The sequence below is a fragment of the Peromyscus californicus genome, unplaced genomic scaffold, assembly GCF_007827085.1.
Source record: "Peromyscus californicus insignis strain IS unplaced genomic scaffold, ASM782708v3 Scaffold_17__1_contigs__length_78620276, whole genome shotgun sequence".
Taxonomy (NCBI): Eukaryota; Metazoa; Chordata; class Mammalia; order Rodentia; family Cricetidae; genus Peromyscus; species Peromyscus californicus.
The window spans coordinates 64,901,343-65,045,521 of NW_026294469.1; the positions used below are offsets into that span (position 1 = coordinate 64,901,343).

General features: G+C 42.5%; 1 protein-coding gene and 1 long non-coding RNA gene across 5 annotated transcripts; one reads left to right on the plus strand and one right to left on the minus strand.

Moving 5' to 3' along the window:
- Positions 1-6,410: 6,410 nt before the first annotated feature.
- LOC128112984 (uncharacterized) lies at positions 6,411-16,131 on the minus strand. 2 transcript variants are annotated; one of them, XR_008219255.1, is made up of 2 exons: positions 13,376-16,131; positions 6,411-12,369 (listed from the first exon to the last, which is right to left on the minus strand). It is a non-coding gene; the product is annotated as an uncharacterized LOC128112984 (long non-coding RNA). The 2 variants fall into 2 exon arrangements; XR_008219256.1 differs by having other exon boundaries at positions 6,411-12,611.
- A 342-nt stretch (positions 16,132-16,473) lies between these two features.
- On the plus strand, positions 16,474-105,395 carry Smad2 (SMAD family member 2). 3 transcript variants are annotated; one of them, XM_052742574.1, is made up of 11 exons: positions 16,474-16,577; positions 48,112-48,399; positions 75,328-75,417; positions 76,397-76,590; positions 77,532-77,666; positions 80,753-80,827; positions 87,171-87,224; positions 88,649-88,861; positions 90,793-90,930; positions 91,129-91,273; positions 93,410-105,395. In XM_052742574.1, exons 2-11 carry the CDS (start codon positions 48,164-48,166, stop codon positions 93,531-93,533), a joined length of 1,404 nt encoding a protein of 467 aa, XP_052598534.1. In that variant the 5' UTR covers positions 16,474-16,577; positions 48,112-48,163; the 3' UTR covers positions 93,534-105,395. The 3 variants fall into 3 exon arrangements, with proteins under 3 accessions (XP_052598534.1, XP_052598536.1, XP_052598535.1); XM_052742575.1 differs by lacking the exon at positions 16,474-16,577 and adding an exon at positions 16,749-16,870; XM_052742576.1 differs by lacking the exon at positions 75,328-75,417.
- The last annotated feature ends 38,784 nt before the right edge of the window (positions 105,396-144,179 follow it).

A 144,179-nucleotide genomic window follows, 5' to 3' on the forward strand; every position in this document is an offset into this window, starting at 1 on the left:
CCTTGTGTTAGATTACTTGGACTGAAAGGTGAGAGGTAAATTTCCTTATTAGTCATTTTATTGTTGCTGCAGACGATAGGAACGCAATTCAAACCAGTGGGACAGGGGGTAGGGCTGGGGGTGGGGATTAACAAGTTATTGGCACTTAAAAGAACAGAAAACAAAAACACCCCAACTGAAAAGTTGTGGAGAAAGTGGAAATCTGCCTGTGGAGCCCCCTGACTGTAGGAAGTCTCATACCACCAGGATCCTCTTCCGTCTCATCTCCTCCTCAAACTTTGCCTTCTCTCTGTGGGAGAGCACAGACGCTGTAAAGGGCTAGAAGCTGCAGCTGAAGAGAAAAGAGCCCTGATCAGCGGATCAGTTTATAATGATCCCTCTAATGGCAGGGCTGCCTTTGGCCTTGGCTTCTCTTCCTTGATCCTCACTCATACTGATCTTACCCTCTGCTTTACTAAGCCCCATGGTCACCCCGCAGTAGTTCAGTAATAGTAGCATACCCCCAGTGTGAAATGTCCCACTCCAGTCTATTCCCAGGATCCTAACTCCACATTCTTGGGCTTTCCTGGGTCCTCCAATCTGCCTCTAGACTCTGCCACTTCCCACCAGCACACATGAGCTTCGCACTCTCCTTGCCTTGTTCAGAAGCTGCGGTCCATCACCGTCCTAGGTTCTTACCTTACAGCTGACCCCGAGACAGAGTTGGGAGTGATTGCTCACGGGTGGGGTGATCCCAGGAGGCACTGGTTAGGTGTGTGAGGTCAGACAGGGAAGGAAGGGAACACAGAACACTATGTTCAGAGAGCGCCTCACCTGTCACCGCTGGTTACTCTCAGGCAGCTCCCAGTGCCTCCAGCCTGTAATGAATGCAGATCAACAGGACACCGGTTGAAAACCACAGGTGGACACAAGAAAACTAACATGCATTGGTACTGGAAACCTAAAGGGCAAGCTGGGGTATGGATGGCCAGGATGATCACTTTTGTGGAGGCACCTTTGCCCCAGTAATGTCCCAGTCCCATTGAACATTATCTCTGCCTAGGCTGAACAACTGTGGCCGGAGGAAAGCACAGACCTTCTGATTAGTCTCATATTAAGATGTCTACCACTGTCTGTAGCAGGAATCCTAAAAGTTCTTATTAATAAGATCAAACCTGAGGCCAGTTATTGGGGTGAATACTGGAAGGTCAGAAAGACAGAACAAGCCACAGACACCTCACCTCGCCTGATCCTCAGCTGGTCTTGTTTCCTCAGACTGGAGGCCTTTGAGTCCTCATCCAGAATGGATCTCAGCTGAACTGCTACTCGAAAGTCTGATTGCTTAACCAGCCAAATGCTTAACCAGCCATATGCTTCTAGTTTCTGGTCCTCACGGCTTATATACCTTTCTGCTTTCTACCACCACTCCCTGGGATTAAATGCGTGTGTCACCATGCCTGGCTGTTTCCAGTGTGGCCTTGAACTCACAGAGATCCAGAGGGATTTCTACCTCTGGAATGCTAGGATTAAAGGCGTGAGTGCCACCATTTTCTAGCCTTTATATCTAGTGGCTGTCTGTTCTCTGACCCCAGATAAATTTATTAAGGTACACAATATTTTGGGGAACACAATACCACCACAACTGTCCACTGAATCTTCAGTTCATATTTTTAGCTAAATCAATTTCATATTTCTTCATCTCTTGTTAAACTTTCAAACTGCCTCCTTCTCATATTTATACTTCTTGTTCCTTTCAAGGAGCCAATAGATGCTTCAAGAAGAGAGCTCCTGCCAGGCATTGGCGGTGCACATCTTTAATCCCAGCAGAGGCAGGTGGGTCTCTGTGAGTTTGAGGCCAGCCTGGTCTACAGAGTGAGTTCAAGGGCAGCCAGGGCTACACAGAGAAATCCTGTCTCAAACAAACAACAAAAAAAAAAGAAGAAGAAAGCTTCCATATTTCTCCCCAACGTATCTAAGCACCCAACGTCTCATGCACTCTGCCTTCTCAAGTTGCCACAGCTCAGCACTTCACATTGTTTTCATGGATGATGCCTTCAGCTCCTTTGCTTCCACCTCAGTGAGCAAGGAGACAGTCAGAGGCCCTTCCAAGGAAGCCTCCAGGCACAGTGCTAGTGAGCTGGCAAAGGGTAGGTAGAATTCAGGTAAACGCAGGCATTCATCTTGACGAAATGTTCTTTAATTCTCTCAGTACTTCATCCTCTTTGGCATTTAAAAGAGCTCCATGTCTGAACCTTGTACTAGATTACTTAAACCACAAGGTGACAGATGAATTTCCTGATTAGTCATTTTATCGTTGTTGCAGGTGACAGGAATGCCCTTTACACTTCTTAGGTTTTCTGCCATGAAAATTTAATGCCATGGATACGCTGTCTATCTGTTGATAGACCACATGTGTACGTGCTCAGTGCATAGCATGGATACAACCCAGTGTCGCCCTCACTGAGAACAATGCAGCCCCAGACCATCAATGCTGCTTTGTCCATATGCACTCTTCCCACTTCCTAACTCCAGGATGGCATCTCAGCGCGGTGTACCCATTCTCCCACCCCATCAGTCCTCCTTTCCTACCAGATCACTCCTTTCATCCTACGAAAACCTTGTATGTTCCATATTATTAAAGCCCTCCCTCAGGGAAGGTGAGATGGACCAGTGGGTACTGGAGTTCATCCCCTCGACCCACTTAAAGGTGGAAGGAGAGAACCAAGCAATAGTTGTCCTCTGAACCCTGTAGTGCAGACACATACACACACCCCAAACAAACAAAAACTCCAAAATAACCTGATTTACACTAGTATTTCCCTTCATTTGACCGTCCCATTTCTGTATGTCTATTCTCTTTTAAAAGATAACATCAGAAGACTATGTGCGGATTGCTGGCCAGCAGGCAACATCACCCACTTGATGGGGGAGTGCAGATGTGTCCAGATGATTCCAGTCATACAACTTTGGTCTCAGCGGTGCTCTGCACTGGCTTCCAAAGAGCCACAGTGGACATGCAGAAAAGACCCACGAAAGTCAGGTGCTAGGGATTCCAACCTACTGCTGCTTAGCTGAGCTGGGTGGCTGGTCACATGCCTGCACTTGTGTGTGTGTCTGTCTTCACTCTCATCAGAAACGTTAGCTGATCTTGGGCAAATGGCTTGTCCTCACCGGGGACTTCTGTGATTCAGGGGGAAAGTATCTTCTTATGGGATTATTAGGAAATTAAACATGACAAATAAGCTTTAAGTGTCTTGAATCCACCAATGTTCTCTTACATTTTTACCCAAGAGTGAAAACATACATTCATGTCAAGATATGTACACATGTACTGAATACAGAGCAACAGAAAACTCTTGGGTTGAAAACTGCAGACTGATGCAGAAACTAACATATATTGGTATTGGAACTGTAAAGACAAGCTGGGGTATGGATGGCCTGTAAGGAAAACTGTAACATGTTCATACAATACTATGCAACAATGAAAAAAATGAACTTTTGGCAAACAAACACATATAGGAATGAGCCTTGAACATTAACAGCAGGTGACAGATGCTGACCATCTTCTTCCAGCCTTCCTCCCTAATACTTCCTACATTACCAGTTGAGCTGGAAGTTCGAGGGCACAGTACCTTACTCTCCTTTGTATTCTTCACTACTCACTGAATGGCACATTGCTTATCGTGTGGAATGCTACTGTGTGTGTATGTGTTGTATGTGAGTGTGGGTGCATGTACCCATGGGTGGGCACAACTGTGTGTGTGAAGAGAGAGAGAGAGAGAGAGAGAGAGAGAGAGAGAGAGAGAGAGAGAGAGAGAGAGAGAGAGAGAGAGAGAGAGACCAGAGATTGATATTGGGGTATCCCCCCCTCCACATTCCCTTGAAACAAGATCTCTCACCCAACCTGACCCTTGCCATTTGGTTTAAACTACCTGGCCAGCAAGCTTCTGAGATGCTCTTGTTTCAGCCTCCCAGTGCTGGGGTTACAGGCACATGTGGCCATGCCCAGCTTTTTATGTGGGTGCTTGGGATTTGAACTCAGGTCCTCATGCCTCCACAGTAAGCACTCTTGCCTACTGATTTCTCTCCCTAGCCCCATAGAGCCTTGTTATAATCTCATAGTTCTTCCCTGAGCTCAATGAGAAGATAGATTTCCAAAGCAAAAGAAGTTAAGGACCTTCTTGGTTGAAGTGTCCCTGGGTTAGGACTCTTAAATAACAGAGTGGTAAGGGCTGGAGGTTAGCTCAGTGGTTGAGTGCTTACAGTAGACAAGAGGCCCTTGGTTGGATCCTTAGCACCACACACAGAAAAAATACATAGACGGTAAAAATATACATAGTACAGAGATACTATATAGTACTATAGTATATATATTATATATGTAATGAAAGCAGTATAATTTTCAAAGTATATAGTGCTACAGCACCCATACCGTGTAGTGTATACACAGTATATATAAAATATATAAGGGGTAGTGTGCTAATGACAGATACCAGGGCTGAGACTTCAAGTTATGTTTTGGTACCTGTTCTTTGAAAGAAGCAAGTCATTAAAGCTGTCCTATATAAAATATTGTCTCCTCCCCGCTTGTCCATATCTCACCTGCTTTACTATTTAATCCTTGAAAGTGAACTGAGCACTAGGTAACATCCTGTAGCCTCAGAGGTCAGAGAACTCTCATTCATGTATTTGTTTGATAATACAATTAAAACATAGTAAGCTGGGACCAGATGGAAGCTGTGATAAAGGGACAAACAGACTGATTCTCCTATGGGAGAAAAGCTGGGAGGTGAGCAAGCCATGAATTCCTGTCCCTGCGTTTGTCTCCGAGGCCCAAGCACTCAGTGAATATTCAATTCTGCTCAAACTCCCATTTTCTCCATCAAGCAGAGGAGTGTTCCCTTACCTTGGCAGTCAAACCCTTAATGGGGGGGATGTGGGAGGCTCTTTGTTCAGCTGCTTTTCTCTACACCCGACTCCTATCCAGACCTGCACCTCATGTCAGGACCTCTGTCTATGTGTTTTCTGGCTCTTTCCCTGGCTAACTCGAGTATTTTTTGAGCTGCAGTTGCCTGCCCTGACCACCAAGACCAGGTGAACTGTCTCTTCTAACAGAATGACACATCTTTGAGGACAGGGACCATGTCCTGCTCAGTGACTTCTCAACAGAGTGCACAGCCAAGACAGAGCAGGTTTTCAAAAACATTTGCTAAAGAAGCTGGGGAGAGCAACATGGCCCCTTGGCATCTTTTAGCCCAAGTCATTAAAATGCCATTAACTAGACAATGTTTCACTAGTTTCGTGAACCAGTGTGTGTGAGTGTGTGTGCAAGTGTGTGTGTAATATATATCTACAGCAGTGAGCTGTGATATCCATACCTAGTCTGGTACAAAAAAATTGGCAGTGTTCTGGGCATTAGACTTAGAGAATCAGATGGGCAGGGGCATTTCCTATTAAAATCACTATTTTAAAAGTAGTAGAAGACTGGGAACATAGCTCTGAAGTCTCACACAGGCTTTGAATTTAATCCCTAGTGGTGGGGGCAGTAGAGAAACATACAGGAATTCTCGGGGCAGCCTTTTCCATAAGAGACATAAAGTAGAGAAACCCTGGAAGTCATGATGATGCCGTACCATTTGGTGTTTGTGTAATCCAATATTATTTGGTTGTGAAAAGGACACACCATAAGAATGGACCTTGAAAATACACACCCCACCCCACCCCACCCCACCCCACCCCACATGGCCCCACTTATATTAACCATTCAGAATAGATAACTTCATAAAAATAAAAAAAAGATAGTTGGCCAAAGTTGAGGATTGAGTGTTTGTAGAATGGGTTTGATGAAGATATGAAATTGTGGGGCTACCTCTGTGATACACTAAAAATCATAGGATAAACATATTAAATGATTATGTTTCATGGTAGGAAAAATAAATCTCAATAAAGCTGGGGTATTTTTTTTTTTTTTTTAGTTAGTTATAGAAGCTAGGCACATGGTGCCCATTTGTAATCCCAGCAAATGGCAGGCTGATGCCTCAGGAGGACAGCCCCAAGTTCCCAAGTTCAAGGCTAGCCTGAGTTACACTGCAAGACCCTGCTTAAGTTTAATAAAAGTAAACCAAACCAAAGCGGCTGTATCCTTTGGCTGGCTCCAGGGGTTAACCTGACTGGGGGTGGTGAGGAAATGGAGAAAAGACAGACACACAGACATGTGCACAGAGAAGCTGGGATCAGGTGGGCTGTGCTTTCTGATGGAGAAACCTCAGTAACCTGAGGTGTTTATTATATGCAGTTAAACAGAGGGTGGATTATTGCACACAGCTGAACATGAGGGTAGGGTTATTATGTGTGGTGGTATTGTGTTCCCCAAAATATTGTGCACCCTAATAAACTTATCTGGAGTCAGAGAACAGAACAGCCACTAGATATAGAGGCCAGAAAATGGTGGCACACATGCCTTTAATCCTAGCATTCCAAGGCAGAGATCCATCCAGATCTCTGTGAGTTTAAAGCCACACTGGAAACAGCCAGGCATAGTGACTCATGCCTTTAATCCCAGGAAGTGAGCCTTTAATTCTAGGAAGTGATGGCAGAAAGCAGAAAGGTATATAAGGTGTGAAGACCAGAAACTAGAAGCTTTTGGCTGGTTAAGCTTTTAGGCTATTAGCAGCAGTTCAGCTGAGATCCATTTGGATGAGGACTCAGAGGCTTCCGGTCTGAGGAAAAAGGATCAGCTGAGGAATTGGCGAGGTGAGGAAGCTGTGGCTTGCTCCACTTCTCTGATCTTCCAGCATTCACCCCAATACCTGGCTTCAGGTTTGATTTTATTAATGAGACTCTTTAAGATTCTTGCTACAATTACGCATTGATAAACATGAAGGCAGGGCTTCAAGGAAGCAGGTTTGGCTCATCTCAGTAGGAGTGGTCTGAAGAGGAGGTCTCCAGGCTGAGAACATCTGGCAGGAGAGAGCTATGGCAGACTTTTTCTGCACACTATTCACATCTGCACACAGATCAGAGGAAGGCTTTGCCATCCCTCTGAACCATACTTGGGGGCAGGGGGGCTTTGCTATTTCCCATGGGGTTGAGGTTGTAGAGTCCTTGGCATGGTTGTGCCCATGTCAGCAATACACACCTTGGTTCATTCAGGGCTTCCTCAGCTCTCCACACAAAGCAAAAGGAGTAGAGAATTTTTGTTGCAATAAACATGAATATGTGTGAGAATACTTTAAAATCATTTTAATGTGTGCTCCTTAGTGATAAACTACATCTCTAAAGCCTGGGTCTTGGAAACCTTATGCATACAGAATAGAAAGCCCCAGGATGATGCTAAAGATGTCAGCAAAATGGATGCTGCCTGATGAACTTGGGAGGAAACTGCAAAGGTGAGTAAAACGAGGAGTCAAAGGATACAGCACAAGTGCACAGCAAGAGTCCACTGTAAAATGTAAACGTGTGGAGAACACACTTCAGACACACAGTAGGTTTATACCACTTCTCTTTGGCCAGCTGCCCCAAGCAGGGAGCCTTCATCTCCAGCATCATAGTAATTGCACATGGTGGGCAGAGGCTGAGCTGTGGCTCAGGATGAGGCTCCAGTTCTGTTCTCTTCTCTCTTCACATTCCAGCCACTGTACATCAGGCCCTGCACCTAAGTCTGTGAGGCCAGCCAAGTTCCAAGACACAGACTCTACCTCAAAGCTCTCACTCTTGAGGGAAAGACAGAGGGAGGAAAAGATACACACACTCCTAAAGAGAACTGTGTGACAAGGAGCAAGGGCCCTCACCCATCTGCAGGAATAAGGCAAGTAGGAGGGAAACCTGGAACTGTGTGGCTTCCATGTCAGCTTTTTACTGTCTGCACACATCCACTCCATCACTGTACAAGTCAACAGTCTCTAATGCACTCACCAAGGACCAGTCACAATGTGTTTAAGGGAGGAGAGGTTTGTTTTGGCTCACAGTTTGGGAGACATAGTCCATCACTGCACAGAGCGCACGATGGCTGGGGTTGTGTCCATGGTTGTGGGAGCCTGTGGTATAGCTTGTTACACCTCAGCAGATCAGGATGCAGAGAGCGAAGATACAAGGGAGGCTGGCCTGCCAACCTCAAATGCAGGAGCAGTCATATTTGGAGAGGGGGCTTTTGTAGGGGAAGTGATTGATCATGGTGTCTCTTACTTCAATGAATTAATGCAATGACGTGGTCATAAATTATGGAATATTTGGATGATGGAAACTTCAGGAGGTGTAGCCTTGCTGGAGGAAGGAGGCCAATGAGATGATGGAGAATAGGAGGTGGGGCCCAGCTGGAGGAATGAGGTCACTGAGATGATGGAGATTAGGAGGAAGGGCCTGTTGGAGGAAGGAGGTCACTGCGATGATGGAGACTAGGAGGCAGAGCCCAGCTTGAGAAGGAAGGTCACTGAAATGATGGAGACTAGGAGGCAGGGCCCAGCTGGAGGAGGGAGGTCACTGAGGGTGTACTCATAAAGGTGAGACCTTGTTCCTGTCCCTTCTCTATCCAGCTTGCTCTTTTTCTTTTTGCTCTCTGGCTGCCAGGAGGTGAACAGATTTGCTTCAAATGCTCCCACTATGATGCTCTGCCTCACTACAGACTCAGAATGGGGCCATGTGGTGATATACTGTGTTACAGGGCCAGGTGACATGGACTAAAACCTCTGAAATCTTTAGTCAAAATAAATTTTTCCTCCTTAGTTGACTTTCTGAGGCATTTTGCTACAAGGATGAAAAGCTGAAACAGTAGATATTTCTCACTTGCATGCTCCCTAGCACTTAACTGTATTTCATTTGTTTGTAGAGTTTATAATGACTGCTGGAGAGAAGCGGTTCCCAATTATGAGACAGAAGCCCCTAAATGTCAGCTGCTTACTTTTCCAACTCTTCCTGTGGAGCAGAGCACCAATCACAGCCTATGGTTGGCCAATCTAATGGGTCTGCTCACCCACTGTAAGAGAGCTTTCAGATTACACTAAGGAGTTGTAGTTTTGTCCTGGAAAAGAAGGTCGTAACATCAGATTTGCATTTAGACTATATACTAATGTTTTAAAAAGGCTGGCAGCTGGGGTGAGAATGAACTGGAGTAAGATTCGTGTCAGGAAGTGAAGGAGCTACAGCGGTATTTCCACTCCACGATGACAGTGGGAACCACAGCAGAGAGCCTAAAGAGATTTGGGAGATACTATGATAGTAGAGCCAACATGAATTCTGCTTTTATTGTGATATGAAGGAGTTAAGAAAGGAGGCAGATCACGGATGACTCTAAGGATTCTAAGTATAGGGAGTAAGTGGTGATGTCATTCATGTATTTAACAAACTTATTAATCAGTGCTTATTGTGGTAGGGGCTGGCTGTAATGCCCAGGATAAAGCAAAGCTGGCCCATCTTTGCTGCAGTACCAATGATTGTGATCAGTTTCAGTTTGATATATTCTCAGATCTTTTAAGACCTATTATGTTGCTCCATTCCATCACCAACACAAGACTTAGATAAGTTCTTTATGCTTTAATTGCTGAGACCAACCAGCTTTATGCATCTGGCTTCTTTCTGCTACTTCTAGATTCTAGGGTAAGGGACCTGGCTTTCTAAGTTGCTACTGAAAAACATGGATAACACAGCTGGAATCTCAGGGAAAGTTAACTCACTGTGGGATGAACTTTGGCCAACTAGGTATAGCGTCTCTTCCTTCTTCAGATGTCCCAAGGCATGACTACTCCATCATTATTACTTGGAGATGGCCTGTTTGGACAGGTTGTGGCACTTGTAGAGAGGAAGGCTGTTATTTCTTCAAGGCTCGTCCTGGATCATTGTTGGTACAAAACTGTATCACAATGCACTGTTCTTCAGTCTTTCTTGGCTCTTCATCTCACTACTGATGTCCTGGACTCATAACTCCTAAATAAAACACCAGGACTTATACCATGTCTCAGGCTGTTTTCTAGGGAACTGAGCTAAGATACAAAGTTAGGGGAAAAATTATCAGTTTAGTTTTGGTATACTGAGTCTGAGTGAAATTGAGTAAAATTACATATCCATTCAAAAATATTTGAGGGTCACTATGTATACAAGAATTAAGGATGCTATAAGTGAATCAGATACCCATGCTTAAGGACACTGTGGTGACAGGAGATATGACTTTACATCAATGGGAGTTTACATCAATGGGAGGGTGACAAAAGATAGATCAGTCCCTAAATGGACATGATGATTCCAGATAGTGATGAGAAAAACAAAACAAAGACATAACATGATTGGAGTGTGACTTTGGTGTGAGTGTGTTGACATAGGCTGGGTAGTTGAAACACAGTGGGAGCAGATGGAAAAAGCCTCTAGAAAGAGAAGACACACTTCTGCAGAAGTATCTAGAATATATATGGAAATCAAATATATTTGTCTGTCACTAGGGGTTTGGGTGAGGGTAGGAAATTGGCTTCTATTTTCACTGAGAATTAGCACGGGAGAGCATATGCATAGAATGTACGGGAACTGGAAGACTGGAGAAGGTGAAATTCAGGACAGTTGTGTGGCAGCATGGGGGTGGGGGACAGTTCAGAGTTGGTGGACAAAACCAGAGAGCAAAATGAAGAAAACTATGTGTGTGATCATAGCACTGTGTTCCTAGAACTCTGGGGAAGCCCAGGTCTCAGTTTCCTTGCTGGCAGAGTAAGAACATTAAATCAGGCTCCATGGTTACATGGAGACAAGAAAGAGCTGACATGGAGTCTCTTTGTAGCCTGAAACCCATCACTGCAGTCTTTAGGATCCAACAATAATTGTTTCTTTTCTATCATTAATTACATTTTGGCCCCTCATCGGCTAAATACAATCACCAGATCCTCCAGCAAAATGTCTTTTTCATAGCTAAGGACTATTTACAATAAGGACAAACAATTGCAGCTCATTAATTCAGTCATCAGGACACTGATTACATATCTATTGTCAATTACAGCCAAGCAAGTTAGTAAGTTCTTCATGAGAGCAATTACACTACCATGACTGACTCCTCAAGAGTATTATACCTTCATACACTTAACCCTGCCTAACAGCAGCCTGGCTCAGCCAATATGGTCACACAGACTATTATAATCGAGGCATAAGGCCCTATTGTTGACATCTGACTAGCATATTATTCTCCTTCACAAAGAACTTTAAACAATTTGAATATTGTTCTCGGAGTTTAGATGTTGGCTTTTGTTTAGCTTTTTCCAAACATGTAGAGCTCTGATAATGTTCAATGTACTGGAACTGTACTGCAATTTTCCAAGTAACATTTCAACAATCATTTATGAGTTATCTAATGACCAATTAATCTAATAATCATTTGTGGGTTTAAATAATATGTAAATGAAATAATGTAATAGATGCCCAGAGAATGAGAAATAGAACTTGTTTTACCATACTATTTTTCTATCAACCAAAGTAAATTTGTCTTACAATTTCTCATTTGCAAAAACCTTATTTCTATGTCTCACTTTTTTCCAGGATTTCTTTTCTCATATAACATATCCTGATTATGGTCTCCCCTCCTCTTCTCCTCCCAACCCCCCCCCATCTAGATCCACCCTCTTTCTGTCTCTTGTTAGAAAACAAACAGGCTTCTACAGGATAATAATAAAATAAAACAAAACAAACAAATCATAATAGGACCAGAGAAGCCAGCAGAAGGGAGACAGCCCGAGGAAAGACACAAATCAGATGCAGACAGAGACCCACGTGTTTACACACTCAGGGACCCTGTAAAAACACTAAACTGGAAGCCAGAGTATACACAAAGGACCTGAAGGATAAAAAAGAGAGACGAAAATAAAATTATTAAAAATAAATAAATAAATAAATCCCTGCCATGACAGACATGAGACAGGGAACCTCCAAAGATGCCACTGAGTTCATTTTCTGTTGGCATCTCCTGCCGGGCATGCTGCCCACCTGTAAGAGTACTTTGTTTTCCCAGTGAGACTTCCTTGGAGAAAACTAAATTTTCATTTGTAAGTGGTTATCAACTGGAGAAGCGTTTGGGTTAGGGATGGGGACATGTGTCCACTTCTCCTTTCAGCTCCATTGTCCCATCTGGTGCAGACCCAAGCAGGCCCTGTGCATGCTGCCTCAGTCTCTGTGAGTTCAGATGTGTGTCGGTCCTGTTGAACTTAGAAGGCCTTGTCTCCTCCATCCCCTCTTGCTCTCTTTCGGCCTCCTCTTTCTCAGGGTTCCCTGAACCCTGAGGGGAAGGATTTGATGGAGACATCCTGTTTAGGGCTGAATGTTCCAAGGTCTTTCATTCTCTGCATAATATCTGGCTGTGGGTCTCTGTATTTGTTCTCATCTGCTGCAGGAGAAGCTTCTCTGATGATGGCTGAACAGGACACTGGTCTGCGAGCAGAGCAGATGTCATCAGGGTTCATTTTGTCACTGCATTTCTCTAGTAGGACAGTGGTACTTGGTTTTCCTCCAGGTCCCTGGGCTACCTAGTCCCAGGTTCTTGGTCACCCAGGTAGTGTTGGGTACGGGTTCCATCTGGTGGAGTGGGCCTTAAGTCAGACCAGATAGTGGTTGGGCACTCCCACCAGCTTTGTGCCACCGTTACACTAGCACATCTTGCAGGCAGGACAGCACTGTAGATCAAAGCGTTCATAGCTGTATTGGTGTTTCCAGTTCTCCTTTGGTAACATACAGAGTACCTTCTAGCATCAAGAACTAGTAGGGTGAAGGCTCTAGGGAGGCACCAGCTTTCTCTTTTGTCTTACAATTTCTAATTCTCAAAAACTACTGTTATCTCTCTCTCTCTCTTTTTTTTAGAGAGGGAGTTTGGCCAAAGAATGAGAATATTCCATGATCAGCCAATACTTTTACAGTAGGTGCATAACAAATGCCTGATGAATACCTGTTGAATTTAATATTTTCCTTTTATATTCCTGTGGCTGTCTCTGGCATTTCCCATTAGATACTAAATACTTTCTAGCAAAACCTAGCATATAAATAAAGGCCTTCAGCATTCTCTCCCTTCTCTCTCTGGTGTGTGTGTAGGTATTTGTAAACATTGTCAATACAAATTCACTTAAAGCATTAAGATTCATTGTATTGATATACAAATCTGGCTGAGATTGAATATCCTCACAAATTTTCAAACCACATACAGTTGTTATTTATAACTTTTGCTCGGGGTATCTCATTCAGTCCATATTGTTTCAGTTTCAAAAAACTATCTTTTCTTATGTGATAATGTTCATCTCTACTCAGTCTCACCAGAAGCAGCACACATCAATCTTGAGAAGATATCCAACAGTTATGCAGAGAACTACAAAGAAGGATGGCACCAACTGCACAGTGCAGGCCTGTGATACACCAGCCAGCCTGCTGTAGAAACACTGTATCTTACCTTTTATCACTCAATGGCATGGTGGTAAGGTGTAAGGAGGCAACTGGGAAGCAGCTGTTTTGACATTCAGAAGTTTACCATCTGGATGTGGAGACAAAGTAAGCACAAATGCGAAGTTAAGAAACTCTTATTACTGTATGAATAAATCATCGAACAAAATATTAATTCAGGTAAAGTCATGGTGTGTGTGTGAATCTGTATGGAGTAACAAAGAAAGTACACAAGTAATACAACTTTGAGCTGAGTAGACCAGAAGGGATTTAGAGATTTATAGACAGGAGATGAACATGAGTTGGATCTTTGGAAAAACTAATGCATAGATTATTAATTTTTCAACCAAACTATAGAAGAATTGACAATGAAATTAAAATTTTTTTACTCATGACTCTCAGGCCTTTTCCAGAAATAGCTATAATTTTTCTTATGTCTTTTAAATGCACTTTGAGTTGATTTAGGTTCAATTGATTTTATACTGGCATGAGTAATGAAGGGTTAATCTTGCTGTCCATTCATATAAAAAAAAAACAGACTCATTCAATATAACTTATACAATAGGGACCTACTTATAGATCTTCAGGTACCCTAGTGGATTGCCAAGCTGATTGTTGCCATGGTAATCCTTGCTCCACGTGCCTTCAGCTTCTCTTGACCCACTTTGGTTTAGATACATCTCTAACCGAGGGGATAGCAGGCATGCTCCCATTTCAATTCCCTTGGAGACTGTATTAGTAGCCAGGCTGGCCCTATTCTTTCCTTCAGTCCTCTAGATCCTCTAGGGCAGTGGTTCTCAACCTTCCTAATGCTGAGACCTGTAATACAGTTCCTCAGGTGTGGTGACCCCCAACCATAAAAGTATCTCATTGCTACTTCATAATTGTAATTTGGCTACTGTTATGAATCGTAATGTAGATATCTGATATGCAGGATATGATACTGTTGAGAACCACTGCTCTAGATCTTGGAAGTCTTTCGAAGTGGAGGAGTTATGATTTCAAAGTCTGACACTTTGGAGAAATGGTTTAACTCCAACTCAAGAAGCATATTTTAGAATCTATGAAGCCCTGCTTTCCCCTTGACAACTACCCGTGTGACACCCAAATCCACATAGGAATCACACAATCACATTTTGTGATCCAAGACCACTTTTAACAGGCCATCTATATTAAAGCTGTTGATTTCTATCAGTATAAAGAAGGGTTGCAAGTCAGAACCCGTTTTCCTGCTTCCAACCTGAGCATCATTTGCCTTAACCACACACCCAGGTGGCTTTGGAAGGTTGAGACAAGAGATCTCCCTAAGTGGTACCTTCCAAACTTAACTTTTATTTTGGTGGTGCTGGGGGTTAAAATCAGGACTTACTATGGGCCAGACAAGTGCTCTACCAGTGAAGTACATCCTCTGCCCACAAACTGTTAAAATGAGGGTTATGTGGCCTTCCTCTAAAACTTAACAGAAGAAACACCCAAAACCCTCTGTGAAGGTGAATGTCTGCTAAATCCATGTTAGCATAAATATCAGTTCACAGACAAAGGGAGTTAATGGTCCTTAGTTTTCCTTTAGTTTCCAAGTCTTGTTCTCTTCATGTTTACAATTGTGATTTCATCAGCATATAACCATGTAAATTGGTGTTATCATTGCAAGTGAGTACCACTTTGTTAATGCCTGGCTTATATCTGGGATGCTTCACAACTTTCCCATAAGAATAATGGTGGAGCTTTTGAAAGCCTATTTAAAAAAACCTGTAAGTCTCAATGCATGACCAACTAACTCAAGGTCCAAATGAAGGCCCCTCCTCTGGAATGCTCTCACATATGAGAAGAGGGCATATTTCACTCTTAACTGCTTCAAGCTCCTGGACTGCTTTGGATTACTAGCGATGTTTGCTGGATTCACTGAAATCTCCCAAGAAACCTTTGAAGAGGTAGGTAGGTATATGGGAGTGTGACAAACAGCCAGGGAATCTGTTGTCTGGTATTGTCTTTACCATTAGCAACCTGAGACACTTCAAATTTGGGTTTATTATGCTCCCTGGCTAATACAGGTGCTAAACACTGGAGGTGATTATTTGGGGTTCCATCTTTCGTCTGCCAGGGTTGAGTTAAAATCAAGATTACTGATGAACCTGGTTATGCAGCCGTGGGCAGTCTTAAGTTTGCGGACTTGCTTCTTTCCTAGGTAAAGGTGAAAAGTTGGGGCCTAGGAACAGGGGCCCAGTGAAGGGAAAATGAGCTAGGGACAGCAAATTCCAGAGCACACAGTCAGGTGCTCACACTTTACAGTAAGCATTCGAAACATGCATCATGAATACTTCTACTTCAGAAGGACCCAAGGATCGGGTTGGAGAAAAACACCTAACCCTAACCCCAACCTCAGACAAGTACTCTTTTTAACTCCGCGGTTTTTCGCCCCTAGCCCCAGGCTCCGCCCACTCATTTGCATAGGGCGTGCCCCTCTGCGGCCAGCACTCCGGTTACTCCGGAGCTCGGCTGGCCCAGCGGCTCGGACCGGGCTGGGGGCGGGCCCGGGCCCGAGCACGTGTCCACTCGGGCCTCCCGACGGAGGTGGGCGAGGGCTTAGCCGCGGCGCTCCACCCAGCGGCGCCGGGGCGGGGGTCTGCGGGCGTGGCAGGCTGCGCGGCCTTCCGCGCTGCTCCACGAGCTCCGTGGGAGCGCGCCGGACACGAACTCAAGCGCAACCGCGGGCGTGCCACCCCACCCGGCCGCGCCTCGCCTCACGCTCGACGGGGAAGGCGGGACCAATCAGCGAGCGACGTCTCCCTTCCGATTCCAGGCCCCCCGACACGCTGCTCACACCCCGGGCTCCCCGTTCGCTGATTGGCTGCGTGTGCCGCCGGTCGGGCCGGAGGCGGGAGGCGGCGGCCCGCGCCTGCCCGCGCCCCGCTCGGCCCCCGGCCCTGCCCGCGGCGCCCGGCCTCCTTCCGTCCCTGCCGTGTTCCCTCCGTCTTCCGTGCGCGTCCTGCTCCGCCGGCGTGCCTCACGCCTAACGGGCAGCCGCGGGCGCCAATCAGCGGGCGGCAGGGTGCCAGCCCGGGGCTGCGCCGGCGAATCGGCGGGGCCCGCGGCTCGGGGAGGGAGGCGGGGCTACCGCGCGCGGCGGCGGTGGCGGCGGCGGCGGCGGCGGCGGAGGAGGAGGAGCAGGTCGCCAGCCTGCAGCTCGCGAGCGCTGTGCTAGCCGCCCGAAGGTAGGTGCGCGGCGGCCGCGGCCGGGGCGGAGGGCGGCGGCGGCGCGGGGCGCAGGCAAGGCCGGGGCGCGGGGACGCGCCGAGTAGAGCTGGCGGCGCCCTCCCTCCCTCCCTCCCTCCCCACCCGTCCGCCGGCCGCGGCGAGCGCGGGCCTGGGGGGCGGGGCGGGGGCCCGCGGCGCAGTTCCGCCTGCGCGCGCCCACTCCTCCGGCAGCGCGGAGCCCGTCGGAAGAGGAAGGAACAAAAGGTCCGAGGCTCGGCTCGGACGGGGCGGGACCTGGCGCTGGGTGCAGGTAAAGCCGGGGCACCGGGAGAACCGGGCAGGGGTGTGCGGGGCCGGGTCACGTGGCCGCCCGGGTGGGGTGTGGCGGGCCGTGGCGCGCGGGCCGGGGTCGTCGGCGCCGTGGGCAGGGCCGTGAGCCCCCGCCCCGCCCAGCCTGGCTGCGGCCCGCTTCAGTCCCGGCGCGCGGCCACACTCGCGGTTTGCGTTGCAGAAGGGCCCGGGAGCCGACTTATGGGCGTGTGGTACTTTGCTTCCACTTTTTCCTTTTTTGTTTTTTTTTTTCCTCTTTCTCTCTCCTGTAGCCTTTGTTAACCATAACAGTCGCGGGTTCCGAATCGATGTGTGTACTCACAAACACGCTCGTGGCTGAGGCTCCCGGGCTCATCCTCCACGCACTTGGGGAAAGTTGCTCCGTGGGTGCAGCCTATTAGTTTCTAATCACACGCCTTTCGGAAGCATGCTAATTGATTGTACATATTTCAGACTTGGTTTTCACAATCGGTGCTTGGATTATTTTGTTTTAGGGATACTGTCCTTGGGCCAGGTACTTTTGTCTTCACACCCTTGCGTGTTATGGTTTCCTTGTGCACCTAAACAAAAGAAAAACAGAAATCGTGGTTGATTTTGTTATTCTTTCCTTTCGCCCTTAAAGGCAAATACTACCTGTTTGTTGTCAGACCAATTTAAAAAAAAAAACATGCCAAGGTGAAAATATTTCAGCAGTAGCAGTTCGCCTTGTTGTTAGGCTTTCTTGGAGTATTCTAAATGGTAATGTTTAAAACTAATGAAACGACATATGTAAATAAACGAATCATCGGGGCAAATTTACCTGAAGATCATCTTTTTGAAAATGGTACCCTGCCTGATATGTCAGTTTCCAAAGTCCCTTTTAGTTTTTTTCTGATTGTAGCACTGATACAGAGGATGTTTCTCTTGAGCCTAATACAAGAATACATTTGCTGCCATGCTGGAAATACCTTTCCTATTAGTTTACTTTGATCCCTGTAAAAAGCAATTTTCCCCTTTACAGAGAAGTGTTAAGTAGTTAAAACGAAGTTGGAATAGTTTCAATTCATGAGTTAGTGAAGCAGATGGAATCTAGACATGGGAGAAGTATTATAGTTTAAGCCCTTTTTTTTTTCCTTCCATTTAACTATGAAACAATTGCATAAAGAATTTTGGTCATTTGGCAAATGTTTATGTGAAATTCATAAAGTAACATTGCTGTTATTTTTTAAATTTTCTTTGTTTTTGCATAAACTTACCTGTGGCGGTAAGAAAAATTCTTCCAGTCTATGGACATTTCTAAATTGAGTGTCCGCTTACATGCTTAATGTTAAAATCCAGTTGACTTAGTTGAGTTTAAGGCTGCTCACTGGCCGAGCTTAATTACTGCCCTGTGATTACAAACATCACTTGTGTTCCTTAGCAAGACCCTGCTCTTAAAGCTTGGTGTTTCCTATTTTGTAGCTACATTTCAAATGACTCCATGTTGTAGGTGTTCAGCAAAGTTTGGTTTTTCAGGGTTCCAAGGTACTAGTCACTATAAACAGCTATGCAATCTGTATGGTTGATAAAGTAACAGTCTTGGGAGAAACTGCAGAGTAATTTCCTGTTTGTGGCCTGCGTGTTAGGCTTGGTTATGTGTTTGAACTCTCGGTAAGAATATTGGGGCTGCTTTTGTACACAGCCCTTTCCTTCAGGTGAACAGAGGTGCTAAATGAGCGCAATGGTCCCTTCTCATTTTATACTATAGATACTAAATGAGGAGAGCAAGTGGTCCCTTCTCATTTTATACTATAGATACTGAATGAGGAGAGCAATGGTCCCTTCTCATCTTGATGGCTGTAGATACTAAATGAGGAGAGCAAGCAGTCCCTTCTCATTTCAATGCCATAGATACTAAATGAGGAGAGCAATGGTCCCTTCTCATTTTGATGCTGTAGATAACAAACTGTAGCTGTAATCTCAGGACTGCTCATTAGGGAGGCTGTGAGTGAACAAAAAGGCTAACTCAGTTTAGCTTCATGAACTGGTGGTTAAGGACCTTTTGTGTTTTTATATTCTGTCAGAACTTATCAGATTTGACTTTGGGGCCTGTTTTCCTTCTTGCTGGGTTTTGATTCTATTGATTTAATGCTCTGGACTTCAGAAGCCATGTTTGCAGCAACTTTTTTTTTTCTTTTTTATACAGGTGCTTTTGTAGTCATGTAGGAGCTGTATATAGTGCAGTCTGGCAGATGGAAGTTTATTCATATTCTTGGGACAAGAATCCTTTTTAGGGGGTGGAGAGAGGCATATCGTTTTAGATGCTTTGTCTGAGCAGAAGCGCAAGAGACATTTTTAGGCCCTTGGTTTCTGTGAGTGCAAAGATGTTTTCCACTAAGTATTGCAAAGGTGTGTCAGAAATTGACCATAAAGAATTCAGTGTCTGTCACTCTATTGGACAAGTAACATTTGCTCTCTTACAAACTTTCTCTGTGGCTAGTCACACCAGTATTCCTTAGTGGAATTAGGAAAGAAAGAACTCGTGTCTCATGGCCAAGGCCCCCAAGTAAGAAAATTAATTATGTTAGAGTATGAGTTGAGGAGCCTGAGCATTTGATAAATTCATTCACAGGAGGCTCTTGAAGTATACTTGGGTTGCTTTCTGTCAAGTGTAAAGGATGACACTAGGGTAGATGGGATGTATTAGCGCCTGTGTCCCTAAGAACAATATCCTTTTTGGGGTGGGGGTAGTGTCTGCCACTTTTTGCAATTCATTCAAACCGAAGATATGGCTGATCTTTCAGAAACATGCTTGTTGAGCAGATGTATGGTTGCTAAGCTTAATTTGGTCTCAGTTTGATTAACCATTGCCCTGTAGTTAAAGAAAGTAGTTAAGGAAAGAAAAGGAACTTGAGTCATTTGGGTTCCAGTGAAAGGAATATTGTATGCAAATGGTTAAGCCAAGAACACTGATTGGACAGCATTGTCATGTAGTGGAATGGCCTTGGAGTTTGGACTCAAAGCCCTGGGCTGGTATTTGGTTTCTCTCCTGTAGTATTGGGTAAATTAAACTCCCAAGTCTTGGTTTCCTTATTAAAGTGGAAGGAGTTGCTTTTGCCTCTTGTGATTGTTATAAAATTAGTTAGAGAACTGAGAGAGAACATTCTTTGAGACAGGATTCTCTCAATTTAACATTCTTGTCCTTTAGTTAGTTATCTGGGCTCTTCTTAATGCAGATGATTTGCTAGTACTGTTATCCCTGACCTCCTTCCTATAAATTGGGATGAGAAACAGACACTGACCAACAAGGCCTTCAGCCTAATTGTCCAAGTCTGTACCTTAATGCACAGGGGGATCCTTTTAGGTCCTTAGTTAGAACCTGTTGGTATTCATTAAAATGTCTTTAACAAAGTTATCTGTCATCTAAGTCCACAGACTGAAACTAGTAGATTATGGGTAGTGTGGGAGGCTTAACAGGGTGTGGTGGGGGTAGATAGGAGGATGGGGGGGCACTTCTAACTTACTGTCTTTGTTAAGAGAAAACAGATAACAGCCTGGAGGGGATAATAGAGATAATCTTCAAGACCCAGAAGAGTACCCCAAGCTCCTCGACTAGCACGTCTGGGGCTGTTCAGAGCATGGCCAGACCTGAAAGCCTAGCAGTAAATGTGTATCACTTAACTGAAATTTGGTTTGGGGAAAGACCTGTTAAAGACCCTCTTATCTACTTAATACACTTACATGATTATTAAGGATGATTTACAGATAGGGTAGAGCATTGTGCTATAGCCAAGGACTTCATGAAAGATCCACAGTACCTTGTATTCAAGGGCTCTAATTTTAGACTGAAAAGTCTTTCTCAGGTAAGGTGCCCTTAGGGCTACAGCACCCATCTCCTCCTTTCCGATAGCCTGCTGGTGTCAGGCTAGAGCTTTCACTCAGGCTTTGAGAGACGGTATGCTAGAAATTCCTGGACAGAGCAGATGTGAACAATGCACCCACTTCTGTTCAGGGGTTCTTGTTTCTTAATATTATTAGCTTTGATTTTGGAAAGAAAAAAAACTTACTGAGACAGGGTCTCACTATATAGATCAGATTTTCTCAAACTGGCCTCAAATATTCTATATAGATCAGGCTGGCCTTGAACTCGGTGATCCTTCCGACTCAGCCTGTCAAGTGCTGAGATTACAGGTGTAAGCCTATATGCCTGATGACTTTGATTATTTATTTGGGTCCTCCCTATCTCGGGGTTATTTTTCTAAATCTCTATCCAATAGTTGTTGGTGACCTTTTAATAAGGCAGCCTTGCCTGATTTAGCTGTAGTAAAGAAACTAGTATTTTTCATTGTTTTCATTATTGCTTGTCTCTGGTCAGTTTTGGTTATTTTCTGTGATGTTGTAACGGTGATGCCTTTAGTTGTGATTCTAGATATATGTCGCTAAACATGGTTCTTAATTCACTTCAGTAATTTGATATGTGAAAAACAGAATTTTGTCAAGCCGGTTGGATTTAGGCATTGCCTCTAGTTTGGCCAGGTGGCTAGACGGTTAGAGTGGTTTGTGATCTGCCGTCCGTCTTCCCTCAGCCCTGCAGTGTGAGCCGTCTGCTGTAGCTCAGTCAGTTCTGCTCAGTCGTAGCTGAATCCACTCATAGGACAAGTGCCTGGTGATTGGATGTGTCTTTGTGTTGGTTTTTAAAAATATTCTTTCATAGTTCTACACAAGCATAATGTTCTTTGAAAATACGCCCCACCCCCCACCCCCGTTAGCCTTAATCCCCTCCACCTCCCACCAAACCCCTTCTCAACATATTCCTTTCTACTTCCATACTCTTTTCTTTGACCTGTTGTTATTTAGTAGAGGGGTTTGTATGATCATGGGTTGTGGTTATTTACTTGAAAAGGGAAGGGATAACTTAATGGTGACTATGCCACTGAGGAATATGACTCCTCTCTTCCCCCAGCACCATCGACTACTTATAGCTATGGAACCTTATGAGCCCCTCCTGTCCATAATGGAATCTTGATGGGACCAGTCTTGTGCAGGTAACCACGGCAGCCGTGAGTTCATGATTGCAATAGTCACCATGGCCAGAAGATGATGTTTCACAGCACTCCGTCCCATCTTCTGGCTCTTACATTTTTCTTCTCCCTCTCCCATTGATGTCTCCTAAGCCTTGGGACGTGTGATACGGATGTCTTGTGTAGGGCTGATACTCGTCACATCTCTTATTCTGAGCACTTTGATTGGTTATGATGTCTGCATCAACCAGCACCACTCCCTGCAGAGCCTAGTCAGTAACTGCTTAGAATTCTGACAGTTGGACACCTTGCCCCCTTAGCAAGACTCTAGAAGCAGTGTCAGAAAGTATTTGGTCATCTCCATAACAGTCATGCCACTATCACACCTGGGGGCACATCTTGCCTGGCAGGTTGATACCTCGAAAGACTTACAGCTAGGTCAGACTGATGATTTTTCTCTCCCTTTCAGTACTATAAAAGCTAGCTGGCAGGGGGAATCTTCCAGCTCAGTTATAGCTTGATTTCTTTATGTGCTGAAATCAAAGTGTAATATCTTGGGCAATATGGTAATCTAGTTCTGGTGGTCAACCAAGAGAAACAACAATAATACACATGTGCACGCACACGCATGCACACATTGCAGGGCGTGGGGGTGGGATCTCCCTCATAACAACTCATGGAAAGGTATCTGGCATTGGGGATTTATTTCATTTGATAACACGTGACTTTCAGGAGCAGCATTATCCACTTGTGCACAGTACCTCCTTCAAATTCTTCTTCTTTGACTGTATTTTAAAATTGTCTTACAAAATCGTAGGTTTCCATATGACTCTTTCATACATCATTAGTTTGGTTAATCCTCTCCCCACCTCATGGCCCCCCACCCCCATTTCCTTTCTAGCTTCCTGGCCTCTACAGACACTGTCTTTTATGACTGTACCCATAAAGAAATCCTGAACAAATTCTAAATTTGTTGTTAAAATTTGGAACTTAATATGAAATTTTTACTGATTTTTTTTCTAGATTCAGTTTTTGAAAATGTGGAATTTCATTGGCCATAAGTCTATAAAGCCTGTAAGTAGAAACTTTTGTGCAGTTGCAACTGAAGGAAGGGCTGCGTTTCTTTGAGGTACCTGCAAAACCCAGCTGCTTTTCCTTTTTTGGGTGGGATACTTACTTGTAGGTTTAATGTATTCAGGGAGGAAGAATATTCTGTGAAAATATCCAAAATAAAGTGTTTGTTGTTATTGTTTTAAAGTGGTAATAAAAGTAGGAAGTGGGGAGTGGGCTGTGGCCAAAGCCCTACCTGTTCTTCCCCACCCCCTCATTCTTGCTCACAGACACCTTTGAAGCTTGCTTGGGGAGCAGGAGTTTTAGAGAAGCTGGGCTGTGTGTGTGTCAGGTAGCGGCCAACTATGGTGCCGGTTTAGCACTTGAGATACAGATGATGTGGCTGAGGAACTGAAGTTAAATTGTATATTGTTTTAATTTTAATTTAACTTTAGATGCCATATTATAGGCATTGGCTGCTGTGTTGGACATCACAGGTAAAGACCACCTTTACCATTGTAGACAGTTCCCTTGGCACCAGCTGCTCTAGATGTGCTGAATTGATTGCAGCCAACAAGCACTGCCACGTGATTGATGTGGGTACTAGGTGATGCTTCAAGAGTGAGCCAAGACCGACTCGGGAACTGGACAGGCCATTGAGAGAACATGGCCCTCTGCTGACTAGCATTTGGGCCTGTGCAGTCTTGTGCTGGCGTGCGTTTATGATCTGGGATGCTTACAAGCTGATGATAGAGATGCAGCTTCCACACAGCCTATTAAAGGTGTAAATTTGACTGGCCAGGAACAGGTTGTCTACACAGAGCTCACTCTCTGTGTCAGGTGGATCTTTACGGAACTAAATGGAATAGCTTGTCTACATAGAGCGTGGCCCTTGTGTGAGGTGGATTCACTGAACTAACTGCCTGCTTCATGGGTTAAATCCAGACACACGTGTTTGTAACAGTCCATAAAATTGCACGTTTGAATGTTTTCTACTTGTTTAAAAGGCACATTACCTGCCATCCTCCGTGGGGCTGACTTAGGTCCTTCTTGACTAGCTTAAAGCTTTGGAAGGAACCTTGTTACTAAGAGAATTGAGAAATCTGGTTTTAATTTTTTTAAATATATGTTTTTTTTGGTGTGGTTTTTTTTTTTTTTTTTTTTTTTTTTTTTTTGGTTTTTCGAGACAAGGTTTCTCTGTGTAGCTTTGCCCTTTCCTGGAACTCATTTGGTAGCCCAGGCTGGCCTTGAACTCACAGAGATCCGCCTGGCTCTGCCTCCCAAGTGCTAGGATCAAAGGCGTGCGCCACCACCGCCCGGCTAAATATGTTTTAATTGGGGGTAGTGGTGGGGATTGAATTTACTAAGCAAACACTACCGCTAAGCTATATCTTCCGCTCTATGTTTTAATTTTAAAAATCCTTATTATTACCTCCATTGCCAGTGATTTCTTTGATTAACACAGGAAATTTCAGGTCATTGGTGATGTTTTTCTCTGCTTAATGTGCTGTGTTTAAATATAGATTGCCAACAGTCTAAAATAGTGATTTTTTTTTTTTTTTTATTTCTGTTGGAGCTTTTGGTATCCTATAAGACATTCATCATTGTCTTTTCAGTTTTTTGTTGACATAATTAACTAAGTTTTTCTTAAACATCTGTTGTTTTATTTATTGTTGTGTATGATGTGGGTGTGGGTGCCAACCAAGGTGCTTATGTGGAGGCCAGAGAAGAGTTTTATGGAGTTGATTCTCTCCCTACCTTTTGTAGGTTCTGTCGGAAGAATTAAGGTCATTGAGCTTGCATTGGCAACCCCACCTCAGTTTTTATTTTATTTTTTATGTGTAGGGTGTGTGTGTGTGTGTGTGTGTGTGTGTGTGTGTGTGTTTGTTTGTTTGTGTGTGTATGTGTATGTACACACACATGTGTGCCTGTGCACAGGACACAGTCTCAAGGACATTAGGAGTCTTCCATCTCTGTCTTAGTCTCGCTAGACAGGCTCTCTGTTGAACCTGGAGCTTTCTGTTTCCCACTTAGGCTGGTGGCAGGCAAGCTCCAGGTGTCCTCCCATCTCTGATCCCCTCTTACCTTTACAGGGCTGCTGGGGATGCAGCTCAGGTCCTCATGCTTGTGCTGTGTATTCCTTGGTCATTTAAAAGATATTTGAAATTTCTCTTCCTTTCAGAGCTCTTTTAAAGAGCAATTTATATTTGCGCTGTCTCTGTCTCTGTCTCTCTCTCTGTGACACACACACACACACACACACACACACACACACACACACACCAGTGACTGTGTCTAGAGCTGCTTACATGCTAGCTAGACAAGTGCTCTATCACTGAGCTACCTCTCCAGCCCTACATTTGCCATTTGCTTTCTGTATTTAACTCCTGCTTCTGTTCTCCATTTCAACTTTTGGCATGGATTTTTCTTGCCAAATTTTCTCCTATTCTCTTAGATGAAGTGTCAGATTTCATAGTCTTTTCTCAAATGGTTGTGCTACTTTCACCACTGTTAACTGTAATGAACTATTTTATCCAAATACTGTTTGTTTGTTTACTTTCCCCAGACAAGATCTCCTTGTATAGCCCAGGAGAGAAACTTGAGATCTTCCTGACTCAGCCTTTTAGTGCTGGGATCAAAGGTATGTGTGATCATACCCACTCTAGGTTTCCTGTGGTGACATAAACAAATGTGCTAGAAAAGACGAAGGTTAGGACCATTTCTCCACTGCAAACACACAGAAATGTCAGATAAAATGACTACATAGTTTCTCTTGTGTTTAGTTGAGAAAGGGAGAGATGGTAGGAAAAGTTAAGTCAAAAGTCAAGCTGCTTTGGTGGTATTGAAACATCTGCTTCTAGGAGGAGCTAGGAAACACGTGTTTGCAGCTGGATTTTAATATCCCAGGAAGGTGAAGCAGAGTAAATGTAAAAGAAACTACAACCACAGTTAGATGTGGCATGATGGGAGTGTGTTAGTCTATCTTGACAATCAGAGGATACATAAGTCCTTGCCATTCATCTGCCTTTGCAAAGGCAAATAGTGCTACTAAACTTCCGTTCATCTGTAAGCACACATGGGCAAATATTGCCTTTTAGCATCTATGGTCAGTTGAAAGTTCATCTTGTAGATTGCTTTATGTCAGTACATAATAAATGCCTTTTGTTCTGGTTATGTTAACATCCTGGCTTTTATACATTTTACATATTGTGTGTATTGTATTCACATTCACACTTGTACATGCACACATATGTTATGGTGTGCTTGTGGAGGTCATGAGACTACTTAGAGAAATTGGTTCTTCTTCAACGTAAGTATTTTGGGGACTAACTCAGGTCATCAGACTTGGCGGCCAGTGCCTTTACCCTCTGAGGGTGTGTGATATTCTTGCATCCATATTTCACCAGAACTCTGTTGGTGGACATTTAAATTACATTTAGTCTTGTGATATTAGAAACAGTGTTGCAGCAGATACCTTACCTCATTAAGTACCTGTACAGCTATGTCTCTTAGATTTAGAGTAATGGGCCAAGAATATCTGTCTTAGGGAAGGATAATTTTATCATCTTTTTGCATAGGTAATAGTTAGTTATACATGTAGTCCAAAAATCAAAAGCACCAACATAGGAAATTGAAGTGCAAAGTAATTTCTCTCTTATCTCCTACCTGCAGTTTTGTTTTCCAGAATGTCCCTATTATTATATTATTATTACATATTTTGGAGCTATTCTGTCTGGCCTGATAGCCTTTAACTATGTGTGGCTCAGCAGCTCTTCAAATGGTTCCTCTGAATTGTGATGGACTATAAGGCTAGGATATGCAGTGTTTAGGGTTCTAACACTTAGTGCAAAACATAGACTGTAGAATATCTCATTATGTTTAATAAATACTATATAACAGTAATTACAAAGACATGCTTCCAGTCCAAGTGGTTGGAAGGGAAAAGAGTGGCCAAATCAGAACCAAGCTCGGTTGGTATGAGATTTGGCAGTGGTTTTGTGACCACAACACCAAAGGTACATGCACAAGTGGAAAGGGTGAGTTGGGCTTTATGACAGGTAAAAAACTTTTGTGCATCAAAGAAAATAAAATGTGAAGATAATTCTCAATGAGGGATTATATTTGGAAATAGTGTATCTTATAAAGGTTTAGCATCTGGAGTATTTATTTAAAGAATTCTAGACAAAAGAACTAAAGAGTGGGTAAAGGACTCAAGTGGACATTTCTTTGAAGACATCCAAATGGGTCGAGGCATTTGAAGATGCACTCACTAGCACCCATCAGACCACAGTGAGAGTCACTCCATTTCTGGGAGAATAGAGATTCAGGTTGGGAGTAATTGTTTAGTTACCTTGGTGCTGTGTTGAGAAAACCAGAGCCATTCACATCCTTTTTTCTGTACTCAACTTCCAGCTTTGTCCTCAGCACTGTGAGGTTTCCTGTCACCAGCTGTGGTCCAGCTGTGGTGTGAGGTGGACTTTGACTCTTTGCTGGACTGCAGCTGTGATGGCCCCTTCTATGTGGAAACACGTATGTTGTAGTTTTGGGGGTTTTCCTTGGTTTCTTTGACATCCTTCCTCTTGATTACCTCTGTTGTCTTTCTGGAACTCCTATTTGGACCTAAGAACCGCTCCTCCTGTTTTCTTCACATTGCTGCTCTCTGTTTTCTACTTTTGGGGAGTTTGCATGTGTTTTTCTTGTACTCCATCTATGGGGGTGGGTGGGTGGGTGGGTGGGTGGGGGTGATTGTTCTTTTCCCCATTTCTGTCTTCCTGAACTACTGCACTCAGCTTCTTAGTCTCCATCGCTCCCTCTGAGCGCATGGTGCTTTTGCTTCATTGTTGGATCTTACTGCTCTGTCTGGAGTGATTTTTTTCCTGCTCTGTGTGATGTCAGTGTTCTTGAAGCTCCTCTTTTCTGTTTTTATTTGCCATTTTTCTTCAGGTAGTCAATTCTTGAATACACGCTTCACCAAGAAGTTGGGGTCTGAAAAGCTGTACAGAAACTGGAGATGTGGGGGGAGACTTATCTCCTTAAAGTTTACGGGAGAGAGTTGAGTGGGCTGTTGTTGATAAGCTCTCAATATCAGTATGTGTATGTCTTCTCTGAGGTTGATTGACAGTCTCTTGAAGAGTATTAAGAATCTGACCAACAAGGTAGAAGTCTGGCTGTTGATGTTTAATAGCCCGGACCCAACAGAGACCAGGGCTTGAGAAAGTCCTTAGTGTGTACTTGAGTTCATTTACTCTGTTCAGTGATACCTAGTCATTTCCTGGTCAGGACTTGTTTTACGCCACTGAACAGTGAGACAGAGAAGCAGTTGGTTAACTGTGGAGGTTGGGGAGTTACTCTAGGGATCAAATTCCCTCAGGATCAGTTCTCATCCAGCCCTGTCAGTTTTATCTTCTCCCTCCTGACCCGTTTCAGCTGGTGGGTTAGAGTGTTGTTTCTTAGCATCCCCTACAGATGACCTAGAGTTAATAGTTTCTAAGTTATTTGCAGTTAGTATTTGTCCGTTTTTCACCTATGAGTTGTGTTCCCCTTTCCTTACCTATTTTCACTATTCTCATGAGCATTTCTTTCTTTTTTTAAATTTACTTAGTATTTTTAAGGGGAAGCATAAGGACTTTTAGCTGTGTTGCACTAGACTGGTCTTGAACTTGTGGGCTTAAGAGATATCCTTTGCAGCCTCCCTAGTAGCTGAAATTTGGTATGTACCACTATACCTAGATCCTTTATTATTATTTATAATTTAAAATTGCTTTTATTATGCTTTTTAATAAGCTACTGTCTTTACCTGTAATCCACTGATAAGCTCAGGTTTCCCATTCAAACATTTTTAAGAGTCACCCTTTGAAGAATTAAAAGAGAATATATAAGATAAGTCTATGAGGATGAGCAGATAGAAATGAAGAAAAATTGATCATAAGGGAGTAATGGAGAAAAAATGGTAGACATTAATATGTCTGTAAGCCTGTGTTGTACTAGTTACTTTCCTCTTGCTGTGATAAAACTCCATGACCAGTGCAACCCCGAGAAGAAAGGACTTCTGACTAACGCAGAAGGGGTTATGGTTTTTATCCAGAAAGATAAGAGTGTACCACCATCATGTGGGTGGAGTGGAGGTGTGACAGCAAGCTGGCATGATGGCCACAGCAGCAGCTGAGAGTGTCTTGAGAAGCAAGTAAAAAGCAGAGAGCAAACAGGGAATGGCGTGTGACTTTTGAAATGTCCAAGCCTGCCCCGGCGACACACTTCTTAGCGAAGCCATACTTCCTAAACCTCCCCAGGCACCACCGCCAATGGCGGAACCAAGTAACCAAATGCCTGGGGCTGTGGGGGACATTCCATTCAGACCACCATATCCTGGTAGGTAATTTTAGGTTATATTTACAGATGAAAGAAAATGGACCTTAAAAAATTCAACTAAATATTTTTTTAGGAATAAATTGGAAGTCTTAGATGCTTGGGATGAATAGTGTTAATTGAGTTTTTTGTTTTGTTTTAGAATATGTGCATATACATACAGATGTCAGGATGGGGCAGAAGTCTGAGTATGAATTTTATGTTCATATATACCCTGTACATGTAGCACAAAACTAATTTTGTATAGTATTTTTAGTGAGCTTACATTTTGACTGCAACCAAACACATGAGGGCATGGGTGCAGAATTCTGCATTTGTGGTGTCATGTTGGACTAAAACATTTCACATTTTGGATTAGGACTTTGATTTGGAGATAGATTCCTGAAAGTATGGTTGCATAATTTACTAGTAAAAGAAAAGGGTTTCTAAGTAATCTGTAAAGTAAGAATTAGAAGGATAAACATTTTATAATAGGAAATTTTAACACACCTCAGTAATTTAAGAAAAGATAGATTTAAAAAAGTTACCAAGGGGCTGGGAGTATAGCTCACGTTCTAGATTCAGCCGTCATTCGTCATCACTGAAAAACAAGTCAAAATGACAAAAGTATATAGGTTTGGAGTGGGGCAGTTAGCAAACCTTCCACAGTGACAGAATAGGTGGTTTTCTCCAGGGTTCAGGAATGCCTTCCTAAATCACATTCTTTGGTTCCAGTGCAATTAAGCTAGCAACATAACAGTCCCCAATCCATAGTAGATAGTAAAATACATACTTCAAAAATGGTAGGGTCTGCCTGCCGCAGTGTCCATGTGGAGTTCGTTTTCTTTATGATGACCTGGGTATTACAGATTGTACGCAGTCATCAGGCTTATTTGACAATACACCTATATCCACTGAACCTTCTAGTCACCCACAAAACACATACTTCTGAATATATGGTGTGAGGAACCCCTCAGTGAAAATTAGAAACCATTTAGAAGGGAATGATGAGAGTACTGTTTTCCTAACCTGAGGAAGGACTAGTCATGTATGTAGTTCAGTTAGAGTGCTTGGGGTGTGTGTGAAAGATCTGCTGTCTTGGATACTACAGCAAACCAAAAGTCTTGTGGTCAGCAGTGCAGGTAGTTCTGTGAGAAACTTAGGAGTCAAAGAATTTGTAGTAATGAACACGGTAGAGTTGGAGGTCAGTGTAAGTATTAACTCAATAAAAAACATAATTGGAGTTTGCCTTAAATGTAAGGATGATTGAACATTAGCAAAATTGTAAATGGAACTCATTGCATTGACAAAATTATCACAGCAAAGGAGAATACCATAGGAAGCTCATGATGGATGACAGGAGGAAATTGTAAAAACCAGCACTTAAAACAAAACTATTTAGCAAACTAGGAAGATGAAATTAAAATGTGTTAAACCTGTGAATTTGTATAACTGATAAAACTGCTATTTAGTGTACAGTTCACATCAGTAAAGAGCTGCAAGGATGGGGAAGGCAGATTGAAGGAATGGGAGAACCTTCTTGGATGAAAGGCTTTGCTGAGTGAGATGGTAGATATGAATTCATCAAACCACATCTTTAACATTTATATTTTATATACAAACTATGCTTCAGTAAAATTAATTTTAAAAACTGTAAACATCAATGTGTTTGTATTCTTGTAACAAACAATTTAAATTTAAAAAGCATGCCATTTAAAATGATAACAGAAATTACAAAATACCTAGGAGCAAATGTAACTCCCAATTCAAATTATAGGAAGAAACGCTTGCATTTATAGGAAGAAACAGTATCACAAAGCTGTCAGTTTTCTTCCAGTAATTTATAAATTCAGTGTCATCCCAGTTAGCATCCCAGCAGGTGAAAGAGCATTCATTTATAGTTATCTGGGCATAGTAATATGTAGCTTCATGGTTAATGCACGCCTCAGGTTTAGACTACCAGAAGAAAACCAAAAAGCCAAGAAACTTAGTGTCATACACTGTCAGAGAAACCTTAGAAGTCATGGTGCTGGTGCACTTCGTGGTCTGTATCGAGAAGGGAAGACACTATATCTGTAAATGTATTCCAAATCGGATACTGGAGGTGAAATATTAATGCGTTAGATTCTTAGAAGGTAACACCACATGGGATGATGTTAATGATAGAAATAATATATATCACCAAATAACATTTAAAATAGCTGATACATCTTACCACACTAATGTGAAATGTTAAAATATACAAAAGACCTTCAAAAATCACTTGCTGCCTGAAGATGTATAAAGCTTATGTAATTGAATATATAAGTGATTGCTGTGAATTAAGAGAAAAGATAGTGAATATGAACAAGGGGTTCTAGGAATAGAATCTCAAACAGCAGTGACGAAGATGTCCCCAAAGTCCTTATCATGACCCCTGTATATAAAACCCATCCTACAACTAAAATTAGAAGTATTGGTGATAATTGAATAGGCTCATAATTCTTTGGAGAAGTAGCAATTGGTATAACTACTTAGGTAGTACTTGGTAAAATTGTACATTTGTAAGTCCTCTGCACCATTTCTCCTTGTTGATAGTATGTTTCAAGGTGGTGGTTTTATTATGTTTTTAAAATGTTACAAACATAGAATCAAAACCTGTTACCTACTTTTCCCGTCTGATTTTTTTAAACTGATAGGTCTTAGTTCTCCTCAGTCATGGTTCATTAGCAAAGTAGAGTACAGCATGTAGGGAAATGTGTCTAAAGAGTGTGTGCATGAATGAACATTAGGTTGCAGTGTGAAGTGTGCTTGCCGTGGGACTCTTGGTTAAAGAGTTGGAAAGTACTTGCACTAGGAGAGCATTCACAGAGTGTAGAAAAGCATATATACCAGACCATATATGGTGGACTCCTAAGAGTGGAAAACTGGAGCTCAAGTAATTGCAAAGAGGACATTCACCAGTGGCCTTGAGCCATACAATGCCTTACTGTATTCAGCTGGAGTGAGTGAACTAGGATATAGGTTTTTTTTATATGTATAGGTCAGCACAAGTGGTTACAACATTGACTGAAGAAGGTCGGTTGACCAGAGTGGGGTTCAACATAAACGTATAAAGCATACAAAATTTTAGATATACAGTGTGGCAAAAAACGTAAGTGAACAGTTGCAGACAGGATGAGAAGCACCTGGAGGGAGTGGAAGTAGCAAGGCATGCGTGCGTAGAGCTTCTTTACTATATCTGCCATGCCTTGTATTTGACTACTATACAGTCCTAACATTCCACAGTGGGTCAGAAGGGTAGAGGTATTTAATATGGAGTGTGTGTTCTGGGTGCTAGAAGTGGAACTCTGATACTGACACATGTTAAACCTGCTCTGCCCAGAGTTAGCCACGTTCAGAACCTTACTGTTTTTAACATCCCATCTCAATAATAAAGATACTTGGAGGAATGAGTAAATTTAGCAAATGTATGAGACCTTTGTGGAAAAAATTACTGACGTTTTGATGGATATTGATTCTAAAGTAACTGCAGATATCACATTTTCATACACAGATGTATTCTTCACAAATTAATTACACTTCTGATCTTCTGTAGGATTTTTGTATGGAACTTGTGTATTCCAGGAGCTATCAGAGGATGAAAAAACCATCCTCGTCATTTGGAGATTTTTTTTTTAGAATGCATATTCTCTGGTATCATTTACATCAAAAGTGGTTTAAAAAAAGAACAACAGTTGAAGACTGCATAGAAGAAGAATCATAGTTCAGTAAAATATGTAGATAATGCTGTTTGTGAAACTTGGAGAATTATCAATAATTAGAAGACCTTGTTAGAAACTCGATAGTCAGATCTTACTTAATTGAAACTTTCCAGTGAGTAATCTTGGGATCTTAGTTTTAGAAAGATATTTTGTAAACTGTCTTTGACAGTCAAGACTGTCTTTCTGTTCTTTCAAAACCTGTTATATAACTATCATTTATTGTTGGAATTAGAAACAGATACTGTCTGAACATAGTTTTTAGTTCTTGCAGATACTAGAAAACAAAATACAAACCCTCCGTGTCAGTGAGCTTGCTGCCACACTTTTGAAAAAAACCTTTCTATTCTACAAATGACTCATTCACGTTTTTGTGGTAGGATTATAAGTTGAGTTTTCTTTTGTGTTCCATTTGTATTCAACTTGGAACAAATTGCCATGTCTTGTCAATTTATTTTCAGTGCATTTAGATTTCAAGCAGTGGCTAAATACTTCTTATTTAAAGTACAATAAATGACCATCCAGTATTGTAGTAAGTATTGCTGAAAATGTTATGACATAATGTAAGAATCATCCAGAGAGATGTCAATCAGCCTGGTTACCATGACAGAGAAAGTTAATGCTGGTAACGAAGTGTTTGCTTGGTTCCAGATTGGTTGTAATTGATCCCGTAAGATAAAGGACGCGAACAGATCATGTCATTTAGATAACCCAGAACAGGTTTATATTTAAGGTGTTTTCATTTCCATAGAGTAATTTTATAGAAAAAAATGGAGATCTGTAGGTCACATCTTCACTCCTAACTCCAGTGCGGTGGGGAATCTGCTAGAGTCTTCCTGACACTAAAGAAAATCTCTTGCGCTCTTGCTGGACCAGGTCAAGAAGTTTAGTTTTTTTTGTTTGTTTGTTTTGTTTTGTTTTTAGCCTAAATTCTTTTTTTTTTTTTTTTTTTTTTGGTTTTTTTCGAGACAGGGTTTCTCTGTGTAGCTTTGCGCCTTTTCCTGGAACTCACTTGGTAGCCCAGGCTGGCCTCGAACTCACAGAGATCCGCCTGCCTCTGCCTCCCGAGTGCTGGGATTAAAGGCGTGCGCCACCACCGCCCGGCTTTTTAGCCTAAATTCTTGTGACTAGAATAATTGAACCAAGACTATAGAAACTTGAAAGGCAAAGTAATATGAGAAATCAATGGAGTCTGCTTAAAGGGCAAAAGAATTTATTCCAGGAGAAAAACTCACTGTACAGAGCAGAATTGTCACAGGTTCTGGATTGCAGGGGCACAGCCTCATGAGGTTCTGGTCATCTCAGTCAGTCCCACAAACGAGCCCACCAGGGAGAGAAGAGAATGGCGGCATGAGTGCATCTCAGGTCTTCAGTGTAGCGAGAGGCCATGCATGCCCCAGGGGCATGTACTTCAGGGTCATAGAACAAATATCCACTACATCTCCCTCTTTTGTCTAAATAGGAAAGTTCTAACCTAATATAAAACTATACACAGTAGGAATGATGATCAAGTATTGTTCGAGAGAAGAGAAAAGTAATAACCTAAACAAAAATGGAAATACAACCAGCAAGAACAACATCAAATGAGACACATACTAAAATCCAGAGATGTTCAGAACATAGGTCAATGGCATGTTACAGAGATTACTGCAAAAGCTGTCCTATTCTAAAAAATCTAACTTTAGTATTTGAAATATTCTTAGCTAAGATATGAGAGGATTATAACTGTAACTATCTAGTCTTCAATTCCATCAAAGACCAGAAGGAACCAGATAATACCTGAGAAAACAGGAGATGCAAGCAAGCAATTTCCAGAAGATGGTGAGAATAGATAGATAGCTGGCAGCCTGAACATTCACCTAAAGTTTCTCAGCACCATTGGGGCATCCATTATACCTACAGGCCTGTAATATCTGACAAACCATTTTCAGAAGCAGGGATTTTAAAAGACCATCTTACTCTATCTTGGCAAGGTTCAGTAGTTGCTTTTCCTTGTGTTCTGCTCGTCTGGAAAGGACAGCGTTCATACTGTCAGCAGTCGAGGCAAGGGCAGTTCTTTGCCCTTTGTGCCAAAAAGAAGAGCAACAGAGTGTCTTAGAAGCCCAACATTCTCTTGGGAGTGGATCAGTGCTGCCAGGAGCAGTCATGTTTCATGTCAACAGAATTCTAAGTTATCAAACATTTAAATGCCATATTCTCCAGGTCTATGAAGTGTTTGAAGATTACCTATCCATCTGACATATGTTTCTGTAAATCTGGAAAACCTAACTAACATAACTATAGATATGACAAGCGTGGGTGACTATTAATCTGTAAGTCTTATCTACCTAAATAACTTAAAGTCTAAGGCTTCACATTAACAAATTATCTTAAATAGGAATATAAAAAGTTTACTTTTGTATCAATATACAAGAATCCATTGTAAAAATTATCTAAGACTGATAGTTTTCTGAATTAGTTTACTAGTAGATATAGTAATCTTCTTTACTATCCCCCTTTTTTCTCTTTCCCAAACAATCCTGAGTCTAAATTTTATTGTTCCACCCCCAACCCTATAACAACTTACTCATCAACCCTGAGAAAATGAAAACTTGGGAAAGAGGGCATTGTTTTCTTAAAATCTCTTCCTGCTGTTTAGGGGGCGATGGTATTTCTGTGGGGTCCTATAAGAAAGGTAAATGGTTAAATCTCAATAGGACTAGCTTAATGTTTGTAGCTAGTCTCTCATACTAATGGGTAAAATTATCTGAGGTTCTAGTTATAAGTGTAATATGATAGAACATCTCATCATTGAATTATCCTGAAGAGTTTTCAGTCCAAAGCTGATCGATCATTGAATAATGTTCTTAGGTACAGTGGTATCATTCTGGACTGGATAGAATCATTGTTTTCTTCCTTCTGGAGAATTAAGAGATTGCTATTGGAAGGACTTATTTTTCACTCTGGAAAGCTTGAATGTTATTAATGTAAAAAATGGAAAGTTTAGATTTGGGATGATTCGAGGAAGGATTCCCAGAAATCAAGAATAAGCATGGAAAGAAGTAGAATCTTGACAACAGTGGTCCATAGATCATTGGTTTTCTTTTGTCTCACACCAGTCAGCTCTTCTTATATGAGACAGAATCCCCTAATTGTTTTGTTTTGTTTTGTTTTAGCAGCAATATGCTTGGGTTTAAAGAAGGAGAGAGCCATATGATTTCTTGAAGGTGAATATTTTTATCCTATAAAGACAAAAAACAGAACCTGCCCTGACCCTTACTTGTTGAGTTTTTCTTACAACTTGTAGAATTGTCACATAGGTAGATGAGTTATTACTTTTCATCATCAAGGGGTTTCTCATATTCAAATAGAATTTTTGTTAATTTTGTTGGCATTCATAGCTTTTCTTCTGCAGAAACAAAAGCAAACCCCCTCCCCCAACATAGGATGTATCCTGGTTTCCATTCTGAGGTCAACACATCTTTGAAGTAAACCAATTGATTTAGCTTAGGAGTTTTTTCTGTTGTCCATTGTCTCTCTGAAGCTGTTGTCCCTTTCTCATCAGCATTGAGAAAATTAAAGGTTATTAAAGCATTATGTAATCTATTTCTTGGAGTCATTGTTACCTCTTTCTGTTTATTTAGTATATCCTTTAAAGTTCAGTTAGATCTTTCAATGACTGCTTGACCTGTGGGATTGTGTGGTATACCTGTAATATGCTTTATATTGTAATAAGCAAAAAATTGTTTGAGACATATGTTGGAGCATTGTCAGTCTTAATTTGTACAGGTATTCCCAGGATGACCATAACTGACTGTTCCAAGGCTTGTAGTTTCTCTTGTCCATTGTCCAACCCAGACAGGTTTATTAGTTAGCCATTTTAAAGGTAGGCCCGTTGGCACTTCTGAGAGTTCAATGGAGGTTGTGCTCTGTTTACAGCCTGAATGGTTGGTGGCTGTTTTTTTTTTTATAGTGTCTTATAATATTATTCCCAGAGACATGTATTGGTCTACATTCTGTTTCTGAAATTGGAGGAACTTTTATCTGAGTATTCCATTGCTGTAACAGATCTCATCCCCAAAGATTCACATTATCCACATATGGCTTCAGCCTTCTCTGTCCTTCTGGCCCTATGCATTCAACCCATCTCATACTTTGTTTTACCTGAGATAGGGTTCCAATCCCTAGAAATTGGACATGTACCTCTTGAAGAGGCCAATTCAGATGCCATGATTTTGGCATAATTGTCACATCCACACCCGTGTCCACTAAACCTTCTAAAATAATGTTATTAATTTGCACTCTAAGCTTTGGTCTTTGTTTATATATGGAAATCTGCCAAAGTATTCGTTTTAGTGTTTTTTGGAATTTTTTTTTTTAAAGGCTGTGGTTTGTTTTTTGGAATTTTTGAGCCATCTATCAAAGCTATTCTGTCATCTAGTGCAGTCTTGTTCTTTACCTTAGGCACTGGATTATTTAATTATCATGGGGAGGAATTTCCTCCACAGTGACTGGATATGATTGGACCACGTTCAATTTGGGGGCCTACAAGAGGTCCCCTGAGGCATTTCCCGCCAGTAAAGGGTTGCCTCGTATGTCTCGTTGATCTGCACTCATTAGTCCACCGTTGGCCTTTGCTGCATCTTCTACATAATTCAGAAGTTTAGGGTCCTGTTTGGGTTATTTCTAGAAGTATTGCTTTTAGGAGTGCTCTCTGTACAGTTTATTCTTATATGACCTCATTTGTCACAGTTCAGACATTTGGTATTTTGATGGCTCCTTCCAACTTTGGAAATTGCTTATTCTATCCAAGCCTCATCACCATAGTTAAGATACGATTTGTGTGTTAGATCCATTCCTCTATAGATGCTGATCTAATATTTAAAGATGCAAGTATCCTTTTGAATTCTATGTTAGCATTATCCAAAGCCAAAGATTAAACTAATACTTGTCTTAATTCTTGGTCTGATATTGTCTTGTTTATAGTCTTGGTCAGGTCAGTCTGTGTAAAAAATTAGTAACTGTTGTTCTTTTGACCCCTGGACGACCTTTGTATAAAGTTAAGTTGGTTTCCCTGGTTCTGGAATCTTTTCCCACATATTTAAGGCTGTTGTACGACATATGGATAATGTTTGCTCATCAAAGATAGTTGTGCATTTATATCAATGAAGCTGCCCTCACCAAGAATTTGGTCTTGGGAGAGCTCAGAACCTCTAATCTTACGTTGCTGCTCAAGGGTCTTAGCTTCTTCTCTCAGCCAGCTTTTCCATTGTAACAGCTGGCTATATTCTAATGCAGCAGGTGTCAACCGATTGCAGTCATCAGGCATGATCCTGTTTCTAGATGACCACGTATTTAACATCTATTTCCCATGTTGAATATATATACCATAGGTAACTTCAGCGTCCTTGATATTCTTTAAATCTCTCATATGAGTAGGCTGCCATATATATTCTACATACCCTTCAGGATACTTATCAGTTGCTGGCTTTTCACAAACAGTTACAGGGTAGATCATACCATGAGGAGTTGTTACCTTTGGTAAGTCATTTCTAGTTCTGTAAGGCACTGGTGATGTTATGACCTCCCTAGTCTTGACCTTCTGCTTATTTGTTTCTTTATCATTTCTGACAGACTTCTCCAAAGCTTGAAATCAATTAACTACAGCTTTCTGTAGAGTCTGAACCTCCTGTGTTGTGAATGATTCCAGTGACTTCATGGAAGCAATTTTTTATGTTCATTAGAAACATGATTCCAAAGACTTTATTCTATCAATTAATGATGATCTTTCCTCCTTAAAAATTATCTGAATGACATTAAGATTGCTCTGAATATTTACTATTTTATCCATTGGGTATTAACATTTATTATCAATAGAATTAAATATGGTTATCTAGTTATTAGTGGACTGAAGTTCTTGTGGTAAATTAGCAGATTCCACAAAAAGAATTCTTCTGTTTAAGTTCTCATTACCACTTTGCAAAGTCTGTATCAGTTGCGTTAATGTCTCATTTTTGGTGGTGTTATTAAGCCAGTTTTTCAATGATATATGAATCACTATGCTAGTCACCATTATAGCAAACATTGTATACATCCAGGAAAGTCAAATATGTCTTGTAAAATTTCATTCATAGTATAAGCAAAGAAGTTTTTAAATTCCTAAATAGTTACATTATCCACCATTTTATGAGAAATACTTAAAATTTGTAAACAAAAAAAATTATTTAATCAGTTTAAGTTATAAATTTATCAAATAATTTTATCTCACATAAGATCTCAAAAGATTGTCCTGAGTGTCCAAATATTCCAGATGTCCCATTCCTGCAGTGGTTTTTGGGTGTAGTAGCGACGTTTGGCCAGCAGGTGTCACGGATGTAGCCTAAAGCAGGTCTGATGTGAGCTCACTCAGCTCCTTGAATCAAAACTTACTCCAGGCAATCCCTACTGTGAATTCTAGGCAGAGCTGCCGGGATCTCAACAAATGAGACAGTACACCAAACAATGGCAGTGGAAGCAGGCGGGGGGTGGATGGACAGCCGTGGAGGATGCCAAATGGTGGTGACAGAGTCTAGATTCAGCTGGGGCATCTGGGAGGGCACCGCCCAAGGAAGTAGGATGGCTGTGGGGGCAAGGTTGGGCTGGGCTATGCATCCTGCGCTCCTGAGCTCAGTTTGCTCACTAGCTTGCCCTCTCCTTCCTCGGCAACTGCAAGGTCAGCACAAGGCAGTAGTGGCGGTAGCAGTTTCAAAATACGGACTTGGTAGCAGCTATACCAAATAGTTTTAAAAGTAAAGTAACAGTCTGCCATCAGTCTCTATCAGGTCCCGGGGGGTGGAGGGGGGGATGGGACTGAACTGGACTATGACCCCATCCGAAAGACGCCTAGGGTGGGCACCTTTCTTTCTGACATGGTGCTCCATCCGCCCCTGAATGTGTGTGTTTCTGGCAGTGGTTAGAAGAACTGCTGCCGTGTGAGCCACCTGACCTGGGAGTGCCTGGCTCACAGGCCGAGTGAGCTGCCTGGCCTACAGGCTCCCCGCAAGGCCGCTGTATGCAAGTGGTCACCTGAACAGGGGCCAGGCAGCTCCTGAGGGGTTTGAGCTGTGTGCGGGCTCCTCAGGGCAGAGAAACTCACCAGGTACCCGCGCGAGTTAGGGTTTGGTCACGGGAGTAGCCCCAGTAGGGGCACATTGGGCTCAGATCCACGTGGTTGGGCGCCAGATAATGTGAGAAATCCATGGAGTCTGCTTAAAGGGCAAAGGAATTTATTCCGGGAGAAAAACTCACTGTACAGAGCAGAGTTGTCACAGGTTCTGGATTGCTGGGGCACAGCCTCACGAGGTTCCGGTCATCTCAGTCCGGAGAGCAAACGAGCCCACCAGGGAGAGAAGAGAATGGCAGCATGAGTGCATCTCAGGTCTTCAGTGTAGCGAGAGGCCATGCATGCCCCAGGGGCATGTACTTCAGGGTCTAGGCAGGTAGAGCAGTTAGTTACCTGCTGTGTCTCTAGGGCTGTGCTTCATAGAACAGATACCCACTACAGCAAAGTCTTAGAATTTTCTTTCTCTGCCAGTTTTTCACAAGGCACATGGATCATTTAGGAAAAGGATTTGTCCTAAAAGATCTCAGTGGCCACAGTAGGCTAATGGCCTCAAGACAAGCCTTGGGTTCAGCTGGTCTGCAATTGATCTGCTAAGCTGGGTCCACCTGTCAGCGTGCCTTGTCTAGGCCTTCCAGCTCTGCGGTAGTTTATGTGGCCCTAGCCATGTGAGTGGCGCATCTGCTTGTTTAACAGTATGTATCAACTGATTTTGGTGCCTTGCTCCTGAGATTTGCCCCCGATGGTGTTGAATGCGCCAGTGTATACTACCTGCCAGACCAGGAAGCAGGCCACATACCTTTGAATCATAAATGCCTACCCACATCCAGTTGATCATTCATTAGTACATGTGAATTGTCTCTGGAATTACAGTCTTTTTGATGAGCACAAACTTGTGCTGGCTTTAACCCCTCTTATGTACTGTCACAGTGCTTCCAGTACCCACATTCTAATGATTAGCTCCTAAAATGCTTCCTCGTGTCAGAAGACATGCTGAACTCTCAGCCTGTGGGCTGTTTTGAGACTTCTGCTCTGGTGTCACTTCTGTGGTACCTCTCCCGTCCAAAGGTTGAATTAATCATGTTCTGTGTGCTAGAAAGAGACTGTGTCACAAGGCGTTACGTAGTTAGCTTCCCTAGAGCATACTTTGGTACAGTAGAAATACAACAGGACCTTTGCTTCCTGCTAGTGTTAGGAAGGTTATCGTGCCCCGATGGGGTTTTATATAAGTCTGCCTTTTTGTCAGGTTGAAGCTTGATGTTTTGTAATGTTGGCTTGTGTTTTATTAGTCAGCTCCTGTTGACAGTTTAATGGCTCTTGTCATGTCCATATGTCCCTAAATGGGTCCTGGGGCTAAATTGATGGGAGACCCTTGGGTGGATGTCTTGAATGAGTCTGAGGATCTATTAGCTATTTTTTTCCTTCTGAGGGAAATGAATATGATTTTTATTTTGATCATGAAAGTTTTTTTTTTTACACAGCCTATGTTCTTTATTGAATATCTGTTTTGAGAGTGATCTTTTAAAAAGTGGAAAGTCTTTCTGAGATAATGCTTAATATATTTTTTAACTCTTTGTTTTTACTACAGTGTAGCTTGATTATGACAGTCATAGCCAATTGCCTTAAATGCATTTGTCTTGCTTGTTAATTATTTGGGCTTTTAGTTTTGTTCTCAAAATAATAAACAAAAATTTTCCCCATGCCTCTTGCAAATATATGCCTCCCTGCATTTGCACAGCCTATAACAAATTGTGGGAAGACACTCTGAGGCTTGTATTTCTTGGAGAATTAGTTTCTTCCCTCTTGATGTTAGGGTTATAGTATGTACTGCTGTTGTGAAGCTTTTGAGAAGGCTTTAAAGACATTTATTTAACCCATTTATCAGCTTCCCAGTGTATTTGGTCAGATACTATTGCCCTTTTAATTAATTGTTAATTGATTTCTGTTTCACTTACACTACACGTCTGAAAGTATGCATAGTTTTCAGTTCTGTAGGTTTGACTAGCTGTGCGCTCCCTCATGTGACTGACAAGAGAAAGTGTTCCTGCCTCAGGAGGGTACTTGGTGCTTTTGGGGGGCATTCTCATTCTGTTCCCCTGTGCCTTTGACTCATTGTTTTGACTTCACTAAATTAGTTCTGTCTGTTTTGGGTAGTCATAAATGGATCAAACTATGTATATATGGTGCTTTTGAGATTTACCCATGTTGTGTACTGTAAATAGCTTGCTGGTTTTGTGCCTGAGCAGTATCTTGTTTGAATACACCACATTTCCAAATGTTAAATAAGTCACCCTCCTTTAATCCCAGCACTTGGGAGGCAGAGCCAGGCAGATCTCAGTGAGTTCGAGGCCAGCCTGGTCTACAGAGCAAGATCCAGGACAGGCACCAAAACTACACAGAGAAACCCTGTCTTGAAAAACCAAAATTTAAAAAAAAAAATGGTTTTGATAATTTCCAGTTTGGGACTATAATGAGTTATGGTTGTGAACATTATTTTTTATTTGTGTATATGTATATGTGCATACATGAGTTTATGTGCACCACGTACTTGCAGATGCTCATGGAGGCCAGAAGGCATTCGATCCCCTGGAACTGGTGGTTGTGAGCTACTGGATAAGGGTACTGGGAGCTGAACCTGAGTCCTCTGAGAGAAGGAAGTGCTGTTCACCACCGAGCCATCACTCTAGCCCCTTACTCTTAACATCCTTTTTTTGGTTTTGTTTTGATTTTTATTTTTTGTTTGTTTGAGATAGGGTTTTTCTGTATCCCTAGCTGTCCTGGAACTCACTTTGTAGATCAGGATAGTTTCGAACTCACAGAAATCTGCCTGCCTCTGACTCCTGAGTGTTGGGATTAAAGGCATGAGCCATCACTGCCTGGCTTATTATGAGCATTCTTAAAACAGCTCTCTCCCCCTCCCCATCTCTGTCCACCAGTGACTTGACAAGCTAGCCTTGAATTTGTAATCTTCCTACCTCAGCCAATCGAGGGTTCAGATTACAGGCCTGTTTGTACAGGCCATGTCTCAAAAATGAACATGGTATTTCTTAGGAGAATATGCTATGGAGAGCTTGTAAGAGGACAACGTGCAGGTGTGGTTTTCCTCCTTCCACGTGGGTTCTGGGGATAGAATTCAGGTCATAGCCCTCCGGTCTCCTGGTTCTTGACTGTGTCCCTGAGAGTGCAGTGGTGTTGTGGGAAAGTGTGTGCTTAACTCTTTAGGAAGGTGTCGTGCCGTTGTTACTTTTGTCAGCAGTTCAAGGGTGTTCGGTGGTTCCAGATGCCAGATGCTCCCCACAGATGCACAGGTCCCAGGCACCGAGCCTGCAAATGTTACTTCATGTGGCAAAATGGACTTGATGGACATAATAAATCTGGGTAGACATTAAGTATAATCAAAAGTGTCCTTAGTAGACATCTGTGGGAGATTTGATGACAAAAGGCACGCAGCTGAAAAGGCTAGGAAATGAACTTGTTTTGAGAGCTTCTAGAATCAGCCAGCCTTGCGGACACCTTGGTTGAGTCTGTCGGTACTGTCTGAAGGCAATGAGTGCATGAGAATTTGTTATGGCACCAATAGGTTACTAAGGTGGTCTGTGTTCTCACCAACACTTGGCACTGTCAGAAAAATTTAGAACCATGCTAAGTGATATGAAATCTATTTCATTTCGGTTTTGATTTGCATTTTTCTGACAGTGGTGGTATTAAATATCCCCTAGTATGATACTTTACTCTCTTTGATTAAATGTTTGTAAATTTGTTCCTCTCTTATTTAACAAACTATTTTCTTTGATTATTAATTTTATACACTCTAAATCATAGTCCTTTGTCAGCTATATGTATTGTAAAACCTCCCCAGTCTATGACTTGCCTACTCACCTTTCAGTGGAACTTTGTGTAAGTGTTCTTAACTTTGATGGTTTAATTTATAGGAATTGATGGTTGGTGCTTTTTAAGTTTTTAAAGTCATGAATACTCTTTTCTCCTCCAAGAGCTAAAGATTCTGCTAGCCATGAAGAATGATAGGAGGAAGTGGTAGATGCTTTTCATTTACATACTGGAAAGTTGTTGAAAAGTAGACTAAACTTGGTGCCTTAGTGGACAGTGGGCTGTAAATCTGTAGGCTCTCTGGACATCCTTGTCTACTAGTACGTACATAACCTTTCCCTCTGTGCTTCCTATATAATTACTAAGGCTCTTTAGGTTTTTTAATTGTATTTTTTATTTTTTCAAGTCTTGAAATAAGGTAATATAGGTCACTTAGTTTCCTTTTTCATTCTCAAGATTAAATTTGATTATTCTACATATTTTTTATTTCCATGTGAGTTTTTAGTTTTTTTCCCCCTTGAACTGTAGATAATTGAACCAAAAGCTTCACCCATGCTCCAAGTGCTCTATCCACTGAACTGCACCTGGCTCCAGCTCATCATGCTGAGACATTTCAAATTGAGAAGACTAGACATTAAATAAGCATAATTAGCATTTCTTCCTGGATGTTCTGGGATCCCCACCCTGCACACACCTTTGTGGTTCAGTTTGGATATTTTAATTTGACCTGTCTTTAAGTTCACTGTGTGAACTGATAAAGATTGACTTTAGGAAATAAAGTTGGTGCAAAAATCTAGTTACAGAGTAGTAGTGTACATAATATATAGGGATGATAAGTTGAGAGTGAGTAGAGTTGTGTGGTTTGTGTTTATAGCTCTAAAACAACACAGACTAGAAAAATACTAGAGGAATGGTTTGCATGCCTGAAGAAGCTGAGAGGTGGGCAGACACTTGCTATGTAGTGTGACTTGGGAAATGTATGTACATTTACATGATGAGTGTACAATTTAGGGAAGAGAACAGTCCTTAGCAAGTGGAAGGAATACAGAAATGGATCTGACTGTCTCACGTTGCTAACACCTCTAGAGAAAGCGGTTATTTTAGGTGACTTTCTAAGGCACTTTCCAGATTGTCCTCAGTAGATAGAGCTGCAAAGAAATCTTAAACTTTTGTCTAATAATCTGTTTTAGAAATTATATTGGTATTACTTCAAACTTCTTTCTATATATAGTAAGATAATACAAGTGACTGTATTTATTCAAAACCAAAATTTCCAGTGTTAGGGAAAAGGACATGAGAGTAAACCAGAATGAATCCCACCCCAACCCCACCCTGCCTGTGAATGTAATTTCATTTGGATAAAAGGGTTTTATAAGATACACTTATGGATCTTAAGATGAGATTGTTCTAAATTTTATTTATATATATATATGTATTTTTTTTTCTTTTTCTTTTTTTTTTTTTGGTTTTTCGAGACAGGGTTTCTCTGTGTAGCTTTGCGCCTGTCCTGGAACTCACTTGGTAGCCCAGGCTGGCCTCGAACTCACAGAGATCCGCCTGGCTCTGCCTCCCGAGTGCTGGGATTAAAGGTGTGCGCCACCACCGCCCGGCCTATATATATGTATTTTATAATTAACTTAATTTCACATATCAGTCACGGATTCCCCCGTCCTCCCTCCTCCCACTCTAAATTTTCTTGATGGACCCCAAGCACAATGGCAAGTGCCCTTACGTGGGAGTCTGTGGGAGTCCAGCTCCGACCTGCTCCCGCCTTTTGAAGGGTTCTTAGGTGGAGGAGAGAGGAATGAGAAAATATCAGAAAGATAAGCCTGGACAATGAGGAGAGAGACACAGGATAGCTTTGGGAGGGCCTGGGTTAATACCCAACCACCCTGAGGTTTATTCAAAAGGGCTTTTTATAATATGCCAAGGGGAGAGGCAAAAGACCTCCCCCTTGCAAGATCAAAGCAGTGTACAGCCAAGTGTAGACCCTTCCAAATACCTGGTAACCACGCTGTGGTCAAATCATTATATTATGCAGCCTTGCTGGGTAAAGCAAGCTCAGATTCTCTGACCCTGAGTAATTTCTCACTAGATAGCCTCTGTGGACCTCCATACCCTTATAAAGGTTTATGGTAATGCATGACAGCAGCCCCAGGGAACTAATAGAAATAATAGACATTAAAATGAAATACTTAAGCATTTAACCTGATTTAGCTTAAAGTAAATGTGTTTTAGGATAAACACACAGCCCTCCCTAGCTGATGGGGAAATGTTCCTTTTAAAGAATTATAGCTAATAATGGATGGAATAGACAGAAAGTAACCCTAATAAATACATCTTGCTACTGGTCATTGAAGGGTGATCATACTGCGTGGAAGGGTGATAGAAATTCTTAGCCTGCAGACCGGTGCAGTCTGTCACTAGCTGCTGTAGCAGGTAGAACATTGTTGGCTTATAGATAAATAATGTGATACGGACCACACAGGGTCTATTGTTGGAGGTTGAAATATAATCTAAAGTATGTATAGCTCACCTCCTATTGTATGGCTAGAAGGATAGATTAGTGACACCACAAGGAAAACAATGAGAGTATAAACTCACATAGCTACTACTTCCTGAATCAGTTAGGGTAGGGATTGTTCTGGATTTAAGAGGACTCAGGAGGTAAGCTGTCCAAGTGAATTGCATCATCTGTTTTGCACCTGAACTAAAAAACAACCATGAGATGGACTTTCCCTTTGAACCAGCCAGGCAAATGATGGGTAATGATGATTCCAGGCTTTGATAAGGACCGAGAGGAGGATCTCTGTACTGTTCTTATGGATACCAAATTACAGAGTTGAAATAACTATCGGAGACTTGCTTTTGTTGTTGTTGTTGTTGTTTAAGGAAAAGTAAGATAGTACCGTATCTTAATCATTGCAACAAGTGGGAGAAGTATATTACTGTTTCTAAAAGTAAATAATATTGTATAAAAAAAAAGTGTTCCGACAGAGTCTTACAGACATCTGTATCCCTTTCTCAGGGTTTACATACCCCACGAAACAATAGATGCAGTGTGTAAGAAAGATAAAGAAAGGCATGGTATTAGGAAGATAGCAACTTCAGCTCACAGAGAGGTGAAGGGAGTTCCTAGTAATGCTGCAGGACAGGGGATCACTAGTTCAGTTCAGAGATGGAGAATATGAGTGCTAGGATGTGAGTGTATGGAATACATTCAGTTGAATTTTTTTATGTGTATGATTAAAAATTTCATTGAGGGAGTGGCATAGAGAGGACAGTTTGGTGGTAAAGTACATAGGAAAAAAGCAAATGGAAAGGTTGAGTCTGTGAGTACCGAAAGGTGTGCAGAAAGAAAGAACTTCCTGCTGATCCCATCGGACAATAATGGTTTAATTACAACTGCAAAGTGATTTTCAGAGTAAGAGAAAGGGAAGTAAGTAATGATGTAAAGGAATTAGCCCATTGTGTCCCATAGGGAATTCAATAGCTTATACCTGAACTTGGTGTTTGAAGGGTTACTGTTCCAAGCCTGTTACTTTGACATAAACTAAAAGATATTGAAGAATGGCACGTATTGTAGGAAGAAAAATTGTGCTTAGTTTGTGTCTATTACTAGATAAAAGAGAAAATGGGTGTTAGAATAGGTAGAATTTAAGCTGACAGGGTTGAATAGAGCCTTTTATCCACAAGTTTGTTTACTTTTCTTTATTCTTAATGAAAATGTAAAACTATGAACAGTTGGTTTGTATATATTTTATTTTTAAGTCTCCCCCACCCCTAAGCCTGTTGATGTTAGGCAAGTATTCTACCACTTTATTATATATACTTCAAGCCTTGATTTTTGCTAGATCTTTTGAGAATAGACCAAAGTCCTAAAAATGTGGAAAAAAATTGGTCTTCGTGAAAATATTTTAGTCAAGTGTTAATTTGAAAAAATTAAGAATAAGGAGAAATTACATTATTAAAATTGTCTAGAGCATTGATAAGGATTTTATTTGCAAAATTATATTTGCCCAAGAGTTGAGTCATCCCGATTTTAGAAGGATTTGTTGTTACAATTCAGCATTTCCAGGAGTATAGGACTTGAGATTGAAGAATTTGAATTTCTGTTCTGTGCTATGGCTTGCTTCTGTAGCATGTTGAAATCACTACTTTTAAGTTAGTTTTAAAATGAATGTTTCAATGTCTTTTCTAGGATATACTTGCCAGGCTGTTTCTGAGTGTGGATTGTAACCTCTGGTAAGAAGATGTCGTCCATCTTGCCGTTCACGCCGCCAGTGGTGAAAAGACTCCTGGGATGGAAGAAATCAGCCAGTGGGTCTGGAGGAGCAGGTGGTGGAGAACAGAATGGACAGGAAGAGAAGTGGTGTGAGAAAGCGGTGAAAAGTCTGGTGAAAAAACTAAAGAAAACAGGACGATTAGATGAGCTTGAGAAAGCCATCACCACTCAGAACTGCAATACTAAATGTGTGACCATACCAAGGTAAGTGAGGCCAGGGCGCCCGGAGAACGTGGCTGGATTTCTGTTACTTCAACCATCTCTACATAGTGGTTATTACAATGTAATTATTTTGTTTGGGGAGTTAAATCTTGTTTATTTTATAGTTTATTTTCCTGAGTAGTGAAATTTAATCAAGCAACGTTGAAATATATTGTTTTATCTCTGTTACTTGAAGTTGTATGCTATTCCCATCTCTATGATTGAAAGTTGAATAAAGAGTCATTGAATGGAAATTAAACAAATACCCAAAACTGTGACTGACAAGTACTGGCTGGTAGTTTCATCAGGCCTTGGTCAATCAGTAAATAGTTAAAAGCTCTGCTGTCTCGTGATGAGACACACACTTAAACAAGAATTGTAGGTGAGGCCGAGTCTGCTGTGTTGTAGTTTGAACTCATCTCAGAGGCTGGCCTTGTACATTAGAAGGACCTGTTTCTCACGAGGTTGAAAGTTTGAGTAGAATTTTCATCATTTTATAGGTAAGTACCGTAGTTAGGAGGGTTGTGGCAGGTCGTTTGAGAGTGTGTTCCAGACCTATGTGTATTTACATTACAGCTGCATGTGTGTATCCCAAAGACAGAGTGTTCTGAGTGATGGCAGTACCATAGGTAAGGACTGGCTTTGCTTGTTTCCAGTGAGCCGTGAGAAGTATACACCCGATGCCTGTAGATGATGGATCCCAGGAAGACCAACTTCTACTTAGCAGATTGTTTTCTACCTTGTTTGATAGACTAGCCATTTTTACTTTGTTTTATGTATATCTTGAGTTACCTTTCTTGGTTCTTTTGTTTTTACAAATGCTGATGAGGTGCTTGGTGTGTGTAAGATATTATTTTTAGACAAATGGGGATATAGTGGTGTGCAAATAGAAAGTTCCTAAGGGAGATTGACTTGTAAATAAAGGAGCATAATTGGAGGAAGTAATGAACTCAGAAGAAAGTGCAGGGTGGGATGGAGAGCATGTGAGGTGGAGGTTACAGAGCTGCTTTGGCTGGAAAGGTGAGGTCTGAGCTGCTCCAGGGGAAAAGGGCCAGTGTAAAGACTCCAAGGCGTGGAGAACAAAACCCAGTGTTTTAGGGAGCTGGGCGAGTTTGAATGTTTGACTAAATAACATAAGGAGCAAGTAAGGACTGTTTCATTTTGTTTTTGTTTTTTTTTGTTTGTTTTGTTTTTTTTTTGTTTGTTTGTTTTTTTTTTGGTTTTTTTTTTGGTTTTTCGAGACAGGGTTTCTCTGTGTAGCTTTGCGCCTTTCCTGGATCTCGCGCTGTAGACCAGGCTGGCCTCGAACTCACAGAGATCCGCCTGCCTCTGCCTCCCGAGTGCTGGGATTAAAGGCGTGCGCCACCACCGCCCGGCCATTTTGTTTTGTTTTTTTAACTGCATTTTTAAAAAAGATTTTTTAAAAAGGTCTGTATCTTACCAAGCTATCCTGGCCAGTAGTCAAGTGCTGAGGGGGAAGAGGGGTGGCAGTGCTGTGCAGGCCTCTGCTGGTGTGTATGTGAGTGAGTGAGGGGGGGTGTATTAGGGTGAGTGGAAGTGTGAAGAAGAGCTGTAGTGCTGTGGTGTGGCAGTCTAGTGCAGGATGAGCAGAATTGGACAGACATGGCTATGCTGATGCTCAGAAGGACTGTGATTGGCCTGTGTTTTGGAAGTGGAGATCACAGGACGTAAGGCAAATCAGCTAAAATTAAGTCAAGCTTTACTTGTTCATTTTTCATTGTGTGGTTTTAAGTGTCCACCACTTGGCTCATATGTGCTGGATATGCTATTGAATTGCTTACTTCCTGGTGAGGGAGGTAAATTTAAGTAATTCGGCAGGTATACTACTTATTAGGAAAGAAGTGCACCAGGGACCTCTGTCCAAAGGAAGCCAGGGAAGCTTTCTCCTAGGGAGTCTCTGTGGTGGAGAGTAGAAATTAGGAAAAACTGGTTTCAGCAGGAGTAGAAGTTGGGATTGAGGGACAGGTAAAGGATTGCTCGTTCCCAGTGAGGAGATGTCCTTAGAGTATAAACTGAGGGGCTAGTGATGGTGGGGTGATTCTGAAGGTGGCAGGAACCCACACCATGCTGTACGTGAGCATGACTCACTCAGAAGGATTGAATTGTTGAAAAGTTTTAAATTCAGGAGACCCAGATGGCGGCTTAATTTTGTTTATCTTTACACTTTTGTTTTCTTAAATGGTGCTGGGGATTGAACAAATACAGGGTCTACACAAGTTAGGCAAATACCCTACCAGTGAGCTATATCCGTCACTCTTAGTTTTTCTCTGTCTCCCAGGATAGCCTCGAACTTGAGATCTTCCTGCTTCAGTCTCCAGGATGCTAGGATTGTAGAAGTGGGTTGCACATCTGATTTGGCAGCTTAATTTTAAGAACTGCATGCGAGCTTATTCCCCATGTGGACACATGGAGGCCAGAGGCTGATGTTGGAATGTCTTTTCTGATCACTTTTCCACCATAGTTTTTGAGACAGTCTCTTACTGTACCTGAAGCTTGCTGTTTGAGTGAGGAGGTGGGTTGTGAGGCTGTCTGGAGTGGAGGTGGGATCACCTAGTGGGTAGTCAGTGGGTACATCCAAGGCTCCATTGCTGTTGTAGTGAGGTGGGCCAGAGTGGAACTCTTGAAGTAGCAGATAACAGTTACAAGTATCCATGCAGAGCTTTATCCTTGAGGTCACCTTAGTAACAGCTTCCCTTCTTTTCCATTCTACTTAGAGTCTCTTTTTCGAGACTTTCTATTTTAGATCTTTTTCATTATTGAAATATACTTTTACCCAATTAAAGATTACCTTGGTTTTACTGTTAAGATTTTCTTGAATTTTGGAAGCTTGTTTGATTTACCATGCTTTTTAAAAAATAATGTTTTTATTAATTGAGAATTTTATACAATGTATTTTGATCATGTTCTCCTCCCCAAATCCTCCCAGGCCTACACCCCTCATCCCACCCCTCCATACTGGCTTCCAACTTTATCCTCCTTAAAAATAAATAAATAAATAAAGCACCAGTGATTCCAGTTAGTGCTGCCCATATACTCGTGAGTGTGGAACATCCACTTAAACATGCTTGATCCACCAGAGCCCACACCCTTCAAGAAAACTGACTTTCCCTTTTCTAGAAGCCATCAGTCAATAGTTCCTCAATAGGGGTGGGGACTTGTGAACCCATTCCCACTCGGTGCTAGAATGTTAGCTGCCTTGATCTTGTCTAGGTCCTGTTTGGGCTATTTAAGCTATGTGAATTCATGAATGTACAGACCTGTCATGGTTAGAAGACACTTAGAATCCAGTCCTCCCAACTCCCTCTTCCACAGTGGTCCTTGAGACTTGGGGTGGGTGTGATATTGATGTTCCTTTTTTGGCTGACTACACTGATCTCTACACTGATCGCTTTTAAGTTTCTTTGTTAACCAGTGTCTACCAAAAAAAAAGTCTCTGATGAGAGTTGGGTGGCACTGATCTATGAGTATAGAGATAGAAATTTAGAGGACAGTTTAATATTATGTCCATTTAGTAGATTGATAATAGTGGGTTCACCCCTGGAGCCTGTGAGCTCCTCAACCATAGGTTTTGGGCAGATTTACGGCTCCAGGTATGTGTTTCTTGTGTGGAACAGGCCTTAAATCCACTCAGAAAGCTGTTGGCTGTCCAGTCACACTCCTGCCACCATTGCATCGTGGACAGATCTTCCCCTGGCTGTAGTTACTGTAGTTCCCAGGATGTACAACTGGCCAAGACTGGTGAGGCCTTCCCCCAGCAACCCACAGTAGTGCCTTCCTGTACAATGAAGCTAGCCAACAGGAAGGAAGCTCCCTGGTCAGTCCCAGCCTGATTTCTCCATGCCCTGTGACAGACAGTTGTGCTTTTTTCAAATTAGATTTGTTTGTATGGATTGTTACTGATTAAAAAACTATAGCTTCTTACATTGTAGTTTGATGTATATTTTAAAACTTTTTAGTAGAAGTAGAAAAATTAAGTCAGTTATTATTCATATCTTAACTATTAAATATCTTTCAACAGTAGGTTTTAATTGAAATTCAGTCACCTCATTTATGTAGTGTAAAAGATGGGAGGTGAGCGTTGGAAAGGTAATCTAAGCTATGTAAGTTTATGAGTGTTGTGGGTAGTCTAAGACCAGTTTAAACAGTTGTTTAAAATATGATACAAAATGTATTTAACCACATTCACTTAAAATTGCAAGTAAGTTTTTAATAAAACAAATACCTTAAGATTTTACAAGCCTAAAATTACAAGCTCAATTGGTGGAGAACATGTTGGCTTAGAATATAGCAAGTGTTTACAGCTAAAATATCTGTTTTGTTGACTTGGAGCAGTTTCCCCCTTTGTGCCCTTTGCCCCACTAATATTAGAGTGGGATTAAAATTGCCCAGAACAGCCCTGGCTTTCTGTCCTGTTTCCCCTCCTGCAGCTGCCTCAGAGAGTTGGAAGCTGGAAAGGTAACAGCAGTAGTCGTCTTTCTTACCATGCATGATGTGCAGTGGAGCAGATGGCACAGAGCAACTAACGTGGAACTGGACCTGGCAGCCTGGGCCAAGCAAGACAGTTGCAGGAAATCTTCCTGTCTCTGCAATTTTTTTTTTTTTTTTTTTTTTTTTTTGGTTTTTCGAGACAGGGTTTCTCTGTGTAGCTTTGCGCCTTTTCCTGGAACTCACTTGGTAGCCCAGGCTGGCCTCGAACTCAGAGAGATCCGCCTGGCTCTGCCTCCCAAGTGCTGGGATTAAAGGCGTGCGCCACCACTGCCCGGCCTGTCTCTGCATTTTTAAGACTAGAGAAAGGGAGAAAGCTCAGTCATAAAATCAGAATGGGAATTGAGTCAGGGAAGAAACTAAAAACTTTTAGTACATTTTAGCTACAATAAAATAAAGCAAAACCAGAACTTCTGATGGGAATGGAGTTATAAAATTAAAAGGAAATTACTGTAGGATCTAAAATAACCATTCCATAGTAACCATAGCCATTATGTATGTGTGTGTAGGGACACAGAATTTGTTTTTCCAAGCTTAAGTTGAAAGAGCTTTGGTCAGTGTAATCACTTTTTTAGTCTTTCATCCTGAGGAAACAGTTAAGGGAAAAGTGAAAGATTTCTCGTGTTCTTGCAATGGTTTTTACTATAAGAAAGAATTTTTTTGAAATCCTCTTAGTTTCTTTAATTCTGATAATAAAGAAAACTTACCCAACTTGTTTTATGCCACAGTTGATCAAGGATGGTAAAACAGAAAGCTCTATTGGTCTTACTTGTAAACAAATGTAAAGTTACAGGTACTAACTACAATTCATTAGTTTATTCAAACAAAACCCAGATAATTATTGCAAGACAAGGTCAAGTTTATCACACACTGCAGGATGCTGCTATGACAGGAAATCTCCTAAGATAACACACACTTCAGTTTAAGGACTTAGGCATCATCTTGATGAACCAAGAAAACTTTTTGTAGCTGGAATTTTCTCCAGTCCTGCCTGGTCCATGGTCAAGACAAATCTCATCTGCCAGTCCTGCAGCCGCTTGGACCCAAGTAAACACACAAAGGCTTATATTAATTAAACTGTATCGCCTAATGTCTCAGGCTTCTTGCTAGCTAGATCTTACATCTTAAATTAACCCATTTCTATAAATCTTTAAGTTGCCACATGGTTTGTGGTTTACTGGTACTTTACATCTTACTTCTCATGGCGGTGGCGGCCTTCCACTTAGCAGAATTCTCCTCTCTGTTTGTCCCGCCTATACTATACTTCCTGCCTGGCTACTGGCCAATCCGCGTTTTATTTATCATTCACAGCAACACATTCATAGCATACAGAAAGACATCCCCAGCAACTTTCTGTTAGACTCACTGTTTATAATGAGAAACTAAAACAATAGTTTGATAAAGCGTGTATTTAAAATGTTATGTTTAATCACGAAACTTTAAAAAAAGATGTACACTAAGTTTTTAATGGTGGTTATTTATGGATGGACAAGAAATGGTCTATAATCTTTTAATGTTATAGGTAAAAGTTAATATTGTTAAAATGTTTAAATAGGATTTAGGGAAATTTAATTCTTGTTTCCTTAAACTACCTCTTGTTCACTTTGGTATTTTTCTCTGTGCCATTCCAGTTTTAGTTCATGTGCTGCTGAAGTTAGTGCTGTGTTTGGTGTTCTTTGAAGCAGTTTTTCTGTTAAAAGGCAGTTTTGAACTGGACCTGGTGGCCCGTAGTCTCAGTGCTTAGAGGCTGATAAGATGGTGCATTCTACTAAGTCTGGGTTATGTACACAGCAAGACCCTGTCTCAAGAAAAAGAAAACAAAACCCAATTAAAAAAATAAAAAGACAAGTTTATTGTTTTCTTAGGACTCTTTTACACACAACACACGCATCCTGCTTCCAGAAGTCTGTTACTTAGAAACATGGAAGCAGTATGTGTACATGGTTGAAAGTCAGCCTAGAATATACTGTTGGAAAAAAGCCTCACACCATCTTCTCTTTCACCCAGTTTTCCTCCCAGTGAAGGTCATATTGCTCGTTAGGCTGGTGTACCTTCAGGATAGTAAGTTTCTAGTGTGATCATTGATACTTGGTTTTTCTTTTGTATCTTCTAAACTTTTAAACATCAGAGTAATCAAAAAGACTTTGTTCAGATTGTCAACTTTTTTCTGGCTTCCTATTCATAAGCTTTTACTTGTCAGGGCCAAACTAGAATAGTTAGAAGTCATTTGGAACCTAAACTATAGTTTTCTTTCATTCTTAAACACGCATGTTTGCTTCAGAAGAGGCTAGTTCTCCCTTCCAGTTATGCATTGTGGGGATAAGTGTGGTTCTGTATGGAGCACCGATCGGGGAGCTCTGCATTGGCCTTTGATTGCCTGGTTTTGAGTTAGCTTACTCAGTACTGAGCTGTGGATCCTAGCAGAGTGGATGTGGCCTCTACTGCTTCCTTGTTTGGGAAAGGTGATGTTTCAGTGTGAGCACTTTTACATTCCAGTTTCTGGCCCATTGAAATAGTGTGAAAGTTATAAACTATAAAGCATTGGCCATGAGTAGAGGTTATTTGAAACATTCACACATATTCTCCGTCTTCAGCTTCCTTTTATGTTTTTCAAAAGAATGTGCATTAAATTATGGACATTTAATTGTATTACCCATCCTGCTTAGAAAAAAAATTGGTAAGGCAACATTGTATTATGTATAATTTAGTTAATTCAAATATATAGTTTATTTGTAAAACCAATGAAAACAATGACACTATAAATTCAGGAGTAGAACTTTGAGGTTATAATGATACCTTTTTATCAGCCTTAGCATGCAATTACAGTTTTTATATATTCTGTTTTTAAATTGTTAAAGTGCCTGGTTTGTTGTTAAGGATCCTGTAAAATGCTTTGAAAGGCACGTGTAAGACTCTCGATGGTTTTCAGATGCTGACATTTATGGTTTTAGGGTTTTCAAGGGGGTCTCCTGTTACAACACATTCAGAACCCTTTTGTATATATAATACATTCAGTCATGGAACTTTTAAAGTGTGTGTGTGTGTGTGTGTGTGTGTGTGTGTGTGTGTGTGTGTGTGTGCGTGTGTGTGCGCGTGCGTGTGTGTGTGTACGTACACGTGTACATGCATGCCACAGTGTTTGTGTGGAGGTTAGAGGAGAACCTCAGGGTAGCTGGGTCACAAGTTTCTGGGAGTTTCTTGTTTTTGCCTCCCATCTCCCCTTAGGAGGTCTGGAATTAGAGATGCTCACACTGTGTCTGGATTGTCCATGGATTCTGAGGATTCCAACTGAGGCCCACATGTGCTTGCAACAAGTGTTCTTGCCCACTGAGCCATTGCCCACACTGGATTTTATTTTATTTTATTTTTATCATTCACTTCATCAGAGAAAACACACCAGCCCTAGGACCTTTGTTCTTTTATAAAAATTAGTGAATTATGCCCAGATTAAACAGCCCCTATAATATTAGTTTTTAACATCTGGGCCAAAAAAGCAAGATCTTTATTGTGCCATAATTTATTGTGTTGGCTTCAGGGAGAAATTCATTCTAGCTAAAGTAGTACTGATAACCATTTTGTTTTCTTAATATCCTTAATCTGTTTCCAGTTTTAACTGGAGCTTTTTGAGTTTGCCCATACTATTCCTGTGTGGCTAACTGCATTCTGGGAAGATCATCAGCATTCAGGACAGCCTTTAAGAGTAGTGTTTACTCTTTTCTCCCTGTCTGTAGGAGAGTACTTAGGGCTTGTGTAGTCACTGCTGACAACACAGGTAAACACATCACCATGGGGAAAGTACAGTGGTGATACAGGAAGACACCACTTTAGGTTATCTTAGGTTACCTTCAGTCTTCTGTGTCCTTGGGCTAGAATTGCATGTCTCTTGTGTTGTGCAAGTCTTGGCTTTCTTTTTTCCTTCACTCCTTTTGAATTGTGATTTTTCTGTTGACAAACCTATTAATTACTGATCTTATTTTTTATTTGTGGTAGATGGTATCAGTCTATAGTTAAGTCTGTCTAATAAGTTCTTCAGATGATGAGCCTCAGTTTTAGTGTTTTATATGGAGTCCAGGTATCTATTGTAATTTTTGTCCATTTCATCTTTTCCTTGATATATTTATTATAGTTACATTAAAGTGTTTTCCAGCTCTTAATATTTGGATCATCTTATTTGTCTACTAATACTGCCTGATTATTCTTTAAATTATCACTCAGATTTCCCTGCCTCTTCATATGTCATGTAAATTTGGTTGTATCTCCCTGTCACAGAGCATAAAAACTTTCAAATACAGAAGACTTTATAATTGGTACAAATGTTGATTTCATGACAGTGATTTACTATTGTAAGGTATATGGTGAGAGGGGCTGATTAAACTACATTGGATCTGGTTGCATTTTAATTTGGTGTAGGTCTGTGTTGGCTTACACCTCATCTACAAACAGTGCTCTCCTGGGATTTTGATACAAAACCTGATAGGCTGTCATCTGATCCCTCAAACTCTAGCAAGTTTACTTTTGCCCCATTGTGCTCTAAGTTTAGTTCTTTGTCTTCAGCATTTAAGACTGTTAAACATCTTGAGGAGAGACTTGTGATGTCAAGAATTGTACTGTGTTCTTTTCCTCAGAAGGGATTTTCCCCCAGACTGGGGTTGGGGAGACATGGAAGTTCAGTTGACTTCCAAAGCTTCCTCCCTTCACAGTTTTAGCTCATTTGGATTCCATTACTCCATGTGCTCTCCATTGTCTCTGAACAGGTTTGTTTTCCTTTTTCTTTCTTCTCTTTGTTAGAAAAGGAATATTGAACAGAGCTGGAACATTGGCCCCTGTCTCCTCCTTACATCCCACCTGCAAGTGGGACTGTAGCAATGTTAAGATGGAAGTCACCACAAACCTGAGAACAGTGGATTGTAACCCATGTTCACAGTTGAAGCATCCAGACATGCATTTGGGCTTGCACAAAGGGTTTCCTGAGACAAGTATTGTTATACACACACACACACACACACACACTCACACACACACTTTTCAGTCTCAGAATGTGTGTGTTTATGTCTTTGTGTGCATGTGTATGCACATCATGTCATGGCACAGGTGTGATGGTCAGAGGACAATTTGAAGGAAGTAGTTCTTTCCTTTAACCATGTGGAAAGCTAGGTGTTAAATTTAAGTCATCAGGCTTGGCAGCAAGCCCCCCTTTAACCATTGAGCCATCTTGATTCCTTAAGCATTACTATACTTAAACCCCTCACTCACTTGTAGACCATGTAAAATAGAACTTGACTGAGGAGAGTAGGATCTGTGGTAGTATTTCTCCTGTCCTTCAAATTGAAGGTCTTCAGAATGATTTCTTAGTTTGTTCTGTGTCTGCTGAGGTTTGAGAGACGCATAGAACAGCACCTGACTTCTTAGGGAAGCTTAAAAAGTTAGAGGCCATCCAGAACTTTGTTTATAGCACTGTAGTAAGGAAAGGTCATGATGAAAGTGGCCTGCCATTTGGGGTATGGTGGGTCAATGGTGCAGGGCTGATGAAATAGTGAAAGTTAGGTTGAGAAGAAGAGGAGAACCCAACTGTTGGGTCTGCATGATCTAGTCATAGCGGCCTGAAAACTTAGTTCCTTAGCAAATACATGGAGGGAAGAGAATCAGCATTAGGGGTGGTTGACTTCTGCAAGGTCTCATCTCCTCCTTGTCAAATCAGAGCCCTTGTGACACCTGGACAGGCCTGGGGAAGGTGGAGTACAATTAAATGTGGCAGAATTTTTAATTTCTAAAGGTATTTGCCATGCATACTTGTCTGGACATGACTAGAAACTTGTGATAGCTTTAAGAAATATAGTTTGACATGAGCTTGTTGGGGACAGTAGTACTGGGCAGTGGGAGGAGGGCTCTCACCGGGGCCAGCGTGTCCCACGTGTTGTCTTCCTCTGGAAATGAGAGTTCCATGGTGGTGGTTGGGGACAAAGGGAAACATGAGGTTGGAGGGACATTACAAGCATTTGTATTTTGTAACCATTTTTAATTGGGGTTTCCTTTTATTACCATCATTCTGCCAGGGTGGGGTGGTGTGTGTGTGTGTGTATGTATACGTACAGAAGGACACTTGTGTTTGAAGGTATATGGAGAACAGAAGTGATAGTGGAGGTCTTCCTGAGTCACTGTCCACCTTATTCTTGAGGTCGATCTCACTGCAGTGTAGGTCACTGATTCAGGAAGACTTGGCCTGTCAGCAAGGCACAGAATGACCTGCCTGCCTTTCCAGCACCGGGATTCCAGGCATCTGCTGCTGGGTCTGTCTGTCTGTCTGTCTGTCTTGTTCCTGGGTGCCAGAGGCTAAACTCAAGTCTTTCGTGCTTGAGTGGCAAGCATTTCACCAACTAAGCCGCCTCCTCACCCTGGTTTAGTCTTTATTACCAAGAGCCCTGCTTTGTGGTTGTTAGAGGATTATCGGAAGTATCATTTTGAAACTCCTAGATGCTGAAATGAGACTTGAAACATGTTCGAAGACACTGGTTGAATCAATCATCTTGGCCTTTTTCTTTTAAAACTACCCTTTAGGCTCTTACTTGTATTTCAGAGAATATAATTTCTCCTAACTTTGCTAGAGTGGTAGAGGATGGGGAAGGGTGTTAATGGAAGGTTATTTTCGTTTATGTTGAGCAAGATAGATACTAAACAAAAGCTTATAATGAAAAAGCAAATTAAAAGAGTTTTCTCAAGCCAAGCATGCTTCGTGTTTTTAATCCTAGCACTCCAGAGGCAGAGGCAGAGGCAGGTGGATCTTTGTGAGTTTGAAACCAGCCTGGTTTACATAGTGAGTCCAGGCCAGCCAGAACTACATAGTGAGACATTGTCTCAAATAAATAAAAAGGTTTTCCCTATTGCTTGTATGTGGTGGCTTATGGCATTTGCATTACTAGGTATAAATAGAAGGTAGTCTGCACATTACCTAAACATTTGTTTGCTACGTGTGAAAAACCCTTGCTATATAAATGGGAATTCATTTCTATTTGGTGGTGTGCTAATTTTTGAATATTTGTTCTTACATTATAAAGACATTTAAAAACTATTTATTTGTAGGGGAGTAGGTTTGTGGAAGTCAGAGAACAATTTACAGAAGCCTTCCACTGTGTGGGTCCCAGAGTTTGAACTCAGGTCATCTGGCTTGGCTGCAAGCCAGCTGCTTTCCCCATGAGCTATCTCTCAAGCCCATAAATGATTTCTTTACAACCAAATGAAAGCATTGCCAAAGTCTGCGCCTTCATTGTTACAGGATTCCATTTTTTAATCATCCCTGTCTTATGTCTGGAATATATTCCAGATTTTTCTGCATCTAATTTGAAAGATTAAAATGATGTGTGCATTAGGATTTTTTTTCCGTTTGGGATACTTTTTTTTTTTTTTTTGGTTTTTTCGAGACAGGGTTTCTCTGTATAGCTTTGCGCCTTTCCTGGAACTCGCTTTGGAGACCAGGCTGGCCTCGAACTCACAGAGATCCGCCTGCCTCTGCCTCCCGAGTGCTGGGATTAAAGGCGTGCACCGCCGCCGCCCGGCTGGGATACTATTTTTTGAGTTGTTAAAGACTGTATGTGAACATAAAATTAGAAAACCCATATGCTGCATTGTTAAAGTCTTCGTCCTCTTTCAGCATTAGCTATATTTTTTTAAGTAAAAAGTTCATAATTTCTCGAGTGGCTTGAAATAGTCCCACAAACCCTTTTTAGACTTGATATTAAATGATTTCAGTGGCCAAGGATGTTGTATATCTGTGGTAGTTTTCAAAGATAGGGAGCATCTAGGAGGATCTCAAGTAGCATTGTGAAAACACTTAGAGGTAGATGTAAAAAATATGGGGGCGGGGGCGGGGGGACATTGCAGGTTCCCTTTCGGGTCCTTCCATATCTAAGAAGGGCTGTGCCAAACCAAAGAAGGGTGCAGGTGTTTATTTAACCATAACTTGACAAGAATGTTACTAAGGGAATTATTTGTTAATATTGGTTAGAACAGAAAAGATTGTTGGCATGCACTCAAGCGATGTGCAATAAAAGGAAAATGCATCATAATTTGACTCTGATCTATACTATGCTAATTGCAGTATCAGTATGTGACTTCTAATTTAATTGTTGTAATTCACTGAATTAACAGCAGAGAAACCTGAAGGTTAAGGTCAAAAGCATCTTAACAAAATTCATAGTCCATTTATACTCCCAGCAATTTGGAGTCTCTTATCTGATTGAGACATTAAGAAAAGAGATGACATGCATTTAATTACAGAAGACCTTAATTTCTATAAGATCAGTAACTAGACAAAAACACCTATTTTTGTGTTTCAGCTCATTACTTTAGTGAAAGAACTAATCAGTTCAGTGAGTTAATGAAACGTCTAGAAAACAAAGGTGAAGGAGTGGATCACCATTCTTTCTGTGACATAATTATTAACATGGAAAAAAAGCTAATGAGTAAATCCAGTAAAGCTGTCTTTCACAGACTCATTGTCTATCTGAAGCCAATAACATTTTATAAATACCAGCTCAAACGAGTGGAAGGGTGATAGTAAGAAAATAACTCCATTAGTAAAACTAAATCCCTCGGAATACAGTTTGCTTACAAGAGAAAAGATCTACGGTCTCTCCATGACATTCCAAAGCTTTGCCAAGAGGAATCAAAGCAAAGGAAGAAGAATGGGTTCTTAGCACGGTCAGTATATCTTCTGTTAGACTGACCTGTGTCACATAACAGCTGCACGAACTGAAGCAGCCTGAGGTCATAGAGAAACAAGAACAGACACATTTTAGATAGCGTTTGCCAGTTGGTAAAAGAGAAGATGAATGGAATGATAGATTTTGCTTTTACCCACACAAAATATGCATGGTAGCTAAAATTCCAGTGCAGAACCCACCGTGCCTCTGACGACACTGGACACACCAGCACTGAAAGCTGAGAGCCAGCAAGGGATGAGCTACGTAGGGAAGCCCCACATGTTTTTAAATGGTGTGTGGGGCAGGCAGATCTACAGCAAGCCTGCTGAAGGTTAAAGAGATGGATTATTTGTTTGTTGATTATTTATTTGATTTTTCACGACGGGGTTTCTCTGTGTAACAGCCTTACCTGTCCTAGAACTCGCTTTGTAGACCACTGACTGCCTCTGCCTCCCGAGTACTGGGATTAAAGGCCTGTGCCACCATGCCTGGCTAAAGTAGATTTTTTACAGGAAGTGGGAGAAAGTGATTGGACTTGCTCAAAGAGCGTGTCATTGATTCCAGCCTGCTGAAGCAGAAGTCAGTGGTGAGAGAACGTGACCAAGCCTAGCATCTCCACCGCATGCTCCACCAGGTCTTGCTCACAGTCCTAGATACTCAACTTCAGAGAAAGAAAACGTGTCCCCTCTTTGTGAGGTGGCCAACCAAGACACAACTCAGGTGTTGAAACTGCCAGATGCTGAGTTGACAGGTTAATCCTGTTTCTTAGTTGAGCCCCTCAGTAATATTAAGTTATTGGGCTTCAAAACTTAGAGTGTTATTGGCATATAAAGAAATAAGTGGTGTAAAATGGGGAAATGGGTTAGTGGGTTAAAGTGCTTGCCACCAGGCCTGAGATAAAACAACGTGAGCTCAGTCCCCAGGACTCACCACAAGATGTCCTCTGACCTCCACATGCATGTGTGCACACGTGCACTATAAATACATAAAGTGTAAGAAAATAGTAAAAATTGTTGAGGTGTTTGAATAAAGATAGCGGTGCAGGGTGGTCCAGTAAGGAAAGGAGAGTCTTTGAAAAGGGAGCCCTTGAACAGTTGGATATCTGCATGGAAGAAAGAGCTTGGCCTCCTGTTACATACACTGTCTCAGAAAGTCCTAGTTGAATCATTGTACTCATCCAGGAGTTCAAACCAGAAAACGTGTTTAAGAAAACCACGTAGGGAGTGCCGGGCGGCGGTGGTGCACGCCTTTGATCCCAGCATTTGGGAGGCAGAGACAGGTGGATCTCTGTGAGTTTGAGGCCAGCCTAGTCTACAGAGTGAGTTCCAGGAAAGGCACCAAAACTACACGGAAAAACCCTGTCTCGAAAAACCGAAAAAAAGAAAAAGAAAACGTAGGGAGTTAACTACATTTTATATTTGTGACTTTGGAGTGAGTAGGCTCTCTCTTTAAAGGGCACTGACTTCAAGCGAATGTTATGCCCGATTGTGTTGGTGTTAAAAGCAGCTCACCAGAAGAGTGTTTTAGAGAGAATAGGCCAGAGTGGGGGAGAAATAATTGTGAAACATATTTTTGAAAGATTATATGCAGCGTTTATAAGGAATTCTGTAATTTATTAGTGAAATAATGAGTGGCTCGGGTTTTAAATTGACAAATTTGGATATGTCACAAAAGATACAAAGGACCAGTTGGGACAGGGAACTGCAGTATCATTAGTCACTAGAAAACTACAACTGAAACCGTAAGGAAATACCACAATACAGTCACCAGAATAATTAAATAGACTGTACCTGGAACTCGCAGATCATGAGGGAGCACATCTACTCAGGAAGAAGAGCTATCCATTTTCAATACAGCCAAGCTTGCATCTGGTAATATCTCAGGAGTTCTAGACCCAACACCAGTCGGAAACTCTGTGTCCACAACAGATGTGTTCTTCAGCTTGGATGTCTGTAGCAGCTTTAGTCCCGATAGTGACAACCTGGCCGCAGGTTGGGTATATAGTGATCAGCAAACAGTGACTAAAAAAAACTGGTTTGTTTGGGGAATGGGAAGCTCAGCAAACACATATAGAAAGAATTGTGCTCCACATTAGCATAGATGAATCTCAGAATCATTGTGCTGCTTGAGTGAGGCTGAACCCCAAAGAGTATACAGTGTAGAATTCTGTTTCTAGTACCTTCTGGAAGACTCTAAATTTAAGGTGAGAAAATGAATTTAGCAGTTGCCACCGAAAGTAGGAAATAGAGGGGTGAAAGATAATCGAGAAAGGGACATGCGGAATGGGTTTAAAAAGGTTGAAAATGACACAATTTATAAAACTCAAAGTATTTTCTAAAACCCCCCCAAAAACCAAACTGTGCCATTAAGGTTTGTGCCATACATTATACATTTTACAAGTGAACCAAGGAAACATAGTTATTGTGTCGATGAAGTATATATTGATTTGAGATGTCTACCATGTCTTTTCTCCTCTATTGAGTTTTGACAGTGTGCTAGGCACATTAGAATATAGAGAAAACCTCCTTATTGTGTCCTTCAGGTGCTTACTTTCTAAAAGGAAAACGTGTGTGTGTGTGTGTGTGTGTGTGTGTGTGTGTGTGTGTGTGAGAGAGAGAGAGAGAGAGAGAGAGAGAGAGAGAGAGAGAGAGAGAGAGAGAGAGAGAGAGAGAGAGAGAGAGATAGCAATTTTGTTGGTGTTTTCTATAAAAAGAGGAAATACTCTGTACCGGGAGCTTTAGGCATTACTTAACCTCGTTATTTAGAGTAGAAATGAAGGAGAGGGAAGACAACCAGATCATCACTGCAGAAGGAGAGAGAGTTCGTGGGGAGTGAGCAGAGCAAGCGGGGTCCTTAGAGTGGAGCGAGAACCATCACAGGGCCTTTTCTCAAGTATATGGCCAACAAGGAGGAATGGTGGGTGATAAAACGAAGCTCACAAAGGTAAGTAATCTGTACCTAACAAGTAGAAGGAAGCATCAAAATTGAGGACAGGCTATAAGAATTTCAAGAAACCTTTTAAGAGACAAGGTTTCTTGTGACCTAGGTGGCCTTGTACTCACTGTATTGAGGATGGGACTCCGAATTCCAGGTCCTCCTTCCTCTACCTTCCAAGTGTGGGGTTATAGGCACATGCCACCGCACACTCATTTTATGCAGTGCTGGGAATTAAGCCTAGGGCTTTGTACATACTGTGGCAGGCAATCTGCCAGTTACCATGCCCTCCACTGCCTAGAAATTCTTAAAAGCCAAATCACAGAACTTAGAGTTAATGTTACTCAGTGTCGTAATGGGCCAAGCCCTGGCTGTCCTAGAATTCACTCTGTAGACAAGGCTGTTCTGGAACTTAGAAATTACCTGCCTCTGCCTCCCAAATGTTGGGACTAAAGGCATGTGCCACTATGCTTGGTCTATGTTGTAGCTTCTTGAGCTATAAAATGGGATTTATATTTTAATGAAATGTATTTCTTTTTTTTATCAGTGAAGACCTAGTCATTGTTTACCTGTGTTCTTTGCTAATATGTTAAGGCACGGATTCCAAAGGTCCTTTCTTGGTGCAGTGGAAGGAACAAGAAAAGTCTATGGAGAGGACTGGGAAGGAAGCACAGGCAAGCACAAGGATGTGAGTTCCATCCCAGTACCTGGTGGGATATAGTTAGGCAGAGACAGGTGAAACCCTGGGACTCACTGTCAGCCATCCTAGCCAACTATGTGAGTTCCAGGCCAGCGAGGAACTCTGTCATAGAAATAAGGTGAATGTGCCTGGGGAGCTGGCTCAGTGGTTTAAAGCACCTGGCCGCCGAAGTCTAATGACCTGAGTTCAGATCCCAGAGCCCACATAAACATCAGTGTAGTAGCAGTGGGGTCTGCCATCTATCTCTGTTGGGAGGTAGGAGGTGAGACAGAATTTCTAGAAGCTCATGGGCCAGATCAGGTAGTGTCTGAGATACCCTGTCGTAAAAAAAAAGTCGAGAAGACAGACACCTGGATGTCCTTTCGGTGATCTATCTTCAGGCCTTCATGCGCACAACTTTCTAGAGGTAGGTGTCTTTTTTTTTCATTTGTATAGGGTGGTGGCAGGTAGAGTATTTAGTCATGGAAGCCTTTTGTTACTATGATCATCGTTGATTCCTGAGTTTATCTAAAATACAAACTTTGAGATATTTAAAAATGAAAGGACTGGTTTGTCATCAGTAGAAGTAGTAGTGGCTTCTTAGAGTCTTCCCTACAAATCCTATTATGTGAGTATATCACTCACCAAAAGATAAAGTCTCGATTGAAGCTTGTTTTGTTGAGGTCCTTCTCTAATTGATTAACCATTTAATTTTGTTCAATTCTCAACCTGCTTTAATTTTTCAAAGGGGTATCCTATATCCTTACCCAGTTTGATATGCAGAAGAAGCATTCTCTATAGACAAAGAAGGTTATAAAAAAATAAATTGCTCAAACAATGGTTGTTAGTTATAGTTGTAAATCATACAAATAGTATGAATAGTAAAACTAGTTTAAAGACTTACTGGGTTCTGGAGAATGTGTCTTCTTTTGCCCAAAGTAACGTGCTTGCTTTTCTTTCTTTGTTTCTTTCTCTCTCCCTCCCTCCTTTTTTTTTTTTTTTTTTTGGTCTCCCCCTTCCTCCCTTTCCCAGTCTCCCCCAACCTTGATCTCAGTGATCCACCTGCCTGTATTTCCTGAGTGATGGGTACATGGCCTGCCATCCTGGTTTGTGCTTTCTCCTTCCTTTTCCTTCTGTAGTACTGGAAATTAAACCCAAGATACTTACACATGCTAGATAGGCATGTTACAACTGAGCTATATCCTTAGCCCTTTGAGTTTTAAAATTGGACCTCACTGTGTAACTCAAGTGTGCTTTGAATTTGCTATGTAGTATAGATGTAACCATCTTGTTAAATAAGAAACACGGAGCCAATGCAGAGATGAAAGCCCAAAAGGTCAGAGTAATAGCTAAGTACTAAAAACCTTACCCTTCACTGCCGCTCCTGTCCTTCCCTCCGCAAGAGGCTTGGCAAGACCCGGAGAAAGAACTCTCCATCTACAATGTAGCCGAGGCAGGTCTCAAATGTAACGCAGGCTAGCCTGAAACCTGTGATTAATTTTTGTGCTGGTATAGCACGTTTGTACTGGGAGGTCCAATACCAAGTGAGTGCTTTCTTGAACTGAGTTCTTACTGTCTTTTATTTTCCAATAACATGTATATGCATAAATAAACATGTCCTTTATGTAAAAAGTATATTAACACAAGCATGTTCATGGATATTTAAAATGAAGTACAAAACATTAGTTAATAAAATTGTATTCTAGGATACAGCTTATAAATTATATGTTAGATTTTAAATTTTAAATTGAGTTTCAAATGCGAGTTTATTGTTATTTTAGGTGAAGGAAAATGTGAGTGTGTGTGTGTGTGTGTGTGTGTGTGTGTGTGTGTGTGTGTGTGTGTGTGTGTAGGGGTTGGTAGATGAGCACACATGCCATGGTGTGAGTGTCAGACAATTTCAGGAGTCAGTCCTTCCCTTCTCCCGGGCTGAAGTGCGATCTGCTGTTGATCTGCTGCACTGCGTGCTCCAGGCTGGCTGACCTGCCATCCCCACCTCTCATGGCACTTCAGGGTGCTGCTGTTACATACTGCACACCACTCTACCTGGCTTTCAGATATGTGGTCTCGGGCTTGAACTCAGGTTGTCGGGCTTTTGTGGCAAGTGCTTTTACTGCTGAACCAGGGAAACAGACCCAGGGAAAGTTTAAATATGTTAGTTATGGTACTTCCTGTGAATGGGATTAATAGGGAAATTTGATAAGGATTTCTTCTAAGTTTATTGCTAAATAATTTCATGAATACAGAGATAACTAGTATGTTTGTATGCTGAAGAATATGATTGCCATATTTGTGCCCTTAGGGTTTTAATAAATGTTTCATTTCTCTTCTCTACACCCTTTTTATTCAGGGTGAATAGAGAAACAAGAAAGCTATATAATCCATCTGTGGTAATCTGCCCTCGAGAAACTGTTCCATACAAAGAACTCTGCAGCTTTGCATACGATGCAGACACAAGTGTGCTTGCTCATCTGTCTTCATAGTAACGCAAGACATCATTGTAAATGTCTATTACATCATAGGTCACATTTTTATAACATTCTTTGTCAATTCCATTAGTAAACAGTATTAAATTTAGTCAGAAGTTACTAGAGCATTTTCTTCTGGTACAATTGAAGTTAGACAGTCAAATATATAGGAAACGTAGAGTTAATGTGTTTGGGGTATTGGTGTCATTGTTAGAGAGAACGAAACTTTTCAACCCCCCAATACCGCAAAACAGACAGAAACAACAACAACAAAAAACCTGTTTCTTTAGGATACTTTATTTCACATTGCAGGTCTTTTTCAGACCTTTTGCTATCTGTAGTATTTGCAAACCCTTGTATAGCATGTTCTGTGTTTCACATTGAGTACCATATAGCTGTTTCTTGTTGATTTCCACTAATATTATTTGAATGCATAGAAATGTAATTTGTTGCTGCTGCTGTTTTTGAAAAATATGTCTTACTACATATCCCAGCCTGGCTTGAACTGGATCTAGATCCTGTCTCAGTCTCTCAAGTGCTGAGATTGTAGGCTTAGGCCACCATTTCTGGCTCTTATTTTTTTAACCTCATAAAATGTTCATATATGAAGTGCATGTATCAGGTGTTCACACATTAGGTTTGGCCAGTAAATGCGCCAGTGTGCCATATGGGATGTGTCAGTTGCCTGGACAGTTCTTTCCCAATGGTTCTGCCACTAAGCAGTGTTTGAATTGACTTTGTCAGTTCAGTGTATTGTCCCTTGTAGAATTTCATGTAAATGGAATCAATTCAGTATCTAGTCTTAAATGTTGAGCTTCTTTCGATCAACAGAGTATTTCTCAGATTCATTGGTCTATCACTATTATTGCTATTCAGAATCCCTTATGTGACTGGTGAAGGGTGTGGCTGAGTGAAAGAGTGCTTCCGTAGGGCACCAGTTGAATACAGTTAGCATGTGGAGATCCTGGATTCAATCCCTAGTAACACACAGATTGACACAGATGCAAACCTCACATTTGAATTCTTTGCATTTTCATACACTTTGGATTAATTTCATCAACTGCAGTGTCACAAAAATGTTTTGCAAAAAATAATGACTAATAGATTGGAAAGATAAAGACCATGTTAAAATGAGACATCACATAATGGAGTCATTCCATCTATGAATACAGTGTATATTTACAGGTGTTTTTTTTTGTCTCAGTGTTTTTTTTTGTTTGTTTTTAGTTGTTACTAAACGAGTTTTATATATCCTGTTGAATCCTTTTCTAAGTATTTTACATTTTTATACTTAATTTGTTACTGGGATAATGGGAATACAGTGGATTTTATCATTTGCTTGTATATCCTACAACATTGCTCAGTTCACCAGTGGATTGTAGAGGTTCTTCATAGTCGCCCTAGGGTTTCTATGTAAAGTTAAGTAAGGCACTAGTCCCAAGAAAGCAGTTAATAGTTCTTCCTTTTCTGTAGTCTGTTTTTAGTTTTTCTTTCTTTGTGGTACTGGATAGAGCCTCCAGTGCAGTGCCGATGAGTCACATCCTTTTCTATAAAGATTGAAAACACCAGTTGATTGGGTTTTTATGAGTGGGAATTGAACCCAAGGCCTTCTTTTTTGAGTACTGGGGAGTGAACCTAGGCCACCTTCCCTCATTCACTCAGGGCCAGCACTTCTACCACCAAGCTGTGTCCCTAGCCTGCCTCTTCTCACAAAGTTGCCAAGGCAGGCATTCAACTGGGGTTCCTCCTGCCTCAGCCTGAGTAACTGGTATTATACAGGCCTGCACTACCAAGCCCGGTTCAAAATATCTTGTTTTAATGTGTTTTAAGCTGTAAATTTGTCTTTACAGCATCTCTTAGCTGTCCACCCACCTCCCCAAACATTTTTATATTGTGACATCATTATCATTTAAAATATTTTAAAATTTATTTTGTTATTTATTTCACTTAGAGGTTATTTAGATGCGTATTATTTATTCTAAAATTCATTGACTTTTTATGGCCCCAGTATGTGGGTTTTTTAAGAAATTTTTTTTTTTTTTTTTGGTTTTTCGAGACAGGGTTTCTCTGTGTAGCTTTGCGCCTTTCCTGGAACTCACTTGGTAGCCCAGGCTGGCCTCAAACTCACAGAGATCCGCCTGGCTCTGCCTCCCGAGTGCTGGGATTAAAGGCGTGCGCCACCATCGCCCGGCAAGAAAAATATTTTTATATACAGTTGAGAATCTGTTAATACTGTACAGATCTTCTGTGACTTACAGATGGGTAGGGATGTGTCTGTCTGTATATGTCTCTGCCCTATCTATTTAAAGAATAACTGAGATTGTTCCGGTGTTGATTTCTCACTGATCTGTCAGGTTTTGCTTCCTGTATTTTGTTATCCCCCTTTTCTTCCTGTGGTACCTACTAGGAGTGGAACTGTGGCCTCCTGCAGGCTAGACAACACCCTGTCTCTGGGCTGTATCCCCAACCCACATTTCTCTTGAAACCGATTTTAGATACTTCCAGGGTCCTTAGTGCTTTATGTTTTTATCTTTGGTCATAGTCTTATGTCTTATTGCTGTTAGGGAATTTGCAGGCTACCTTCTGGATTCTAAGTTTTGTCAGTAAGAGAACTTAAACATACACTAGGAAAGAAGCTCAAGGACAGTCTTATTAGAATTTCAGAGAGGACCAGGATAGGAAAACTGCCCTGGCAATTGCCAGGGAGAGAGAAGCTATTCCCTTTAAGGTCAAAGAAAGCAATGGGTTTTGACAAAGCAACCACATGAAATTGGAAGAGGCAGGGGCTTCAGAGAAAGTGAAAGCCCTAAGTATCCAGAAAACATGCTCAGGCTTTGACCAGTATCTGAAAGAAAAAGGTGGGAAAGAAGGAAAGGGATAAGGTACACACTCCTGAGTAACTTAGGAAAGAGTGTGCAAGTCCCAAGGCACTCCGTGGTGGGAGCTTTGCAAGTGGCTGCATAGAGGAAGGGTGTCTTGGGATGACAAGTACATTATTTCAAAAAAGGAATGATCCCCCCCCCAAAGATTTATTTATTTTTATTCTATGTCTATGAGTGTTTTGCTTGCATGTGTGTGTACCATGTGCGTGCCCACAGCATTCAGAAGATGGCGTCTGATCCCTTGGAGCTTGAGTTAGAGGCGATTGTAAGCTACTGTATGTGTGCCAGAACCTGAACCCAAGCCTTCTGTGAGAGCACCAAGAACGCTTAACCATTGAGCTGTCTCTCTAGCCCTTCTTCCATTTCTTTATCATGTCCTCAGATAAATCAGCTTTCTTCGAATGGATTTCTGACCAGGTGATTGACAAGCCTAACTGCATTAACTCTTAAGAGAAAAGACAATAGTATGTACTATTCTAATATTTGAAGTAGATCGGAATGACATGTTACTGCCCAGGGATACACGGACTCTTTTAATTTGTCCAGGAGGTTAAGGAGAGGTGATTTCAATGTTTGCCTTTCTAATATTACAGGGAAATGGGAGGTTGGGGGAAGATGTCCCATCCTCAGTGTCCCCCAAAGCTGTTAATCCTTACAACATTCCCCCTCAAGAGTTGAGACCCTAAATCATTAGAAACCAGACCAGGGACCACCATCCCCAAATAGTTCTACAGCATTCCTGGCTTTTAGCCAGGACAAGGTATTTCCAGCTTCCCTACCAAGGGCAAGAATTGGGTCCTCTCCCCTAAACTGTCTGCACTTGTCTATGTTCTGTCAACCATTGTTTCTGATATTACTCTACCTTTTCCTTAATTAAACATTGTGCCTGTGTAGGTGGCTTTCTGTCATAACTGTTCTTTATTTAAGTACATGATTTTTGTATGGATACTTTATTGTTGTGTGACAGTTCTCTACCTTTCATTGGAGGAGGTGTATTGATGTAAAGTTACTGTTGCTGTGACTAGATTTAAATCTCATTGGGCTCTGTTTTCTATTACTCTTTGTGGCTTTCTGTGTTTTCCTCTGTCAGGTCTCTTTGGAGTTATTTTTTCTTATCATTTCATTTTTATATATTCCTTTAGGTATAAGTTGTCTTAATTCTGGTTGCTTTTTAGAGTGTAGTAAACATCTTTAACTTTGTAATGCCGTTGCTTTCTACACTTTCTGTTTACTGTTGTCAAAAACTTACATCTGTGCGTTCTTTCAGTTGCAAATTTTTTTGATTCCCTCTATTTCTTAGAAATTATGAGGAAATAATACCATCTTTTACATTCACCTATTTATGTTTTTCAGCTCCTTTAATTTTTTTCATGGTTTTGGGTTTCCTTTCGTTGTAATTTTTCTTTATGCTGCACTTTCCTTTAGTATTTATTTTCTGAGAGTCTGCTAGAGACAAGTTGATTTGTTGCAGTTGTTGCTGTTGTTCCTTAGTACAGATTTGTGTCCTGACTTCTTTTGCAAAGGCCACTTTGCTTCTTTATGGACTTGTGGGTTAGAAGTTCTTGTCTCCCACTTCTATAAAGATGTTCCATTGTCTTCCAGCTTTGATTGTTTCTTCAGAGACATTGTGCTTCTGCCTCTGTATGTAATGGATTCTTCTGCGCTGGCTGCTACCAGAATCAAGTAGAATTTTAAAGGTAGCAAGAATTGGTGTGATTTCGTAGTTTCTACAGGGAGGGAAGGTATGACTTCAGTTTTGACTTCTGGAGAGATGACTGAGCAGTGAAGGAGGAAGAGTAGGCAACCAGGCAGAGCCTAAGATGTGGGCTGTGAGAAAGAGAGGAGACAGGCCATTGGGTGTCAGTTCAGAGAGGCTTTTCCATGTGCTAAGTTGACACCTGCTCAGGTCAGGGACTGCTGGCTTCTTCTGGAGTAGGTAGGGGTGGGAACCTTCAGAGGAACTGCCTGCCTGGGGGTCTTTGAGAGAAGCTCAGAGAGTTGGAAAGGATTTGTACCAGAAGGGTTCTAAGAGAAGACAGTGGCCTGCCATAACTTGTTGGGTAGTTAGTTTAAATTCCTTGGCGTTCACTAGGCCTCTTGGGTGTTTAAGTTCAGTTGTTGTTTTTTTATTAAGTTGAAAATATTTTAAGACTTGAAAATGTTTCAACCAGTTTCCCTCTAGACACTAATTTATTTCAGTCTGTTTCTGTTCTATTATATAACTGCACACACTATTGAGACTTCACTTTGGTTTTGAAGTTTTTTATTTTACTATTTTTGGTTAGGTAGTTTGTACTAATGTATACATTCACTGATTTATTCTTTGACCATTGGGCTCTTTATTTCAGAGTTGGTAGTTTTCAGTTTTAGCATTTCTGTTTGATTCATTTCTGTAGTTTACATTTGTTGAGATTCCTGATCTGTTCATTAATTTCATGAGCATATTCATAATAATTACTTTAAAGCTTACATCCACCCTGTTTCTGTTGCTGCTGGTGTGACTTTTAGTTACACTAGTTATGTGAAGTAGCAGTGTAGTGTTGCCCACCCTCTGAGGAGTTTGGATTTCTGTTTTAACAGCTATTTAGTAGCTTCAGAATCTAGACTTCCCTTCTCCTGGCGGCAGTGGCTGTGTTTTCATTCTTTGAGCTTTTCCAAATGCTGGTTTCCTCAACCCCCATGGTCTGTCCATATGTGTTAGTCAGGGATTCATGCATAGGTCATAGTTTGAAGATTCCTCCCCTGTGGCTCCTATATTTACAGTTGTGTGAGAGTTTCAGTTATCCTGAGTTACTGAGACTGGGGACTGCCCTCAAGTACAAAGTCTTGGAAATGCAGCTCTCATCCAGTGCAGCATTCCTCACCTGCAACTTGACACTTTTCAGTTTGCATGCTTCTGGTCTCTCTGTTTTGTTGTAAAATGCTTTTATATTTGGTTGGTCAAAGCTGTGATTTGAGGAAAATTGACCTGATTGAAGCTCCTGAACTTTGCTGGAAGCAGAGTCTGCTCTGCATTAGTATGTTCTTGTGTCCATGTGCTTTTGAGCTGAGGCGGATTTGTGATATAGGATCAGTCTCTCCTCAGCATTCTTGTGGCTCTTATTTATTTTGTGTTATGCTTGGAGAATTTTATGTCTGAATTATAAAATCTATGAATTAGGGGTATGTTTCTCTTTATGTGCTTTTGTATTTTGTTATGTTAAAGTTGTTTCTTTAGTAATTACACATACTCTAGTTGCTTTGTACATGTTGTTACAAAGTAGATTTGTTTTAGAGTGTTCTGGCTGGGTATGGTGATGTGTGACCATAATCCCAGCCCTTGGGAGGCTGAAGCAGGCTTGTGTGTTTCAAGCCAGCTTGAGCTACATAAAAACAAGTAAACATTTTACTAGCTAGAATTAATGTTTTTAAATAAGCTTTCCAGTGTGAGGGGATGGAGCAGGTGAGACAAGGGAGTGGTGAGCTGGTAGTCGGGGGCTGAGGTAGACATTATGATCCATAACAGTAGCAAAGTTACAATTATGAAGTAGCAACAAAATTATTTTATGATCGGCGGGGAGGGGGGTGTCACTGCAATACAAGGAACTGTATGGAAGGGTTGCAGCATTAAGGGGGTTGAGAAGCACTCCTCAGAGTGTCCCTAGCCTCAGGAGAGCCTGTGCTTTCCCATTGTCCGGTGCTGATCCACTTATCTCACTAATGATGAGCAAATGTGAAACTTAATCAGTATATTTTTAAAGGTTATTAGAAATGTTCTTTTTTTTTCTCAAATTTTGTTGACTTTGGTAATATGTGTGAAGTGGAATTGAATTTCAGAAATTATATTTGACTGATTTAAAAAGTACAGCTTCATAGGCAAGAGACAAGGCCATCAAAACTCCATTCTGAAAGTTCCCTTTAAATTCTTCCCTTTGCCCACAGGCCAGTAGTTACTTTGAGATAAAGTAGTAGTTCATGGAAAGTAGGGTGAATTATCTTTGACTTGCCTATGTTCTGGAAAGATGTGAAAAGAAACTTTAAAATGTGTTGTATTAGAATGACTTTTGTTATCTGCTGTGCCCTTTATGAACGATGGCAAGAAAGCAATCAGAGCCTTCAGTAAAACTGAGCCTCTGTAAGTAGTACAGATAGGCAACCTGGAGTCTTAGCCATGGGGAGATCTGCTTTGTTTGTTTTACTTACTTATTTTTGAGACAGGGTCTCGTAGACCAGGCTGGCCTTGAATTTACTGGGTAGCCTAGGCAAGCATTGAACTCCTTTCCTCCTGCTGCTCCCCTCCAAGTGCTGGGATTATAGGTGTGTTCTACCACACCCAAATGATAAATGTTTATTTTCAGTGGGACTTTTTATATGTTAAAAGTACCAGTTGACAACTGTTTTTAATTGAAGTGGGTTTGTTGTTGTTGCTGTTGTTTTTAAAACTGAGTAATGAAATGAAGTTTTGTTAATGGGGTTGATGGCATAGAATGAACTCTTGGAGTAGAGGAAATTGGAAAGGACATAGGTATAATTTCATTAGGTTAGCAAGCATTGGTGTTCACATATAAAAACATAATCATAACTTATCTGGAGTCACATGTTCCATTTTATTGGCTTCCTTCATATAGAAAATATAGTGGCCAGCAGGGACTCATAATGGGTGAAACCACGTATATTTTCTGGGTGAAGGAAGTATTCTGTACATTCTCCATGCTTTGCATCATGGTACTTTGAATAACCATGCTTCCATGTTCACATCAACTTTTTGTTTTTCACTTTATGCACAGCACTTGCTCTGAAATTTGGGGACTGAGTACACCAAACACGGTAGATCAGTGGGATACAACAGGCCTTTACAGCTTCTCTGAACAAACCAGGTGAATATTCTGCCCTCTGTGTAACCCTAGAGACTTGTGGGAGGGTGTGCTTGGAAGACCTCGACGGGGTTGCTTAGTGTAACTTTTGCCTAGGATGTTAACTGCTGTAAATGAGGCATAGCATGTAAATATCTGCTTGCCAGTATTAAAAAGATATGAAATGTTTCAGCTGATGTTTTGGTCAATGCAACGTTAGTTTTGAATCTTTAAATGATTGTGTCCCATAAAGAATAAGACCTTTTTATATCTATATACCCATTGTAGTCCAAGATTAGACAGATTTGTTATTGACCTAATTTTAAGTAAATACATGACAGTTTTTCCTAAATTTCTTGTTAATCTCATCTTTATACTGGTATTTGATGAACCGCTATATCACAATTAACAGTAGGCTAACTTGTTTTTCTTTCATCCTTTTTTTAAATCACTTCATTCTCTTTTAAGCACATTGGTATTTGTCCATTCCATCTCACATTCATCACATTCATCTGCATTTCTGTGTGAGCTTCATAAATAAGCCTTAGATATCAAAAGTCACACTTAAATAACAAGTTACATTAGTCCGAGTAAGTTACTGTCACATCATTGTTGATATTTATCACCATTTTCATACTACTTCCTTTTTTTGACAACCAGTTGCTTCAGAATTAATGCCTTTGAGAGTCTAGCTTATTAAAAATAGACACTGATGAAGTTTTCAAGTGTAACCACCTGACACTTTGTAGATCACTTGCCATGAGGCTAGCCTCCCATTGGCATGTGAGTTGTTATGTGCACACCAGTAGGAGACAGCAGCTCGTGCCGCTGCTGGCTCAGTCAGACCAAGCCAGAGGGCACTGTTCTTCCCGGATATCACTAAAGCTAAGTTGATGGCCGTGGTGTCCTCCATTGTGCTCTTAGAGTATTAATTCATCCCCTTTGATGACTCCTAGTCTCTCCTTTTCAAACTGCCCTCCTCTTTCCCCTTGCTTCTGAATAGGTCTCTTGATGGTCGTCTTCAGGTTTCGCATCGGAAAGGGTTGCCACATGTTATATATTGTCGATTATGGCGCTGGCCGGACCTTCACAGTCACCATGAGCTCAAGGCGATTGAAAACTGCGAATATGCTTTTAATCTGAAAAAAGATGAAGTATGTGTAAATCCTTACCACTACCAGAGAGTTGAGACACCAGGTAGGAAAACTGTAGGTGGGTTTTGGGTTTTTTTTTTATTGTTTTTAAACTAAAAGGCTGATTGAAAGCTAGTATACCTTGTGCCTCAGGGAAATTTTAATGTAAAATTGTAATAAACTACCTTAAGTTGAGTGTATTATTTGGTAGGGGTTTTAATTGCTTTCTTTTTTTTTTTTTTTTTTTTTTTTTTTTGGTTTTTCGAGACAGGGTTTCTCTGTGTAGCTTTGCGCCTTTCCTGGGACTCACTTGGTAGCCCAGGCTGGCCTTGAACTCACAGAGATCCGCCTGGCTCTGCCTCCCGAGTGCTGGGATTAAAGGCGTGCGCCACCACCACCCGGCTTAATTGCTTTCTTATTTTTCAAACTTTTATGGAAAAACTATCCTGGAAAAGGGCCATGTCCATTTCTTGGGAGTATCCTCTGTTGGACATCCAGGTGCGTATCCAGGAAGTTGCACAGACTTGCTCTCTCCTGAGAGTTGTCTGTGTGTCTTTAGTGCCTGCTGTCAGCATTCCTCTGACTGCTGTCAGAAGCACTTGATGACAGCGTTTAGGAGAAGTAATCGAGTGGAGTGTATCGTAGGACTTTGGATTTAGTGAGCTAAAACAAATCCTGTATTTTTAGAAAAATTATTATATCTGACTTTAGTGATGACTTTTCTCTCACCATTTCTAATGGAATTCTATAAATTCTTATGGTACTATAGTATTGAGAGGGTCACATTGTTCCCCACAGTACAAAATAAACCTTAATTTGGAAACTTCAATGGTGACTTATGTAAATGAACTCCACGATGAGATTTGTCAGTTTCTTAGTGTCATAGTAGCAGAGAGGTGTGCCAGGACTTTGAAAAGTGAAGCCGCTGTCTTCTGCCTTGCCAACTGGGAGTAAAGAGCCTCCCTTTCCCACGCTTGCGCTAACTCAGCTCTCTTGAACTTGCAGTTTTACCTCCAGTATTAGTGCCTCGGCACACGGAGATCCTGACAGAACTGCCGCATCTGGATGACTTTACCCACTCCATTCCAGAAAACACTAACTTCCCAGCAGGAATTGAGCCACAGAGTAATTATATCCCAGGTATTTTTGCCTTGAAAATCTCTTTAAGCTTAGGTAAATAGCAGTCTGGTAACAGTCTTGTAACAAATGCCAAGTGTTAGTAATGTGGTTTCAATTTTCAGAATGTTCTTGACTCTGGATGGAGAAGTCTGGTTTGTTGAATGATGATTTTGTGCAGTGTCTATGTCCAACACATTAAACAGTTGATTTTGATAGAAGAGTTACTTTTTGTTTTATTTTCTTTTGCAGTGACTCTAAACAAAGTACTATGAGAAGTAGGCAAAAGATCCTAGTAAGTTTCATAGCTGCTGAAGTAGAGAGAGACATGCAGAGCGTCAGCATAGTGTATCCCTGGACCAAACACAGAACCAGCCATCTAGACAGTCCTTTTCCATGGGTCAGTTGGTAATGCTCATGGTGAATAAACACTTAGTACATACAATATTTTAGTTTTATAGACAAACAACACATTGAAACAGAGAAAGCGCTTGATTATGTTTCTCCTGGGCCTTAGTTAATTCTGCTGAAAAAATGAGTAAATTCAACTGCATGGTCCTCAAATTCTACTGTTAAAACTGTTTGTGGAGTGTGTGGGGAATGTGTGTACATGTGTGAGAGGAGGGGACGGCTCTGGGTTCAGGTGTCCCTGTCCACCTGTGCATGAATGCCCGGGATTGGTGAGGTTGGCAGGCTTGGGTGGCTGTCACTGTGCCCTGAGCCGTTTCACTGGAGCTCACCTCTGCTCTTGGCTCTTGTTTTAGGTGGCCCAGTAACACTGCACAGTTCAGTGCCAACTCCTATAGTGTGACTGTTTTCTAGCAAAAACAGCCTATTCTTTGTTTGCAGAAACTAAGCAGGAATTATTTGTATTCTGCCTGCCTGCTTGCCTCATCCATATCCTCATCTTTTTCTGATTTTTTTTTTCCTATTCCAGCTTTTATTTTATACAATAGAAACACGGGGAATCAAAGACTTGTATTTGGTGTATTACATTATGAAAATGATGTTTGATTCAGAAAAATGAGTTTTATTTGTTTTAATAGCTCATTTAAGTATTGATTTATTTCAGAAGACTAGATTGAAGGGCATCCCTGTCCTATGCCGCCCGCCTCTAGCCCCCAGCTAGTATGTAGAAACTTTTTGTGACATTAGTAAGGAAGAGGAGAAAAGATTATAGGACAGTGGAGTGAGGTGAGGGAAGAGAGGAATCATAAAATGAAACCTTTCCTTTTTTGGGAGTATCTTTAGAAAGTGGCTAGGAGTGGGAGGTTTTTTTTTTTTTTGTGTGTGTGTGTGTGTGTGTGTGTGAGTGAGAGAGAGAGAGAGAGAGAGAGAGAGAGAGAGAGAGAGAGAGAGAGAGAGAGAGAGAGAGAGAGATATGAAGTGAGGCATTAAAGTCTTGGATGTGGCAGCTGTTGTTACTCCATAATGCTAACAATTAAAATGTGAATGTGTCATGGTCTTCTGAGACACACACCAGATAATTACCTGCAAAGTTACTCAGAATGCTTATTTGCCTAATGTTAAGGGATTTGGGCTTTTTTTTTTTCTTTATTTTTTTTAGTTATTTAGATGTTAGTGTTTTATAGAGTAGCAAATTAGAAGTGAAATACAACAGTTGTTTTTCTAGACACTGAGGCTCTCCAGCTCCCAGTGACAGCAAAACCCAAGAATTTACTTCTGTTCCATTTCGAAATAATTTCTTCAAAGTTTTTATTTTTATTATTTTAAATTATACATAAATATGTGTATATGTGCATGTGAGTGCAGGTGCTCACAGGAAGGGGGGGGGTGTCGGCTCCCCTGGAGTTGAGTCACCTGACATAGTGCTGGAGCTGACTTCAGGTTCTTTGCAAGAAGAATACCTGCTCTGAACTTCTGAGCCATCGCTCCAGTCCCTCAAAGGAACTTTTAGCATTATTTTAATGTTAATAGCTTATCAATTGATAGATAAATAATAATGGAGGATGATAAATATAGAATGAGGTAAAGTGTCTTAACGTTGAACTTTTCCATCTTAGACCTTTGAAACAGTGATGTCCAGACCGGCAGAGCTTAGCTTTTTAAATTTTCTTAGTTTTAATCTTTAAAATTAATATGAATTATTTTTATTTTTATTCTTTATTGTTTGGATCTATGAAAATACTTTGTTTTTAAAATTTCAGTATAAACGTTTGATATACTGACTTCTAAATGAGAATTTGGGGGAGTACAGTTTTTTTTTAAGACAAACTTACTGTGTAGACCAGGTTGCCCTTGAACTTAGAGAGATCCTCCTACCTCTGCCTCCCAAGTGCTGGGATTAAACTCATCCTTCCCCTTGAAAATGTCAGAATCTTTTTTATGTTGTGTGTCTGCATTGAGTTACTGTTAAAAATTGAAAATGATACACTGTTGAAAATTTTTTGAACTTTTCCCCTTAAAATCACAAATGATAAAATTGTATGCATGTTATTGTCTTTGAAATTTACTCAGTTATACAGGTGCCTCCTGAATGTAAACATTTTATTCCGAAAATGTGTTAGAATCTTGATATTTTTAGCAGGTGCTCTGTCTCGTTTTCTGCTTCAGTCATTTAGAATTGTTAAGCAGTCAGAAATCCCAGCAGGGGTGGTGGGAGCTTTTTCAGGTAGTGTTCAGAATAGGTCAACACTGAGTCATGTTACTGTAACCTGCCTGGTACGGTTTGAGTGTCATCTGAGATCCCAGCTGTAGGTACATCAGTCTTCTCCCAAGTATCCATCCGTGTGTGGTGTCTACTAGTTAAAAAAAACTAAGAATACTAATGTCTTTGAATCCTACTGAGAGGCATCTTTGAAGTTAGGTTTTTGGCTGTTCCAGAATATGTGCTCATGAACCAGATGGTAAATAATGTTTAAGAAAATAATGCCGGGAAAACTGGGTTTTGTTACAGGTCTGCTTTAGGGATTTACCCTCAAGTCATGGATTAAACCCTCAGTTGCAAACCTACTTTTGCTTTTTATAATGATGTATATGTGTACACATACATGCATACTTCCTTGATTTTCTCGTTGCTTGTATATGGTAGCAGGGAAAAAAAGCTGAAATCAAATCAGCTATATTTGATTTGTTCTAAACTTTTGTAGAAACACCACCACCTGGATATATCAGTGAAGATGGAGAAACAAGTGATCAACAGTTGAACCAAAGTATGGACACAGGTAAATATGAATGTCTCAGTTGTCAGTCATTGAGTTGGCTTTCTGTGATCTCAGAGTATATCACTAGATTGAACTAACCACAGATCAAGAATTTTTAGGAATAAAACTTGATTCTGGAGCCTAATAAGATGGCTCAGTGCCTAAAGGTGTTTGCTACCATGACAGCCTGAGTTTAATCCTCGGAACCCACAGAGTAGGAGAGAATCAACTCCCATAGTTGTCTCTTGACCACCACACATGCACCATGGAACACACATGCCCACACAATAGCTACCCATCACAATGTGAAAATGCACACTATTGACTCAAGAGTAGTATGTGCTGGCACTTAGAGAAGTTGAGAAATGTACCCAAAAAGCGAACCTCCCGTCTTCACAGTATCTGAGCTGTCAAATGGGCATGGTTGACATAAAAATGAGCATGCACCAGTCTGCACAGTTGATAGATGTTTCTCTTACCAGATTAAGTGAAAACTTGAAAGTACTCAATACCTTTTTCCCCAAGTATTCTGCACTACTGTTAAAGTTCTAATTAGCCCGTGAATAAACACCTTTCATAAAAGACCACAGTCATCCATAACTGTATTTGAGAATAGAAGGGGGGGCAGCTTTTCTGTGAGTTAATAGTGAGTTCTGAATTAATAGTAAACCATTTGCCCAAAGTACCTTGTTCCTGATCTAAATTTGATTAATATCTGATAATTAACTATTGTTTTAGCATATAGTAATGAATATTACGTACCCCAAAACTTTAAGCTATTTGTCAAATAATAAACTCTGTAGCCCAGGGGAACCAAGTAGGGTACCCTTGAAAATGCTTTGATGTCTTTGTCTAGTGTGATTTATTCAACTGTCTTACCATAAGGATTAGTTAGTGTTTTAGTCACTATTCTGTTGCTCTGAAGAGACACCATGACCAAGGCAGTTCTTACGAAAGAAAACATTAAATTGGGGGCTTACTTAACCATTTTAGAGGTTTAGTCCATAGGCATCATGGCAGGAAGCCTGGCTACATGCAAGCAGGTCCTGGAGCAGTAGCTGAGAGCTACATCCTGATTCATAGGCAGAGAGAATGTCCATTGACACACCTCCTCCAGCAAGACCACACCTAATCCTTCTAATCGTTTTAAGTAGTGCCACTCTGGTGACTAAGCATTCAAATATTTGAGCCCGATGCGGGCCAATTCTTACTCAGACCACCACAGTTAGTAATCCAAATTGGCCTGAAATTTACTGTGTGGCCCAGGCTGTCCTCTAACTCAGATCATCTTGTCATAGCCTCCGAGTGGTTGAATTACAGGCTTGAGCTACCTTCTCTAGCCTATCTAAATTATTTTTAAATGGATTAATTTTGGAGGAGAAGGGGAGAGCTTTGAATCAATTTTGTTTGACTCCGTCCATATGTTAGACGCCCAGGAAAGATACCTCTGCTCTAGCCAGCATTTATGTCTGACTGTAGGAGTGGTAGATAGAAAGTAGATGATAATCTAATGATCATTGGATGTAGCACTTTACGTATGTTGATGCACTTGATACTTGGCTTTTCAACTATGTATTCTTCAGTGAACAGTATCTTTGCACTGTGGTAGGTAGCGTATAAAGTTGTTGAACATCATACATCATACATTACAAGTGGAACAGTATTTCACCCTCCTAGATATCTGTATTAAGAACATGACTAACAACTATTAGTGAGATTGTGGAAAAACTGAAGTGTTCATATATTGCTGGTAAGAATGTAAGTTATTGTAATCATTTTAGGAAAGTTGGTTCTTCAAAAATTAAATACAAGATTACTACTTAGTCCCATCATTTCACTCCTAGATCTATACCCATGAAAATTTAAACAGGTCCACGCGAAACTTGCAAGAATGTCTGTGTTGTAAACATTATATATTTCATTTCACAAATGGAAACAACACAGATGTCTACCACATTTTGAATGGCTGAACAACGTGAGTTATGTCCCTACAGTAGAAGTATGGCCCTGCTGACCCCTGTGAGAGTAATATTAAGCCATTCAATTTGTGGTACATTTTTATATGAGTTATAGTTGACTTATATAAAACTAATAAGGTTTGAGGATGAATTACTAATATTAGTAACATATTTAATAGTTTGTGAACTTTGTAGGTACTTAATACATTCTACTTTTTAATTTTTTTTTTTTTTTTTTTGAGCTTTGAGACAGGACCTCAGTTACACTGGACCATAATCACACAGAATGGCCTGAAACTCACCACACTAGTCCCAAATTCACAGGCACCATCCTGCCTCAGCCTCCCAAATTGTTAGGATTACAGACATGTACCACCATGCCAAGCCATGCTGCTTTTTCAAAGCATGCATAAAATTTTGAGATGAAAGGATAGAGTTAAGTAACTAGAAAATAACCTATAATTTTTCTCTTACAAGTCAGTTCTGTACTTGAGCCACATGACGGTGAGAGGAGACGAGCAACTCAGAGTTGTCCTCTGACCTTCCCACATGCACTGGGGCACACATGTCACACATAGTATGTTTTCAAGTAAAATAACAATAGTTGTGTATTATTTATGATTACAGAATGAATGCATGCATAATTCTCTATTGAGACTGTTAACTGAATATTTTATATATGTTCTTTATCTGGTTGAAAAAGTTCTATTCATTTATTGATTGTGGTGATAGAAAATTCTAGCATCTCGTGCATGCAGGGCAAGCCTGTTACTACTCTCTATACTCAGTCCAACTCCTATATGCTTGAGATGCAGTCTCCAAAGTGATTTTTCTAATGGTAGTGTTAAGTGTGTGTGTCTGTCTGTGTCTGTGTGTCTGTCTGAGAGTATAGCTGTAACTAGGTGGGTTTAGTTCTGGGTCCTCTATTTGCTTCCTGTAGTCTGGGTACCTGTTTTGTTCTTTTATAATTGTGGCTCTGTAGTACAACCAACATACTCACCATGCAGTACTGAGTGTGGTTCTTTGGTGCTTATTCAGATGAATTGAAACCTTAAATCCTCCACACAAAAAGTGACCTTGGGTGCTTATAGCAACTTGATCCATAATTTAAAATTTTTTGGATAAAACCAAGATGTTGATAAATTGTGGTACGTCTGGACAGTCTCATGTCACTCAGCATGAAGAAGAAATGACAGCATATGGTCAAACTTAAGACACATAATACTAAATGAAAAGTGATCTGTACATGCCATATATATACTATGCGACCCCAACCGCCTGACATTCTGAAAAGGCAGACCTTCTGAAAACAGGAAAGAATTTAAGGTTATAGAGAAAGAAGAATTGAGTAGGTAAAGCTATAGGCAGTGAGGCTGATCTCTGTGATAGTAAAAATGGAGGATGTGTATTATACAGTTGTCAAAACCTACAGATAATAAGCACAAGAGTGGGCCTTGTTGTAAACTGTGGAGTTTGATAACAATACATCTTAGTATGTTTACCGAATGTAGCATATCTACCATTGGGGTATGGGATCATTGATAGAGAGGCAGGTATATATGAGACCTTTTTTACAGTTGATACTCAATGTTGCTGTGGCCCTAAAAATACTCTCAAAAGGAAATTGAGGGGTTTTTATTTGTTTTGTTTTGTTTTTGTAGTGAAGTTTTAGCATCACCTTTAAAGATACACTAAAGTAGATCCCCAAACTGAGGAAAGTGTTTACACATGCATGGGATTTCTAGGAACTGATTTAAATTTAAAAATGTAGAAGTCAAAAAAAGGAGAAAAGATAGGAATTAATAGAAAGAAAGTGGGTAAAAATAAGAATGTACTACTTAAAAATAAAAAAATGATAAAAGAATCGTTCTCTTAAAGCTGTTAATTTGGCAGATATCACCACACAGTGATAGTGCAAAAAAATACAAGTTCATTAGCTTTTCTTGGTAGGACTCAACATTTTGGTAGTGAACCTTGACACTTATAAAAACACTTATAAAAACAATGCTTCCTTTCTGAGAAACTCATCCTACAAGCATACATGAACTTGTAAGCCAAGGATCCATGAGCATTCCTCTAGATGCTTTGGCTGCAGATAGGCACTTCTTGTCTTATAGCCAGACTCCAGTAGCATTTATAATGTGAGTGATTCATTGATTAATTACCAGTTGTTTAAAACAATATTTTCTGAAAAGAAAATCTTTAGTCACACCTGACAGAATTCAACAGCAAGCTTACTGGTTACTTCTGATGAGTATTTTATAGCTTTGTCAATGTGAGAAGATAGGAATGATTGGGCAGCTCCTCATTCTCCAGTTATTTCTATCTCTCCCAGGAAATACCGTGGATTTCAGTTCATTGTTCTAAGCACATTTTGACCTTTCTCATTTGTACCTGTTGTGATTTGCCAGCGTTCTTTTCAGATTGAAGAAAGAACATGATTGTGTAATAAATTGTTTTCTAAAACATAGTGCTTGCCAGTTCTCATTGTCTGATCGGTGTCTGGTGACTGCAGCTTTCCCTGTGTCCCATGCTATTGTATGTGTTGTCTGTAGGGTGAATGGAGCAGAGTGCTGCTCTCCGGCCTCCCTCAGGCTCCGTCTGTACATTGGCAGCTGGAGCTGCATGTGGAGCATGATCCTTTTGAAACTTTGCCTGAGTGTATAGAGGACGCTGCTCATGGAGTTGGCGCTGATTGTGATTGTAGTAAGAGGATTTAACATTGACAACAAATACAGTATAAATTCTGCTTCTTTGGCTTTCCCCCTCAATTGGTGTATTTGTGCCTTGTATTTTCTGGATTAGATTTAGAATATTTACACAGAACAGAAAAAAATGAATATTTTTCTAAGAAAATAGAATTTAGTACAGCCAATTTCAATAAATACTAAAGTTCACAGAATAGAGAAATCTCTCAGATTTGTTAACTGAAATTTACAGAATCTACTGAATTCTTAAGGAGTGTGCTGTGAAAATAACAACTGAAATTGTTAGAGCATAGAAAATGGCATCTACCTAACTGCCACAAGTCTGGTCACAGACCCTTACAGCTGTCTTTACTAATGTGTTTACCAATTCTTGTGAGTCTTTCACAAGGTTGGTGTGGAAGTTCTGAGTAAGTGATGGGTCTTTTCAGCTCCAACCAAGCCAGGTGTCCTGCTTAGTGGGAAAACCCTAGACACAATCCAGACAGGTGTAGCCATTCTCAAAGCTGTTTTCTTAAACTGGGACATGAGCCTCAGTAAATGCTGCATTATCAGAATTAGAATTGAGTCACCAAACAAATGACAAATGTTCTGCAACCCTGACTGGGATATTACAAACTCCTGCAGGTCAGTAAATGGTCAGTGCAAAAGCAGACGTCACAAAACTGAATTAAAGTAGAAATAAACTAAGAGATATGTAAATGAAAATGTCCATTTAAGTCAGAGCCTCTTAGCCTGGCATGGTGGCACACATCTTGAATCCCAGCACTTAGGAGGCAGAGGCAGGTGGATCTCTGAGTTCAAAGTCACTGGTCTACATAGTGAGTTCCAGGACAGCGAGAGCTACATATTGAGACCCTGTCTCAAAATGAAATAAAAAGACAAGGTCTCTTGTAGCCCACCTGTGCTGGTTTCCAACTTGTTCTGTAGCTGAAGCTGGCCTTAAACTCCTCATCTTCTGCTTCCACCTCCTGGGAGGTGGGATTACAGGCACGCACTACCATCGTGGCTTAAAATTGTGCTTGTGCAGACCATGTTTTCATCTGTTGTCAGTTATGCCTTGGTGGTGGTAATGGGAATGTTTGCTGGTACAACCTTTGTGGATGATAATTTAGCCAGGATCTGTCAAAATTGCGAAGGCACTAACCCTTTGATCTGGTGCTTACTGAGTTCCTTTCAGAAAAACTGGGAGTAATCAAAGGTTCCTAAGTAAGCAATCATCTGTCATGAGGGTACCATGGTATAATGTTAGGCTGCCGACTGATAGAGGTAGATAGAAGAGCAACATAGGAGCGGCAGCCCAAAGGGTTTCGAATGAGATAACTCATGCAGATGTCTAGAACTGTCAACTGTCATAAAAGGGGGACACAAAGCAGAAATATATTTGCTGATATATTTTATAAAATATTTCTGGACAGATACGCTAAGCTGTCAGTAATAGGTTTCTCTGGGTGGGTGGCCTGGGTGGTGAGAATACAAGCCAGTTTATGTCGATAGAAAGAAACAAGTTATTCAGTGCTTAATTTTTGTACCTCATGGATTGCAGCCCCCTGAGTTAAACTAAAATAAGTCATGTATTTTTAATCCTTGGGGCATAATTGTCTGTGTACTTATTACTGGTGAAAAAGTCAGAACTATTATATTATTACTTGATCCTAAGTTCTGGAGAAATGTCAGTGTCCTTTTCTTCCTGTGACTTAGGCTCCCCAGCTGAGCTGTCTCCTACCACTCTCTCGCCTGTCAATCACAGCTTGGGTAAGTTGCTCTTACTTCCTACTGTTTTCACTGGATTAAGGAAAGTCCTCTCTGGAAATTACTTATTGTATGTATCCAAAAAAAAAAAAAAATCGGGTTTATATCAGTGATGTAAGAAGGATTGATACAATGTGTTGGTACTGCTTTCTGTTGGCAGGAGTTTATGAGACAGTCTGAGTCATTGAAACTATGTTCTTTATGAAGTTGTACAAGGTTTTGACGGATGGTTATTTAGGATGTGTCTTTCAAATTGTCATTTTTTTTTCCTCTTGTGATCTTCCTTAAGATATATCTCAGTCAAAATTACAGAAGTTAATTGCATGTGATACTCATTTTCTCTTAGTGAGTTGTCCAGTGGTGCCATTTGCTGGGGGTTTTTGGCTCTTTTGGGGGGGGCACCCAAAAATTACACAGAGGCTTATAATTAATTATGAATGCCTGGCCTTAGCTTGGCTTAGTTTCTAGCCAGCTTTCCTTAACTTATCCCATTTACCTTTTGCCTTTGGGCTTTTCTGGTTCTCTGACTTGTGTAAATCTTACTCTTACCCTGTGGCTTGCTGTGTAGCTGGGTGGCTGGCCCCTGGAGTCCTCCTCATTTTCTTGATGCTAGCTCTCCAATCCCTCTTGCTAGATTTCTCCCTCTATTCATACTCTCTGCCTGCCAGCCCCACCTAACCTTTCTCCTGCCTTGCTATTGGCCAGTTCTTTATTAGACCAACAGGTGTTTTACACAGAGTTAAACAAATGCACCATGAACAAAAGTAACGCACCTTAAAATACTCTACTATAGCCATTACCTGTTTTCGCTTGCACACTTGTCCTTCACTCTGCTTCCTAACGTGTAGGAGGGTAGACAGTGTCAGGGAATGTTTGGATTCTCCCACCGTAAGAGCTCTTCTTATGTAGCTTTCAACCTCACTCAGCTGTATATTTTGTCCTATTCACAATTACCTTTTTGATGCATTTGATATGGTGGTGGCGCACACCTTTAATCCCAGCACTCGGGAGGCAGCGACAGGCGGATCTCTGTGAGTTCGAGGCCAGCCTGATCTACAGAGTGAGTTCTAGGACAGGCACAAAGCTACACAGAGAAACCCTGTCTCGAAAAACCAAAAAAAAAAAAGAAATGCATCCAAGTACAGCAGGCTGACCCATGTTTTGTTTTGTGTTTAAACAAGAACTAGATGAATGCTAATAAGATAAATAATCCAACATAAATTAACTTTATGAGATGGGGAAATTTTTAAAAATTGTGTATCTGGTGTCATCTATGGAAACAAAGTTTATATGAAACACTGGAAATCTGGTCTAACCTGTTTAAACCGGTGTAGATGCTCACAGTGACTTCTGAGCTGCTGCCTGTCTGCTGGCATGGGGTGTGCTCGTGTTGAGTTGCTCACGCAACGTTTCCTCCTTTACTTCAGATTTGCAGCCAGTGACTTACTCGGAACCTGCATTTTGGTGTTCAATAGCATATTATGAACTAAACCAGAGGGTTGGAGAGACCTTCCACGCATCCCAGCCCTCGCTTACTGTAGACGGCTTTACAGATCCATCAAACTCAGAGAGGTTCTGCTTAGGACTGCTCTCCAACGTTAACCGGAATGCTACTGTAGAAATGACAAGAAGGCATATAGGTACGTTTGATCCTCTTTATGTGTGTGTTACGGGGGCAGGGGAACTCACTTTACTCATAATGTGGACAGTATATGGCATTAGATCAAAAGCTTGTATGAAAAAGCCCAACTTTGTCTCCATCTGTGAATTCCTTTAATAGGGTCTTGGTGATTCTTAATCTGCAAACTTTGGTCTTTGATTTTTTTACTTTTAATTTGGCACTCTTGATAATGAAAAGTGTTAAAATGACTAGCTTGCTCAGTCTCTTTTAGTCCAAAAAAAAAAAGAGACAATGTTCAGTCGTGATCTTTTTTCACTTTCCCTCTCCTCTCAGTGATTTTGTGTATAATCAGAATGCAATCTGGGGCTTCAAAATACAATGGAGGCTAATCCGACAGCCTCACGAAGCATCTTGGCACTTGTGTGAGGTCAGCACTGCTTTCCCAGTCATGCTGAGATGCTGCCTGCTGCTTCTCCACAGCAGAGAGTGGGGCATCCCGGAGGCTGCATGGCCTAGGATTGTGAAGAGATGAAATGTGGACCTGAGAATCCAGACAGTAAAGAAACTTGTCAAACTGAAATATTACCACTTGATCCTGATTTAAGTTTGAAAATGGTTATTTCTCATAAATCTTGTTTGCATTAATAGATTTGTTTTAAGTTTTTAAAAGATGAATACATTTTATCTCAGTTTTGAATCTAACGTGGTAAGTTTCCATGATTATAATCCACATATACCCAAATTTTTTGGGAACCTTAGTATTTTGTTTTTAACCAGTGAGGCAAAAAGTGTAGAACTACAGATTCTGAGCATTGTCTGATCCCTTCTTTACCTTCAGCTTTCTTTTGTCTGTTTTGGATTAACTAACCATTTCCTCCTGTGAAAAACGATGTCGATTACCAAAAGTTGATGTTGATTCTGTGAAATGATAACGGCCAGGGAATGTGTTGTTGGCTTCGTGTGCACGTCTCAAATCTTGTTACATTAGGTCATCTTGCATCCAGGTACCACTGCAGAGAAAAAGGCTGGGAGCAGCCCCCTGACTTGACCTACATAGTTTTAATTTTCTGTTTTGTGTTTTAATTAGACCTTTGTATTTTAAAGAAAATTAGTGGTTTCCTCTGCCCTTGCTCATGTCTCCCGACAAAATTTTAGTTCACTATAATTTTAGATTATCTGTTACATTTTTTAAACTTTTGGTTGTTAGTTTATCATGTGGGTTGGTCAGAAAAGTCTGACTTTACTCCATTGCTATTCCCCCCACCCACCCCTGTGTTGGGAGTTTAATCTAGGACCATGTTACACAGGCATACCGCCTTCTGGGTATATCGTCTGGCTTGAACCTTAGCCGTTCTTGATAGCTAAATGCGTGGTTGATGTTTCACAATTCCTGAGTCTTAAACAGTAGGAGGGCAGCAGCTGCGTTGACCCTCTCCACGCAGCTTGCAGGTTGCACCACTGGTTTTCCCTCTGCTGCAGAACAGGCTGATCTGCTGCCACCTCACTTGTGTCTGGGAAATCTCTTCACCTAGTCTGTGATTGCACTACAAAGTAGACGTTTGCGTAGCAAGGTGGGCGTGATATTGTCGAGTCTTTCCTTAACCTCATGGGCTCTTTAAGGAAATTTCCCAGACATCAGTTAATTTCTTCAAAATTAACTCAATTTTTAAACGAATTTTAAAGCCCCAGGTAATTTGTACAAAACTGTCTCACTATTGTGTACTTTTTCTATACTGTTGAAATGTTTTTCATGAGTGTTACTTTGAAAAAAATCAAATTATTGTTACAGGTTCTTGGGGAAAATGCTGTGGTATATTTCAGAATACAATTCAGGAAAGCATGGCTGTAAGAAAAGGTCATGAGAATACTTTAGAATTCCTTCTAGATGGTTCTCTCAGGACCACTGGAAAGGTCGGTGTTCTGGAACTAACCGTGTGTGTTTTGTTTTAGGAAGGGGAGTGCGCTTGTATTACATAGGCGGGGAAGTGTTTGCTGAGTGCCTGAGTGACAGTGCGATCTTTGTGCAGAGCCCCAACTGTAACCAGAGGTACGGCTGGCACCCTGCAACAGTATGCAAAATTCCACCAGGTATGGATGCACCCTGCAAATCAACCTGTCACACCAGCTTGCTTCATTAACCTTTCTACTTGCTAACGATTTTAGGAATTAGGAGCTCCTAATTAAATTAAATTAGAATTTGCATGCTCATTCTAAAACATAGATTCTCTTTAAAGTTATTTTCTAATAATCATAGTGTTTTTATGTTTTACAATTTCTCAATTCTAGGCTGTAACCTGAAGATCTTCAACAACCAAGAATTTGCTGCTCTTCTGGCTCAGTCTGTTAATCAGGGTTTTGAAGCCGTTTATCAGCTAACTCGAATGTGCACCATAAGAATGAGTTTTGTGAAGGGGTGGGGAGCAGAATACCGGTATGAATTCCGTGCTCAGTTTCTAGCTTCTTCACAGTGATTATTTGTATTCCCTTTTACATCTTCTGTAGTTCATTTCTATCTATTTTCAACAGATCTTTATGTAAAATAATAGAAGAAAGAGGGTTAAGGAGTTGGTAGAATACTTGTGTATTGTGCATGAGGTGCTGGATTCAATCTTTAGAAACACATAAACCAGGTACTGTGACATGTCTGGGAGTTCAAGGGCATGCTAGGCTATCTGAGACCCTTAGTCAAGAAAGTTGGAGGCCTGAAGATAAGAAACTGGAAAATTGCCGTGCTGGAATTATAGAAGATAAGATTAAATTGTGTGTAAACATGCATTTTTAACATAATGTAGAATGTTAAGTAACCATAAAAGGGTATATTTGAAAGGTTAGTGTCACTTTATAAAATTAGAGGTGTCTTTACTTTGTACTCAAAGCTTTCTGATTAGAATGGCTTATGATCTAAATTCTAAAAGATGCATATAAAATTCAGAAGATAGGAAAGAACAGTATGAGAAACTAATTCTGATAGCAGAGTAGCAGTGTGATTAGAAATAGAATAAAAATAAAACTGGACAGTTAAGTTGAGATCTGCTGAGTATGTGGCCTCCCTCACCTGTGGTCTCACTGTGCATTCTCCCAGTCAGCAGATGTTAGTGTACTGTACCTCCCAGCCTGCTGCCCATGCAAGCAGAGCAGAAATCCTCAGGCATGGAAATTCAGATGCCTCTTCTTGGAAGTTGGCTAGAGCGTACTGAAAATCAAGGATCTAGTAAGGCGGTGACACCATGTGTTTCAGAGCACTATATACATGCTTGGATATGTAGTGTTTTTAATTATATGTCTGTATCTTGTGTATACATGGATCTATGCTTGTGTGAGTGCAGGTTCCTGTGAAATAGAGGTGTTAGCTGAATTTACAGGTGTAAGCTGGAGTTACAGGTGTTTATGAGTTGCCAGATGCCAGTGATGGGAACTGAACTCAGTCCTCTAAAAGAGCAGGTGCACACTTGTTAAATGCCCAGCCATCTGTAGCTCCTTAGACATCCAGTCTAAAATGCTATTGGGCATGAATTGTTTACAACTGGAGAGCTGATGATAACCTTTTATCATGACTGAAGTATGTCGTATTGAAGAAGCAAAAGTAAATGTATTGACTGACACTTTGTAGAAAATAAGATAGAGCTAAATCCAATGTCTAAGACTAGAGCAGCAGGATGTTCTGTGATCCAGGGAATAGGCAATGGCCCCTTTGTTAAAGCACCAGAAGGTTTTAATTTTGCTTTTTCAACCAGAAGCCTGAGAGATGTTGCTGGCAAGGGTGTTGCTCATTATGTATCTAAAGAAAAGTTAGCTCCAAGTCTTAACATTGTGTGGCAAGGATTTAGCTTGAGTCAGCAGACTTTCAGTTTGAATCTTTTTTTGACTTAGACTTCATTTGATAAATGTAAGAGTAGGGTGATCAAATGTGTCAGTTTCCTTGAGGCAGTCTTTTCTGGTTTATGGCTCTCCTCCTAACCTCACTAATAGTAGTACCTAAATTCTCTAAGTATCCCCTGAGTATACTAATTTAACTTCAGAAGGAAAGGATGATTTTGTAAATCTTTGAAAAAGATGAAATTTTAGGGAGATGGCTCAGTTGGTAAAAGCCCTTGCTATGGAAGAATAAGGACTTGAGGCTAATCTCTAGCACTGAGAAGAGCCAGACATGGCTGTGTGTGTGTCTGTAACCTCAGCATGGGATGGTGTTGGGGGACAAATGGATCCTAGAAACTTGCTGGTCTGCCATTCTAGCTAGCCTAGGGAGGTTCAGGTTCAGTGACTGACCATAACTCAAGGGAACAGGGTAAAGAACAACTGGGGAGGACACCCAACCCAAACTGCCCCTGCACACAACCCTTCTGGCCTCTGCATGCACCTGTCCACATACATATGCATACATGTGCCACACATAAATAAATACAGGTTTTGACAAAGGACAAAACTCATTAGATCATTTTAGCAGTAAAAATCATTTTTAAACTAATAATTAATTAATAACAACAAATTTAATAATTATTCTAAAAAATTGATTTTACTATATACAGCCTTTTCATTTCCTAATTGTTTTTTGTGTTCTTTCAAATAGGAGGCAGACAGTAACAAGTACTCCTTGCTGGATTGAACTTCATCTGAATGGCCCTCTGCAGTGGTTGGACAAAGTATTAACTCAGATGGGATCCCCTTCGGTGCGATGCTCAAGCATGTCATAAAGTCCAGCACCAGTCAAGTCCATCAAAAGACTTCATGTAACAACTCTTCTGTCATAGTATTTGTGTATGATCCCGTGGACTCCTTGCTATCCAAAAATTCCAGAGTGAAAACAGCACTTGAGGTCTCAACAGTTAAAGCACCTTGTGGATTCTGTTTCCTATGTTTGAATATTAGATGGGAAAATTAGTGTCTAGAAATGCCCTCCCCTGAGGGGGAAGAGAAGACTTAAAGACTTAGTGATGTCTTGCTGGGCATAAGACAGTGTCCCACAGGTTATTAATAACAGTAGTAGTTATGTGTACAGGTAATGTATGGAGACCCAGTATTGCAGTACTATGCTGTTTGGATACATTTTTAGTGTGCATACCTGAGGGGTGTGTGTGTATGCTGCTTCTTGGTCTAGGCAAGCCTTTATAAAGTCACAGTACCTAATCTGTTGTCCCCACTTTGCCATTATTTTTGTGTCTTTTTTAATATATAATATATATATATATATTAAGATTTTCAAATTATCATTTAGAAGCAGATTTTCCTTGTAGAAACTAATTTTTCTGCCTTTTACCAAAAATAAACAAACTTGGGGGAAGAAAAGCGGATTAACTTGGAAATCCTTGACCTTAATGTATCCAATGGATCTTAGCAATCGTTCTTTCTGTGTGTGTGTTTATTTCCTGCTGAATTTCATTAGAAGGAAACCTTACTGGAAGCTTCTGGACTCTTCATCCCATTTCTGTTCTGATATAACACAGTATAGCATGATCTCATTGTGGAAAACAGTTGCACTGGTGGCTGCTGGAGCAGTTAATCCTGGGTCCAGTGAGAGTTTTGGGAGAGGAAGTCTTTTGTCTCAGAGCCAGACTTCAGCAGATGATAATGGACTTGTGTAAGCTGTTGGTCTATTGATAACTGTCATCTCCAAACGTGCACAGGTGGCGGTATAATTATTTTCAGGGCTATTCTAGAATCACCTCAGTATGTGTTTCCTTCTTCCAAAGCCAGTCTAATAATAAAGGATCTTTCCGTAAAGGCAGCCGACCTTCTGCCTCCTCTCACTTAACTACCAGATTGTATTACAAAACGGACCTTTGGCAAATGTACTTCAAATGTACTTGCTTTTGCAAGTACATAGAGTGACACTGAGATATGGTCAGTAGATAGGGGCCATCTGTTTTTACAGTGTATTGTATGTAATTTATAAATAGAATGTTCTATTACCTAATTTCAAAATTTTAATGACTGGGAGCTAAGCCGTTTATCAAGATTTGTAGCCTGCAGTTACCTACAGTCTGAGCTGTTCTTGGCCAACCCTGGGTATGTGGCCACTGACCTTTTCTGCTCTGCACTAAGGATTCTGGCTGTCCTGCCGCACACAACAGTCATTCATGTCCAGTCTTGACTCCCTTCTTGTTTGCAGCTCCGTACAAATGGAAAATACTTCCTGATCTCCTTTTTGTAAATTTTCATATTTTTGCAGACAAATACCTTTGGTACTTACTCTTTGAAACCATAATCACATGTATGTACAGGTATCATTTTTGATGCTTTTCAACATTTGGTTTTCTATTTGATATTTCCCATTTTCCTATATTTGTGTGTGTATGTATATGTTCATGTAAATTTGGTATAGTAATTTTTTATTCAAATATTTATTGTTCACCTGTTAATGTGCCATGAACTTTAACCTTTGGGTGAAGGTGAACAAGATAGCTCTAGTTCCTGCCTTTGCTGAGATAGCAGTTGACTTAACCTGTGCTCAAGTGTCTGTGTAGGAGGTAAACAGGGTACTGTCTAGAGAATGGCAGACAGGATGCTTCTGGTAGGACATTGGGAAGGCATCTGGGAAAGCGACGCTTGAGCTAACACCTAACCTAGAAGGAAGGAGCCATGTGAAGAGCTGAGGGAGATTCAGCACTGCTGGGACAGCATCAAACCCAATGGCCCAGGCTTACGGAGACTCACTATCAGGCATCATAATTCTATACATAACTGTACACACCCAAACATAAAGATGATGATAATTGGTTGAAGGTGGCACTGCTTTGGGATAGGCTGCTGGTCATCTCAATCTAGTCTGATCCTCAGATCTTCGTTGTGGAAATCTCTTACTTACACCAGGTCAGTGCCACCTTAGCAGCTCTTTTATGTAAAGATTCACCAGTATGGAGAGCTACTGTTTGCTTCTGGACTTGTTGCTGCACACTGATTATCACTGCTTCTACTGCCCATCTTGTGATAGAGGAAATGTCCTGAGCATCATTGCTTCTGAGCCTGATGGAGATAAGCACTGTAAACTGCCCCTCATTGGAAGTCTTCACAGACTGAAAAGCTTGTGCTGGCTGTCGGGCCATAGTTGTGGGTGCAGAGGGCAGCTTTGAAAGTAGTGGGAGAGCATCAGACATGCTAACAGAGGGGTGCCAACAGTGCACGCAGCTCTGTGGTTTGGGTTCAAGTGTAGGTTTTCTGTACAGTGTGAAATGGGATTTTCCCTTGAGACGTCCTGGTGTCACGGAGCATGGATGTCACAGTGGAAGCACTCGTGTGAAGTGTTCAGTGGTCATGTTTGCTTTCCGGTGAAATGTGTGGGCTTGCATTACACTTTGTCTACCATGGCCTAGTTTTTGTTGACTTCCCCCACTTTGGTAGGGCTGGGTTTTGTTCCAGATGATACTTGAGACCTCCCTCTTGGTTGATTTGTCTTGATTTAAGTTATCTGCATTATTTAGCATCTCGGCTCCACAGTAATTTGAAATTCTTTTTAACCAGATTAGAAAATTCAACTGGATTAGGCCAGTCTTTGGAATACCACTGAATTGGGCTCTGATTTAAAGACGCTTTCCTGCTAGAGTCTGAGCCACACCAGTTAACACTGACTACATTATGGTATACATTTAGTCAGCCGCATAGTTTCTGAGGCCTGTTGTTTCCCAGCCACTGTGATTCTGCGACAGTGGCCTGGCCCTCGAGTTGGGCTTAGTCCTGTGGGAGTTACTGTTGCCTTCAGGGCCTGTCACTTTGCCAGAAGGAATCTGCGTGTGTTTTCTTGAGAGCTTACTCTTCTAATTCTGTACTTTTATCTGTATTCCAGATGTGTTTGCAGATTGTTTAATATCTAGGGTGGGTTTTTTTAATTGTAAACAATAGGCAGTTTAGTGTAGTAGTCTAGTTGATTTGTGTTTCAGCTGTCAGATCCCCTTCATTTCTTCACCTTCACATTTGTTGTGCCTTTGTGGTCAGTTCATCCAGACTGAGGCTCTAAGGGAAAGCAGTCATTTTAGTAGGCTTTGCTAGTTGAAATCAAAGAAAGCAGATGCCCATTTGGTTTCCCTACCTCTTCCAAGAGCTGCCCACGTGTCCTTAGGACATTTTTTTTTTCAAAGATTGTTAAGTACTGGGAAGAGTTAAGGGTCCTTTTTGCTGGAGGGTAGCTGGGCTGGTAATGGGGTATAAAGTACCACGAGACAGTCTAGGATGGCCCTTCCCGCTTGCCCTGTTTGTTCCCTCTGTGCGACTTTCTCAAGTGTCTCTTCACAGGGCCAGCCAAGGGCCTTTCTTACGGTGGCTTAAGGGTTTGGTGACCTGATACATCCCTCTCCTTATTCCTCTCTTCCCGTCTCGTGGGCCACACTTGCTCCACCCCAGGCTCCCTTGATCCCGCCCTCCGTCACCTGCAGTTGGTTCTTGTGTGTCCTCATCCCTCGTCCTCCCCTTAGGACTGCACGTCTGCAGGAAGCCAGTAGTCCTTGGTCTGCTGTGCTAATCGTACAAGTAGCTCTGGAATTTTGCACCGTTAAATGTCCTGTGACTGACGAGCAGCAAATTTTCAGGTATTGTTTATTATAATTTAGATGTAACAGCATCTCATTCCTGTTTGGGGGCATTCTGAAGTGTCAGTTTTAGTACAATCGGTGATGATGGTGTGTGGTCTTCAGAGAGACAGATCCCTGCTGTTGGGGCCTTTTCTTTTTCCAAGTCTCCTTGATTGTTTTATTTGTTCAGACTGCCTTTTGTCTGAGGAGATTGAGGGACAGGTTATTTCTTGGAATGTAATTTATGTACTTGCAGCCAGAAAATACTGAGTTAATCTCATGAATGCTGCTGTGATAAGACCTGGTTTCATGTTTGTGTGACTTCTTGAGTAGAGATTTTTATCTTGGACAGTATAGCTAGCTTATATGTATATGAGAGCTGCCTCAAACCTTTTAAGTTTTCATGTATATGTATGAATGTATACACACATATACCCTCAGAAAAACTAACAGTGGTGTCATCTTAACAATGATGAGTGGTTACATTGTTTAAATCTCAGATCCCAGTAAAGACATTCCTCATTTGCTTATAGACATTATTCTCTATTATCCATTATGACTCAGTCAGTGTATTTAAAATGAAGTCTACCACAGTCCAATTTGACAGTTCAGCTGGAATGCTGATGTTTAGTTTCTGTGGTAAAAATCATGAGAAGTTCATTACCACCAATAAAGCTTTCTTAGTCCTCTTCCCTAACCTTTACACCCAGTGCTGAGGGTTGACTTTGGAATAATGTGGCAGCTTGTTCTTCATTTGTTTCTCCCATGAGACTGCTGCTGCAGAGACAGGAAGTATCACCACGAGGTCAAGCTCCCTGTACCTAGTGCTCGCCTAAATGAAGGTAGTTCAGGCCTGACTGTCTAGCCTGTGGTCAATAGAAGTGATTTTCTAAGGCTTCTGGGCCTCTGTATACTAACACCTCAGTGTTCCTTGGCTTGCTCCTGTGAGTCATAGAGTGGACCCAGAGTCTCACAAATGCTTGAGATGTAGGACCCCTGGGAAGAAAGGATAATAGAGGTGAGATGGGTTCATTAATTCTATACATGGGATGATGAAATTTTTTTTATTTTGTTTTGTTTTCTTTGTTTTGAGAAAAAATGACCTGCCTTCCTTTTTTTTCTTTTTTAAAATTTTTTTGATGATTTATTTTTGTTTCATGTACATTGGTTTGCCTGTATGAGGGTGTTGGATCCCTTGGAACTGGACTGGAGTTACAGACAGTTGTGAGCTGCCATGTGGGTGCTGGGAATTGAACTCAGGTCCTCTGCAAGAGCAGCCAGTGCTCTTAGCCACTGAGCCATCTCTCCAGCCCCCTACCTTCTGCCTTCTTTTAAAAATTTCTGGTTCACTATTTTTGGGTGGAAGATAAGAATTTGCTCCCCAGTTCTGACTTACAATAATCATTCAGCAGTCAAATCCACAACATAATTATTTAAGAACAAATGTAAAGCTTTAGAGTTATGGAAAACACACGGATGGTTCCACTTCCCTTCCAGCTGTGGCTTTAAGGTCCTGGCTGGTTACAGTGCTGGTCACTAGATGACGTCCATTAATGAAGGCTGTGTTAAGTTGGGCCCTTTGCAGTGTTGTAGCAGAGGGTTGGCTTTGGGAGCATTTTGTCTGTGGGATGGAAGCTTACAGAAGTCTTCTTCCTGGGGAAAGTCCCTAAGAAAATGTCTCTCTGCCACTCTCAGTGTTGACATCTGTGGACTGATGTGGCTTAGAAACAGGCTGCAGAGGGACAGTGCTTGGGTGGTGCATGTTGATCCTCCCCTCAGGAGTGTAGTTTACAGATAGTGGTTTCAGTCAGGAGAATAATTAAATGTAGCATTTAGGTAACATGCATGAATTCTTAATTTAAAAGTAACCAATTTTTGGAAGACACCGGATTCAGCCTCTGGCCTGTGAATTACCCGTCTGTGTGTACACATACATATCCAGCCTATTTCTTGGCAAAATGCAGATTGGGCACACACTTGACCAGCTTTACCTCAGACTCCAGTTATGCTTTTCTTGACCCTAATGTTTAAGGCATAAGTGTTGGACTCTTTGTTTTTTCATTGGTGGCAGCGATCTATAAAACGCAAAACTTTGTAGTGGGCTAAACCAAGAGAACCCACAGTGACTGGGGCTGCAGCTCTGCAGGAAGCCAAATCAGAAAGCACGGAGAGTGCTGATGCTCCCTGCCCCCAGGGCCAAGTTTCCCAAGAGCACAGTACACGCAGTGTCACTAGATCTTTGCTAATGCTCTCCGTTGGCTGTCTTCATCTATGAAACAAGAATGTGGGGATGGCTGGCCTTGAAGGTTTTCACATTTTAAAAGGATAGAAGAAGATAGAAGAAACTGGAACATTCATTTAGCTCAGAAAATCTCAGCATATGATAAGACACTGTGTAACTGGACAGGACAGGAGACTCAGGACGTCTTGTCTGAAAGTGAGTCTCAAGAGTATAAAGTCCAATGCACTACTGCTCGGTGTTAACTGGCCCTGAGGTAGTTCTGCGCTTCCAGCAGTTAGCCAGTTTGGAGGAAGTAGCCTTTAGCAAGAGAACCAAAAGCCTCATGTCCTTACGGAGGAGCCTTATGTACTTGGAAAGTCTTTTCTCCAGGCGTGCTAAGGAAAGACGACCAGCCCTGCCATGCCCAGACAACTGTGCCGGATGTGCAAGGCTCAGTGCTAGACCAAAGTAAGCCCCAGGGGTCCTGGGAAGAGTCGTCCACTGTAGGTATCCTCAGGATTTATTCTCATATCAATGTCATTATAATTGATACTGCAGTGGGTTGCCTCATGACTGTCAGTATTTCCAGGATTGACTTATGTGCCCTCTAATTGCTTATTACTGTGAATGCAATCTAAGATTTCCAATAAATAACAAAAGTAGCAAACAGAGTTGGTTGGAAAAGAGAAATGGAAACAAAAATGGAAAGAGGCAACTAGATAGCTATGGATCTTGTGTCCTTATGAGGTGTAATGTGGAAACAATGTGAGTATAGATTTCCTCTCATAAGAGAAACAGCTTGGGCTATTTCCCAGTCTGTCCTGCTCAAGAAGCCAGAATGTGATACTGTGTTTCTTTTTGGTGAATGTTGTCTTAAAATTACTTAAATGTGTCAGCCAGAAGCAGGTGAAATAATCAGTGTCCTGACAGAGTTTTGCTCTCAAGTCTTACGTCCTCCTACTCTCGAGGTGCTTGCCAGCTAGACTGAGCGTGGGGTCAAGGGTTTTTTAAAACGCCGTGGACTTGGTGATGTAGTATGGCCGACGTGACTCCTGTGCTGTTTTCTGGTGACCCTCCGTGGCTGATGTCTGCGCACTGTGATGGAGATGTTACGTGTGTTACTTGTAAGCCTTCTCTTAACATTGTCAGGCAATGGCGTGGGGTTGTTTTTTTAACTGAACCATGAGCTAAGGCTTTATTACAGGTGGTTTCAAGTTAAAATTGTGAAATACTTACTTCCCATCCACACCAAATATTTAGTCTATTTAATGTATTAAAGAAATAGTTCTGCTTAAGAAAATGTTGCCTAAATGTTCTGTGATTCTGGTCCGTGTTTATCCAGCTCTGTGCATTCCCTTTCTGCCTTTGCTCTCTACCTGTGTGAACAGTACTGTTGCCATTGGAAGGTGGTCAATTTTCCTAGCATTAAAAGAAACATTGGAGTTATTTTCCATATCATGGGATCAGATTTGTTTTGATTTTAGTATAAGGTAGTCTTTTTTTCTGAGGTGATTACATTTGGTATCTACTGTCTAAATTATGTGAATACAAAAAAGTGTGGATTTTACATATGCAGGTATGATCTTAAGAATATGTGTGTGTATATATTTTTTTTAATTGTGACACAAAAAAACTTACCTTGTCCCTTTCTCAAAGAGGTTGACCCTGTTTACCCAAAACACACTGCACAGTACTAGTTACACATTTTAATTTCAGTATGCCTGTGGCAAATTAGTGATCATAGGTAACATTTACATTTTAAACAAAAATGGTGAAATTCAAGTTCACCCTGAAAGTACAATTAACCACAAAAAAAAAACCCATAACTCTGTGCGTGCGTGCGTGCGTGTGTGTGTGTGTGTGTGTGTGTGTGTGTGTGCGCGCGCGTGCGCGCGCGCACACACACTTGAGTTTTTTTTTTTTTTTTTTCGTTTTTCGAGACAGGGTTTCTCTGTGCAGCTTTGCGCCTTTCCTGGGACTCGCTTAGTAGCCCAGGCTGGCCTCGAACTCACAGAGATCCACCTGGCTCTGCCTCCCGAGTGCTGGGATTAAAGTTGTTTTGTTTTTTTAAGACCTCCCTCCTTGAGAAGTACTAGAGATCCTAATCTTATATCATGATAATCATAAAATAATTGAGAAGCATTCTGGTTGAGCCATACTTCCGATGGCTGAGTCTGTATTTTCCTGTCTTGTGGACACTCTGCAAGTCATTTTAACCATACTTCAAATCAAGAAAAAGAACCTGAAAAGCTGAGGTGCACAACCCTATTTGGCATTGAACAGCATTAATATAGTTTAACCCTTTTTTATTGGGAGAAAAACTTACACTGGTTTACTATTAAAATTGCTGTAGTCACCGGGCAACGGTGGCGCACGCCTTTAATCCCAGCACTTGGGAGGCAGAGGGAGCCTGGTCTACATGAAACCCAGGACAAGCACCGAAACTACACACAGAAACCCTGTCTCGGGGTGGGGGTGGGGGGATTGCTGTAGCATCTAACTAGTAACAGTGTAAAGACACTTGCTAACCTTCTTGCTGCAGCAACTCTTGAGGTAACTTGACTGTGGAGTGACCCTCCCAACCTTAGGCTCCCTGGTGACTGCTGGTTCCCTGGAGACTATGTGGCGGTGTTGTGTATGAAGGGGCCCGAGAACATGGAGAACCATTAAGCTATATATTTGGGTGCTTCCTGCTTGTACATCCCTCTTTCCGCCGTGTAAATTGAATTCCTTTAGTACAGGAAGCAGAAGTATGTATAGGTTGATGTCATCTGGTGAAACTTTTGTTGAATACTACACATGTCCAAGAATACTACACATGTCCAAGAATACTACACAGTCCAAGACTGCCTTAGCTGTTAGGCATATACTGGGGGGGCTGGCAAGAAGACTCAATAGGTAACGGCCTCTCCTGTGCAAACTTAGACCTGAACTCAGTCCGTCCCCCAAACTCACATAAAGGTGAAAACTGACTACAGTTGTCCCCTGACTTCCACAGGTGCCCACACTTAGACACACAGAGATAAGAACTTAGGAGCACTGCGGTTTTCCCCCTTCCCTTCCACCGTTCCTCCAGGCTCCTTCCCATCATCTCATGAGCTCCATAAACTCCTCCTAAAATTGAGAAGGTCACAGATAGGAATCTCTTCTTCAGTGGAATCTCTTCTTCAGTGTGGATATTTGTAAAAATCCTTTAACTGACCATTTTGTTGAAAAAAGGTTCATGCTACATTGCACATATTAGGACTATAGTATTTGCATTCTTAAACACATTTAATAGACGTCAAGGTCATTGAGTCTGGCTTCAAGTAGTAAGTTCAAGGGTAAGTCAATAATAGACCAAGCATTTTCCTGGTGAAGCTTGGGGGGTAGAATGTTACCATAATAGTAAATAGAATTTGAGATTGTAACCTGGCCGGTGGTTTTAGTTTTTTGTTTTGACTCTCTCTGCCTCATAATACTGTTTATTACTATAAAAGTTGTAAAATTGAAAAGAAATGTGATCCCAGAGCAAAGAAAAGGTGTTTCTGAACAACACATGGTTCAGGAAGTAGATTGTGAGTGCATTGTTAAGGATTCATCCAGTTTAGGGAGTGACTTGGAGTTGGTCAGCATGAGGTCTTGGAACAAACCTTGTGCGGGTAACCATGCAAGAAACCCAGACATTACTTACTAAGTGGCCATCGGAGGTGCTGAGCACAAGACTAAGGACCACAAGCTACCATAAAGACCACATCTGATAACAGTCTAGGTGCCTGGAGATAAACGCCACAGATGGCTCGTGTTTGTGAGCTGAGACTGCTGCTGAGCAGTCAGGAACATGACCATGAGGGACGTCAGCTGGGGATGGGGCACTCTGGGGTGCAATATGCTACATTACGCCTGTAGCCTCTATGCGTGTGAAAGTGCTGATTGTTGATTTGCATGGCTGACATGTGTTAGGGACTCTGAGATTGAGTGCTGCCTGTGGGTTTGAAAGTGGCAAATTGCCAGTCTTGAACCAGTTGCCTAACAGCAGTTTGCTATGGAGGCCATGCTTGGTGGACTTCAGCTTGAGGTTTCTGTCCTCTGCTTTAAAACGTAAGTTTCACCAGAGATCTTGTCTCTGTTGGCTTGTTATTGGCAGTATTTAATCACACTGCATCATGTAAATGACATGTTTGTACAAATGACTCACTTTTAATGGTTAATTGCATAAAAGTGGGCTAAAATGGAAAAGTGAAAATTAAAATGAGCCCATTTACCATTGGAATAAAGTGTTTCAGTAGGAATGTCTCGCTTGCCAGTTTCTGTTGGAAGTTTTACTCAAGAGCCTTACCTAGTTACTTTATTTCAACTTTGAAGCCAGGCTCTTGTGTATGGCATTTTAGAACACTCTTGGTCATCTATGAACACATTCTGTAAGGAACTGAATTTTGCAGAATTAATTGAATGCTTTCATCTGTAACAGAATTAGTGGCCTGTAAACCACTGTGGTTTCTTGCAATGCTCTGCAGTTGTTAAAGGAGGAACTTTATTACAGGCTACCTGCTAAGGGGAGCAAGAGGCATAGAAAAATACTATTTCCAAAGTGAAAAATCACTGATAATGTTACAAAATTTTAATTTTTAATTACAGCATTTTATCCCCCATCCTGTTATTCTATTTCCCCACTATTTAAGGTTTAAATGAAACAAAATACAGGTGAATAAAGTTAACTAGACTTTGGAGAACTAAATTTTGGTGCTCAGCATTTGTAGCAATTTATGCATAGCATGGTACAGTTTTATTTGCCAGAATGTCAACCTCCTTCTCTGTCCTGCTTCCACTTTTTTACAGTTGTTCCTACCCCCCTGTAATTAAACCCTTAGAAAAACCCATTACTATAAAATAACATAATTGCTGATACTTGCCAAGTACAGAAATGTCAGGAGAGTGAGATTACCATCAAAAGTGAACGGGTGTTTGTGTGTCCAGAACTTTTCCAGTTTATGTCTGACAATTCAACAGTGCATGGTGTGCCTTTACTCAAACCCTCGTGGCCACTGAGGGTAGCAGTTCTTCATATGCCTAATACAATCAGTGACTGGTTGGAAAGGTTTGAACATAAAGCCCTTCAAGTTTATGGGTCTTGGTGGGAGGATCTGTATGATTTACAAATGTTCTGAGTGTTTCTCAACAGAAACAGAAGCATCTAAAGGCTGTTTAACCAAGAACACAGGATGGAATGCTTGAAGAAAATCATGCTGTAATGATCACTATCTTCGATGATTGTGCAAATCACAACAGCCTTCAGAGCTTTAGAATATTGTGATAGTTGAAGTGTGGTCCTGATTAGTCTTAATAAAATCCTGGAGTCAGATACTGAGGGTGAAAGCTGAAAGACCAGAGAAGCAGAGCAGCAGCCACCAGAAACTTCTTACCTCTCCCAATGCTCAGACTGAATGGGGCCTCCTGTCTCTACGAACCCTCAGACTGAATGGGGGCGAGATCCTGACTCCACCTCCCAATTGTGCTGGGATTAAAGGTGTGCACCACTACCACCTGGTTTCTCTTTTAGACTGGTTCAATCTCGTGAAGCCCGGGGTGGCCTTGAACTCCTGATCTTCCTGCTTCCTTCTTCCAAATTCTGGGATTAAAGATGTGTGCCGCCACTGCCTGGCCTCTATGGTTATCTAGTGGCTAGCTCTGCCCTCTGATCTCCAGGCAAGCTTTACTTGTCAGAACACAAAATATCGTACAACAGGTAGTTGTAAGCCTTGGTTGTCATTTCCATGTAGTTTGAAAAGAAACTTAGGATCAGGGGTCTGATTGTGCCTATTTCTGTGATTAAATCATTTCATTACTGTCTTCAATTTCCCTGTTTCCTGGATTCTCTCAGAGTGGGGTATTGATTTTGAAAATGGTGAAGGTGGTAAAATATGAGCATTCGAACTCTGAACGTAGCATGGGGTCAGTGTACTGGTCACTGAACCGTCACTGTGAAATGAGGGGAGACAGTTACTGAATGCCAAACTCGGAAGAAGGTATCACAACCACAGAACCTCAATAGCAAAGGTCAGTTATGCAGCAGCATTCTGCTTACGGGCAGGGCCTGTGATTACCCTGGGTGTCTAGAACAGTCTTGCCTACTTGGCCATACTGTGGCCTCGGTTAGTAGGGCTTGGCATTTTCCCCTGTATACTTTGTCCTCTGTCACTCTAGTGCACTCTTGGGGATGACTGGGCAACAGTGACCACACCCAGTCCACAGGGCCATCAAGTCTACATGATCCGTGCTGACCAGCACTGGTGAAATGTAAGGTCAGGTACACAGCAGAAAGTGACCACACCCAGTGCACAGGGCCATCAAGTCTACATGATCCGTGCTGACCAGCACTGGTCAAATGTAAGACAGGTCAGGTACACAGCAGAAAGTGTCACATTTCTGAGTTGAACAAAGTGTGGAGAAAGTCACAAAGAATGTGGAAGTTGGGGCCTTGCGTTGCACGAATCCTAAATGATCTTAGTAAAAACCCAGAGCCAGATATTGGGGTAAATGCTGAAGGATCAGAGAGACAAAGGAACAAGCCACAGGCACTTCGCACCTCGATGACAACTCAGCCAATCCTATCTCCATGAATTCTCAGACTGAATGCTCCTGAGTCCTCAGCAGAAAGGCTTTATATACTTTCTCCACCCAGCCATAGCTTCCTGTTTCAACCTTCCTAGTACTGGGATTAAACATGGCATGTGTGCTTCCCAGATACCGGTAGCAAAGGCATGAGATCTCAAGTGCTGGGGTTAAAGGTGTGTGCCACCACTGCCAACTGTTTCTCTTTTAAATTGGATTAATCTTGTGTAGTCCAGGGTGGCTTTGAATTCACAGAGATCCAGACAGATCTCTGCCTCCCATGTGCTAGGGTTGAAGGTGTGTGCCATCACTGCCTGACTTCTATGTTTAACTGTGGCTGGCTCTGTCCTCTGATCTTCAGGCACGCTTTATTTCTTAGATTACTAATATCACCACAGCCTTGGAAATCCCTCTGCCAGAGTCTTGGTTTGTTGCTGTATAGTGGCCAGCCAAGAGGCAGGTGGAGAGACTTGAGACCTCGAGAGTTTTAACAATGTTCAATGAATGCTTCAAGGTATTTTAATTCATTGAACAATAAAATCAATTACAAGACCCTGCAAAGAGTTAAAACCAAAGCAATGTGGTTTTGTCCCAGAATTACCAGTGTACCTGGCTGTTGTCATGTGACTAGAAGTTAACACTGGTCTCTACAGAACAAGTAGAGTTTTCGCCTCGTAACTGAAGCAAAAGGAATCATTGGTCCAGAGAAACCACATCTGCACAGTGAGCACCGATGTCGCTTCCAGAGCCTACATGGGATTTCCCTCATGTAACAATGTCGCCTGCTGTACTGCTGTCCACTTACAGAAGCTGCAGGTGCTTGAGGAAGTGTTACTGACAAGGTTCAGCCATAATGTGGCTGATTAAGGCATGCATGTTTTGATCCTGGTGCCGAATTTCTTCTTTTCCCTTTTTAATTTATTTTATTTTTAAGGCCAGTTACCTGTGTCCTGTATTACCAGAGTCCAGCTAGCTTCTGTGGCCAGAGATCAGAGTTCCCAAGTTGATCACCCATGTTGTGCCCAGCATTACCTACTGTGGTTTTTAGAAGACTGAGGGCATTGCTTGGTATATATTTAAATGGGCTTGCCTGCCCCACATTCTGCCTACAAGCCCCAAAACTTATTTAGATAATCATATTCCTGTGAATACAGCAAAGTATTTTGTGGTCTTTAACTGACAGCTAGTGGCTGAGGGATTTTTTGTTGTTTTTAAACTTTTTTGTTTTTCTGATCCCAAACATTCTTTTATACTCTTACAAAATTCAAAGTACCACCACCAACAAAAATCATCTGCAGTCCAACATCCAGAGAGAACCGTTGGTGTGTATTTTTCTCTATACTTAATGGTATGTGTGTGCACAACAGGAAATGGGCCTTCCTTCAAAGGCCACTCAGCAGAGAAATGAACAGTCACAAGAAAATAAAAAATGTAGTAATCCAAACAGCAAGCCATAATAGATATGTAAAAATACAAGTTTTAGCTTAGGCTAAGGTCTATTTAAATTTGGTGTTTGGAATTAAATATAAGAACTAAAATGTTCCGTGTGTGTGTGTGTGTGTGTGTTTTAAACATGCCTTATTTTTTTCTATTACTGTGTTTGGAGCAAAACATTTTGTCCATTGCAGGTGTCCAAATCAAAATGTACAATGAACTAGAGTTTGCTCAGCTAGCAACAGCATTCAGATACACTGAATAGTTCATAGATATGTGCATAGTGTTGAATTAATTTACTATAGCAGGAGAATGTGGATACTTGCTAGTTAAGGTTTTGATAAGTTGTTCAGGTATTAGGCCAGAATCTGTCCAATTTTATTTTATTTTTTCTTTATTAAGAAATTTTCTACTCCACATGCTATCCACAGACCCCCCCCTCCTCCCACCCCCAGCCCTCTTTCCCAAGCCACCCCACATCCCCACATCCCCCAAATCAAGGTCTCCCATGGGGAGTCAGCCAAGTCCAGCACACTGAGCCTAGGCAAGTCCAAGCCCCTTCCCACTGTGCCAAGGCTGTGCAAGGTGTCACACCACAGGCACCAGATTCCAGAAGCCTACCCATAGACCAGGGACAGATCCCGATCCCCCTGCCTGGGTGCCCCCTAAACAGTTCGAGCCCAACAACCGTCTTCCGTATCCAGAGGGCCTATTCCAGTCCCATGGGGGCTCCACAGCCACCAGTCCACAGTTCATGGGCTTCCACTAGTGTGGCCGGTCATCTCTGCACGTCCTCCCATCATGATCTCGACGTCCATCACCTGCTGCCTATGGATCAGGATGTAAAGCTCTCAGCTACTGCTCCAACACCATGTCTGTGCTTCCCACCATGATGATCATGAACTAACCCTCTAAAATTATATAAGTTAAATGTTTTATAAGAGTTGCCTTGGTCATGGTGTGTCATCACAGCAACAGAACAGTAACCAAGACACGCAGTATATTCATGCAAACACATAAAAATCTGAAAAATCAAAAAAGCTAATGACATTAAAACTTCATAAATTGTGAGTAGTAAGTAGAGTTAGGAGTTCCCTTCCAAAAAAATAGAAGCCGAGCGGTGGTGGTGCATGCCTTTGATTCCAGCACTCAGGAGGCAGAGGTAGGTGGAGCTCTGAGTTCGAGGCCAATCTGATCTATAGAGTGAGTTCTAGAACAACCAGGGCTACACAGAGAAACCCTGTCTCAGAAAAATTGTTTTCTATGCCAGCATTTTCACTGTCTTTCCTCTTTCCTCAATAGGTGCTAACATTCTCAAGGAAAGCTGGCTGATCTCTAGGCCCATGAGACCGTTGGTGAGGTGTGCCTTCACTGCTGCAGGGGGGACTCCTACTATCCCCACTGTGACGAAAACCCCCATCCTCAAGATCCTCTCGGCACTTGAGCTCGGTGGGGCAGAGGCCAAGGCATCCATAGAAATCCATTACATCACCAGTCTCATTTCTCCACCTCCATTTCCTAGAGTTCACAGGCTCTGTAACTCCTCGATGAGAAGTGAAAAGTTAAGACAACTTTGCTATTTCCCATCTCTGCTGTCCACAGCCAAGGCTGTTGAGACCAGTTCAAGCCAATCATATCTACTTCATGACCCACCCCTCCTCACTGCTGTCACCTCTTCATTTTCCACAGTTGCCCTTGGATGCTTGACTCTGAGAGGGAAGGGACACACAGCCATGCTGGTCTTATTTAACCTTGCTTTCCCTTCCCGAGCCTTTTTCTCTAACTGGAAGTGAACCCATTTCCTCCAAGCAGAGGCCTCTGTACATCTTACCTAGGTTTCTTCCGTCTGGAGTACAACTCATGTTCAGTCCTCCGAAGTTGTTCTTGCTGTGTGAAGGGAACTCTTAAAGTTTAGGGCTCCCGTTTCCTACTCAGCAAAGCTTGCCTTTGAACACTGGGTGCACACATGCACATATTGGCAGCCCAGGCACAGAAAAGCAGTGAGTGCAGAGACTCATTGCTGCTCAAGGTGTCAAGAAGGGCCATGTGCTTAGACCTAAGTCACAGTTGAGCAGTGGCTGTATTAACACTCCAGTAGTCACTGTCTCCTTCCCTGCCACTCTAAGCTACCTGCTTCACCTTTATTGAAAAGAGGGTGGGGAGTGGATAAAAGGAAATGCAGTGTTCAATGTTGTCCAAGTACTGACCCAGCATAGACGTTGTGCTCGGTTTGCGTTCTGGCTCTGGTGCTTGTGCTCATCTGGAGCTTAAGTACTTTCTCTGTCATTTTCCTGATGGACTAAAATGACACTGTTCTTTTCACAAATAAGTTCAGATGCCACCTCTGTCGTGAATCTTTGCTGTCCTCCCCAGATTCTGTGGCCCATTCTCATCCCTGCTTTGGCCTTTTGTTCATGCCAGTGAACACAGTGAATAATTAGGATGGCACACCCCTGGTTCCCTTGCTAGCTTGAGAGTGCCTTTCTGCTTTGGAAAGCTTTCTGGCCTTACTTTGCATTTCAAATTCACTCATATTTAAGACCCAATTAAATTCAGCTCCTACATAAAGTCTTCTATAACCACCTCTTTAAACATGATCCCCTTCTTATAGCGATAGCTGACATTAGCACTTGGTTGTCCACGGGATGCATGTATACACAAAAATACCCAGTGGGCCCCAGGGAGGGGGCAGTGATGGACATGTTAAAGGAAACAACATATTGAGGTCATGTGTTAAAAGTGGTTTCCTAAATGGGGGGTGGGGTTCAAGAGAGGGGTCTTCATATTTCATTAGCAACACCTGAGTCATTAAACCCCTTGGGGTTAGATACACTAGATTCATTTTTCCCCAATTTATGTGTGTGGGGGGGGGAGGGAGAGAGGGAGAGAGATATTGAGGATGCTAATCAAATACAAAGCCATGCATTCTACTGTTAAATTGTAACTCCATCCATGTGTGTGTATCTTGTATAGAGCAGGTGCGAAAAGAAAAGCCCATAGGTTGACTGATGGGTGATCAGAAGACCTGACTGGACTAATTATCTTGGGTTGCCTTCCTTCCTGAGAGCTCATTTGTTCTTAGGTTTTTCCTCACCGTACTTGATAGGCTGCCCCTCCCCTTTTGTTTCTGTCTACAGGGTCTGTGGTAGTTTGAATGTAATTGGTCCCCATAAGCTCATAGAGAATGGCACTATTAAGAAGTGTGGCCTTGCTGAAGTAGGTGTAGCTTTGATGGATGAAGTGTGCCACTGTGGGGGCGGGATTTGAGGTCTGTTGCTCAAGCTTCCCTCAGTGTGACTTTCAGACCGTTCCTGTAGCCTTCAATATGTAGGACTCTCAGCTCCTTCTCTAGCATCATGTCTGCCTGCATGTCGCCATGCTCCCTGCCATGGTGATACTGGATTGAACCTCTGAACTGTAAGTGAGCCACCTCAGTGAAATGTTTTCCTTTGTAAGAGTTGCTGTGGTCATGGTGTCTCTTCACAGCAATAGAAACCCTAACTAAGACAGGGTCTGTGTTGATCAACGGCTGTCCTTTATTCTTTTGTGATTACAAGTTCTAATGAGCTGTGAAGTACCTGTGTGTGTGTGTAGCAGAGCTGGGTTGGGGACACATGGGTAACCTCTCTCATAGCAGCATTGGCTTGGGATGGGGAGACTCAGTAAGTGTGGAGGTACTCAGCCTGACCCTGAAAGCCAGTGGACATTTGGAAGTGGCAGCTAGAGGCCACATGGATGTATAGTGTTCAGCTCAGATGGTGTGGGCAGCCCTCTGACTTCATGTCAGAAAAAGAAATGGGTTTTGACTGTATAATCACTAGCCTTTGTGAGAATATCATCTTTGGGATGACTTTTAGCAACTAGATGTCTTTGAGAGACTTCCTCATGGAATCCACTCAACTCCATATCCAAGTCTTCAAGAGCGTGAGTCAAAAGGAAGTGCCAGTTTGGTCCTTTTGGTTTGGGGATTCTAAAAGAGCTGTCTGCTTCAGTAACAGGCACCTGATGGGAAAGCATGACAGCTCCCTACAAACCTACTCATCAGGCCAGGAGAGGGGGGTGGCACTCAGCAATGGAGAAAGCAGGGATGCTTTAAAGAGGATTACAGACAGGAGAACATGGCTGCAAACCAACTAAGCTCTTCAGAGATGAGCCACTGCCCCTTTCTCAAGCTCTGGGAAAAGGAATCTCAGAGGCCTGGCATGGACTCGAGAGTGCTTCATGGTCTTTCTGGTTCTGGGTCCTGCTTGGGTACTGAGAGGGTGGGTGCAGGCAGGGAGCCCCCCTTCCTGAGTTCAGGTAGCACACCTAATCTGGCTCTTCTACTCTGCAGACCCCTGTGGGTTTCCTTAACTCCCACCTTGCTCAGTTTTCATACAGAAGGAATAGGGAACACCAGCCACCTCCCACCTCCCCCTGCCTGCCTCTGATCTGGAAAACAGATAGTGTTTTTTGTTTGTTTGTTTTTGTTTTGCCACCAACAGACATCTGCCATAGGCTTTAAGCAACTGAATGAGAGGGAGAAACTAGAGAAACTACCATGCTTCTGGGCTGTGTGTTCAGAGACTGTCTGTTTCCATAGTAGCACATAGTAACCTCCATCCTCACCAAGATGCCACAGGGCACCATGCCCATCCAGCAGTGATGGCAGTAAGGGTGTTGCTGGGTGTTGAGGTCTGCCAGCACCTCAAGTTCTTTACTAGGTCAGCAGGCAGACTCTGGAACAGCCACAAATTACTTTGTTGGTTGCCATGTAAGGTGCCATTTGGTGTTGGCAATAAAAGTGGAAATGAAGTAATGAGACTGCTTTTTCTTTGTGGCTCATAAGTAAACCCTTCTATCAGTTTGTACAGAGAAGTCTAGAAATATTTTGAGAACAGGAATGTGTAGGTGGCCTTGGGTGGAGCTCATGTGCCAGATACCATGTTAAGAGCTGGCAGATAAAATCCATGGGAGGCCACTGCTTTGGACTGAGATGCTGTTCTGACCCTAATAGTCCAAATCAAAATGAAGTCTTTTAAGCTATGTTTCTGGGGCCTTAACAAATTGGGTTGCTTGGCTGACTTTCTTAGAAATCATGTGAAAGATTACAGAGGCTGGACATGATTGTGTGAAGAGAAGCAAGAAGCAATGTCAGTATGCTTGTAACTGCTAGGATGGCTTAATGTCTTCAAGACTGTCTGAAGTAATTTTGGCTTCTCCCTGGTCTCAAGATGGCAAGAGGAGAACACATAATGATTCCAAAGGGGATGAAGTTTAAAAATGTGGATAATGAGCTAGCCATGGTGACAAATACCTCTAATCCCAGCTCTTGAGGGGCAGAGGTAAGAGGATCTCTGGGACTTTGAGGCCAGCCTGGTCTATATAGCATGCTCCAGTTCAGCCAGGACTACTTAGAGAGATTCTGTCTAAAAAACAAACAAACAAAAAACCAACAACAGCAACTTTTTTTTTTAAATGTGAATAATCCCGTTGATTTTAGAGACTGAGCCATCTTGAGAGTAAGTCTGGTATATGCTACAGGGAAGGTTTATTCAGTATATATAAGAGATGTATGTTATCTGAAGCAAGAAATCATAAAGGTTCAGGTGGAAGTATTTTGTTAGAGTACTATGTGGCATGTGATTTTGCACACAATAATGAGCTGCAGTTTGATGATGAATAACACAGTAAACATTCTGTGAAATGGCACTGAACATGTGCATTCAGTTATCAGGGTTTTTTACATAATTTTTTATTTATTATGTAATTTTTATTTATTACATAATGTTTCTATGTGACTTTGTGGGCCCCTCTGTAAAATACATTTTGAGGTAGAGAAGATGTTCATGGGTATGTGAGAGAGGAGCTTGGGATCTGAAGGATCACTCTGAGAGGTCACATGGGGTGAGATGCAATGGTGGTAGTCCTTGGGAGAACTGAGGCATGCGTGTGTGCGAGTGTGCATGTGTGTTAAGCTATCAGAGAATAAAGAAGTGAGTTAACTGGTTTCCAAGCAAAGCTAGGCAGCAGGCAAGAAGGTGACTGGAGGAAGAAGGTCCCAGGCTGCAGACTCTGTGCTGGCAGGAGGAGGTCTGGGGAGTGGGGCGGGTGGAGTTGATTCAGTGAGGAGGATAATGAGAACTGGGTCAGCACCGGGTTGGCACTTGGAGACTGACTGTTTCCTGCCCACCCATCACCATCTACCCTCAGTCTTGACAATACCCTTGTCTTGGGGCTTGCCGGGCAATTTTATTGAGATGACTTCTTTGGGGCTCAGATGTCCATGGAGGACAGGACACTGATCCCCCTGCCTCTATCTGCTGTATCAGGTCATATGGGCCCCAAATGATAGCTAGTTTTTATTGTTTTCCATGAAAAAAGCTCTTCTAATGTTCTTCCTACTTTTTCATAGGAAATAAACTTACAAGGAATAAAATGGGAAAAGTCTATAAGAGAGTAGCCATTAAGGTCTTTTTATTCTTCCTCAAAGACATCACCATTACCAGATATATTATATCCTCCCAAGATGTAGCTCATGACCAAAGACACAATTGTATGATTCATCCCTCCTTAAATGCTCTGAATGTTCTCTGGTTTGTGTCATTTATTATTTCTTAGAAATTATTCTATGTTGGTGAGTGAAGAATGCACTCATTTCTTTTGCCAACTGCATAATATTCCACTGTATGAATGCATTATAACATATTCAATTAGTCCCCTGCTGTCGAACACATATTGTTGCCAGTGTTTTACTATTATAAATTATGTTTCATTGAGTAACATTATACTTATGTCATTTTGCATATGCAAATAAGACAAATTCTCTGTGGCAGAATTGTTGGACCAAATTGTTTGCAATTTTGAGGTACTATAGAATTGCCTTCCATAAAGCTATATCATTGTGTGCCACCACTAGCTATGATTAAGGGTACTTGCCCTCTTTAACCCAAAGCATTAGAAAACTAGTTCAACCGAGTTTTCTTCTCCTAGGAAGGGACAAATTAGTAAGAGAAATGTGACCTTCCAAAAAAGCCAATCAGATCATCTCACCTCCTTCGTTCTTTCCCTGTTGCTGTAAGGATGAAGCCAGAGTCCCTCCACCTGGCCCACAAGCTCCCCATGACCTAGACATGCCACTTCTCTGGCCTTACCCCTTGTGTTTCCCTTGGATACATTGCTGTGTTCCCATTTCCCTGCCTTTCTTATTTGTGCTTGAATATGCCAACTTGGTCCCATCTTCAAGGCTTTGTATTTACCAGGTCCTCCATCATCATATTTGATCTCAGGGTCTCCCATATTGTATTGATTTCTATCTAAAATCCATAACTTTAGATCCCAGAGAGATTGACATTAATATCAAGCTCTAGAATGGTCTCCAGCAGGAGAAAATAGAACATGTTCTCACAAATGACATCAGCCAATAAATCTGTGGAAATCACCATTACCTTGCCACCATGATGCTAACTGATTCAGGCTGGATTCACCAATGAACACTAGAACCTACCAGTAGGTGAGACATGGTTGAGGATCTAGATAATTGCACGGATAATTTGTTAATCATAAGGGAGGAAGAATAGCCTTTTATCATGAAATGATACGCTAATCCAATTTGCAATAACCAGTATGGCCTTTTGCTGTGAAATATGAGAGAGACATCACTTTGGTGACTTTTTTCCAAAACACAGAACCCCACCATAATCATGGTGGAACATTAAAACAAATATTAAGTTCTGAAAGACTAGGAAATAATTATAAGCAAAAGAGCAACAATAACTTTAGAAACTATTATAAGAGTGGCAGATGTTTTGTTGTTATTTATATCTTTGGTTTTTTTAAACAGAGACTTACATGCTCACTGCCTTAGATAAGTTCCTATTGCTGTGGTAAAACACCATGACCATAGGCAATTTGGGGAGGAAAGGGTTTATTTGGCTTACATGTCCCAACTACAGCCCATCATTGAGGGAAGCCAAGGCAGGAACTCCAGCAGAACAGGAACCTGGAGGCAGGAACAAGTGCAGAGGCCATGGAAGAAAATGCTTACTGATTTGCTACTCATGGCTTACTCAGCTTGTTTTCTTACACAACTCAGGACCACCTGCCCAGGATGGCACCACCCACAGTGGGCTAGGCCTTTCCACCTCAATCATCAATCAAGGAAATGCCTTACAGGCTTGCCTACAGGCTGATCTGATGGGAGCATTTTCTCAATTAAGGTTCCCTTTTCTCTAGCTTCTGTCAGGTTGAACAACAACAAAACCCAACTAACCAACACACCAACCTTTAATTCACTATGTAGCCAAGGATGACCTTGAACTCCCATCCCTTGCCTCCACTTCACAAGTATTGGAATTACATCACTACACCCAACTTCCTCCTCCTATATAAATCGAAAATACTAGAAAATAAACCAAAAAATCACCAGTTGTTTCAGAGCTGAGAGTGACATAATAGTTTATAATACTAATTATAAACTCTAGAGGCATGGCAGAGCAACCTCCAGTGGGCATGCTGGAGGTCAACCCTCGAGAGAAGGAAACCACACAAGGGAGATCTAGGTAAACAGAGCCGTTAACCTTCTGCCCAGAGTACCCTCTGGCCCTTGCAGGGCACAATGGATGAATAAAATTCAAGCAGAAAGTAGCAGTCTTATGTGGAAGCTTCTAGAGAAGGTAGAACCTAAGGAGGGAAAGAGGATTCTCAGAACATGAGCCCTATAACCAGTGTGTAGACTCTCCCTGCATCCTCAGCTGGCTTCTTAACTATGCAGACATATAACCAGTGTGTAGACTCTCTCTGCACCCTAGCTGGCTTCTTAACTATGCAGATATATATGAAACAGAGGACCCCAAACCCCAAGGTTTCCTAGGGGAAAGCAACACCTTGAAGACTGAAGGAAACCAAGCCAGATTCTAGCTTTCCACTGTAACTGGGCTCAGGAAGGACCCCAGACTCTAACCAAAAAGGTGGAAAGCCCATATCTGACGAGCTGAATGAAGGACAGCCTCCTGCCCATGAGCTAAGAATCAAATTGAAAAAGACTTACAGAATTCAAAGTCCAGCCATCACAGGACTAATGTGACCTGCTAGTGTTGAATAGCTTACTAGAACAGCCCTCCTTAGAGGGAGCTAACAGAAACCAGAGTCTCTGCAGTAAGTACTCCATAATGTCCAATCGAAAATCGTAAGCAATCCAAAGAAACAGGAGAATGGGACGAGTGAAAGTCTTCAAAACAGCAGAATTAACAGACAAGTGTAGCTAGAGTTTTCCTGCGTGGCCCACAGTCAGGACAAATCTCTGTCACCCGCCAGTCCCACAGCCGCTCAGACCCAACCAAGTAAACACAGAGACTTATATTGCTTACAAACTGTATGGCTGTGGCAGGCTTCTTGCTAACTGTTCTTATATCTTAAATTAATCCATTTTTATAAATCTATACCTTGCCACGTGGCTCGTGGCTTACCGGCGTCTTCACATGCTGCTTGTCATGGCGGTGGCTGGCAGTGTCTCTGACTCAGCCTTCCACTTCCCAGAATTCTTCTCCTCCTTGTCCCGCCTATACTTTCTCCTGTCTGACTACTGGCCAATCAGTGTTTTATTTACTAACCAATCAGAGCAACACATTTGCCATACAGAACATCCCACAGCTGACAAGAACATGAAGACAGTTTTGATCACTGTTTTTTGTTTGTTTTGTTTTGTTTTTTGAAACAGTGTTTTTCTACATAGCCCTAGCTGTCCTCGAACTCACTATGTAGACTAGACTGGCTTTAAATTTATAGAGATCCACATGCCTTTGTCTCCAGAGTGCTAGGCTTAATCACTGTTCTGAGGAGCCAACAGGAGTAACTGGTTAATGAAGACACACAGAGACTATAAGATCCCAATCAAAACTTTAGAATTGGAAGATGTGATGTATCCAATAAAGTGTCCACAGATATTGTGCTGGCTAGTTTTGTGTCAACTTGACACAAGCTAGAGTCATCAGAGAGGAGGGCGCTTCAATTGAGAAAATGCCTCCATATGATGGGGCTACAGGCAAGACTGTAGGGCATTTTCTTAATTAGTGATTGACGGGGGAGGGCCCAGCCCATTGTGGGTGGGAATACCACTTGGCTGGTGGTCCTGCATTCTATAAGAAAGCAGGCTGAACAAGCTATGTGGAGCAAGCCAGTAAGTATCACCCCTCCGTGGCCTCTGCATCAGCTCCTGCCTCCAGATTCCTGCCCTGTTTGAGTTCCTGTCCTGACTTCCTTCAATGATGAATAGCAATATGGAAGTGTAAGCCAAATAAACCCTTTCCTCCCCAAGCTACTTTGGTTCTGGTGTCTCATCACAACAATAGTAACTCTAACTAAGACAGATATTAATCAAAGAAAGGACCAGCAAACTTGAAGTCATTCCAATGAAGAACACAGACAAAAAAACTTCAGAGAATCCAGGTTCAAATCCCTGCATCCACATGGCAGCCCACTGCAGTCTATAAATGCAGTTCCAGGATCCAATGCCCTCCCTATTCTGGCCTCTGAGAGCACCAGGTAAGTGTGTGGTGCATAAACATACATATAGGCAAAACATTCAGACACATAAAATAATAAAATACATCTAAAACATTTTAACTGAAAAAGCGAATGCAGCTTCATTGACCTGGGTCATCAGGTATAGTCCACATGTAATAGCAATGTTAGAAAGAAAAGGGGTGCTGGGTGGTGGTGGTGCATGCCTTTATTCCCAGTACTCGAGAGGCAGAGGCAGGTGGTTCTCTGTGAGTTTGAGGCCAGCCTGGTCTACAGAGCAAGATTCAGGACATGCACTGAAACTACACAGAGAAACCCTTTCTCAAAAAAAATTGAAAAAAAACAAGAGAGAGAGAGAGAGAGAGAGAGAGAGAGAGAGAGAGAGAGAGAGAGAGAGAGAGAAGTCTGCAGAAAAAAATACTTTCTTCAGACTTTCCAGGTTTTCCAAATTTTCCTCAAAATAGCATCCTGTAGGTCTAGTATAATCAATAAATCCTATTCAGGGCAAACACAAATAAGCTGTATATAAGCATGCACAGTAAAACTGTTGGGTAAGTTACTAGAGCTGAGAAAATAATCTTTAAAAGCTCAAAGGGAAAGACATCATAGCACATACAGAGGCATGTCAGGACAATGATGGCTACCTTCTCACCACAAAAGTTACCAGACAATGAATTTTTAAGTGCTAAAAGAATACAACCACAATAACAAAATTATGTCAACCTAGAATTCTATATCCTGAAAAATATATTCCATCAACAAAGCTTCAAATGCCCAGAAAACTAGAGAATGTGTCATTCAGGAATCACACAACCCCAACTGGTTAAGGTAGTTTTTCAGGCTAGAAAGAAAGAATGCTGTTAATAAGGATGAGTCACACATTGAAATATGTGTTTATAGAGCCCGGGCATGGATGCGGTTGCCAAGGTTATAGACACACAGAGAAAAGACGTGCTGCTCAAGGGGGCCCCTGCAGCGAGCTTGTGAAGGTGAGGAGGAGCCAGCCAAGGAGATGGAGCTGCCAGCAAGGTTGGAGGAAATACATAAGTCAGCCGGTCAAATGCCCTTGATGCTGATGGGCCAAGTGAGATGAAGACTGAAGCTGAGGACCATCAGTGAGCACACAGCATCCCAGCTGATGGAGTGACTGAAGCTGAGGACCATCAGTGAGTGCACAGCATCCCAGTTGATGGAGTGACTGAAGCTGAGGACCATCAGTGAGCGCACAGCATCCCAGCTGATCGAGTGACTGAAGCTGAGGACCATCAGTGAGTGCACAGCATCCCAGCTGATGGAGTGACTGAAGCTGAGGACCATCAGTGAGCGCACAGCATCCCAGCTGATGGAGTGACTGAAGCTGAGGACCATTAGTGATTGCACAGCATCCCAGTTGATGGAGTGACTGAAGCTGAGGACCATCAGTGAGCACACAGCATCCCAGCTGATGGAGTGACTGAAGCTGAGGACCATCAGTGAGCACACAGCATCCCAGCTGATGGAGTGACTGAAGCTGAGGACCATCAGTGAGCACACAGCATCCCAGCTGATGGAGTGACTGAAGCTGAGGACCATCAGTGAACGCACAGCATCTCTCTCATCTGATGGAGTGACTGAAGCTGAGGACCATCAGTGAGTGCACAGGATCTTAGCTGATGGAGTGACTGAAGCTGAGGACCATCAGTGAGCACACAGCATCCCAGCTGATGGAGTGACTGAAGCTGAGGACCATCAGTGAGCACACAGCATCCCAGCTGATGGAGTGACTGAAGCTGAAGACCATCAGTGAGTGCACAGGATCTTAGCTGATGGAGTGACTGAAGCTGAGGACCATCAGTGAGTGCACAGCATCCCAGCTGATGGAGTGACTGAAGCTGAGGACCATCAGTGAGCGCACAGCATCCCAGCTGATCGAGTGACTGAAGCTGAGGACCATCAGTGAGCGCACAGCATCCCAGCTGATGGAGTGACTGAAGCTGAGGACCATCAGTGAGCACACAGCATCCCAGCTGATGGAGTGACTGAAGCTGAGGACCATCAGTGAGCACACAGCATCCCAGCTGATGGAGTGACTGAAGCTGAGGACCATCAGTGAGCACACAGCATCCCAGCTGTTGGAGTGACTGAAGCTGAGGACCATCAGTGATTGCACAGCATCCCAGCTGATGGAGTGACTGAAGCTGAGGACCATCAGTGAGTGCACTGGATCTTAGCTGATGGAGTGATGGAGGAGAAAGCCTGATCACAAGAGGATGTGGGGGAAATCCAACGCTGCACAAAAGAGCAATGCATGCGGTTCAGGGAAACAGCTGCTGTCACCTGGCTCCCTCCCCATCTTCTCCCAGAGGAAAAGCCAACACCGAGCTGATTCCTGTCATAGAATGAGTCAGGGCGAAGGGAGAAAGGGCTAGTATTCCACTCTGTTCTTTTTTTCTCTCTCTCTATTCCTTCCTGGAGCCAGCGCCTAGATGGCTCCTGAGTTTTGTGGCACACAGGTGCAGAGTGATAGAATTTACATCCTGTTTTTCAGAGAAGGAGGAGAAGTGTACATAGCAAAAAGTGATCTACAAATAAATCAACTGGAGAGGGGAGTAAGGTGACATTGGGAGGAGCCTGTTTTCTAGAGAACAGTCAGGAAAGGCTCCACACCACTCCATCTGAGGCAAAAGCTCAAGAAGCGATGAGGAAAGACTCGGGTAGAGGATGCACGAGCCGAGGCCCATCATAGCAAGCCATGTGGCTATCTACAAGAACACTCCAGACTGAGGGGAGAGTGAGTGGCAGAGCTGAGGAGGGAGATGCTTAGCGAGTTTGGGGACATTTGGGATGGCTGAGGTGCAGCTGGAAGCATGCTGAGAGATGAAGAGATAAACAGCAGTGACCGGCCATATGTCAGGAGCCTTGCCAGCCCTGGTAGACACGGTGGATTTTGTTCTGTATCACAAGCTCTTGAGGGAATTGTGAGAAGTATGTTGATTGGTCACAGAGAATCACTCTGAAGCAGAGAGCTCAGCTGAAAGGATCTTGCCAAAATGATCCAGATGACGTGGTGGTGGCAGCCAAGAGAAGGAATTAGGTTTAGGATGCACTCTGAAGATGAGGCAAACAGGTTAGCTATCGGTTGAGAACATGTTTGTGGTTTGGCTTCAAGTATGAAGCTGCTGATAAGCCAGTCAGTCAGGAGACTAGGAGAATGGGGGAATAGGCCATAGGTATGAGGGGCATCCAGAGCTGAGTTCGGAATATGTCTCATTCAGCCCAGTGGAACTGTTGACTTAGCAACTGGGCATATAAATGTGAAGTGTAGGGGATGATAAGGCTGGAGTTGGAAGTTCTGGACTCCAGTGCTATGTGACTAATGGCTACTTAGGAAGCACATGTGGCTAGCAAGGAAGTACACACGTTTCCATGGATCCTCTGAAGTTCAAGGGTTAGAAAGACAAGTTGGCGCTAGTAAGGAGATTGGGTGGGGGTGAGCGGTGACATCGGAGGACAGAGGCCTCATGTTCTTGAGATGACGTTTCAGGAAAGGGGGTTTCAAAGATTACTGGCGAGTTAAAAAGACAACTGAAGGACTATTAGATTAGAAATATAGACGTTGTTGGTGACAAAATAATACCAGTTTCTGTAGCAGGGGACAAAAAATCCCAAGTGATTTAGACCAAGAGAGAGTGAGTGGAGGAATTTGTCATAGCACCGTGAAAGCATTTCCAGGGAGTCTTGCCAATCATAAGTCAGAGTAATAGGGTGGACGAGGGAAGGTTTCTGTAGTAGAGGGTTGAGAAGCACATCCGGTTCTCAGAGAAGGACTCAGCAGAGAGAGGAAAGCAATGGGCTGTGCCTGCCCTGAGAGGCAGTGGGAGGCCGATGTGGGGGAGAAGGGCAGGGGTAGAAACGCGGGCCACACAGCATGGGGGACTGGGAGGGCCGCATGTGTGTGCCTACCTCAGAGAGCTGCTGCCGAGGATGTGAACGAGTTCTGTTGTGGTGGGGTAGGAAAGACTCACTCACTGGCTGGAGTGAAAGGGAGGACCCTGGCACACTGAGAAGATACAACGGTGGTGGAGGTGGGAGAGAACTGAGCAGACTGGGAAGTGGAGAGTGTTTCCAGCCCCTCCAGAGCCCAACACTGGCCTGAAAACATTCTGCAGGCCTTCTGAGGAAAAGCTACGCTCCCCGCACGATGACGCCCACTCTGAGCGCTAACCTTGCACAAAAATGTGCAAGCAGGAGCTTATGAGATGGTGTGAGTATGCCATGTGCCCTTGTGCCTCTGTTCAAGACTTCCATGTCCCAGGGGAGGCTGCCCCATCAGCCTGGGTGCTGGAATGAAGAAGAGGGGCAGAGCCACAGCCCAGTGCTCTGCACATGGTGAGAGGAACGTGGATCCTTGAGAGTGGACAGCCTTGAGCTCCGGAGCTGTTGGCTCAATGCTGACTGAAAAGATCACCTGTCTTGAAGTCTCTTCAGCCGTCTTTCTCTGTCTGCACGCAGTACGGAGGGGGCCCTTGTTACAAACAAAAGTGGGGGTCCCAGGTGGCAGGGGAGACAGAACCCAGAAAACGAGGGCATGTTTATTAGAGATTAAGTAAAGAAACAGAAAGCAAGCGAAACATCAAGTTCACCTCGGGAGACATTCCTTTATGTTTATAAGATGGTGCCAGAGACAATCGGGAACAAAACATTTCCCTGCTCGGGTCCCCAAGGAGAATGTGTTCTGTGTCTAGTCAGAACTTTTGGCATCAAAAGATAAAACTTCGGGCTTTCTTTCTTTTTTTTCTTTTCTTTTTTTTTTTTAAGTTTTTGTTTTGTTTTTGTGTTGGAGTCTTGCAGTGCTGTCCCTGGCTGGTCTTGAACTCCTAGACTCTAGTAGTCCTCCTGCCTCAAGTTCCTGAGTAGCTGAGACTACAGGCCCACACTACTGTACACACACACACACACACACACACACACACACACAGACACACACACACACACACACAGACACACACACACACACACACCGGAGGATGCTGTTGAGTGATCTATTCCATCAGTCTCCACCTTCGTCCTTGGAGGGCCTCCCAGAGTCGCACTGACCCTAGGGCTAGGCTGGTTACTAAAGCACCAGTGACCCTCTGCCTCCTAGGTGCTGGGTTATGGGAACTCGCTCCTCTGATGGCCCTTGTACTCGGCAGCTAGGGATTCAGACTCAGGTCCTCACACTTACCCAGCTGAGCCTCCTCCCTAGCCCTGCTAGGCCTTCATTCCAGCCATCCAAGGTATTTGGAGAGAGAGGGAATGGAGTCTGGGAAATAATCTCCCTGCCTGCTGTGGGATTTCTGCTCTTTGCACACCACAGACTTTCTTAGGTGAGGACAGTCCTGTGGGGTCACTCACCTTCCACGTCCATCCAGATAGAAACAGGGTCCAAATCACATCACGGAAGCTGCATTGTCCAGGCCCCACCCTGACTGACTACAGCCCACCCTGACTACAGCCCACCCTGACTACAGCCCACCCTGACTGACTACAGCCCACCCTGACTGACTACAGCCCACCCTGACTACAGCCCACCCTGACTGAGTGCAGCTCCATTCTTACTCTGTATTTATATCTTGTAGCTGCCTGGAAACAAGGCCCCCTTTCTGCACAGCCCCTACCACCACATGAGAGAAGCCAGGGGCCTTGTCCAGCTGTAGACTGCCTCTTGCTCAGCCAGGTGCAGAGGAGGTTTGCTGTCAATTCTGGATACTTCTCCCAGCCACTAGCCCCTCTGGCCAAAGACCTACATGTTCCTTTGCCCTTCAGCTGTTGCATTCAGTAGAGCCTCAGGCTGGGCCTGTGAATGTCCAGCCTTGTTCACCCTCAGTCAAATTTTCACTGAAGTTGGAGGTACGTTTGAGATAACTCCACAGTGCGTGCTTTACAGACAGAGCTGGTCCTCTGGGAAGGGCACAGGGCAGGTTGTTGAGAAGGAGCAACCTAGAACCAGTTTAGTCCTAGGATCCTGAGCCCAGTGCTCTTTTCCACTGTCCCTTACCCCAGAGAGAGCCGTCCCTGCCAGACTGCCCTTGAGCCATGGGCCTTCACAAACCACTGTGCCTGGCCAAGGAGCCAGGAAGGCTAGGTTTGCACACTAGCAGGGCAGGGAGGCAGCCCTGTCCGGCCTCTGTGGCTCTCCAGTCTCTCCTGTAGGAGGGCACCATGTATGTATTTTACAGAAGCCTATTTGCCCAAGGATATGGAAACGTATCTCAGGCCCCTTTGAAAGCGCTCCGAGTTCCTGAGCGAATGGCTGTCTTTGCTGCAGTCTCCCCGCGGGTTTTAGGTCCTGTGGCTCCGCACAGTGATTCCGAGAGGGCAGGACTCATGTCAATACCTGCCTGGCTGCGGGCCTCCTCCAGCCACAGGGGAAGAAGGCTTTTCAAGATCTGGCTGGGCAGGAGAGCCAGCTGTCGGGGCCCTGACTCACCACTACCCTGGAGACTTGGGCACAAGCCAGCCTTGGTTTTCCCAGGTATGAAATGGGTACAGGACACTTGCTGCCGTGGGAGGGTCTGGAGGGCTGTAATTAGAAGAGGCTGTGTGACTCCTGTGAGCACTGGGATGGGGCGTCCTGAGGAGGCCAGCCGACAGCATGGATTTGAACTGGTTGGGGGAGTTCTAGAAATTCCTGTGGCAGAAAGGACGATGGCGGCTGAGGGGAGAGTGGAACGGCAGCTCAGCAAGAGCTCGCCCGACACTCTTGGGAAGCCATCTTAGCCCACGCCGAAGCCCTCTCACAATTCAATCAAGTTGTTTCTGTTCATACCAAAAGGGCCTTTTTAAAACACAATTAGGCTCTGTTTTATTATGTGTGACAGACGAGGCCATTAACCATTCCGACTATTAAATCAGACTTCATTAAAAAAAATGGAAGTAACTGTAAATTGCCTTGGGTCACGATCGTTTAGAGCTGAGACATTTCAGAGAAAAACATTAGAGAGCTCAGGACCATGATGAACTTAATCAATCTGACATTGCACATTGGGGCGGGCCTGTATGCCCCAGCTCCTCTCACCCTCTTCCTGAGGCAGGAGGCTGACAATCCCAGCCCGTCTTTTTCTCTGAAGGAGAGTGTGAAAACCCCCAGATAATGTGAAAATTTGGGAGGACAGGATCTGCCTTCCCTGAGAGGTTTATATCAACAAGATACGGAGTCACACACCATACATTTTATATTTTTTCCACCAAAAAGGGACCTAGGAGCTATAACACTGTTCTGAGCGGTGTGCGCAGCGTAGCTCTGGTAACCCCAAACAGGGCTGGGGGGCTCCTATGGAAGTTCCCAGCTTTGGGACTTCTTGTGTTCCTCTGCACCCTGGTGCCAGCTGTCAGCTCCTTGGTGGGTCCTGAGGGGAAGTCCTGTGCTGGGGTGAATCTGATCCTCCTCTTCTACGTGGGTGGGAAGAAGAGGGTCACCTAACTGATGGAGTGAGTAACAAAAATAACAGAAGAGGGCCAGCCCTGTGCCCCTCCTCCATTAGCCCCCCTGGACCAGAGCAAAGCCAATGTCTTCCCTCAACAGAGGGGCTGGACTGGGTGCAGGGCTCAGGAGAGGTGGGGGATGGAGTTGGGTTTAAAGTGTATTCAGGCCTTGAGACGATGGAGGGGAGGCAAAGGACTCTCAAGGCTGGTTTAAGCAGGGTGGAAAAGGGGGTAGGGTAGGTTCTAAATGGGTGGGAGATAGGAGTCTTGGCTAAGCACAAGTTTCCCAAAGGGGTGAGATGGGGTGGGGGTATAGAGTAAGGGGCTGATTTTTGGAACCTTGCTTGCTCCTCACTCCAGCTCTTCCCTGATGAGCAAGAGGTAGCAGGGCCCACCTGAGCCTCGGTTCATCTTCTTTCTTTGGTTACCTGTATAGGGCTCCTCTCCCACCAGGAAGCCTATCAGGCCGCTCACTTGGTCTGATCTCCGTCTATACCTCTTTCCTTCACCCATTCTCCTCACTCTCTAGAAGCTTCCTCACACAGCGCCATCACCATGATCTTGGAGGTGGAGACTTCACTCTGTTGCTTAGTGTTCCCCCATCACGGGGCTCAGTGGGGCTGGTGCTCAGTACCTGCTCCTGGGACCACTGTAGTGGGGACAGTGATCCTGTCCTGGACCCTCCCCTCTCCAGATGTTAGCAGCTGGCCTGGGAGCTCTGAACCTCCACACTGCTGTGTCATCAAGCTCTCCGGACTGCCTGAGCTGCGTGGCTTTAGATAACAGTTGAGAGGACATGGGGCAGGTGTGCAGGGCTTGTGGTTGAATGTTTACAGTGTTTCATTGGGGCCATTACAGTATCTGCGGCTTTCTTCAAAGACGGCACCTATTCTTACGGTAAGAAGTCTAAAATATCAGTTTTAAAAGATGCTAGCCTTGTGGCTCCACCCTGAAGTGAAGCACTATAGGCAATTAATAAGGCTGAGGGGGGAGAATCACTTATCTGATTAGAGATGAGCCCCCTAATTCGTTATCCAAGTGGTCAGCTCTAAAAAACAATATACACTTAAGCAATACTAAGTGGACTTAGCAGGTTGTATTTGCATATTTATTTATTTATGTAACAATAATAATTAAAGACAAAGGGGTCATGAATTTGAGAAGAGCAGGAGACATGGGAAGAGCTGGAGGGAGGGGGGAATAATGTAAATACAACATACATATATATAAAAAAAGTTTTTAGAAGCTAGCCTCAGGCAGTGGTATTGAAATAATTCTGTCCTGGGGCTGTGATGGAGCCTATCAGCTTAAGCAAATCAGCCACAAGATCTTGTCTTGTAGAAGACAGGACCATTGAGTCCAGTCCCATCTCTGTCCCTGACACCAGACTGGAGAGAGTGTCCCACCCAGCATGGCTAGGGAAACATGGACTGGATCCAGCCAAGCACCCACCCCTCCCCTGCATGCTTCCTGCATGTCCATCATCAGGTGTCCCGGTGCCCTGGAGACTCCCTGTTGTCAAGCGTTGTGATTTTAGTCCAGGCTCTGTTTTTCCTTCCTGGAGACCAGAGCCTTCCTGAGACTCATCCACACACCGCTCTTCTTTTGTGCTCTGGGGCCATTTCCTGCAAAGACAGCTCCCTGGGGAGGTCCAAGTCACCAGGTACTGTGGTAATGGCCTGGGCGGGGCGGGGGTCCTGCTTTTGTTTGCTTTGGCTCTCTGTTTAGGGTTTGGTCAAAGCCCAATTCTGTCTCGACCTGAGCACAGCTAAGCAGGGACCGCCTTGGCAGGCCCCAGTGTGCTCTGGCCGGCTCCATCATTTCATGCTTTTGTCTCTGAGAGAGTCCTCTGTGTTTGCAGGGCAAAGAGACTTCCTGTCAAGCCCCCATCTGCCCACTAACAATGCCCTGTGCAGGGAGAGGACCAGAAAGAAAGTGCTGTGTGCCCTCAGTCGAGTGGACACTCCTGGTGCCTCCTATCCAGCTCCTGGAGCGCTGACCTAGGAGCCATGAGGAGTTATGCAACTGCCTTTCTCAAGGCTGAGTGGTCCTTGCTATCCATGTCTCCCTGGCCCCTGCTTCTTCTATTAAATGAGGATTTAAAAGAAAATGTTAAAAAAAAAATACTACTAGGTTTATCAGCCTCAATAATAGAGGCCTAGTTCGAAGCTCAGGTTAGGTGAGGTGGGAGTCATGGTTGGAGCCATGGGTTTGAGAGTACCCCAGTTTCAAGGCTATGCTATTTTTAGGGTTCATAGAATGACTCTATGCTTCTCTAGATAAAGCCAGCTTGGGAACGGTCAGCTACATAGGGGCTCTGTCAGCTTTAACAGGAAGTAAGTTAAAATATTGGAACCATTATACACACTCTCTTTCTCTCCCCCCCCCCCCGTGTCCCTTTTCAGAGTTTCTCTACATAGCTAAGGTTGGCTTTGAACCTGTAATTCTCCTGCCTCAGCCACCCAAATTCCTAGGATTATAGCTGTGTGCAAAGATTAATTTTAACTTTACAGTACCTGCCATACCATAGTTTACCACCAGGGGCACTGTTTGCCTCCAGCCATCCAGGCGGAGTCGGGTGAAACCAGCCCCTTTCCTGGCTGTATCTTTCACTCTCCACAAGGCCAACAGGCACAAGACAATTCAGATAACCAGATTTCTTCCCCATGGATCAGGAGAGTTGGAGGAGTTAGCTATCGGGACCCAGGACTCAATTTAAAGCTACTCTGCTCTTCGACTGGATCTAATCTCACCAGGAGATATAGCTAAGGATTAGACTATTTAAATAAAGCCAAGAAAGAATGCTTAACTTCCCTGCTGAAAATGAAAAACGCAAATTAAAATCCCATCAACATACCATTTCATACCCATTAGCTTGGCAAAATTATAAGCAGTCTGATGAAAGCATCTCTAGAGGGGTGGGTGGAGTCCATAGGTATACGGTGGGAGTGCGAAGCCACAGAAACCACCTTCCAGAGATGTTTAGTAGCAGCCAGAAGAATTGAGGGTGTTCTTCTCATTCCAGGCATCTCACTTCTGGGGCTATGTTGTAGGGAGAACAAGAAACTTGGTAGAAAAGAATCTTCTTGCGAGGCCAGCCACAACAACAAAACAAAAGGAAAACATAAAACTCATATACACAGAGCACACCTATATAGTGGCCAAAATGTAAACTACAGACAAATGTACCAACCGGAATATGTCTCAAAGACCAATTGATGAGCAGAAAGACTGCAGAGGGAACGTTCAGTCGGGTGGCATCATAGAATGTTTTAAGCATGTGATAAAAGGTGGCAATCAAAGGTGCATGGATATTCAGCATATTTATTTATTTATTTTTTTTTGGTTTTTCAAGACAAGGTCTCTCTATGTAGCTTTACGCCTTTCCTGGAACTCACTAGGTAGTCCAGGCTGGCCTCGAACTCACAGAGATCCGCCTGGCTCTGCCTCCCGAGTGCTGGGATTAAAGGTGTGCGACATCACCGCCCGGCTAAATTTTTTTTTGTTTTTTTGTTTTTTATTTTTCGAGACAGGGTTTCTCTGTGTAGCTTTGTACCTTTCCTGGATCTTTCTCCATAGACCAGGCTGGCCTCAAACTCACAAAGATCCGCCTGCCTCTGCCTCCCAAGTGCTGGGATTAAAGGCGTGCGCCACCACGGCCCATTCAGCATATTTTTATTGCTATGACACAATATCATAATTTTTTATTTTATTGTATGTGTGTGGGTGTTTTGTTTGTATGTCTGCACCCCATGTGTGCAGTGTCTGTGGAGTCCAGAGGGGTGTGGCAGATCCCCTGGAACTGGAGTTTGGTTGTGAGCCACGTGATGTGAGGGCTGAGAATCAAAGCCACGGTTCTCTGGAAGAGCAGCTAGAGCAGCAGAGCCATCTCTCCAGTCCCTAGACTTTAAAATACAGAATTCGGCTTATGGTTCCCAACACTGGAAAGTCCAAATAAAGGGGGCCACATCTGGAGAGAGAGGCCACATCTGGAGAGAGGGGGCACATCTGGAGGGAGAGGCCACATCTGGAGAGAGGGGCTGCATCTGGCAAGGGCAGCAGAGAGGAGACTGGAGGGGAGACTGTCTCCTAACCTTGAAGGGGGTCGGAAGCCAGAAGAGATGGCAAGAGATGCGGAGGGTAGGGTGGTTTCACCTGCTCCACCTTAGCATGTGAGCATCATTTGCACATGAGGTCACTGAAAATAAAATTACTTCACATGAGGTCATTCGGTGTGCTTCAAGCCCATGTGACCAGTGCCTTTACACAAAAGGGGAATTGGGACCTAGACACGTGTGCAGGGAGGGGAGCATGGTGGGATGCTGGAGACAGAGACAGGGAGATAGGTGTGCCAGCCAGGAATGCCGAGATTCCCAACCAGCCTCCAGAAAGGAGAGAGAGACAGAGACAGGGAGACAGAGAGACAGAGACAGGGAGACACAGAGACAGAGACACAGAGACAGAGACAGGGAGACACAGAGACAGAGACAGGGAGACACAGAGACAAAGACAGGGAGACACAGAGACAGAGACAGGGAGACACAGAGACAGAGAGACACAGAGACAGAGAGACAGAGACAGAGAGACAGTGAGATAGAGAGACAGAAACAGGAAGACAGAGAGACAGAGACAGGAAGACACAGAGACAGAGACAGGGAGACACAGAGACAAAGACAGGGAGACACAGAAATAGAGACAGAGAGACAGAGACAAGGAGACAGAGACAAAGAGACAGTGACAGACAGGGAGACAGAGAAAGACAGAGACAGACAGACAGAGACAGAGACAGGGAGACAGAGAGACAGAGAGAGACAGAGAGACTTGGAACAAGTTTTCACTCTGCTGACACTTGACCTTTGGTCTCGTAGCATTCAGAACTGAGATGATGTGTTTCTACTGTATAAGGCTTCCAGTTTCTGATATTTTGCTGAAGCGGCTCCAGCAGGCAAACACAGGGTCTAAACTAGCATTTTATGAATGAGAGGCTGAGGACCTGAGCCTCTGAGAGCTGAGAACACAAAGTTAACACCTGGCTTCTCTGTCCACACCACAGGCTTGGATATGTTCTCCGTGTGAGTCAGCATTTCATCACAGGCTGGGAGCAACACATGTCGAATGTGTTCTGTGAAGTGTGGCACAAGCGCTTTCTGGGTGGTCTAATCCTGAACTTCATCTAGACGGTGTTTGGGAAAAGCAACACCTTTCCCTTATCACTCCTCAGAGATCATATACCAAGCTAGACTCACACCCTGACCCCACCATAAAGCCTGCAGCCTTCAGACTCCGTCAGCCTTCTGGGTAATTAGAACAAGTCGGGCGTGCTTGACGGCTGCTTAATTTAGGGAACCTATGGCATGGTTTTGGCCTTCTGATTCTGAAGTCCCTTACTTGCTTGGGTGTGGATGGTCCTGAATGCCTTCCCCTGGGACCTGTTCCTTGTGACGGAGTCCAGCTGCACCCATACCACACCGTCACGACTGTGGTTGAAATTTGGAAGCTGAGCAATGGGGAGTGTGTAGTCATGGAAAGGATAGGTCAGGGATCAGGAGATCCAGGACATAGCCCTGTCTTCATCTCTCTAGCTATGTGTGTGGCCTTGGCAAACCATGTACCATTCTGGGTTCAGCATTCTCACCAGTACGGAGGGGACTAGTGAATGGGGGTGGGGTAGCAACTAGCTCTTTTCAACCCTGAAGGAGGTCAGAGGTCAGCAGAGATGGTAAAAGACACCCAGGGTAAGGTGGCTCCACCCACGGCTTTGGGTGTTTTAAAAATCCTAACTACGCCTGGCTAGAGAGTTCAGGTGGGTGAAGGCACTTGCTGCCCAGGCCGATGACCCAAGTTTGATCTCTCAAACCCACATGGTGGAGGGAGAGAACCAACGCACACAAGTTGACCTCTGACCTCCACATGTGAGTGATGGCAGGCATCACATACAACAAATCAATTAAAATGTAAACAAAAGTTTGAAATCCTATCTATAGTACTGGGTTCCCTTTCTCACGTGTCTGAGCAGGCTTCTCGTATGCTAGCGTCTCTCAGGTCAGGCTCACTAGACTCTGATCAGCAGGTCTGTGTCTTAAGTGAAAACATAAGAAACATACACAGATTCTAAACTTGTGCAATTTAGCTGGCAAAGAACTTTTTAAAAGGAGGTGTTCAAAATTGGACCTTTTTGTTGTTGTTGTTGTTTTGTTTTTTGGTTTTTTGAGACAAGGTTTCTCTGTGTAGCCCTGGCTGTCTTAGAACTCACTCTGTAGACCAGGCTGGCTTCCAACTCAAAGATCCACCTGCCTCTGCCTCCCAAGTGCTGGGATTAAAGACGTGTGCCACCACTGCCCAGTCCAAATTGGAACTTTTAGAAGGATGTTTTTGGTTTGGGTGTCCCACCTGCCTCCTGCTCTGGGGGCCTACCCTGCCCCCATCTCAGGGATTGAACTAATTACTTTTGTCTCGCTGTGACCAGAACACCCAGAGAACAACGTAAAGAGGATTATTTGGCTAGCTCACGATTTCAGGGGTGTTGGTCTGTCGTGGTTGGGAATGGTGTGTTGAAGCACAGTAGCTCAAATCATGAAAGCCTGGAAGCAGAGAAAGGGGAGCACAGGAAGGGGTGAGGGAGAGGTATAGCCCCAAGGTCATGCTCCCAATGACCTGCATCCTTCCAGTAGCAGACCTCTTACTCTTCATCACCTCTAATTACGCTTATCAATACATTTGTTCACCTATAGGCCAAGCCCTCAGCATCCAATCACTCCCCCAAAGCTTATCTGGCAACTTAGACCCACATATGAGAAGCTACGAGGGAAGTTTTGTAATCAAGCCATGACCTAGGTAGGAGGTACCCACCATTTGTGACTCATCTCTGAGTTGTCAAGGCTGTACCTGGAACTTCCCTCCATTGTAAAAAATACTTGGGGGCTGGAGAGATGGCTCAGGGTTTAACAGCACTGGCTGTCCTTCCAGAGGAACCAGGTTCAATTCCCAGAACCTACACAGCAGCTCACAACTGTCTGTAACTCCAGTTCCAGGGGATCCAACACCCTCACAGAGACACACATGCAGGCAAAATACCCACGGACATAAAAATAAATCATTAATTAAAAAATAAAAAGTACTTTGAATAATCAAAAACAGGAGCCATAACATTGGAAGAAGAAATATTTAGGTAATTCTTTCTGCAGTGGCACAATCTAGTGCCGTCTTCTTGCTGAAGACTGTAATTCAAGGTTCCTTGACCTAGGAGTTTTCAACTTGCTGACCATTGCCAGGGCCACCTGACTGCTGAAACTGGCTTCTGTATGCCTTCTCGATGATGCGGCACACCAAATCCCTGCAGCATCGGGGTAGTTACAGGCACAGTCATCCGGAGTCCAGGGCTGTGAGTTCCTCCAGCTTGTGGCCGGAGGTTCTTGTGTTGGGGCGTTAGGTTCAAAAGGAAGAGGCACAGAGAGAGTGGACTGTTAGATCCCCAGTGCGAGGGAGAAAAGTGAGCCCCGTAGGCAGTGCTCTCCACCTTAAGGGTACCGTCCTGCACCAGAGCCCCCTCAGCTGGAGAGCTTGTCAACCATGGATCCCAGATGGCAGCCCTTCAGGACATAAGAGCAAAACCATGGGAAAGAGAATTGCTTTTCTCAGCTCTAAAGGAGCAGTTTCCAGAGCTGCCATGGGGTTAAGGCTGACTTCAGAGGCAGGAGCTGGGGACTGCTAAAGACCCAGGCTTGGGTAGACCTATGCAATAGCTCTGAGATGGTCATGGTACACCAAGGTATAGTGAGAAAACCTTCACAGATATCACTCTCAGCTGGCCGTTCGCCTCTTCTCCAGTAATTCTTGCAACCTTTCTTCTTTTATTTGCTGTGCTGGCTAGTTTTATGTCAACTGGATAAAAGAGTCGTTTGGGAAGAGAGAACATCAATAGAGGGGCTGCCTCCATCAGATTGGCCTCTGGACAAGTCTGTGGGACGTTTTCTTGATTAGTGATTGATGTGGGGAGACCTAGCCCATTGTTGGTGGTGTCATTCCTGGGCTGGTAGCCCTGGGTTCTGTAAGAAAGCAGGTTGAGCAAGCCACGAGGAGCAAGCCAGTAAGCAGCACTCCTCCATGGCCTCTCCATCACCTCCTGCCTCCAGGCTTCTGCCTTGAGTTCCTGCCCTTCAATGATGAGTTAGGACATGGACATTTCTGTCCCCAAAGCCTAAATTCACAGGGACTCCTTTTTTGCATTTTCTTGCACTTCTGATTGTCTTTGATAAGTCTGTCACAACTACCTTTCTTAACGCTTGCTAAATCTCCCATTTTAGCAGAGAGACTTGGATTTAGCAAGGCTCAGTGCTTTGGCAGGCAAGGGCATCTGACTATAATTTATTGGCATTGTTTCATTTCCATAGTACTTATTTTTAGGTTACCATTTACTTAAAGTAAGCGATACTGCCTTTCCATTTACAATAGTGACATGAGGTCACTTTCCTTTTTAAGTAATCTGCTTAAGCAGGAACAATTAAGTCAATTTGAAAGATATTAAGTGACTAAGAGAACAGGTTCTATTGGTGGATGATGAAAGTCTGGGAAACAAGGCTATAGACTGGGTTCTTCAGAGAATTTCTTCTCAGTGCTGGCTCTTGCTTTTGATGATTCAAAGTATTTTTAGAATGGGTTTTTCTAACTTCTCAAACCAATAATTCAATAAAGATCCCTGCAGACCAAGCATCAGAGAACATGTGGGCTCTGAAGTCAGACTCTCTGGCTCTTCCAGTTTCTGGTTGTGAGATGCTGGGCAAATGAATGTATCTGTCTGTGCTCAGCATCCTATTTGCCATATGGAGTTGAAGATGTTCAATGACAAAGTGTATAGGAAGCACCGAGTAGCACCTGGTATACACTAAGTGTGATTCCTGCTAGTGTGACTTGGCGGCACTAAGAAGGCTGAGAGTAACCTGCTAAATATTTGGAGTGAAGTAATTGTTTTGATCATCAGAGAGTCTCATGTCTTAGTGGGAAGATGAGTCACATTCAGCACAAAGACATATACAAATGCCGTAGTCAGCATGTCAATGCGAGAACAATGGCCGCAGAAGGTCTTGGCAAGGGCCAACAATTGAAGATGGAAACTCTCCCATGTCATGTGACCTTGAAGTTTGATCCCGAGAAGGGAGGTATCAGATGACTGGGGAAAGGAGAAAGCTGTAACGTCTATTTTCTTTTGTAAAATCTTTTTTAAAACTTGTTTTTATTTTGTTCTATGTGTATGGATGTGTTGCCTGTGCTCCAGTGTGTGTCTGGTGCTCAAGGAGGCCAAAGAGGGCAACAGATGCCCTGGAACTGGAGCTACATTCAGTTGTGAGCTGCCATGTGGGTGCTGGCAATTGAACCCAGAAGAGCAGTCAATGCTCTTAACCACAGAGCCTTCTCTCCAGCCACCGGAGCATCTGTTTTCATACAATTAGAGTTTAATGAAGGTCTTTGTTAAAACTTTCAATCCAACAGTTGACCTGAAGGAGAAAACTTTTATTGTAGAGAAACAAAATAAATAACACAATCCCACTGATGCCAGATGAGGTAATGGAGGGTTGGGAATATCACTTCGAAGACTTTCTACTACTGAGCACATGACCTCCATGGCCTAGACCACTGCCTGCCATGGATCCCATGACTGGTAGGTAGCCAATAGGAATGGATTCGAGTCCTTAACTGGTAACTAATCACATCTTTCAGTTTGCTTCTTCCTTTTAAGCCAAACCTGCCAGACTGCCTCAGGAACCTTTAGCATTTATTTACTTAATCTTCATCCCAGGAGGCAGTGGGAAGCCGGCGGGTAAGATACACAGCCAAGTCCCAACTTATCCAAGATACTGGAAGGTCATGGGCCTTGGAGTTGAGTGGATCTTGGCTGAAGCTCACTGCATTACTTGCTGCTAGGGAGTTTGGGGGTTAGTTTCTCACCCGACTGAGCCTCAGTTTTTACAGCTGTAAAATGAGCAGAATAATAATTATTGAATAGGAATGCTGAAGAAATGGAGGGTGATATATTGAATAGCCAACACACACAGACACACACAGAGACAATGCAAAGAGATACAGTACACATGAAAAATGCTTAGTAACTCGTACAATGATGAATTAGGTATCAAAGAAGCCAGATAAATTTTACCCGTCAAACTGGCAAAGATTCAAAGGGTAACAACCCCTAGTGTCAGTGAGTGGGCAAAGAGATGGTCATTCTTCTCCACTCTTGATGGGAGGTTGAGAACAGCATCTTCTCCCCCTGGAATAGTTTCTACTTATAGAGGAGTTGCTGTGGAGTACAGGGTGTTTGTTTACATCTTTTACCCGGCTCCTCTTAACACCAGGAACCTATAGTACCACGGCTCTACGATCTGAAGAGAGAGATTAATGTAACTAAGAAGCTAACCAATCCAATATGGGTTAACAATGGCAAAAACTTAACTGGAAATTTTGTACTAGTATCCCCAAAGGAGGGGCAGGGGACCTTAGACTGATTAGGAAAGCAAGGAAGGCCCCTTTAAGAGTTTCCCCGCCCAACTGTTTGATTGCTAATGGCCAGCCAGAAGAAAAGCCCCCAGTAGGTAGAAAACAGCTTGCCCAAGGGAAGATACCATAGGTGGGACTCATAAGGGAGTCAGGGCCCTGGGACCCTATAAAATGTCCAACCCAGAGGCCCCTGGCAGATCCCCAGCCTTGGGGTTTCTCCAATCCAGATGGGAGTGGTTTGTCTGCCATAATACAATTTGTCATTTTCATTGTCCTTTCTCTCAGTGTGGTTGCCACTTCTCTGCCCCTCCATCTGGGGCCCTTGCACCCTCGTCCAATCGCTTTCACTTTCTCTGCTCCTGCGTTTTGTGTGCCACACTCGCTGCTTTCGGGTTCTCTCCCTTTGTTACTTTCGTATTCCTCCTGGACATCCAATCCCTCGTTTATTCCATGAATGAGCTCGACAAATCCCCTAGACCACCCCCCTCCCACCAAGACCCGCATAGCATTTGCTTCGTGTTCCAGGATCCAAGGCAGGGCATCATCTTCATGTTTTCATGAAACTACCTCCTGCACTGATTTTTATGTTTTCCTCAGTCCTTTCCAACTGTGATGTCCCCTGGCCTCTCCCTGTTTTCTCTTCCCTTAGCCTCTCTGGCAATGCCTCACAGACATGCCCAGAGGAATGTCTCACTGGTGATTCTAAGTCTAGTCATGTTGACAATCACAATGAACCATCACACCTTGTTTGGGTATTTTGTAGGATGATCTTCAATTTGGGTTCGTCTGATGCTTCCCCGTGATTAGACCAAGATTACAGGCTTTGGGGGAGAGGAGTGGAGAAGCGAGGTGTTATTCTCATGAAAGAGCACATGATGTCATTATATTTTAATACTGGTGATTTTATCTCCCGTCACTTGCTGAAGGTGGTGTCAGCTAAGTTTCACCATCAGTATATTTACCCTTTTTATGCTATTTGTTAGAATAGGTTCTCTGAGTCCAACACACATTCAAAGGGAGGGGAATTAAAATCCACCTCCTGGAGAGAGATGTGTCAGAGTTTGTGAATGTGACCTGCCATGGAAATTAGTAAATATTTTGAGGAAGATATTTTGAAACTACCTCCTGTTTTTCCTTCAGCCTTTGTCCACTAATTTTAACACTCATTGCTGGATCCCACCCACAGTGATTGCTATTGTGATGATGTAATGGTGACCTAGTTCCTTCATTTGTTCTACTTATTAGCTGGAGTTCTTAGAAAGGAAGAGCGGTCCATCTTTTCCAATTATTTGTTCAATCATTTGGTTACATCAGTGTGGACTACTGGATGTTTATTTTAGTCTTTGGGATATAATGCAATACAGTTTTACTGGGAACACTCTCCCAATGGTACACTGGTGGGTAACTTTTGTTGGGGGAATGTGAACAAGTATTTGCTTATCCCAGATAAGGCATCATCAACTAACCAAAAATCAAAACAAAGCAAAACAAACAAACAAAAAAAATCAAAACCAAAACCAAAACAACCAACCAACCAACCAAACAAACAAACAAACAAAAAAATCCCAAAGTTCTACCAGAGTCCAACTTGATGAGTCAATAGGTTTATTGGGGTAACTTATAGAATTATGGGTAAAGGAGTATGGATAGCTCAAAGGCAGCTGCATTACCAGAAAGTATACACCAGAATGAGTGATAACTCAGGAAAGCTGAAGCCCTGGAGCTGTCTGCTTGACTTACAGACAGATGACCATGGTAGAGAGAGTCCTCTCTCCAAGTAGCCTTTACTGCTTATATAACCTTGGGAGTGAAGGGTCTTGTGAATCGTCTAAGTTTCAGGGGCTTCCAGAGATTTGTATGTTGTTTACTTCCTGAATCTTAAGGGAGTCTCCTTCTAGGATGAAATGCTTCAATTTGGAACTTCTGGAGCCTTAACAAGCCCCCGGCCTGGATGAAAAATTTCAATTCAGAGGATATTATTATACAAATTCTTGACATTTCTCTCCTAATATTTCTAAACCCTTCTTTTATTTAATCAATTATATTTTTTGTATCGAAATGGACTAATAGTCATTTATTTTATTCTTTGGGGTATAATTCAATACCTTTATTATAGAAACACTTTCAGAGTAGTATATATCCTTTGACATGTGTAGTGGTATTTGCTCCGCCATGACCTTAGGCTATCCGGGCCCAAAGGAGGTGGTGCTTCCTGACCTCTTATAAGGAGAGGAGAGGGGTCACATGTTTCCTTCTTATAAGAGGTCACATACAATGACAGGAAGCACCACCTCCTTTGGGCTGTATATCCCTAGGTTATAGGCAGAGCAAATACCACTACAGACATGGCCATATATGTACACACACACACACACACACACACACACACACACACACACACACACACACACACACATACACACACACACACACACACACACACACACACACACACACACACACACACACCCTCTTATTGGAATTCAGCAAGTTGGCCAGGCTGGTTGTGTAGCAAACCCTTGCCTTTCACCACCTCAACTAGAAATATAAGCACACACCATCACACCCAGCTTTCTACATATGGTTTGGGGATCTGGGGTCTCCATGCTTACTATATAAGCTCTTTCCTGACTGAGCTTCCTCTCCAGCCTTGAACCCATGTTTAAAATCATACTCAATTAAATCAAGGAAAATAAAAGTCTGTATATGAATTAAAAATATAAACAAGAATACAAAAGAATGATATGAAGTTTCTAGAAGTGAAAAATGGCTTTTCTTAACTAAAAATTAATTTTCTTTTTCTTTTGAGATAGAGTCTCACTAAATAGTCCCGGCTGGCCTGAAACTCACAGAGATCCATCTGCCTCTGCATGAGGCTTCATGTCCAGCTTAAAATTCACATTCTTAATGGTAGTGTGGGTCTGATGGCAATATGGAGATGACAGAAAAAAAAAGTCACTCCATGTAAGGTGAAAATGACTTAATGTAAAGGAGGAGGAGGAGGAGGAGGAAATGAAGAAGAAGAGATTAAAAAAAAAAACTGAACCAAGTTCCAGGACATACAGGAAAATAGCCAAAGAGCTAATGTCCATGTATTGACAGTCTCAGAGGGAGGAGAGAAAAGAGCTAGTCAGAAAAGCATTTGAAGAAATAATAACTCAAGACTTTCCAAACTTGGTGAAAGACATAAATATATAGATTCAAAAATGCAGAACAGCAAGATGGCCCTGAGGGTAAAGGCACTTGCCACCAAATACTGCTGGAAGGAGAGAACTATCTCTCACAAGTTGTCCTCTGACCTCCACACACCCACCATGGCATGTGCATGCCCTCCCCCAGATAAATAAATATTGTGGATCCTAAGCAGGATAAATTCATAAGAGGACACCCCAAATCCTTATGCATATATATGCCAAACACCAAAGACCCAAGGTGAAGAGAAAATGTATAAGCAACCAGAAAAAAACCGACACAGTGAGGTTGGCATGCTGGGAAAATGATAATTTAATGTCCAGAGATGTCTTATGAGAAAAAACATGGAGGCAAAAACCCTGGGAAACATCTTTAATTTGCTAAAACCCTCAAACAGATACGACTGTGAGCATAAGACTCTACACCCAGCGAACACACCCTTCAGAAAAGTAAATGTGTACACACGTATCTGAGCATGCTTGACGGTATCAGATTTGTTGTTGCTGTGGCCCAAATGCCTGACACAATGTAAGGACATTTGCGCGGTTTCAGAGAGGTCAGCTTGAACTTTCGTGCTTGAGCAGAACATTACAACTGTTCGAGTGTGTTGCTCAGTGGCTCTCTTTTCCTTGTGACAGGAACAAGAGAGAGACATGGAAGAAAGAGTCAGGGTAAGATGCGGCCTCAAGGACACACCCCGGTGACCTGCTCTCTTCAACCAGGCCCCGTCTCCCACTTTTAACCAACCCTCTAGAACCAGCATCGTATTATGGCTCCATTGAGTAATTAATTCATCGATTAGGTAGTACCCCGAGGAGACGATCAGTTCTCCAATGCCCCTCATCTGGTAAAGAAGTTCTGACTCCATGAGGCTATGGGGAACATTTCATATTCAAATGACAACAGTGGCTACACACATACGTAGACTGCACGCATATGTGTAGTGTACGTGTAGTTGTACCCACAGACATACGCGTGGATGTTTTTCAGTAGACTTGTATGGGAAAGAAAGGTCTTCAGACTGTAAGGAAACCACACAAGAGGGAAACCCAGACCTTCCGAAGAGAAGATCACTAATGGCAAAGGTCTGGGTAAGTAAGTAAAATTTAGTTTTCCTTCCAATAACACACTACTGTTTACAAAAGAGATGACTGCATTTCTTAGAGCATCTCGTACGTGTAATGCGTAGTGTGATGTGTTGTACACAACCACAGTGGCGTGAAGAGTGACGTGGGTGGGGTAGAAGATGGGAGTAAAGGCAGCTATAGGGTTATAAAATGTCTGTTATGTACAAAGGGTATGATATTAACTGCTGGAGAAACAAAAGTACCTACTGTGATCCCTGGAGCAGCCTCTAAAAATAACGCAAATAGTTAAAGTTGAAAAGGGAACAGATGGGCTGGAGAGATGGCTCAGAGGTCAAGAGCACTTACTGTTCTTCCAGAGGTCCTGAGTTCAATTCCCAGCAAACACATGATGACTCACAACCATCTGTAATGAGATTTGGTGCCCTCTTCTGGTCTGTAGTTATACATGCTGTATACATAATAAATAAATATTTTTTAAAAAAGACAAGGGACATATCAAGATTGGATTCTAAAATGTGTTCAAACCATGCGAAGTGGGAAAGAAAGTGAAAACAGAAGGAACAAAATCCCCAAATTTGATCAAGCCAGAACAGCACAGCCAGAATGGTCAGATGGAGGGCAAATGATGAAACAGTAGATCTCATTCCAATCATATTAATAATTAAATGGAAATATATTATCCAGCCCAATTAAGAAGTTGCTATTCCTGGATGGGAGGCTTTGAGCACTCAGCCCTAAATGTGATATCGCTATCTAATTCCTCCCTTCAAGGCTCAGGGATCTGTGCAGAAGAGCAGGAGGGGCTGGACGATTCCAAGGAAACAGCACCTTCCAGACACAACAGAGCTGAAGCACATAAGAACTCACAGACTGTGACAGCATGCACAAGGACCACACAGGTTCAAGTCAGACGAATTTCAGCACGGGGAAGGGCAAGTGGACACCAAGTCCTATGCTGATGAGGAAGCTTTGTACAGTTGATCCCTGCTGGGAGAGGGAAAATTGGTTTATCCAATGGCATGTCACTGGGTATGTCAACCACACTCCAGGGAAGGCCGACACAAAATGAGCTCCATGGTGTGTGTGTATGTGTGTGTGTGTGTGTGTGTGTGTGTGTGTGTGTGTGTGTCCGTGTGTCCAGCCTGAGTTACCTCTGCAGGGGTGGGTGGGCTTGAAGCTGAGGCAGGAGCAGTTGGCTCTTAGCTTTCCCTCTACTCCAGCAGATGGCTGCCTCATGTGCTTATTTTAGCATTTGAAACCAGCTTCCTGGAATCTATGTCCTCACCATGGGCAAGCGATAGTATTCCCAAAAGCTTGTTTTTATGGAGGAAAATCCAGCTAAGCCGGGTCCACTTGTCCTGCCAGCTTTAGTAAAATACAGAATTACGGTAAGAGGAAAGTCTTTCATAACTCAGAGATGAAGAGCTGTGTGTAGGGGGAGTGCCTTGAAATAGCTTCTGGATGCTTAAATTTAGGGATGAGAAATGAAGTCATCTTTAAACTACTGTTTCAGGGGCTGGGGAGATGGCTGAGTGATTAAGAGCATTTGCTGCTCTTGCAGAGGACCTGGGTTCAGTTCCCAGCACCCACAGAGTGTGGTTCACAACTGTCTCCAGTTCCAGGACCCTGACACTCTCCTGGCTTCCCGAGGCACCAGCACACATGTGGTGCACACGAACACATGCAAGCAGTCACACACACACTTGAATAAAAAAAACTCTTGGATATTCAGAAAGTTTGAAATTTTGTTTCTCCAGAGCCCAGGAAGTAGAGCAGAAAGTGAAAAGGTCAGGGGCCATTTATTCTCATTCTGCTCAGCTGTGGTGACTTCCAGAGTGTCTCTGAGCCTCCGCTTTAGTATTTGTGAAATGATCGTGGCGGCACATAGTAAATATTCTACAGATACGGTTTTCTTCCCCAGCTCTGCTGTTTTCTGTCTGTCTCATACCATCTTCCAGGCCATTCCCAAACCTCTGGCTTGAGATGACAGAACATTCATTCAGCAAGAGGGCTTCTCCTGTGACGGGTGCTGTTCTCATCTTGTGGAATCCTTTCCCCTGCCTGGGGCTGTACTTCACCACCTGCTTCCAGTGAATGGTTGTTACATGAGTTTTGCAATGTCTTTGGTCACTTTATCAGAGGCTGGGTCTTTGGTCTTGCTACTGTTACTGGTGGTTGGGTCCTGGGCTGGATGTTTCCAGGTTCTTGGCCTCTTATCCCAGTGATTGAAAATAAGGACTCATGCAGATCTGCTGAAGAGGCGAGAGAGCTTTATTTAGATCAAAGCAGTAGTGGGCTGTAGAGGGAGATGCTCTCAACGTCAACAGGAGAGTACCCAAGGGTCCTGGTCATCATCTGGGACTTCCTTTTATGGGAGTCAGGAGGAGGAGCTGGTCATTAAGGAGTATGGTGTAGACTGTTCTCTATTTGGGTTGATAATTTGTGTCATACATATATTTTTCCCTTCCCATAATGCATCTGATTTTAATTAATGCACTAATTAATTATGCATAGGCATATGATGGTACACAAGGAAGTCACCCAGAAAGGTTACTAGAAAACTCAATTTTGCCCTACTGTGCATGCACCTCAAACCGGTTCAGGCTGGGCTAGTTCTTCTATTCCTCATACCCAAATACATTAGAAGCATATTTAATATAAATCGTTTAAATTTGATTGCTATTAGAGATGGGGAAACTCATAGCATGGTTCAAAGCTGAGAATATGTGTAGCTTGGTGCAGATCAGGTTTGAGGGGGTTCTGAAGTTGCCAGGTGCCTTGTTTGGAGAGGGGAAGGTGTCTGTAGTATGGGCAGGTGAAGAAACTAGGCTGCCAAGTGCATTGTGACAAAGGGTGTGTGTGAATAGCCCAAACCGAATGGGGCCTGGAGCTAAACCATCCCTATGCCCGCCTCAGCACTGCTCATCTCAGCCCTCTTGTAGGACTCAGCAGTCCCCAGGGAGAGGAAGCCTATGAGTGACAATATGCAAATGCTTGGGAGAGAGATGGTGAGAAGCCCAGACAACACGCTCAGTCTGAGAAAGACTTTGACATAAAAACCAGCTAACTCACACACGTTCTTAACCTACAAAGGCTGTGAGAGACCAGCTTTGTCTTAGCCACTAACTTCTGGGGGTATTTGTTATGCAGCACGGATAGCTAATGCCTTGGGAATCTGCAGTTTCTGAAGGACTCAGAGGGATAATATGCCTTTTTCTCTTAACAGCTGGGGTAGATCCGAGGCTGAGGATGACGTCATGTGGAGGCCCCTCATTCCAGGGTTGGCTGGAGCACACATGTGTCCTCCACCTGAGGCCTGAGCTTTCTTATAACCTAGAGGCCGGGTCCCAAAGGCAGGAGAAAGAGGAAGAGAAGCAGGGGGAGGGGGTGGGGAGGAGAGAGGAGAAAGTGAGAATGGGGGTGGGAGAGGATGGAGGCAGCAGAGAGCCAGGTTGGAGGTAAGAAACAATCCAGACAGACAAGTGGGGTAAAATATAGAAAACAATAGAAATCATAAAGTATAAAGAAAACAATGGCCCATCTCCTCCAGATCAAGTAAATGGGATTTGACACTTTCTACACACTGCTTTACTGGAATACAATTTGCATTCTGTGGTAGTTTGAATGTAACTGGCCCCTTTAAGCTCACAGGGAGTGGCACCGTTAGGAGGTGTGGCCTTGTTGGAGGAAGTGTGTCTCAGTTCACTTCTGGTTGCCTGCGGAACATGATGTAGAGCTCTCAGCTCCTTCTCCAGCACCATGTCTACCTGTGTGCTGCCATGCTTCCCACCATGATGATAATGGACTAAACCTCTAAAACTGTAAGCCACCCTTAATTAAATGTTTTCCTTTTTAAGAGTTGCCATGGTCATGGTG

Coding starts and splice junctions, on each gene's coding strand:
- Smad2 (XM_052742574.1), top strand. CDS start 48,164: ATGTCGTCCATCTTGCCGTTCACGCCGCCAGTGGTGAAAAGACTCCTG. Junction 77,667..80,752: donor ACAGAGTAATTATATCCCAG/GTATTTTTGCCT, acceptor AAACTTTTGTAG/AAACACCACCACCTGGATAT. Junction 91,274..93,409: donor GGGTGGGGAGCAGAATACCG/GTATGAATTCCG, acceptor TCTTTCAAATAG/GAGGCAGACAGTAACAAGTA.